This window comes from Peromyscus californicus, unplaced genomic scaffold (assembly GCF_007827085.1).
Source record: "Peromyscus californicus insignis strain IS unplaced genomic scaffold, ASM782708v3 Scaffold_9__1_contigs__length_137607984, whole genome shotgun sequence".
NCBI lineage: Eukaryota > Metazoa > Chordata > Mammalia > Rodentia > Cricetidae > Peromyscus > Peromyscus californicus.
Window position 1 is genome coordinate 103,261,167 of NW_026294617.1, and position 144,179 is coordinate 103,405,345.

Sequence of the window (144,179 nt, forward strand, 5' to 3'; positions counted from 1 at the left end):
TCATATCATTGCATGCCAGTGCTTTTAATCTTCTGGCTCAGTTAAGCACTGGTTTATCAAAGGATTGATAACTTATTTGAAAGGCCTTTTGATATGAGTCTGGGCTGGAGAGGAATATTTCACTAAATCTTCTCGTTCTATTAAGTGGTTGAAGGGCACTAACAGCATATTCCTGCCAATGAAGGTTCCAGATTGAGAAAAGTAAGGCTTTGGGTGAGTGTTAAGCAAGTCAGGACCTTACCTTATGGTCAGTCTCATTACTTTCCTATTCTATAGTACAGAATGACCAGTTTCTCATAACAAATATTGAACTGAGACCCAGTTAGAATTTAGAAGTAAATAAGTGTGCATGTGGGTAGTTTCCAATACAGACTCAGTTGTGGGAAACACCTAGGTAAGTTAATGTAGCAAGGAATTTATAGTTTACTGAGGAGAATCAAATGAGTGTGCAAATAATAAGTGAATTTAGATAGACGCAGTGACTGGACTAACTATGATGTGTTGAGTGGTTCCATGATGTTCAACTTCTTTGCTGAAAGTCTATTTGAGTCTGTCCAATATTAAAAACTTGCCACTTGCACAACTATTCGTAACTCTTCAAATAGTTAATACAATCATCAATGCTTTCCTTCCTGCCATACTTCTGTAGCTCAGTCTCTGCTGGCTTGGAGGTTTGCAAATGGGAACATGATGCCAGTAATGTAGGAGAGAATGTATATGGATGTTCTGGCTTTCACACTAAAGGAACTGAGAAGCCCCATTTTCCAGACCCAGCTCTCAAAAGCTTCTCCTCATGCCTGCTTTATTTCTTAGCTCACAGAAGTTTATCTTTCATAGATTGAATACAACCCAAACTTATGAATGCACAAACTCAGTCTTCCCAACACTCCTTAATCCCATGTTAAGGGAGATGCTCACATCTGCAAAAGCACCTGCCAGAAATGCTAACCAAAACGAAAAAACAGACACAGAGCACTGTGTCATTGAAACTGATCATGTGTGTGGTTTTCTTTTAGATCTACTGTACTACAAGTCTCGTGGACCTAGTGAATAAGACATCTACAGCCTTCAGTCCAGAAAAGGATGCTCTGTGAAACCCTGGGCAAATGACGTAACCTCCTGTCTGGACTCTAAGCACTCTCCCTTGAAAAAGCCTGCAATAAATTCTGGCAACAGGGTAAGGCAGTCACCGGCAAGAGTAGATACCCTTTCATTTAACGCTGCCATCTTCTGGCATGCAGATTTCTCAACTATTTTTCCTCTTGATTAATTGACTCCACCATGACAAAAATCTCCCCCTTAGGCTTTGTTTCATATGTGTCTTTCTAGAAAACAAATGAGAAGGAGGGTGGGAGAATTTCAACTACTTGGATAGCTTCTCATGCAACATGAGATTTCTCTTTAGTGAAAACCCTGTAAGTTGTTCATTATCTGTGGGTTTAACATTGCCATACAGCCTGTAAGTTCTTCTCCATGCAGCTAATCTCAGGGTTGAAAGTCTTTGCAAATGGAAGAACACACTTTAGCTGCTCCCCAGTCTTACACTGTACATCAGTGACCCACATTCTTGTGGTACCCTTGAAGACCTTAGCCATGTGTGTCACCTAGCCTTGTGCCCTCTCAGGTGAGACACTCAAGGGATGCAACACAGAAAGAACACTTTGTTTTTTTCTGTCAGAAAGGAGTCCCCAGAGCGGTGGGCTTCCCTTGTTCTCTTCCAGTGCTTTGATGGTATGTGGGGTTCAGAGACTAATGGGCAAAACACAATAAAGACCACTCATTTTCCAGCCACCCAGCCACATGGGGAATTCTCTTCAGGCCCTTGCATTTGTGGACAGAAAGGACATCATGTTACTTATACAAATCACAGAAAAATGTTATTTTCATAACGGGTTATTCTCATAAAAATTTCCGCAATGTTATTATGCTCCTAACATGGTTGGTACTGGATGGACTAATGAGAAAGGGGTAGCCTCAAGTGGGAGAAATTCCTGAACACCGGACACAATTTTCTTAGCTATGAGTCTTACTGATTAATTTTGATTAACTTGTTAATTTATGTTTAATAATGTGTATTCTATTATTTAAGATGTATTTGCATAAGTTTAGTATTCACAAGTCTGTAATTTTTTTTTGTATTTATTTTTTTATTATTATTATTATTTTGCAATACAATTCAGTTCTACATATCAGCCACGGATTCCCTTGTTCTCTCCCGTCCTTCTCCCCTCCCCTTTCCCCCAACCCACCCCCCATTCCCATCTCCTCCAGGGCAAAGCCTTCCCCACAGACTGAGATCAACCTGGTAGACTCAGTCCAGGTAGGTCCAGTCCCCTCCTCCCAGGCCGAGCCAAGCGATCCTGCATAGGCCCCAGGTTTCAAACAGCAGACTCATGCAATGAGCACAGGACCCGGTCCCACTGCCTGGATGCCTCCCAAACAGATCAGGCCAATCAACTGTCTCACCCACTCAGAGGGCCTGATCCAGTTGGTGACCCCTCAGCCATTTCATAGTTCATGTGTTTCCATTCGTTTGGCTATTTGTCCCTGTGCTTTATCCAACCTTGGTCTCAACAATTCTCACTCATATAAACCCTCCTCATTCTCGCTAATTGGACTCCCAGAGATCCACCCAGGGCATAGTCATGGATCTCTGCATCCAGATCCCTCAGTAGTTGGATGAGCTTTCTAGCACGACCGTTAGGGTGTTTGGCCATCCCATCACCAGACTAGGTCAGTTCGGGCTGTCTCTCGACCATTGCCAGCAGTCTGTTGTGGGGGTATCTTTGTGGCTTTCTGTGGGCCTCTCTAGTACTTTGCTTCTTCCTATTCTCATGTGGTCTTCATTTACCATGGTCTCCTATTCCTTGTTCTCCCTCTCTGTTGTTGATCCAGCTGGGATCTCCTGCTCCCCCAAGCTCTCTTTCCCTTGACCCTCGCCCTTCACTACCCCCACTCATGTCCAGGCTGTTCATGTAGATCTCATTCCATTTCTCTGTCATTGGGCGATCCTCGTGTCTTTCTTGGGGTCCTGTTTTCCAGGTAGCCTCCCTGGTGATGTGAGTAGCAGACAAGTCATCCTTGTTCCACATCTAGTATCCTGCTATGAGTGAGTACATACCATGTTTGTCTTTCTGAGTCTGGGTTACCTCACTCAGGATGATTTTTTCTAGATCCATCCATTTGCCTGAAAACCTCATGATGTCATTGTTTTTCTCTGCTGAGTAGTATTCCATTGTGTATATGTACCACATTTTGTTTATCCATTCTTCAGTTGAAGGGCATCTAGGTTGTTTCCACATTCTGGCTATTACAAACAATGCTGATATGAACATAGCTGAACAAGTACTCTTATGGTGTGGTTGAGCATTCCTTGGGTATACGCCCAAGAGTGGTATAGCTGGATCTTGGGGGAGATGGATTCCCAATTTTCTAAGAAAGCGCCATATTGATTTCCAAAGTGGTTGTACAAGCTTGCATTCCCACCAGCAGTGGAGGAGAGTTCCCCTAGCTCCACATCCTCTCCAACATAAGGTGTCTTCAGTGTTTTTGATCTTAGTCATTCTCACAGGCATAAGGTGGTATCTCAGAGTTGTTTTGATTTGCATTTCCCTGATGATTAGGGATGTTGAGCAATTCCTTAAATGTCTTTCGGCCATTTGAGTTTCCTCTGTTGAGAATTCTCTGTTTAGTTCTATAGCCCATTTCTTAATTGGACTGTTGGGCATTTTGATGTCTAATTTCTTATAAATCCTTATAAATTCTGGATATCAGTCCTCTGTCAGATATGGGGTTGGTGAAGATCTTTTCCCATTCTGTAGGCTGTCGCTTTGCCTTGTTGACCGTATATCCTTTGCTCTACAAAAGCTTCTCAGTTTCAAGAGGTCCCATTGATTGATTGTTTCTCTCAGTGTCTGTGCTACTGGTGTTCTATTTAGCAAGTGGTCTCCTATGCCAATGCGTTCAAGCAAGTCTGTAATTTTTAAAGAAAAATGGAAAATACTTTTCTTGTTGAATTGAGCATAGATTTTAACCTATAACATTTTTATCTGTATTACACTTTGGCAAATTCATTAGTAATTCAGGACATCAAGTTCCACAACTATAATATCATATAATAAACTTCTTAAAGATTGTCAAAAGAATTGGAAAATGTGTATCTTTATAAAAATAATAAGATGATGCAGAGTAAGAGACATTCAGTGAAGTTGCTTTCTCCACTTCAAGATGGAGAAATGGAAACTCTGAGAGATTACCAAATTTTCTAAAGATTATTGAAAATAGTGAGGATTGTGTTTGAACTCAGGTGTATCTGTGTCATATTATCACTGTTCTGATGCTTAGTAAGAAAAATTAAATCAACTGACTTATTTTATTTAAGAGTAAAAATATCACCCAATTATAAATGAAAAATTATAAGATAATTTCTAAAAGGGACCTAGGGTATTGTTCCCATTTGTAGTGCTGTACCCAAATTAGAAGCAGTGGAGGAAATATGGAATATTAAATGCAAAGGCCAGTGTAAGGTGAAACCATCAAGGAGGCAAAATCGTAGTCCTAGGTGAAAGACTATCTGTTCAACAGAAATCAGTCTTTGGGAATTCTAAATCTAAATCATAACCAAATGCCAAAGAGGAACAGGTGTATTTTTAGTGCTGTTTATATTATATTGCTCCTGAAATTAGAAATTCCTTCTTTTAGGATATTTAGAAAGAGAGAGAGTGAATAAACTACTGATAATATGGCCAACTGCATTCCTGCTTTTATAAACATACTATGTCAGAAACATAGACAAACATGATTGTCTCTACACTCTGTCAAATTTATCAAAGAACAATATATCCACAATGTAGTGCATCTTTATTGGCAGCTGTTTGAAAGGTCATCATCCCACTTTCCTTCATTGTCCTGGCTGAAGCAAATGCAAGTCCTTTTTCCCAGTCTTAATTGATAATCAACTCTTATATCACACACTACACATCATACAGTACATACATCAGCATCAAAACATCTGTGCAGATGTGTAGGTTATAGAATGCTTACAAAGAAGTGAGAGTAGAGGTCAAGGAATATCAAAGAGTTCTGAGAAGCAGAAATTGATAGGTAGAGTATAATGGTTTGAATGAGAAAAGTCCCCCAAGTGGGTATTTGAATATTTAATCCCCAATTGGTGGGACTGTTTGGGGAGGTTTAGGATATGGAGTCTCGCTGGAGGATTAAGTCAGTTGAGTGCATGTTGGCTGTTTATAGTCTTGCCCCAGTACCTGTTTACTCTCTACTTCTTTCTTGTCTTTGAAGATGTGAGCACTCAGCTTTCTGCTCCTACTACCATGCCTGCTACTTGATGGCGTGACTCCACTCTCCCATGTGCATTCATCATTCTGGAACCATAAGCCAAATACAACTCTTTCTTCTTCGTATCGCCTTTGATCACGGTGTTTTATCCAGGTGGCAACAGAGAAGTAACTAATAAGGGAGAGAGAATCCCTGCAGAAATACAATAATGAACCTGCTGCTGCTGTTGTTGTCAGAGAGCGAGACTGCAGGGCCAAAACGAAGCTGCAGAAGTGAGGTGTGATGGAAGATGGAGACACAAAGGGCGGGACTGACTCTAGGCAAACTAACAGGCAGATAAATGGTGGGTCCAGACAGACAAACAGGCATGCAGTTGGATGGCAATTTGACTAGACCAGGTCAAAAGCATTGGCGAAGCTGAGAGGAAGTCCTTTGATTATTAGAAGTTTCATGACTGTTTCTTTAGCACATGTGCCAGCCAGGCAGATGACAGGTAAAGTCACTATTGCAGTGTTAAGTATCCTCTAGTTCCTGGGACTCAGGTGTGAGTTTTGTTGATGTGTCTGATAAGTTCTCAGGCCTCGTTTTCTGATATGATTTTAATATACCCATGGGCTCCACTAGTCTCAATTCATTTTGATAAATTTGTAGAGCGATATACTTTCTACTTTAAAGCATAAAATTATTTATCATCCTGTGCCATATGGGTGATGTCAGACAGATGTTGATGTTTACATGTCCACCAAGGTGTAGTTGGAAGTTTTTCTATGTCCTGTCTGGTCCCACAGCCTCTTGGACACAATTAAACACACAGAGGCTTATATTACTTACAAACTATATGGTCTATGGCAGACCTTTTGCTAGCTAGCTCTTATATCTTAAATTAACCCATTTCTGTTAATCTATATTTTGACAAGTGTTCCATGGTGTTACCGGTCTGTTGGCATGTTGCTTCTCCTTCAGTGGCAGATGGCATCTCTCCCTGCCCTCTTCTTGTCTCTCTGTTTGGATTTCCTGCCTGCCTCTAAGCTGCCTTGCCATAGGCCAAATGGCTTTATTTATCAACCAATTAGAGCAACACATATTCACAGCATACAGGAAGATATCACCTGTACCCTGTATTCTCAAAGTGGAGTTAGATGCTGGTTGTAAAATGGAGACTCTTAGGGAAAGGCACAGTCTAAAAAAATTTACTCTTTTCATAACTTAGGACGGGCATGCCCTGATACAACATCTACAAGAATAAACACCAGCTGTCAACTAATCTAATAATATGAGCTGTCAACATAATCTAATAATGAGAGAGAGAGAGAGAGAGAGAGAGAGAGAGAGAGAGAGAGAGAGAGAGAGAGAGAGAGATTTAGTTTAAAAAGCCAAACATGCTTGGGAATATAGGTCTGCTAGGTTATCAGTATACTTTAAAGTGCCATTGGTAAATAGTGTCTTTACCTGGAATCATGGACCAAATTTAAGCTTCAAGAGAGGTCCGTGAATCCTTCAAATAGTGTGTACTGTTTTATGTGAGTTTGTATATGTAACAGTCTTGAAAACTCAAGCCATTTCCATTAGTAAATTGTTAAACAAAAACAAAGCAGAGCAAATTCTGCACAAATCATTTGTCTCACTGTGTTAGATGTATGTCCTATGAAAATTCCCCTATTAAGTTGTTACTTTCTTATGCTGATATAGGTGTTGTGTAAAAGTAACCGACAGTAGGGACTCTGGAAGATACTTAGCAAATAATTCTATTTATGTTACAAATTCAAAACAAACCTACGCAGTAAACAGATTGAGGTTTATTGAGAGAACTGTGCCTCCCAGAAGGTCATATCAACCTCATCTGAAGCAAATGCAATCAGCAAAGCCAGTCTGTAGGAAAATTTTAATGACAGGAATTGACATCATGTCTAAAAACAACATACCCACTAATTTGGTCATTATCTGCTATTACAAAATTGAAGGTAGAGATCCCAAGTTCAGGACTAAAAACTTTCCCTAAAATAGCTTGTAAAATGAACCCAATTGCACAGAAAATGATAATAAAAATGCTCTAATAATTATTCGCCATTACTTCAAGGTCACATATAATAATATATGTAAAAACTTGATATCTTTATTTTATTAAAGTCACTCTTTCATGTACCTTAAAATCCAACAGCATTAAGAATAACAAAAGCTTTATATATGCATTATTTCATAAAATATCTAATTATTAGAGATTATCATTGTGCTTGTCTTTCATCATTTACATTTAAATTTCTTTTCAGACACTGTTTACTGTAGGTGTCAAAGTTTAGTTTTCATTTATTATTCAGATCTTAAAACACAGCCTTTATAAAGTACTACCAAAACACCCACAAACCAGAAATGTTGGCAAGGCATTTTCAGCCTAACTCTTAACCTCATAATGACATTCATTTCTCAAGAAAGATAATCAAAGGTCTTCAACTTAAAAAATTTCAGAAATACCAGCTGCATGAAAGCTTCTTTTAAATCAGGTGCCTCTTTCGAGTGTTCTTTTTTCTTTGTGCTTTCATCAACTATAAACTATACTGTGCTCACCATAGTTTTTAAGAGCAATCAGCTTTGCTAACCATCTCTAGAGAAAAATACACTGAAAACTGGATTCTGCTGACATTTTAAATCTTGGAAAATAGAAATAGAATTGTGATCTATCTGTAGTGGACAAATAACTCAAAATTAATACTGGTAAGTTGTGAAATAAGTTACATTTTTTGAGGTCAATATGTTCACAAAATCATAGCTTAGATATATGGGTTAATATAATATTTCTGATATGTTATAGCAAGATATGAAACAATTTTTAAAAGTTTAAGTAGATTGTAATGCTTTTTTTTTTTTTTACTAAAATTGAGGGGTATCCCAAGAACCAAATGAGAAGTTATATATGAAAATGTTTTAAAAGTATACAGATTATTCCTTTTTTGAATTATGGAAATTGTGGAACATCATGTGTTTTACACAACATGCAATTTGTAAATGCAGACCAGTTAGAGAACTCAACTAAGGAATATACTCTGACATGTGCTGGGGCACACTGGGAGAAAATACCACTGTTTGTATTATTATGGGTCTGAGGTCATTTAGAGATTCAACATGACTATAAATACATTTTAAAAAGAAGGGGCTTTCTATTTAGGTACTGGCATCCAACGTGGGCCAGGACTGTACCTGAGAACACTCCCAAGATGCAGCACCTAGCCATATTAGCCCAAGGCTTATAAGGGCAAAAACCACAAGATGACATGTATTCTGCCTACATGTGGGCAGGGTCTTAATATAACGTATATGTTTTGCAGTTGTCCCGGTCTTCTTTTGAACAGAGTAAGCAAGTGTGATTACAAAAGCAGAAATAACAGTCAGTTTTATGATCTCTCATCTTGAACAAATGGAAAAATTTATAAGACCAGTCAATTTAAGAGTGGTCTTCAACATCTAGGAAAAAGTGAAGGGGAATGTACCGCACAAGGTAGGGACTTACAAGTTAGAGGCATTTTTCTGCTGTTTGGTCTCTCAATTACAGTAAGTTTTAAATGTCATGTTAACAATTACAGTACCTAGTCCATTGTGGTGATTTGAGTAAAAATGTCCCCCAAAGGCTCATATATTTGAATGCTTAGTTATCAGGGAGTGGCAATACTTGGAAGGGAATAAGAGGTGTGGTCTTGCTGAAGTAAGGGTGGTCTTGTTGGAGGAATTGTGTCCCTGGAGTGGGCTTTGAGGGTCAAGAGCCCAAGCCAGGCTTAGTGATTCTCTTTCCCTTCCTGCTGTCTGTGGCTCCAGACACAGACTCTCACCTTCTCTAGCACAATGTCTGCCTGTGTGCTAAAATGCTCTCAACCATGATGATGATGGACTAAACCTCTTAAACTGTGAGCAAGCCCTAATTAAATGTTTCTTTTTAAGAGTTCCTGTGGTCATGGAGTTTCTTCACAGCGATGGAACACTGACTAAGACATCCAACATGCTGGTATATCTGGTTTTTCTCTGCATGGCCACTGTATTAGGAAGGCTCAGGAAGATAGCCTCTGGGAAGACAAGAAAAAAATGATGAATCATTAACCTACTTTAGGATATTTAGTAGATGAGAGATTTAAAATGATCTTATCTCTTTGTCTCTCTAAAATCCTTGAGACCTATAAGCTATTTTCCTAGATTTTTTTTTTATCATCTTGCTATTTGGGTTTATAATTGAGAATTCTTACACAATATTGGGCTGTAGCCAGGCAATGTGCACACAAGACAGAAAAGAGGATTCCACAGTGGTTTCAAGTTATCTGTGAGTCACCTGCTTAGATGTGGCAGGATACTGACATATTTTCAGTGTTTTCTTAGAGTTCAAGGAATTTTCTCTGCTATTGTGTTCACCTTCCATATTATTTGAAAATTAACAATGTATACATGCATGCAATTTATATGTTAGTCTCCTATTTTCTTATAAAACTAAGATTGACAAAGTATCTATAACATTTTCATAGAATGTATAGATTTTTTATTACCTAATTGCTATATAACGTAACAAAATCATAACAATGAAATAAAATTGAATTAGAAATAAATTTGAGGACATTAAGCAAGCTCTTAACATCTGAAAACTAAGTAACATGGTTCTAAACAATCCAAGGTCAAAACAAAACTTGCAGTAGAAATTAGGAAGCATGTGTATTTAAGAGAAAATAAAAACACAATGTGTGTGGGTTGTAGATAACACATAATTTCTTGCAAAGAAGTCAACAGAAATAAAGGTCTGTATTAGGAAAGAGAGAATTTTAATGGGTGACTTCAGCTAAAAGTATAAAAGAAGAAGGAAATTAAATGCAAATTAAGCTGGAGAGTAAATAATAACAAAGGATGGAGGGAAAATCAATAAAATAGAACACAGAAAAACAATAGAGAAAAATCAATGGGATAGAATGCTGTGAGATCAATAACTGTGACAAGTGTAGAAAGGTTGGTCAGAAAAAAAATCAAAGGCACAAATGACCAACATCAGGAAGGTCAGAGTGAGATCTTACAGATGCTGAAATAACAGCAAAATATTAGAAACAACTAATGAAAATGAACTTATATAAAAATTCACTGACAGATAAGCTGGCAAAGCTCATCAAGAAGAGCTAATCCACCTAAATGATCTCATATTAATTTAAGTATCTGAGTTAGTAACATAAAAATTCTTTTCATAAAGGACACTCAAGTTGATTGGCTTTACTGATGAACTCTTTATGGGAAAAATGAAATGAGCCCCACATAGTTTTTGAAAAATTTAAGAGACAATACCTCATTGCCCATGGAATGAACTCAGCATGATAATGTCAGGAAAGAAGAACATGGACCCTTGTACCTTACAAATAAGATGCTAACATTCTTAACATTTTAACAAATGCATTACCATGGTTTATGAAATGGATAAAACATGATTCAGTGGGACATATAATTTTACTATTTCAAAATCAGTCCCTGAAATCTACTGTGTCAGGAGACCTAAAATTTGTCCCACCTACATTGTCTGGAGGTCCCACTGCCTCTACCCACTGCCTCTACCCAAACAAACCAGAAGATAGTAAGTGGTAGAAGATATAGTTTTATTCAATTCTGAACTTGGGAAATGGTTTGGGGACTATATTCCTCATGGAAAAGCAGTCCCCATCCCCATCCTAGAAGTCTGAGGAAGTCTTTTTTTTTCTAGGAAAGTGGATGGAAAGTTTCCAGGCTTGGGGAAATATTTTGCTCACCTGTGGAAGTCCCTTGGAGGGTGGGGGCATTTTCTGGTCAGACCCTGAGTCATCATCTGTAAGACAAATCTTAAAAGGTCTTATTAATAAAAAACAAACCCAGAGCCAGATATTGAGGTGAATACTGAAAGACCAAAGAAGCAGAACAAGCCACAGCCAATCTCACTTCGACAACTCCTCAGTCAATCCTGTTTCCACGAATCCTCAGACTGAAAGCCTCTGAGTCCTCACCCCTGAGGGTCTCAGTTGAACTGCTGCTAAGAGCCTCTAGTTCCTGGTCCTCACTCCTCAGATACCTTTCTGCTTCTTGCCATCACTTCCTGGTATTAAAGGTGTGCTCCCAGTGTGGCCTTGAATTCATAGAGATCCAGATGAATCTCTACCTCCTGAATGCTAGGATTAAAGGCGTGTGCTACTACTGCTTAACCTTTATGTTTAATATAGTATCTGTTCTGTTCCCTGGTCTGACCCCCAAATATGTTTATTGGTGTGCACAATATATCAACCACAATCATCCTACATCTCTATTTGACATGGTAACAGGAGAAGAAAAGATGTCCCTGGGAGGTGAAGCACCAAGTTAGCAAGACTGGTTTACAGGTGAATAACGGTGGTAGGTGAGTCATTGGCTGAATCTGGTGGGGCTTTGTTTTCTCTACACAGCTAAGGAAAGCTCTGCTCCCCTCTTTTTTTTTTATAAATTTACTTATATTTTCTCTATAATTTTAGTCTTCTCTGTTACAATATGAACATCTCACTAACTACTGAAAAACATTAGACAAATCTTTCAACAAATGAGGAACAGAATGAAGGGTCTAAATCCCAGTGAGGAACAACTGAGTTTGTCAAGAAACCAAAAACATCCAGCCCTTTCAATCCCAATTTGTACTAGAGATTCTATCCTTTGCAAAGACGTGGTACACAGTGCAAAAGCATTCAGACCAGGAGATTGGAAAGAAACAAACTCTTTCTATAAACAACCTGTTTATATAGAAAATGCTAATGAACCTATAAAACATTAATGAGGTTAGCTAGGTAGTATAAAATGGTCTATATATACAAATCTACTGTCTTTCTAAACATTAATAATAAGCAATCTGAAATTGAAATTGGAAATATTATTTAAAAGAGCATACAATTATGACAATTCCCACCCATGATAAACCCCAATAAAAAGTTTACATACATACAACACAAAGAACTTTTCACAATAAATCTGCCAAAACATGGAAGATCACAAATCATTACTGGTAGAGACAGCTTAGCCATCTAGAAGTGCTGAAACACACTACCAAAGACAAGTAGACTAGAGAAGTTCATTTCTAAAAGTTTTGGCAAGTGAGAATCCAGAGGCTGATCTGCTTGCTGATTTTGTTCCCTAACTTCTTAGTTTACTTTATGGTTTGTTTGCGTGCTTTTTTCTTACATAATGATGAGAAAGAGGGCTTCAGTCTCTCTCTCTGTTTATGAGGGCATTGAACTCATCCAAAGTCTCACTTTCAAACATCAACTATTGCATGATTTTCCCTTCCCTCCAATCCCCCCAGGAAAATGGGAGATGAAAGAAAGTATTTCACCCAAGTTTAGTTTGGTGAATCAATGTGATTAAATAGAAATAGTTACAGCAGTGTGGATAAGGGGTCCCTTATAGGAGTGAGGGCAATTTGTAGACAGCCACACTGCGAAAAGAGAGCCCTCAGCTGCTAGCTGTCAACAGTTTCTATGTCCTCAGGGACAGGCTGGCCTTGTGCTTCTTATGTATTTGATATGCTGCTTCCTGAGAGACCTCCTACAGCTTCAATCTCAGCCATAAGGGAGTGTCTGTGAGCCAAACGTGTAGACAACCACAGCTCTTCTGATTTTGAGACAGCAAGTGTCATATCATACCTAGAGGACAGTTCTGATACATCAGCATGCTGAGGGGTAGGATTTCAACCTGAGAATGGAAGATACATAAATATTCAGTCCACTGCAAGAGTGAAAGCAAGCTTGCAGCTCTGGGTGGGTGCAGTTGATTTACTCTCTTTGACAAGTTGTCTTTTGGAGCACGTGCATCGTGTTTGTCATTTGGTTCTTATCAGTGGTATCTGAAGTCTCCTGCCTTCCTCAGTAATAAAAGTAGATCAGATCCCGGGAGCAGAGCCCCCCCATCTCTACATTTTCCTCCCCATTTCTTTGTAACTCATTGTCTTGGGTTTCTGTCTCAAGTTCATTAATGAGTACACACAGAACCAATCTGTGGTATATCAATGTGACAGAATGATACTAAGTAATTACAATGGAATTATTAATATAACATGGACAAAATTGAAAATAACCCAGCTACATAAAGAAGTCAACCTCTCACCCTGATGTAGATATGATTTTACTCATAGAATTGCAGAAAAATGTTTACTAAACTATAATACCAGAAAACAGATCAGTTATGTGCTCTGGATGGTAGTTTCATGGGGAAGGTCAAGGAAGTGAGATTACCAAAGGACAGGAATAAACTTTGGGAGATGGTGGATAGGCTTTTGGTTGTGCTGAGATATCATATTAACACTCACAGATTAGACCCTCTCTGGAAGTGAATATTACCATGTGTTCATTATACCTCCTTATTCTTCAGTCTTGATCACTTCAAGGCTCAGATGGCTGTTTGTGTCTGCCCCCTTCACTGTTGGCGGGTCTCACTCTGGCACTGGCAGTCAGCTAGTGTCTTCACTAGGCTAGAGGTTCTAGGATAGCTTCCCTACAAGTCCAGTGCCTCATCTGTCATGGTTAAGGTCTTCTTTCATATTCTAGATTCTCTCCCTTTCTCAAAACACTTCCCCAAATTTACTTTAGTGAAGTTGCAAACAGTAAAAGCAGAAGGTAACATTTCTTCAGAAGTTAAGCCTTCAATTTACAGACTACTATGTCTATTTTCCCAAGCAAGCCACGTGATTAGCCAACCCAGATTGAATCAGAAAGATGAAGGAAAGGTATTACTAATTTGAAATTATTTTCTAATAGTCTCTTGAAATGTCAATAAATTTGAAACTGGTGATTTTTGCTTCTATACATACCTCAGTAGTACCAGTATCACAGAAGTGAATTAATGTACATAAAAAGTTCAATATTAAAAGTGTGTTTTCTATTAAAGGTTGACATTCATTATCCATATTCTACTGAGTTCTTGGTATATGCACATTTCCCCTTTACAATGTCAGAAAACAAGAAATTTGTTTAGTTTTATTTCTGTATTTGGGATCACACAACATTTACTGGCTAATTTTTTTTTCAGTCTTCGAAAGCCCACCAATCATGTTCTCTTTTCAAGTTTCCACAGGTTTTATTATTTTTCCCCTTGCCTTGTTTCTCATCCTGGTCTGCTTTCTTTTGCTGTGATAAACACAATGACCAAAAGCAATTTGAAAAGGAAAGGGCTTCTTTCATTGTGTAGCTTATAGACCATCATAAAAGGAAGTCAAGGCAGAAACTCAAAGGGCTGGACCCAATAGACAGGAAATGAATCAGAGACCATGGAAGAATGCTGCTTACTGGCTTGAATTTGCCCAGTCTGCTTTCTTCTTCTCTGTCATAGTCATGCAGTCTAGGTGTATCTCATTGTCTATCACTCAGGGTATAACTATGTTGAGAAAACATATTTAGTGCCCTTGAACTTCTATTTTCTCAGCTATTAAATATCAAATGCACATTGAATTACATAACAGGATATATATATATATATATATATATATATATATATATATGTCCATCATATATATAAGAGCCCCAAAGTGACTATAGGCACTGTTATTGCACAGAAAGCCCATTGTTCCTCTTTGCATTTCTTTGTCTTTGTTTATGTAGCTCCTATTAAATTTGGATACAGTGACTTAATGCTGAATATAAGGCGCAAATCATTTGGTCTCTCATTTGAAGTATGAGTACCAGGTTGAAAGGATTGTCTCGCAGGCCATGCTGATGGGGGGAAAGGTAGCTATGAACACATCCAGAGTTAGAAGAGTGAGAATTTGGCTTGAAGACACTATCAGAATACAAGTAGACACTTCCCCAAGTAATATAAAATAATACCTAAAGAATCTAACATAAAAGTCACAATGCTATTTGGACACAATTGGCACATAAACAGGAACTTTGGTGATTGTCTGAAAATCCCATGAAGACTGAAGGTGCATGGGATAATAACTTGTGGGTGTTGGAGAACATAGCCTTTAAAAGATGGAAATGTATGCATTGTCAAGGCACAGTAGATTTCCTACCCAGTATGTTCTCCTGTTGGTTGATAAACATGGAATTCTATATGCTTTCCATGCACTTTAGGGGAAAGTTACCTACCCCTAGATTCAAGAAAAGGGCTGACTGAGGTGGCCTCACTCCCTTTTATACTAATTAGTGCCAAAGAGGTGACAGAGTATTTCTCTGACAACAGTGTCTGACTCAGGAATTGACTTAAGGTTATTTGTGCTGGTAAGAGACAAATAAGGGCATGTCAGAACTTTTGGGAAAGATGTTTCCTCATTCTTACTCAGATCATTGCCAGAAACTATTCCACATTCAGTTTGTGATGATGTCTGTGATGCTTAAACTCTGAATGTGCTACAGCCATCCTTACTTTCCACAGAGAAGTCTCAAAAGTGAGAATGTGGAAAAACCACTTTCTGGTTCCTCTTGGGGCTGTAGGGTGTCTTCTATAGACCACTGTACTGTTGAATTTTCAGACGTATGAAATAATTTATAAATATTATGAAAATATTTGGCTCACCGTTGGAGACTGGGAAGTCCAAGGTTAATGGGCTGTCTCTGGCGAGGGCTTTCTAACGACATCGTGATAAGACAGAGCCCTCTAGTGAGACAGTAAAAAAAGAAAGATCAAGAGCCTAGAGGAGAGGTCATGAAGGGATGAAGTGAGGAAAAGGAAACAGGAGAGCAACGTAAAGGCACGTTTCCCCTTTAGTCATCAATGCACTCCTGCCACAATGGCCCAAATCTGCTCCTAAGAGATTCTTTGAGAGATTCGCTCCTTATCTCAACTCTTGCAGTGAAGAGAGAAATTAAATCCCAACATGAGTTTTGGAAAAGGACATTTAACCCATAGGACTTGTATACTCAATGATAATGCACTCCCGTATGAACTCAGCCATTTGTAGGGTACTCTAACATGTGGTGTTGTATCCAAGAAAGGTGGTAAGTAGCCACCTCACTGCACTGCAATGCAGCTGTATGGAGCTTACTCTGAGGACTTAGAAGTGGGAGGAACAGTGTCCATAAAGGATAATCTGAAGATCTTTCTTGAATAGGTGATGGTGCAAGTAGGAAGTTAATTTTCATTGTGCAAAGGCTCTAAGAAATTCAGGATTTATGGGTGGTGCTGGCTCACTAGATGGCTTGCCTTATAATGAGGCTGACACACTGAAGACAGGGTGGGGATGAGGATGTAACTATAGTTCCAGTAATAGCATTGTGTAGCAACATTAAACTATCCCTGAAATACAAATCGTCCTAAGTCATCCAGCAATGGGGGAAAAATCATCATTACTATTTAGTGGGTTAGTTTTGTTGCTCTTGGACAAAGTAGTTTCATGACTCAAAACAAAAAACAAACAAAAAGCCCCAATCTTGACACAAGTTATAAGGTCAACCTGTGCCACAAAGAAAACAAAGTGATGTATTGAACAGGAGTAGGGCACAACTTGATAAAGACTCTAGTAACAAAACAATAAAGCCACTTTACTGCTAAACCATCCAGTTGTGAATCCAGGGATTGTTGTGATTTTAATCATTCTGTATGAGGGGGTGTATGGATCCCCTAAGTGGAGTGGAAATTAGATGATTAATCCATATAGGCTAAGAAATATTTTAAAATGTTATTCACCCTTAGAATTAGGAAAATGAAAATAAAAAAAACACCTTAAATTTCATCTTCCCCAGCCAGAATGGCAAAGATGAACAAGACACCTGACTAAAGTGCTAGAGGGGAGATGGGGGAAAGGGAAAAGGCATTCGCTTTTGGTGAGATTGCAAACCGGTGTAGCCACTAAGGCAGTCATTGTAGACAGCACTCAATAAACTAAACAATAAATCTACCATACAACCCAAGCTATACCATTCCTTGGCATATGCCAAAAGGACTCAATATCCTACTCCACAGATACTTGCTCAGCTATTTTTATTGCTGCTGCATTTACAGTAGCTAAGAAATGGCAACAGCCTAAATACCCTCAAACCAATGAATAAATAGATCATGAAAATGTGGTAAACATGCGTTTCCACTAATTTGTGTCTCAGGGCACATGAACTGTGAACCAATGGCAGAGGAACCCCCATGGAACTGGACCAGGCCCTCTGGATAAGTGAGACAGTTGATTAGCTTGAACTGTTTGGGAGGCCCCCCAGGCAGTGGAGCCGGGACCTGTCCTTGGTGCATGGGCTGGCTTTTTGGAGGCTGGGGCCTATGCTGGGATACTTTGCTCAGCCTTGGTGTAGGGAGGAGGGGACTGGACCTGCCTTGGCTGAGTCTATCAGGCCGGGCTGACTCCCCAGGGGAGACCTTGCCTTGGAGGAGGTGGGAATGGGGGGTGGTTTGAGGGGGGAGGGCTGGGGGGTGGGAGGAGGGAGGACGGGGGAATCCATGGCTGATATGCGAAATTAAGTTAATTATAAAATAAAAATACTATAACAAAGAAAGAAAATGTGGTAAATATACACTACGGAACACTATTCAGCTGTAATAAAAATAAATCATGAACTTTACATGTAAATGAATAGAACTATAAAGGATCATATTGAATGAGGTAACCCAGACCCAGGAAGACAAATATAGCATGTTCTCTGTCATTCAAAATTCTTAGTTTCAAATCTTCAGATGTGAATATAGACATCTTGAAGTAATTACAGAAACCAGGAAAGTAAAACAGGACCATTAATGGAATAGGGGCCCCGGGAGCAATAGAGAGGAGAATGATATGGTATAAGTGATCTGATCAGGGCGATGGGAAGAGGAGCTCTTTAGAAAGTAGGAATGAGGTAAATACAGAAGGGGGAGTAGGACAAAATAACAATAAGGATGTCTGGAAAGGTCATATGGAATCATACTACTGTTTATCTTTAACAACACTAGACCACACACACACAGGAGAGAGAGAGACAGAGAGAAAGACAGAGAGAGACAGAGAGAGAGAGAGACAGAGAGAGAGAGAGACAGAAAGACACACAGAGAGAGACAGAACTTTTTTTTTGTATAGGCTAACAATGCTTCCCCCAAGAGCCAAAACTACCGAACAAAAAACCCAAAACCAGGCATGAGAAGCCCACTTTTGATTTGTTGGTCAGGGGTTCTCCATGACAATCCCAACATATAAAGCCTATTGCTGTTTCCCTTTGTTACTCCCACAGAGGTGGAAGTTACGTTAAGTCCTGGTTGCTGAAGATATGCACTTCAGAAACAGGGTTCAGAGGACTCTGAGCTTGAACTGACTTGAACTCCTCTCTGAGTACTAGCTTTCATGGTACCAGAATGTTCCGTGCAAGCTTCCAAAAGAGGGAGACATCCAACAGCTTTCTCACTGGACTTAAGGCCTACTCAACAAGAGGGAAACTATGCCTGGTACTGGAAACCTAGTCAACTATTCCGTGTTATTGAAATAATGGATCTTGGAGGAGAACCTATAATCTCTATTTTACTAAACAAACATAATTCCTAACAACTGCCTAAATATTTTCTTTATTTCCACAGATAAGTGTATGTTTCATACTTTTCAAGGAAACTTCTTTTTGCAGTAGAGACCACTACAGAAACCACAGCCAATCAAACTGCTGATCTGTGAAGCCCAGTCCCAATGGTTATATCTTCCAAAACACTCTCACATCCAGTGCTCAGGGAACATTGCAGAATAAGTGGTGGAAAAATCACAAGAGTCAGAGGAAGTGGGAGTTTGTTGTGAGATTGTGTTCCCTACAAATGTCAGAAGCTACACCCATGAAGTCTCACCAACATTATTGCCTAAACATGAACTGAACAAGGAAGACACCAATAGACACCTCAAACTGGATGAGGAAATGCCCCAGAGTCTCAACCCTACACAAAGAATTATAGGCAACCAATGAATGCTGAGAAGAGAAGGAAACAGTCTTCCCCAGGGAAGAGCAAACCAACTGGTTATCTAATACCAAATAGTCAAGCCTGAAAATATACATACATGTAACATTATACAGACTGAGGAGGCTATATTTAGAAATATATAAATATATGTGTATATACATATCTATAAATATATGTAGTAACAATTAGTGAATAAAGAGGCCATGAATTTGAAAGAGAGCAAGGAAGGGTATAGGGAAGGGTTTAGAGGAAGGAAAGAGAAGGCAATGTTGTAATTATATCATAATCTCATATAGAAACCTATTACTAGAGAAGCTCCAAAATACACACACACACACACACACACACACACACACACACACACACACACACATTTAAAAAGAGGATTAATGGAGTTGTCCTAAAACAGGAAGGCAATAGTCAACTATACTCCTTATACTAACAAATAAAAATCTAAGTATCAAGAATATGTTGCCACATTTTGAATTGTTGTCAAGTAGACCCTCCAAGTATTATAAGCTATTGTCAATATTCCTGGGTATCCTCCAGAACTTGGTGGTAAGGCCCTCTTGCTGATCACACCACATTCTTGAGTCACAGAACATGGAGAAATCAAGCTGGAATATACGTGGAAGCTTCGTGTCTTCTGGTTAGTGCCCATAGTGCTGAAAGGTGCTATGCTCGCTACCAGAGGAAAAATATAAGCCTCAGGCTCATCCAAGAGTGAACTTTGAAGCTACAAAAAAGACCAGCCGACAAGGTATACCCTCTGATAAAATAATTTCATGAATGTTATGCCACTAACCAAACACTTTCTTATTGTACCTAAGGCCTGCTCCATGAGATGAAACCCATGACTGGCACTCTTAAAGGAATCAAGAACCAGTGGCTAGGCAGGTTATAGGCCTTAGAGAAGAACTCAATATTATTATTCCACTCAATGTACACAGTATTAAAGTAATTCCTAATGACTTAGTGTTATACCTCTAGATCAGTTCATTGTTCAGTCCTCATAAGAGAAGATTCTCATTGTAGTACATGGCAATTAACACAGATATTTCCTGACTAGTCAGTGTGCAGAGAATGTGAGACTACTTCTTCCCAGGACTCAGGGATCTTCACAGGAGAGGCAGGAGAATGATTGTTAGAGCCAGAGGTGATCAATGTCATGAAAGAAACAGGTGTTTACTGAGACAACAGGGAAGATGCACAGCAGTTAGGACAGAATGAACAAACCTGAGCAAGCTACGGCAGACAAAATCCTGCCAGGAAGAGGGAAGGTAGACATGAAATCCAACCACTAGCTCAGAAGTAATGGACATTTCATAGTTGCTGGGATTTGCAGTCAGTTTTCTTAGTGATAGGGTCTCTGGCAGGCTGAGCACACACCAAGACAGGCCTCACTCCCAAGACTATCTCATCAGCACAAGTTGGACTGGATGTGGGAAAAAGAAGAAAGAAGAAGAAAGGAAGAAAAAGTCATCACACGGTTGTGTACAAAGGGATGGAAGGATGGAAACAGGAGAAGATGGGGGATAGTGGGTAGATCCAAACACATTGTATAAAATGACCAAAAAACTAATGAAAATAGTGCCAAAAAGTAATAATACTAAGGAGAAGCCACCTACCATTGTACCAGGAGTGTAAGTTAGGGACCAGTAAGGATATACTGGCTTTTTAAATGCTTCTTGGGCAAAAACTTCACTGGTAGAACACTGAGCCTGTGAACGCCATCTGTCCTCTTACTCCATAACTTTATGTCCTTTTCTACATCAATGATTATTAATATGTTGCTCACCCTATCTTTGCGTTCTGTCATGGTCTGAAAGAAAATGGCCCCCTAAAAGAGTGACATAACAAGGTGTGGCCTTGTTGGAGTCGATGTGGCCTTGTTGGAAGAAGTGTGTCAATGTGGGGATGGGGTCTGAGGTATCCTATGCTCACGATACACCCAGTGTCATAGTTCACTTCCTGTAGCCTAAGGATCAAGATGGAGAACTCTCAACTCTTTTTCCTGTACCATGTGGGCCTGCATGCTACCTGCCATGAAGATAATGGACTAAACTTCTGAACTGTAAGCTAGCCCAATTAAATGTTTGCCTTTACAAGAGTTGCTGTGGTCATAGTGCCTCTTCACAGTAATAAAAACCCTAACTATGACAGGTTCATATCTATATTTACTAGTACAATTTATTTTCTCATTGATACAGTATTTAATTTGATTATTTATTATTATCATTATTATTTGTGTGAATGGAGACATCTGTGTGTCACAGCATGTGTATGGGGCTCTGAAGTCAGCTTTTTTTTAACTTTTTGAGAGTCCGTCCCAAAGACTGAACTCAGGTCATGGAGCTTGTTAAGCAAGTACTTTAATCTTCTGTTCTATCTTGTCAGCCCTAATAGATTATTTCAATATTTAATCTTTCCTCCTCTGTCCTGTAGCTTGCACCTCTTCTTCCTCTATCATTTTGACATCTAATAATGTTATGAGGAAGTTTTATCTTATGACAATCCCTGTTCATTGTTGATAACATAATAATAATGCTTTAATACTACCTGTCATTAACAACAGGAATACCTCGTCTCCATTAAGTAGTCCCTAAAGACAATAGTTTATATATTTGAGGGCCCTGGCTTAGGGGCAGTGGATACTAAATTGATAAAAACAATAACCTTCTTGACACAATTAGGTCATACTCTAAGCCCCATCCTAAAACCTAACAGAAATGTCTGAACTTCTCCTGGATCATCTGTTTCACTTGCAAATTATGATGAATTTTAGGATTCTTAAAAATGATATTCTCAGGGCCTGGATGATAACCAGTTAAGATACCAGCTGTTCTTCTACAGGACCATAGTTCAAGCCCCAGTACCCACAAGATGCCTCACAATCATCTGTAACTCTAGTTCCTTGGCATGCAAAGCCTTCATGTAGACTCCAAGGGCAGAAGGCATCTACATGGTGCATTAGACAAACATACAAACAAAACACTCTTACAGATAAAGTAAGCACATTTAAATGTTTTTAAATATATGTGGTTATCCAAGTATATTTTTATATTTGCAAGCAGGCATGTCTAACTTTTTGACATTCCAATAGATATTACCTACAAAGTTCACATTCAAGAGACATACAATAGAGTTTTTAAAATGCAACACACACACACACACACACACACACACACACACACACTTACATACACATACACACACATATATACCACATCTCCCTATATTTTAACTATGTTTATGATATTGTGTTGGGTCACATTCATAATCAGCAGGTTATGGGTTAAACAAAAATTACTAAGAAGGTAACATTTATGTGTGGAGTGAATAAGTATTCTAATTTAAATATTTTATTATGAATTATGAATCATAGTGACTTATAATAAAGAGATAACAAAATTAGTCTCAGATCAGTAAAACATCGAACCTACAACAAGGCAGAATTTGGTAATCATCTGAATTTAATGAATGCAAGTGTGAAGGTAGAGTTTGAGAAATAGCTCCGACCGACCGACCGACTCTGGTTAAATCAAATAACATTTTGAGGATTTGACAGTGAATAATTCTGTTCTTGGTCTTCTAGTAAGCTAGCAGACATCATATGTAATCTCTTTCTTGGAGTGAGTTAAAACTGATACTTTAATTAAGGGTTCAGCGCTCTTGGTGAAAAAAAATCAACATTTTTATCTTCCAGTAAAAACCTGTACTAAATATTAAAATCATAAATTGTTTTTGATAAAATTAGGATTGTTTGATAACCCAGGGAGATCATTTTTCTTGTAAGAATTATGTTTTTCTGGACTTTGTAGGTGCCAGGAACAGAGTCTGGTAGATCACCATGAATTGGGCTGTCATCCCATCTGCTCCCCATGCAAAGAGGTGGAATGTAATACAAAAACAAACAAACAAACAAAAACTTTGACACCTCAAAATAATTTTGATAGTGATTATGATTTCTGAAACCTATCTCGTAATAAGTAATTTAGATGAGAAGAAGGTCAAATTCACCTACAGGATGTTTATGTAAATTTCCTGAGAAGAAACATGTTCTGGTTAACCATAATGGATTTGAGTCAGCTTGAATGTGACTCTAGTTAAAAGTCTTAAAAAAATAAGAAGCTAAAATGATGGTGTTATTATTGATTTATTATTAAAGTTGTAAAAGCAGAAGACAAATGTACTTAAAAATAAATTTAAATGTCAGCTCGATAAATGGGATTGTGACTGGAAGAAACTAGTTCTTAAGCTAAATAAAAATGTAATCTACGTTGAATCAACAACTATTTCTGGACTAACACCAGTATAGAGACCTTCTAATTCACATTGTCCTGTGAGGAAATTGACTGCATTATTGGCAGCCTCTCAATAATCTTGTATGTAGTAGACAGAGATTTTTGAAATAAACATGGAAAAGTTCTGGAGCATTTTCATATCCCTGAATGCATAGTTACTCAGTAAGGTGTTGTGTTTTATGTTTTGCCCAAAGCTCCTCTTACATCCCTTTTTTCTCTAAGTGGTGGTTTCTCTACTTTCCCTCAGTTCCGATAAGTGAAAAAGTGATCAATGCAATAGTTGTTTGGGGCTGCAGGACTAGAAGCATCTGCTTCTCAGAAGGATATATCCTTTGAATGTTTGGTTGAATTAAATGATGATATAGTTTTACAAGTCTCAAGCAAACATTTTTGTTCTTATTTCTTAAGATGAAAACCAGCTAGGAGTCTTAGCTGGGGTCATCCTTGTAGATTTCTGGGAGACTGCCTTGCATCAGGTTTTTGTATGACCCCAAAATGCTACCCCTTTCCAGTAGTCTCTTTCAATACTCTCCCTCTCTGTCCCCCACCCCCAACCTGATGGCTCATGTTCTCAACTCCACCCATCCACAATCCACTCATGAAATCTATTTGTGTGTCCTCTCATGAACCCTCCTTGTTACCTAGTCTCTCTAGGTCTTTGAATTGTAGCATAGTTATTCTTTATTTTACAGCTAATATCCACTTTTCAGTGAGTACATACTGTGTTTGTTTTTTCTTTGTCTGGGTTACTTCACTTAGGATGTTTTTTATAGTTCCATCCATTTGCTTGCAATTTTGGGGGGTCCTTGTTTTTAACAGCTGAGTAATAACTCCATTGTGTAAATGTACCACATTTTATTTATCCATTCCTCAGTTGAGAGACATATAGGTTGTTTCCAGGTTCTGGCTATTACAAATAATGCTGCTATGAACAGAGTTGAACAAGTGTCCTTATGATATGATTGAGTATCCTCTGGCTATATGCCCAAGAGTGGTATAGCTGGATCCTGTAGATTAATTCCCAGTTTTCTGAGAAACTGCCACAGTGACTTCCAAAGTTGCTATACAAGTTTGCACTCCTACTAGCAATGGAGGCATGTTCCCCTTGCTCCACATCCTCTCCAGGATGAGCTCTCATTTGTTTTTATGATCTTAGTCACTCTAACAGGTGTAAGATGGAATCTCAGAGTCGTTTTTGGTTTGCATTTCCCAGATGGTGAAAGATGATCAACATTTCTTTAAGCATTTCTCTGCCATTTGAGATTCTTTGGCTGAGAATTCTCTGTTTAGATCTGTACTCCAATTTTAATTGGATTATTTGATATTTTGATGTTTGGTTTCTTGAGTTATTAATATATTTTTGGAAATCAGCCCTCTGTCAGATGTGGGGTGGGTGAAAATCTTCTCCCATTCTGTAGGCTGCTGTTTTGTCCTATTGACAGTGTCCTTTACCTTGCAGAAACTTAAATTTAATGAGGTCCCATTTATTAATTGTTGATCTTAGTGTCTGTGCTATTGTTGTTCTGTTCAGGTAGTTGTCTCCTGTTCTGTTCAGGAAGTTGTCTCCTGTGTCAATGCTTTTGAGATTATTTCCCACTTTCTCTTTTATAATCAGTGTATCTGGATTTTCTGGATTTATGTTTAGGTCTTTGCTACACTTGGACTTGAGTTTTGTGCAGGGTGATATATATCACAAATAATGCTGCTATGAACAGAGTATATATATATATATATATATATATATATATATATATATATATATATACAGAGTAAATATATATATATATATATTTGCATTCTTCAACGTCCAGTTAGACCAGCACGATTTGTTGAAGATGCTTTCTTTTTTTCATTGTATAATTTTGGCTTCTTTGTCAAAAATCAGGTATGCATAGGCATTTGGATTTACATCTGGGTCTTTAATTTGATTCCTCTGAACTACCTGTCTGTTCTTATGCCAATACCATGCAGTTTTTATTACTATAGCTCTGCAGTAGAGCTTGAGATCAGGGATGTTGATACCTCCAGAAGTCCTTTTATTGTATAGGATTGTTTTATCTATCCTGGGTATTTTGTTTTTCCATATGAAGTTGAGTATTGTTCTTTCAAGGTCTGTATAGAATTGTGTTGGGATTTTAATGGGGATTTCAGCAATATCGGATATGGAGCCTGAACTGGTCATCTCCTGTGACCAGATTGGTGCCTAGCCAAAATGTCATCAAAGAGGCTTTATCCAGCAAATGATGGAAATAGATGCAGACCCACAGCAAAATACTAGGCTGAGTTTGGGAAATTCTGCAGAAGATGGGGAGAAAAGATTTTAGGAGTCAGAAGGGTTGAGGACATTACAAGAAAACTCACAGAATCAACTAACCTGGGCTCATAGAGTCTCACAGAGACGGAATCGAAAACCAGGGAGCCTGCATGGGACTGACCTAGGCATTCTATATATATGTTACAGTTGTGTACCTTAGTCTTCTTGTGGAACTCCTAACAGTGGGAGCAAGGGCTGTCTCTGACTCTTTTACTGGCCTACTCCTCATACTGTGTTGCCTTGCCCAGACTTAATACATGGTGATGTCTTACTGCAACTTGATATGCCATGTTTTGTTGATATTCATGGAAGACCTGCCCTTTCTTAAACAGAAATATAGGAGGAGTGGACTGGGGGTGGGAGCAGAGAAGAAAGTGGTGGGGGAAGGGACTTGGAGGAGAGGAAGGAGGGGAAACTGCAGCTGGGATATAAAATAAGTAAATTTATTTTAAAAACAAAGATGCAAACCAGATAGTTTCAATATTTAAAAAATAATAATCATCCATATTTTCACTCTTATTGCTACCCTTTGAAGGAAGAGTACTCAGAGCCAGCTTGCACCCACACAGATGTCAGAGTGTTCTGTTGAACATGCACAAACTCACAGGCCAATGATGTCAGGCAAAACCATTTTGTGAGAATGACAAAATGAAATTAAGATAAAATGTTTGCTCTATCTACAAATCAGTACATCCTAAAATGCAAAAATTGTCAAATGAATCCAAAACTTCTGCTGAATTCTGTTATTATATGATTTACTTTTTCATCTATCCTAGTGTATTTCTGACCTGTTAAATAAACAACATCTCTTTGATCCACTAACCATACTCTCTTTGAGCATTAGGCAATGAAATAAAGTCGCTTTGAATTTTTTTCTGATTTATATTATGTGTATATGTGTTTTGTCTGTGTGTGTGTGTGTGTGTGTGTGTGTGTGTGTGTGTGTGTGTGTGTGTGCGTGTGTACCATGTGAGTGCCTGGTGTCTGTTGAGGTCATAAGAAGGTTTTATATCCTCTGGAACTGGAGCATAACACAGGAGATCCTGTACCTGTGTCCATCTTTTTCCTAATAGCTGCAAGGAGTATGAAATAACTGAGGAGTTGTGGAAATTCAATTTCTGTTGAAATAATGTATGTATAACTGAATACAGTCATCATGTTCATATTGTTGCTTCCTTCTCTTTAGAGGGTCAAGGGCTTGCAAACAAAATCATCCATGTTCAAATCCCAGTTCTATCTCTTAGAATGGTGTGTCTTTGGATAGGCTACTTAGTATTTCTTTTTTTTTTTTTTTTTGGTTTTTCGAGACAGGGTTTCTCTGTGTAGCTTTGCACCTTTCCTGGAACTCACTTGGTAGCCCAGGCTGGCCTCGAACTCACAGAGATCCGCCTGGCTCTGCCTCCCGAGTGCTGGGATTAAAGGCGTGCGCCACCACCGCCCGGCCAACTTAGTATTTCTATGTACTGTCCTCATGCATAAATTTAGGATAATATAAGTACTCAATCTCAGTGGGCTTTTTGAGGAGTCTTTTATTTCTTTATTCTTATGTGTATATATACACATATACACATAAGTATGTATGTATACATGCACACATAGATAATCCCTAATAAATAATTACCATTATGCATTATCTTGACAGAAAGTAGGGAATGGGAAGTTGTTCACATGAAAAGAAGGCTGACAGCTGTCATCTCCCCTATACCCACTTTATTTTAACACTCTTATTATAATTATATGAGATCCTGATCCATACCAAGGCAAGTCGGTTCTCATCCTCTTTTATCCACTCCTCTAATTTTCACAGATGCTGCTTTTGTACCTCCCTAGGAGAAGAGAGGAAACTTGTTTGGGAAGTGCATCTAAACTGATATCAATCAGGTTTGTCCAAAGCTGCAACATTTGGTAGGTGGAAAACTCATTCCTAATCTGTCGGGATCTATGAAGTTTGCCTTGCCACATTAGTGCACATCTACAGAGGATGTTTCTCAATACCACATGATGACTTTGCTCACCTATGATGACAATAAAAGAGAAGGCATCTGAGTAGAAGTTCTTGTCTTTTTGTCAAATTTTGGTAAAATTTAAAATTATTTTCCCTTTCAGATTATAATAAAAGAAGTTAAAATCTAGAGCTACCCTCTCTTTAGTCTTCTTATTCTCAGTGAATAGTCTCTAACTCAAGGGACTGAGTAACTATTTAGTCTGTTTCATTCCACTTATCTCTACCGTCATCAGCCAACATCTGTCATATTTTCAAACCTGGATTAATCCACTTCCAAATTTCATATTGTCCTATTTTCAACATGTGAACTAGATAAAAGCAACAAGAAAACTTTGCAGAACTGTTCCTCCACAGGGAAAAACAAACTTCTTACAAGAAAGCATGTGAAACAAGATGGTATCAACCAGGTCTTCACCTGTGGCTTAAGTAAAACAGAAAAATGGACTATCCATATGACAGAGCACTTTATGACTAACCTGAATCTAGGGGCTTAAACTGTATCATCAGACATCTCTGTGTTCCTCTGTTCATGTCCACCACTTCCTGGATTTAGCCTTCTTCTCTGCAGATTTTGTTCAATGCTATCCCTTCAGTACCTCACAAGGATTCTTGGAAAGAACTACCAACGTTTCTCCAACTCTTTTGGCTACTTTTACAATTGCTTACTTCCAAATGCTGCCCACTTGGCCACTCCATACTTGAGGTTGAGAAGTGTTGAGGTTGAGAGGTGTGATTTCAGTGGTATTGGGAAGGTTAGATCCCAAAACACAGGCAAATGGCCAGTGATGGTATGTTTAGTGAGTATGCATGCAGTCTAGGGAGTGTAAGAATGTTGCACCTTAAAGAAGCATGCTAAGATGCTTTGTTTCCAGAGCATGCCAAAACTCTACTTTCTTAGCTATAGCATTTATACTCCCTGTGCCTGCACATAGCTTTTCCCATCACTTTGACTCTGTGGGCAAGAAGGATCTTCACATAGCAAATATGACATGCTTATACTAACTCAGTATTAAAGAGAAATACCTCCAGTTATGTTTCCGGTTAGACACTGCATTTGGTTTAAAGGAAAATACCAGTAATGAAATGCACAAGTTCAGAGTTTGCGTTAGGTAAGCTAATCAGAACTGAGAAGCTGTTCTCATTTGTATCACCTTGTCTTTTTATGAAATTATATCAACACCTTATTAGATAAGCCCTGAAAATGTGACTCAGCTTGTAGTTAATCCCTAGGAAAGTATCAAACTTTTGCCAATTTTCAAGAAAAAATAAGCCCTGCCAACTGAAGCCAATAAAAACACGTTTGGACTGGTGTTTCTACAGCACATATGTGCCGGGTCTTTTTGAAATGACACTTCATTTCTTGTTCTACAAGGTCATCTTGCAGAATGTACCAGCACAACGATAGTATTGCCTTCCTGTTAGCAAAAGAAATCCCTTCAGATGGAGACAGACATTGTAGATGGAAGTGGGAGAAGGGAAAACCAACCCTCTGTGAAGTAAGCCACAGATTGTGAAGGAACAACCTGAAGTAGTCACTGCTTTCCATCTCGCCATCATCACATTCTTTCCCTCTTCCTCCTTTCTTGGCAGATGATCAGTGAGTGCCACAAGGTAGGCTGGTATTGCTGAAGTTTGCATGGCTTCTAATGCCTGTGTTGCTACCAATCCACATTTCTTGAAGGCCTCGTTTCAAATTCTCGTGGAAGAAGTTCAGACTGGCCATTCACTGCATTGTTACACTTGGCATGTCCTCCTTCCTGGTCTTATACCAGTGCTAAAGCTACCTGGGACTCAGACACTAAACTGGGTTTCAACACTAGTGGTACAAGTTACAAGGGAACGGGAGGAAAACCAGAGATAATTCAGCAAAGTGCCTGTGGATTTGTTTCTTAATAAATGACAGCCAGAGCAAGAAACTATCCTGGCACTTAACTTTGCTCTCACCTATACTGCAAGCCTGATGCTGAGCTCATAAATGCAATTTCAGCTTTTGGTCACATGAGTTTTCCTCTTCAGTTTCAAATTCAAATGCGTTGAATAAAGTGAGAAGATGAGATTAATTTTAAAAACTATCATCAATTTTAAAAGTTCTAATCAGGTTTAGCCTGAGGATATATATCATTTCTCTAGGCAACTAGAATTTGAAATTTAAAAAAATAAATGGAATAGGATCAATTTATAAAGAGGTGACACCTAACAGAAAAAAATAATAGTCATCTCTACGGTAACCAGATTTTTCTACATGCATTAATAGTACTTCTAGAAGAAAAAACAGAATTTAGTGAAAAATATTTACATTTGAAATGAGATACATTGTGAGGACACTGTAAAATAATATTGAGAAAAACATTTTCTCTCCTGTCCTTCTGTTCATATGTGATGAAATAACCAGATAACTGAAGATAGAAACACAGCAGTCATAACAAGGTCTAGGGTGAGATTCTGTTTACTCGATTGCCTGCTGCTTTTTATTCCACTCAGACCTGAGAAGGAAAACTGTAAACTGAACTTCCAACAAGTGCCATATACTAGTGTGAAGACTCTGCAACTCTGATTGGTTAGAACTTTAGTGAGAGTTGGAATGTTACAGGTACAGAAAGATAAATCACTTTGGGCTATCTTTAGTACCCTTAGTCATCCATTGCCTTCTTAACATCCTTTTTACTGTCAGGTAAAACCATTAAAATGTTTTCTTAGCAGACCGTTAATTTTCACCAAGCTAAAAGCTAAGTATTATCCAGATACCATTGAAAGCCTATAGCTGGGCTTAGTAAATTAATGCTTGTAGATTCTCCTTCAATAACCAATGGATATGCCAAATGGATGGGATAAAGACCCACAAGGACTCAACCCTACACAAAGAAGTACAGGCAACTGAGTAAAGGTGGGAACAGAGAGGTTGTCTTCCCCAAGGAAAAGCACACCAATGGGTTGTCTGCTGCCAAACATTCAGCCCTGAAAACATAAATACAGGTAATATCATATGAACTCAACAGGTTATATTAAGAATATATATTGTATGTACATAGATTTTTATGCATGCAGTAACAATGAAAAAAGAGGCCATGGATTTTAAGGAAAGTGGGGAGGGCATATGGGAGGGTTTGGAGGAAGGAAAGGGAAGGGAAAATCCATGCAATAATCTCAAAAATAAACAAAAAATTTACAAAATATTGTGGGAGAATTCTTGCTGCTTTGCTATAATTTATCCACCTTTGATCCTCATCCATAGGCCATCTCCAAGGCCCAAGGTCTTGATCTATGACTTTCTTTTTTTCCAAATTATAAGAAACTCATGAAACATTTTTTCACTTTGGAACATATCATTTGTGACAACCTGAATCCTTGTTCCTGGACTATAGTTATTCATACTTGGTTCAGAATAAACTAACTCTTATTCTTTTCCATGTAAACACTTTTGTTGCATTCACAAAATAAGATATAAAAATTTGATTTTAAAAGTACTGACTTGTTTTTTAAACAAAATCACTGTTAGGAATAAAATCAAACATTTTGAGAATTTATTGTACTCTAGGCCATGGGTGTCCAGCCAATGGCCCAGACAGTGCATGTAGCCCAAGAATGTTTACAAATATCATTCAAAAGAAAATCACAAATTTATTTAAAGCCATATGAGATTTCTGTGACTTACTTTTTCTTTCTTTCTTTCTTTCTTTCTTTCTTTCTTTCTTTCTTTCTTTCTTTCTTTCTTCTTTCTTCCTTCCTTCCTTCCTTCCTTCCTTCCTTCCTCCCTTTCTTTCTTTCTTTTCTTTCCTTTTCTTTTATTTTCTTTCCTTTTTCTCTTAACTTGGTTGTACAGGTTCTGAAAATTCAGTTGATGGGAAGTGAGGCAAACACAAAAGAGACTCTGGAAATTCTCAGGCTCAGCCCAGCCTGGCATACTCAAGGGCAATTGATGAGAGGCCCTTTTTCAAATACAATTGAAGGCAAGGACCAATACCTGAGGTTATCCTATGACCTCCACATATACACTGAGATGTTTGCACACCTACAGTTACACTCATGTCCTTGTATACACTCACAAGAATATTTTTTAAAAGGGGTTGTCACTGAGTATGGCAACTTCATTTACTTTCTAGAATAAAGAAAACTCTACCAAGGCCAAATGTTGAAAAGACTGCTTAATGTGTTAAATGCTATCAAGCTGTTTATGTTATCAAACCCAAAATCTGTGTCAGAACTTGAGCATGAGTACTGGTTTACAAATCTAGTATTTTCCATGGGTTCAACAGCTCATTTAAAGGAGTTAAATAGGTATGTTCAAGTGAAACCCAACTTAGCAACATAATGTTTTAAATCACAGCAGCAGGCCAATGGAGCAGAAACTACAGCAAACTCAATTTAAGGCAAATAATTGCATGTATTTCAACCCAGCTAAACATAGACCTTTGAACAGTGAAAATATGTAGCTTTGCTCTTTGGTTGGGTATAAGAATTATAGATTGTAAGATTTCTCTGAAAATAATGTTTTGGTAGATCTGTGACATCATTTTCAGTTCAATCAAGTATGTTCCAATTTTCAAATGGAATGCATGGAGCTGTGCTCTAACACACAACATAAAGAAACACTACATCATACAGATTTACTAGCTCTTGTCTTTCCAGAGGCAAAGGCCTCCACCTCCCATTCACTCATACCATTGCTTCTTGGCAGTGCTTATCCTTGTGAGCAGTTATTTTTCCATAACAAAGCATACTCAGAGGAAAATTAGAACCAAATGAGAACTCTCTGCGCATCTCAACTTCTCCCAAGGAAGCAGATACTGATACCAAATATCCCTCTAGTTTTATCTGACCTTTTCCCTTTCTCAAAGATTTACTTATTTTAACTTGTGTCTCGGAGTGTTCTCTGTCCTCATGTTAGTGTGAGGATGTGTGTCTGGTGCCAGCAGAGGTCAGAAGGTGTCAGATCTCCTGGCGCTGGTGTTACATATAGTTGTGAGTCACCATGTCGGTGCTAGGAATCAAGCCAAAATCCTCCAAAAGAATACACGCTATTAAGTGCCGAGTCATCTCTCCAGACCCTGCTTTTGTTTTTAAAATAAGGTATGTGAGGACTTTTCCGTTCTTTGTGGTGATATGTATCACTAAAATTATATACAGACTTTTTTTTTATCCCTTCAGCTTTTACTTGTATATTTAATGTGTGGCATAAGACAATTCATCCAACATGACACAGAGAAGCCAGCGGATTGCACACTCCTGCTCTAGGACAACAAGGTAAATACTTTATTCACAAAACTATAATTCATTTTAGTAGCAATGAAAGTTATATTATTAGATTTCCAAGAGATATCAACGCTCATGGCAATTTATTTAGTAACTGAAAGAACAGCAAGAAAACTCTGAGGGTACCAGATAGAGACAGTTCCAAAAGCAGCTGTGTCATGGAGAGAGAAATCTGTAGCTAGACGGGCCATTTATAAAGAAAGAATAGGTTACACTGCAAGTTAGTTGTTTTGTTGTGTTCTAGCATATCTACCCTGGTTGGCTTCATTGTGTTTCTTGAGTCTGTGGACAGCCACCACTTTTCAGTATTGGATACTGTAGCAGGAATCTTAGAGAGTCTTATTAATAAAATCAAACCTGAGCCAGGTATTGGGGTGAATGCTGGAAGGTCAGAGATACAAAACAAGCCACAGCTACCTCACCTCGCTGGATCCTCAGCTGGTCTTGTTTCCTCAGACTGGAGGCCTCTGAGTCCTCATCCAGAATGGGTCTCAGCTGAACTGCTGCTCGAAAGCCTGAATGCTTAACCAGCCAAATGCTGCTAGTTTCTGGTCCTCACGCCTTATATACCTTTCTGCTTTCTACCACCACTCCCTGGGATTAAAGGCTGCTTTCTGGGATTAAAGGCGTGATGAGTCACTATGCCTGTGTGTATCCTTGAACACATGGATTTCTGCCTCTGGAATGCTAGGATTAAAGGCGTGTGCTACCACTGCCTATCCTTTATGTTTAATATTATGGCTGCTCTGTCTCTGACCCCAGATAAATTTATTAGCATGCACAATATTTGGGGGAATACAATACCACAGGATACATTCTGGAAAATAAGTAGGAATAGGTATGGAGAAGGATATGAAAGTGTGGCTTGCTGTGCTGTGTTGGGCACTTCTGCACCTTCGGACTTCTGCATAACTCACTGGGCTCACACAGAGATGATCCTGCGGCAAGCTGAGAGATGGTTCTCTGAGAAGAGTAGCTGTCTTCAGAGCACACATAGGAGGAAGCAAACAGTCTAGCCTAAAGTAGCACTGCCATTGAGGCTAGTGCAGGCAGCATTTAGTTCTCTGGTTGTTTGCCTCCATTTCTCTGCAGGCAGTGGAGAGGATAGGATACCTACAGGGGCATGTGTGACCAACATAGATTCAACCAATATAGATTTAGTGAAGGTGTTGCTGGAGATTATTCTCTTGCTGCTCAGATAAAAAGAGAGCAGCAGATGAGCTACCCAAGCTACACTGTACCCTTTCCACATCTTTTAGCCTCAGTGTTAGATGCTGTTCCAGTGTTCTATCAAGCACTTGAAATGGGAATCTTTGAGGTGGGTAGAGGCAGGAACAGGGTGAAAAGAAGACAACACCAATGGGTAGATACTGGAACTGATAGACTACAAGCTTCCATGTACTGTTCATTCTGTTAAAAAATTAAACAGATATGGAGAATGAATAAGGAGCTCAATGTCAAAGTTAAAGATATTAAGTGCTGATAGCATTTCCAAGAAACAAACCACTGAAGGGCACATGAAGTATCTCAAGGTAAGGCACTGGCCTGGCATATCCAAGATGTTAGGCTCAAATTTCAGTACTGAAAAATATAAAAAGTAAACATTAGTAAAATGTGCACACCTTCATATTATCCCTGACACCATCTTACTTATCTCAGAGACAGGAGAACCTATCATACAAACTTTCTTTGAATCAACCCATGTTTAATTCTCAAGATAATGATGTTTAAGCAAACATGCATTTGTTGTGAGGAACATAGAATCCTTTGAGAATGAGTAAGAGCCATGAGTTTTGGAAGCACTAGTTTCCATGATGTTGGGTCAGGAAATCTCTGGAAAACTGTGCAGTTTGGATTTGGATCCCATGTTTACTTGTGTAGCTGAAATCAGATGTTTCCTAGCTATACTGTGTTTACTTTGCTCAGCTTGGTTTCATGCTTGTTACATAAACATAGTTTAGAATCAATACTTTTATAAAACCGCAAAGAGCAATTCTAATCACCACTTTGGCTCCGTGCAGTTTTGTGTAAATTCCAGTCTCTTTTCTGCCCAAATCTTACTAGTAAACATGGACTTGAGAATGAAAGCATACTCTCACACCTCATGCTACAGAGCACAGTTTTCTCTCCAGGAAGAATTTTATCTCAGTGATGTGAGTGATCTACCCCAGAAACAGCAATGACCATTCTTGTCCCAGGACATGTCTTCCACAAAGGAGATGTATGTCCACCTCAATGTGAGGAGCTCCAGGTCCCCATCTTGCCTCCATTTCCCACTTTCACTTGCATTTCCAGACAGCATTTATACAGACATCCATTCCCTAACTACAAACTAACTTTGACTTTGGAATTCTATAATTCCATTTCACCTATGCTTTGAAACTCAGTAGGCATAAGTAGTTACAGGGAAGCAAAATTTACACACATTCTTCTTGTATTGCCTTGGGGACAATAAAGAAATCCCTGGGAATTCAGACAATGCCCTCATTTTTATGCAAGTGTAAAGCTGTTTCTCACAGAAACATGGCCAAGATGGTATTTTGATTAAACCAGTTGACAAATAAGTTATACACCATAGAAGCCTTTTGTCCCAAGTTTGCAACTCAACTATTTTTCTTTAACTTTATAAAGTTGGGCAGCTGTTTTTCCCTCTCCTAGCACATTTCTTCTCCCTCTCTTTGTTCTATAATTGACACAGTTTTTAGAATATGAAGCAGACAGTGAAGTTTGGCTATTGTTACTATCTGAACTTATCTTTGAAATTAAGAGGAGGAAATATGTGTATATAAGTATGTATGTGCATGCATACATATATTCACATACATGTGTGAAATACATATTTTTGTTTGTTTTCATGTTTAATTGTCTGTCTTCAATAGGGCCTCAGAATGTAAGCCAGATTGGCTGTGAACCTATGATACTCAAGTTTCAGCCTCAAGTGCCAAGACATGCCAGGGGTATGCCTAGCTAGCCTGTCCTCTGTTTTTATTTAACCTTTATCAAGAACACTGTTTCTTTTTTTTTTTTTTTGTATTTTTTTTTTTATTTTGCAATACAATTCAGTTCTACATATCAGCCACGGATTCCCTTGTTCTCCCCCCTCCCGTTCCCCTCACCTTCCCCCCAGCCCCCCTCCCCATTCCCATCTCCTCCAGGGCAAAGCCTTCCCCACAGACTGAGATCAACCTGGTAGACTCAGTCCAGGTAGGTCCAGTACCCTCCTCCCAGGCCAAGCCAAGCAATCCTGCATAGGCCCCAGGTTTCAAACAGCCAACTCATGCAATGAGCACAGGACCTGGTCCCACTGCCTGGATGCCTCCCAAACAGATCAAGCCAATCAGCTTTCTCACCCATTCAGAGGGCCTGATCCAGTGGGGACCCCTCAGCCATTGGTTCATAGTTCATGTGTTTCCATTCATTTGGCTATTTGTCCCTGTGCTTTATCCAACCTTGGTCTCAACAATTCTCGCTCATATAAGCCCTCCTCATTCTCGCTAATTGGACTCCCAGAGATCCACCCGGGGCCTAGTCATGGATCTCTGCATCCAGATCCTTCAGTAGTTGGATGAGCTTTCTAGCATGACAATTAGGGTGTTTGGCCATCCCATCACCAGAGTAGGTCAGTTCAGGCTGTCTCTCGACCATTGCCAGCAGTCTGCTGTGTGGGTATCTATATGGATTTCTGTGGGCCTCTCTAGCACTTTGCTTCTTCCTATTCTCATGTGGTCTTCATTTACCATGGTCTCCTATTCCTTGTTCTCCCTCTCTGTTGTTGATCCAGCTGGGATCTCCTGCTCCCCCAAGCTCTCTTTCCCTCGACCCTCGCCTTTCACTACCCCCACTCATGTCCAGGCTGTTCATGTAGATCTCATTCCATTTCTCTGTCATTGGGCAATCCCCGTGTCTTTCTTGGGGTCCTGTTTTCCAGGTAGCCTCCCTGGTGATGTGAGTAGCAGACAAGTCATCCTTGTTCCACATCTAGTATCCTGCTATGAGTGAGTACATACCATGTTTGTCTTTCTGAGTCTGGGTTACCTCACTCAGGATGATTTTTTCTAGATCCATCCTTTTGTCTGCAAACCTCATGATGTCATTGTTCTTTTCTGCTAAGTAGTATTCCATTGTGTATATGTACCACATTTTGTTTATCCATTCTTCAGTTGAAGGGCATCTAGGTTGTTTCCACATTCTGGCTATTACAAACAATGCTGATATGAACATAGCTGAACAAGTGCTCTTGTGGTGTGGTTGAGCATTCCTTGGGTATATGCCCAAGAGTGGTATATCTGGATCTTGGGGGAGATGGATTCCCAATTTTCTAAGAAAGTGCCATATTGATTTCCAAAGTGGTTGTACAAGCTTGCATTCCCACCAGCAGTGGAGGAGAGTTCCCCTAGCTCCACATCCTCTCCAGCAGAAGGTGTCTTCAGTGTTTTTGATCTTAGCCACTCTGACAGGCGTAAGGTGGTATCTCAGAGTTGTTTTGATTTGCATTTCCCTGATGATTAGGGATGTTGAGCAATTCCTTAAATGTCTTTCAGCCATTTGAGTTTCCTCTGTTGAGAATTCTCTGTTTAGTTCTATAGCTCATTTCTTAATTGGACTGTTGGGCATTTTGTTGTCTAATTTCTTGAGTTCCTTATATATTCTGGATATCAGTCCTCTGTCAGATGTGGGGTTGGTGAAGATCTTTTCCCATTCTGTAGGCTGTCACTTTGCCTTGTTGACTGTATCCTTTGCTCTACAAAAGCTTCTCAGTTTCAAGAGGTCCCATTGATTGATTGTTTCTCTCAGAGTCTGTGCTACTGGTGTTCTATTTAGGAAGTGGTCTCCTATGCCAATGCGTTCAAGACTACTTCCTACTTTCTCTTCTAGCAGGTTCAAAGTAGCTGGATTTATGTTGAGGTCCTTGATCCACTTGGACTTAAGTTTTGTGCACGATGATAGATATGGATCTATTTGTAACCTTCTACATGTTGATATCCAGTTTTGCCAGCACCATTTGTTGAAGATGCTTTCTTTTTTCCATTGTGCACTTTTGACTTCTTTGTCAAAAATTATATGTTCATAGGTGTGCGGATTAATGTCAGGGTCTTTAATTCAATTCCATTGTTCCACATGTCGGTTTTTATGCCAGTACCAAGCTGTTTTTATTACTGTAGCTCTATAGTAGAGCTTGAAGTCAGGGATCGTGATGCCTCCAGAGGTTGTGTTATTGTACAGGATTCCTTTGGCTATCCTGGGTTTTTTGTTTTTCCATATGAAGTTGAGTATTATTCTTTCCAGGTCTGTGAAGAATTGTGTTGGTATTTTGATGAGGATTGCATTGAATCTGTAGATTGCTTTTGGTAAGATTGCCATTTTTACTATGTTAGTCCTGCCTATCCATGAGCATGGGAGATCTTTCCATTTTCTGATATCTTCTTCAATTTCTTTTTTCAGGGACTTAAAGTTTTTGTCATATAGGTCCTTCACTTGCTTGGTTAGTGTTACCCCAAGGTATTTTATGTCATTTGTGGCTATAGTAAAGGGTGATGTATCTCTGATTTCCTTCTCCGCTTCTTTGTCCATTGTATATAGGAGGGCTACTGATTTTTTTGAGTTGATCTTGTATCCTGCTATGTTGCTGAAGGTGTTTATAAGCTGTATCAGTTCCTTGGTGGAATCTTTGGGGTCGCTCAAGTATACTATCATGTCATTTGCAAATAGGGAAAGCTTGACTTCTTCCTTTCCAATTTGTATTCCCTTAATCTCCTTATGTTGTCTTATTGCTCTGGCTAGAACTTCACATACTATATTGAATAAGTATGGGGAGAGCGGACAGCCTTGCCTCGTTCCTGATTTTAGTGGAATTGCTTTGAGTTTCTCTCCATTTAATTTGATGTTGGCTGATGGCTTGCTGTAAATTGCCTTTATTATGTTTAGGTATGTTCCCTGTATTCCTGATCGCTCCAAGACCTTTATCATGAAGGGGTGTTGGATTTTGTCAAATGCCTTTTCTGCATCCAGTGAGATGATCATGTGGTTTTTTTCTTTGAGTTTGTTTATATGGTGTATTACATTGACGGACTTTCGTATGTTGAACCACCCTTGCATCCCTGGAATGAATCCTACTTGATCATGGTGGATAATTGTTTTGATGAAGAACACTGTTTCTTTAGTGGTATTTGGGTGGCTGTTTGGTATTATATTCCTGAGAAGTGAGGGACTTCCATTTCTACTTGTTATAAGGTAGGTTTGCTAGTTATAACGTCTCTGCATTTGTCTGAGAATGTCTTCATTTATGAAGGATTGTTTTGCTGCATATACAGTTGGTGTTTAAAATATTTTCAATAAAAATTGAGTATGTTAGCCTTACTAACACTTGACCTTCTTGTTTCTGTAGCATTCTTAGCTTCATTGTTATTATCATACACATACACGTGTCTTATTTTTAATGCTTTACTCTCATTGCTTTCAATACTTTCTGTTTTATTTTGGCCTTCAGCAGGTTGGCATGTTCCTAGACTTGTAAGTCTTTGACTGTATCCTATAGAGGGTTTTTGAGCTTCCTAGATAAGTATGTTAATGTTTTCAATAAAATTTGAGACATTTTGACATGATTTTCTTGAATGTCTTTTATCCTGTTTGTGCTTCTCCTTGGATGTCTGTCAGAACATATATATTGAGCTGTTCAGTGTTGGTCCACTGGTTCACTTTCTTCACACTGGAAATGGCTTCATTTAAAGTACTATGCTTTAAAGACATAATTTGTATACCTTTGGTTTCATTCTTTACTTATTTGATAAGTATTTGTTATGCTTACCTTTAAGTACTGAAATGTAATGCCATTTAGTTTTTAAACGCACATATGGTCACTCTTTGGACATCTTTGTTTGCTCAATACAGTATCTGGTCTCCCTTAGTCACAATTTTTACTGATTCCCCCTTTTTTATACATGGATCACAGTTCTATTTCTTTGAAATTATTATAATTTTTGTTGAACCTACATGTTTTCAGCACCGAGACTCAAACTCAGACTCTGAGGCCCTAAAATTCCATATTATAGGTAATATAGTAAGTCTTCATTGCTATACATTTTTGAATTGACTCCTAGAAGTTCCCTCTCTGGTATATGTATCCTTAATCATGTCCTGATGGGTGATAGTGTTCTGTATGTGTGAATATATGGTGATCTGATTATTTGATAAATAAAGCTCTTTGGCCAATGGTGAGGCAGAATAAGGTTAGGCAGGACATTCTAAAACTGGAGAGGGAGGAAGGATAAAGACAGAACAGAGAGACATTGCTAGATGCTGCCAGGAGAAGCAAGATGTAAAGTACCAGTAAGCCACAAGCCACATGGCAAAGTATAGATTTATAGAAATGGGTTAATTTAAGATGTAAGAGCTAGCTAGCAAGAAGCCTGAGCCATTATGCCATACAGTTTGCAATTAATATAAGCCTCTGTGTGTTTATTTGGGTCTGAGTGGGTGCGGACTGGGTGGGACATAGGAAAACCTTCAGCCACAATGTCCTTTAGCTTAGATCAAACCTGTGGACACATTGAATGTCACTACCATGACCAGATGACATTTTATGTAAATAATAAAAGTGAACAGGGTTTATACAAGCTAAATAAAGGCTTAACCAACTGATCTTGAGTTAAAACTGGATATCATGGATTCTGTGAACTACTAGAAAGCCATTTAAAAGACATCAGAGGATGAAGTAGGAAAATTCACTCTCTCTCTTGAGGCAACAAGCTACCATGAATCTTATATCTTCTATGGCTACAAGGAAATTAATTTGCTATACAGTCATGTGATCACGGAAGAGAGTATCTGTTGTAGTTTGAATATGGAATATCCCCTATTCTCATGTGCTTGCACACTTGATCCCTAACTGATGGCACTGTTTGGGGAAATTATGGGACCTTGGGGTGGGAAACATGACTGGTAGAATTGGTCATTGGGGGGTTTCAGCTTTGAGAGGTACAACCTGGCCAGCTTCCAGCTTAAGTCTCCTGTGTCCTGTCTGTCACCACTATGTCTTCAGCTGCTGCATTCTCCTACCAGTGTGCATTGAGTTGCACTAGTCTCCATGATCTTCCCATAAGGGTGAGGTGAACTATAATCTCTAAGCTGTGAGGCAAAGGAAACCTCCTTTCCCTTAAGGTGCTTCTCTCAGGTACTCCAACACAGTGATGAGAACAATATTCCCTACGGCATCAGATGTTACTGAAGCCCAGGTGACTGATTTACTCTGAGCAGAGTACTCATTTGAGTCATGGGAACTGTGATAATAATTATCTGGGATTTTTTTTTTTATTATAACGTGTGTGTGTGTGTGTGTGTGTGTGTGTGTGTGTGTGTGTGTGTGTGTGTGTGTGTGTGTGTAGGTGTCAGATCACCTGTATCTGGAGTTAAAGGCAGTTATGATCCTCCTAATGTGGGTGCTGGGAATCAAACACCTGTCCTCTGCTGCAGCAGCACTGAACCATCTCTCTAGACTCTGGTTCTTTTGTCCACATCACTAAGCCATAGAAATTTCTGAGATAGAATAGTAAACTATGACTCCCTTCTCCCAAAACTGTTAACCTATTTGTTAAGAATTTACTCAGTGTGTTACCAGATTAATGCTACAGAGTCTCTTTTGCATGCCAGGTCTACTTCCTTTTCTGATTGAATTAAAATACATGATTTTAGGTCTGAGGAAGCCATCAGGGTTATGTGGTAAAAGCTCTCATTTGGGGGATGAGGTAGCTCCTAACTCCCTAATATATACTTGTCCATGCTGGCCACCCAGGATAAAGAATGCTTCCCAGTCTCTTTGCAGCTGCGTATATCATGAGACTAAACTCTCTGGAAGGAAGGAAGGAAGCCAAGATACATTGTGGCAATTCCCAGAAATCTGGTATTGCTTATTCTTAGTATTGTTTTTGAATTGCTTTATCTATACAAAGTCTTCTTTCAGAAATCCCCAAGTAAACATATTTGAAATACTGCAAAAACTGGAAATGACCTGAGTGCCTCCCAGTGAATAAAAGGATAGTTTATCATTTAGTATTGAAAGGCAGTGAACATGTTATAAAACATGGTAACTATTGCACTGCATGATAGAAATCAATAAAATAGAAAGCACACTGTATTACCATTTATACAAAACTCTAGGAAATGCAATTGGTGATAGAATTAGTTGTTGTCTGGTGACTTAGAGGAGGCCAGACCATGAGTAGCATAAAGGAGAGATTCTAAAGGGGCAAGAGTGTATTTTGAGAGTGGTGGATATGTTTATTATTTTAATTATGTCTCTGTTTCACAGATATATAGTAGATCTACATTTTGTGATGAGTTCAGTGGAGCACTAAATTGGGACACAAAAGTTTGTGGATACAGATGGAGGAGGCCCATTTTCATTGATCAAGAGAAATGGCATTTTGATACAATAATCTATAAATGCAATTTATTTGAAAACACGAACAAAATATCACAATTTAAAAAACAAAATCCAACTCTTTCAAGACCCCATTTACTCAATTTGCTTTAGTCTAGTATCTGGTTCTAATAACCATGTACTTATTTATATATGTGGATGAACCTATAGGGTGGAGAATGTTAATTAAAATATATACAGCCTATAAAAATCTTCATAGCTATTTTGGGGGGTCCTCTTGAGTACACCCAAAATAAATTGTTCCCTCTTTGTTCTCAGTGCAGTGTGTACAGGATGGGATTAGAGTCACTTATGAGTGAGAGAAGACAACCATCTTCAGAAATGTGTTCATGTTTCATATCAACCCAGGTGGAGCCCAGCTCTTCTGGACAGGTCTGATGGTTCTGTCCTCAAATTTAGCTTGGAGCCATGTGGTTCCTGTAATCTTGAGCTGTTGACTTTTTCCCTTTCGTCTGACTGGATGGTTTGTGAACTCCAGGAAGGAAGGGAGGGAAAAAATAGAGAGTAAAGGGAACATTCCAGCTATGTTGTTGGGAAAACCTCTGGAATCCATCACAACAGATACGTGCTTTCATTCTTTCTGTGATTTTAGTCATGTCGACTCAGGGGCTGCAAAGATACTGATCACAGAGCCTTCATTCCAGGTGGCCATAGGTACACAGAAATGTTTTCTCATTATGGGATTGGTACCTCATCCCCAAAATAATGTCACCTCATACTTCGAGGTTGTTGTCTCTGATAAGTATTGTGCATTTCAGCTCAATTAGAAACAAAAATGTCTTAATTTGGGGGCCAGAGAGAAGGGAATGAGCATAGTGATAAGGTAATATACGTGATAAGAAATGAGGTCTGTGTCTCTAGCACAATAATACATCAAGTCTGTTTTTCAGGAAGTAGATGTACTGAATGACTCCAGTGTCTCACTAAAGGTCTGTATCCAGAGACTGTAGGCTGGGTGTAAATTCCGAAGCAGTTATTTTTCTAACCTTTCTCACTCACATTTGAAAGCACGCTTGCATTTACCTTGCATTTAGGCTCATATTTCTTTTTGTCTTTATTAAAAACCGTTTTAAACCGACTAAAATATAAAAAGTTTAATTTGAACCTTTTTATTTTTATTTTTGGGAGATTTAATGTAAATATTTAACTTATTTCAGTGTCAGACAACAACTGGTAGCCAAGGTATGGCTGCAGTGGTCTAGACTCTCATGTCATCAGAAATCTAAAGTATCCCCAACTGTGCATGCAATGCTAACTTACAATGCTCTGTAATCAACTGAACTATTAAAAAAATGTTTTCTGTTTTAACTTAAAAAATAATCAATGAAGTGCAAGAAAGGAGGGAGAAGAAGCAGCACAATAATTAACTGTATCTCAGCAAGCATTTCAGAAGCACAGTGTCATGCTGGTGTTCCTAATTATGAGGTAGGAACCCAGCCAGTCACATCCGCACTGCTTTTCCTTGGGTGCAAGGACTAGTATCTCCTTGAGCACAAACTCAGCCCAGACAGTGTTGGCAGTCTGCAACAATTCCTGATTTTGATATGTGAATAGTTAGAACATTATGAAATTCCTTGTGAAATCCTTTTGTGGACTTAGGTTGCCTAGAGATTTCTATCTGTGATAACAAATGATAAAGTGAATGCCAATTACACTGTTAATGTCCCCCTAAGACTCTGCAGTAGCTAACTAAGGATGTTTTAATTTGATGGATCAATTCAGGGAGAAAAAACACTGGGAAATATACTATTCAGATACTTATTGCGTAAGATATTAAATAAAGATAAGAAGGTTGCAGTTATAGTAAATACTGTAAAATATATGATAAAGAAAGACAGGCATAAATATACCAATTTGTTCTTCTGATTAAATGTTACTTTTTCATATACATAATTGTGTAGTGTTTTTGTAAATGGCTTGCATGTTTAGGAATATGCTTAAATAATTTTAAAAAATTAAATTAACTCTATTATAAAAACTTGGAAATAAGATCATTACACACTGAAATTAACCAGATCCAAAGTCTACACATCTCAATGAACTCCTGTTCAGTGAGAATTGCCATTCTGAAGGAATTAGTTTAAACATGGAATCTGAAGGTTAAACATAGACTTGAAGGAGATGAAGGAGCTTCACACTGGATTTTACACTTTCACTATCAAATGTATTTTTATGCATTTATCTACCACTAAATCCAAAAAAAAATGACAGAATTAGAAAAACAATTAGTTTCATGTCCTCTTTCATATTAATTACCTTGATAATATTAGAATTCACCAAACCTAGCCTTCCCAGGATCAATATTTGCAGCTGTACCCTGACAGCTGTTCATCTTATGCCTGGCTTGGACAATATCTTCACTACACTCCTTATTGCATATTCTCAGAACAGTCCTGTCATCTCATAAAATCACACATGAACATAGTGCTATGAGATAAAAATAAAAACATGTTTTTCTTAACGGCAAAGGTTTGTTGTTTAAAATTTTCTTAGAGTAAGTAGATATTTTGCTGTGGATAAAGTGTAACATCTTAAAGCAAGAAATCAAGTAAGTTTGAAATTGAAGTATTTCAACAAAGCATGGACACTAGTTTGGCCTAGAATAGGAAGTTCACATGGCAGCTTGGTTCAACCTTAAAACTCATCCCAAGGATCAAGATTGCAGAGCAGAGTGTTGACTTCCAGATACTGGGCCTCTGGCGATGGGAGGATATTTGTTAGAGGACACAAAGTTTCAACTGGAAGAAACTTATGATAAGCATGCAATGTAGATAAATGTGTGATTACTTCTTGTGTGTCAAACAATATCCCATTTACAGTACTTGGTTTAATAAGTCTGTGATATCTTAGTTTTCTCCATTGGTACAATAAAGTCCACCCAGCCACTCTGTAAGGTGCGGAGTTCTTAGTGACTTTTCTAATTGCAAACCCAGATTAAAAGGCCCCAAAATTTCATGTTTTCTGCATTCAGATTGAATTCTACATGTTCAGCCTTTGTATAATTCCCACCCTTTCTTCATCCTTCTCAAGTCAGTCATTCAGAAAAGCATAATGGCTGTCTTTGCTCTATTCAGATGGAAAAGTAGAACAGACAGGAAGGGCTGTCTTAGCATTTGCCTCCCTGAGTTCTTGAGCATCTGGAGACTAAAGATTTACGAGTCTCAGAGGACTGTAGCTATAGACTGAGAAGCAGACTCAGGGCTCAAAAGTTTTAAGTGCCAGAGACTTAAGCTAGGTCTCAGGCAGAGCAGGCCCTGAACCTTCAGTGCTGGAGGCCCTGAACCTAACTGCTACTGTTGCAGAACCCAAGTTTTGAGGGTCAGAACTCTCAAGTCCTAACAGTAGTTATACAAAGACAAAAACAGAATTATACAAAGGCTGAACATGTAGAATTCAATCTGAATGCAGAAAACATGAAATTTTGGGGCCTTTTAATCTGGGTTTGCAATTAGAAAAGTCACTGTTACGGCTTCTTCTGGTATAAACGCTCCCAGTTCTTGTTTTGTTTTTGTTTTTTCCTCTTTTTGTGTATGTATGGGTAACAGAAATACACACAACACAAAATTTATTATTTTAACTATTTTAAATATACAATTGAGTGGCATTGGATACATTGAAAATATTGCAGAACCATCACCATCATTAATTTATTCGCATTGTTTTCATATAGTAAAAGTCTATAAGATTATAAAATTCTCTCCCTTTTTCCCCTGTGTCTCTGAATTCAAATGAGCTGCCATTATACTTTGTCTCTCTGATTGCGATCTTATTGTTTTGTTTTAATGATGCAGATTGGCCCAAAACTACTCTCTGCCTCCAGTGCTGGGCTCACAGGTGTGTTGCATCATACCCATCTGTCTGTACAATATTTATTAGTACAAATGTTTCATATAGGTTGAAACAAATACTGCTTGTATTGTTAGTGGTTTATTTCATTAGCATAATGTCTTATCCATACAATGGCATGTCAGACTTTCCTTGGTTCTAGAAGGTTTGCAAATCTCTGGACCCCTTCTAACCACTGAGACTTGATGTCTTGGTTCTTCATGGATTCTTGCATTTAATAGTCTTAGTTCTTCATTCCCTCCCATTTTTTAGCATTTCCCCTGTCTCTGTTCCTAGCTCTACCATGGAACTTCTCATCCAACTACAAACTGTTGTGTGAGCTGAGGATTCACAGCCTTGGGATCGCTGGAGACGTCAAACTTGGGAGTCCCTCTGCAGCCTGCCACCTTCCGGTTCCTGTTGTTTGTTGACCTTAGATTGAAAGTTCCGGATTTCATCATATCTTAGTGTTACCTATTCAGCTGGATTTACACATGATAAAGACCTCCAGTAAGCAAAGAAAAGCTTTTAAGAAAAGCCTTTAACAGACTCATTGTTGCTACATCAAAGAGAAAGTACACAGGGGAAGCTTCCTGGACTAGTGCAGCATGCCTGAGAAATAGTCTGCTTTACAGCCAGAAAAGGGGCCTAGCACACAGTGCTCAGATGAGAACGTCACTATTCACAGCCTCACATAGGCATAGCTTGCAGCATCACCAGACACTGAGCTTATACAACATCAGTCCCAAGCCTCTCTCATGAGCAGCCTTGCTTGGCAACAATTTCAGGCTTTCTGCTAAGTCACTAGGAAGTGGCCCCTTTCTATCCCGAGTGAGGGCAGCTGCCTACTGAGCAAAATTATCTACAGTTCACTGAGGCATGGCATCTTTCAAAAGTGTTGCTTGATAGCAGGAGCTCTATGACTGTGACAAGGCCTCTGAAGCAGATGTCTTTGCTTCAGCAGCAGCCAATATTACAGTGGTCTTCGCAACTAGAGGGGAGTTTCTTCAAAGACAGTGGGGTGTTCAAAAGAGCCTGACTCTAGTCACTTGCTGGTGGTTCCAGACTCAATATAATCAGCAGAGAGAGAAGAGTCTGTTCATTTTGCTGCCAGTTAAATCACAGAACTGGTTATGAGAAGTCAGGAAGGAATGCTGGGGTTCATAAACCTAAAGGATATTTATGTGTAATGCAGTAAATTAAAGGTAAAATATGGTCATTAATAATATAGTATGCTAATGGCCATTTCTAGTAAAATACATTCAACATGAAAGAGGAAAAGAGTAAACATATTTTGAATGTTGATCACTAGAAATATTTTATATATGATAACTATAAATAAAAACAGCCAAGTGTTTACAGTAATGACAATCACTGAAGTGAGGGTTAAATTAATATGCTTGAATGGTAAAACTGAATCAGTGTAATCTCAAAAACTCAGACTTGTCAAATTCTTCTAGGTTCTTCACTATTGTGTCTTTAATAAAATGTTTGAACATAGTGACATAGAGATGTCTCTTGGGTAAACTTGAGTGTTCTAAATGACATTTTCTCTAGAAAGTGGCCAGGTGGCCAGAAATCTGTTAGTATGACATCCAAGCCTATGCTCATTCTATATGCAAACTGAGGCTCCACCTAAATTTCCTATGTCATGTGACTCCTTTGAGAAGTCTGGGCTACAAGCTTCAGAATAAGGCTACCTGCATGTGGGTCTTTCTCAATTTTGTGGAAATACTCGTCAAAACATGGAAAGTGAGAATGTTACAGTATTTTATGATTTAACCACGCCCCCATTGATCATATATCAACTGCTCTGTCACTTACTCTAGATCTGGAGTCCTTACCGGTTTGTAAAGTACTTTGGGGCTAGGACAGATGTTAAAACTTAAACTGTATATGTATAAATACACAAAACACATAGAATTTAAACTATGGACATGCATATATATATATATATATATATATATATATATATATATATAACACTTATTTGTATAATTGAAAATTGTTGTGCTACTACTCACTATTCAGAGTTTAATTTGTATCCAATTAGTTATATATGTGTAGGTTTTTTCCTTATGAGATTGTGCTTCACATGTACAAAGGCATCATTAATTCAATGTTTTGTTTTGTTTTGTTTTTTGAGACAGGGCTTGTTATACAGCTCAGGCTGGGCTTGAACTTGTGGAGATTTTGTTTCTACCTTCTGAGTCCTTGTATTACAGGCATGCACCACAATGCCTGGCTGCTAACTCACTTTTTATTTATAAAAATAGAATTCTTTCTGAAAGAATTTAGTAAATACTCAGCTTTTATTTTATCTTTTGCAGTTGGGCTGAGTCAAATGTCATTTTAAAAGCTTTTTGATGCCGATTCTTTGGAGCAAATGTGCTGCGTAGATGCTGCCTTGGCATGGCTCATGTGAAGAAGTACCATTGGGTGTACCGGTTTTGAGTCGATGTTTTTCTTGTAGTGAATTCTAGTAAACTGAAGCATGTCTTCAGAGATATTGTTACTTTTTCATCCTTTCTTATGACATTGTTATTCATAATTTTATGATTGATAGATAACAAATAAAATACCTGACAATTTTCCTTCTAGCCCTCAAAATAATTTCTGCCAAATTTTGCCTAGCTTTAAAGGAACTGGATATGCTCCATTGCGTGTTGCTAATTAGTGTTAGATTTTAAACTGACTTCTGGCTTAAACAGGCAACTAAGGAATGCTGAGAGTTGGGGAAATAATCTTCCTCAGAGAAAAGCACATCCATTGGTTGTCCAATTCCATATGCTCAGCCCTGAAAACATACATGCCAGAGTCATACAGAGGGAGCAGGTTGTATTTATGAATATGTATGCATACACATATATGGATGTAACAACAATTAATGAAAAAGGAAGCCATGAATTTGATAAATAACAAGGGAGGGGTATGTGGGAGAGTTTGAAGGGAGCAAAGGAAAGGGACAAATGGTGCAATTTTATTATGACCTTAAAATAAATAACTGAAAAAAGGCACTAAACTCGAAAATGGGAAAGATGGATTAGGTGTTGTCAAGCATCTCTTGTCATCTAAAGATCTGTGTTTCACATGCCAACTGTATATATGAAGTGTGGGTCTCTGTGGAACAGAAGACATCGGGCCCCAGCTTATGAAAAGGAAAGGTGTAGCTGGTCATCTTTGCTCTTGTGTTTTCTCATCATTGGATTTTGGTAGCGTGGGGACCCTCACCCTCAGCGAGACAAATAAAAATGCAAAGATAGCAACAGCCATGAATAGCTCTCTTAAACAGTAGTAGAGATAGGATTAGATTATGTCTCCAGAGTCTTCACCCTGCTTCACAAAGTTTGCTCTTTTAAACATCTTAGCTTAGCCTTCCTTTTGCACTTCTTGTGACCTTCCACTTCTTTCTTCCTCTGCCACTTTTGAGCAACCATGTCAAGTTATTTTCTTCATCCAATAGTAATGATAACAGTAAATGATAAAGTAATACATTTGATTCCACATTTAACAGCACACAACAAATTCTGTATTGTATTGCTTTTGAAGAATGTAGAATAAATATGTATTATTTCTCCTTAATTTCCTCTATCAGTTGTTAAATGCTACCTGGATTGATTTAATCAGGGCTGACATGCAACCCTTTATGAAGTGATTGAGTGTTGATTATTCATCTGCTTTCCAATTAAACATAGTCATTTGAGATAAGAATTCATGCTGAGTGCTTCAACTAGTTGTGCTGAAGTTTTGGTAGTGACACATTTAGAGAAAATGGGAGTAAGCTTATTGAAATAGAATCGTAAAGACATGGAAAGAAAAGAAAGGAGTCAGATTCAGCGTGTAAAGATGCTGGCATATCACTAATTCAGCCTTGCTCCTTTGAATCCTTGGGGATGGTTTTCTTCTATATACACCTATAATTTAAGGAATTTATCAAATTCAGGGAAATTCAGAATCACATGGAAGAGTTATTAAGGTTTATACTTATGAGTCATAGTCTCAATATTTCCGATGCAATAAGTCAGAACAGTGGTGAGGATTTGACTTTCTAGCTGGTACCCAGATAAGGCTGATGCTGCCGGCAGGAAAGCATACCATGGACGGAGGTTGTTTAACTGTCTCTCTTATAAAGGACAGAATTTCTGAAACCAGCTCTTGTTCTGTATAAGATACGTACTTATCACTAACAGCATATAACTAATTTTTAGTGTAATCCTAATTCAAGATTTAAAGTTTTCTTTAAATTGTTTTGATTTTTTTAAAAAAGAGATTTTGCCTTAAAATGTTTATAAAGACAAAGAATTCACAATTTTCTCCAATGTTAGTATCTTAAATCCATTAATTCAGTACTTAGAAACTAATCCTAATGGTACTTTTAGGCATATAAAATCACCCTGGATTCCTGACAAGTATATATTGTGTGACAGGACTTTTCCTGTGGAGAGACAACACACAGATAGGGATCCCGTGAAAGATTAAAGTATGGATACCACCAAACTCCAACACGGTGAATTGATGACTTGTATTAGGGTTACTTACAGCAATATGAGTGAGGGGTTACTTAGAGGAAGAGAAATTGTTCAGAGAGAGGTGCATCACCAAAGCCCACCCCAGCATGGGTGACAGCTCACCAAAGCCGGGAACCTGGAGCACAGGGCACAGTGGCAGCCAGCTCAACCCGTTAGAGAGTGCCCTTTCCAGATGACTCAGTTGGTCTAAACCTCTTCCAGGCAACATGCTGGTTTCTGCTTCTTCTAGACTTCTGGTCTAGTTTCAGAGTCTTCTTTGTAGCTTGGCTCTACTGAAAAAGACTTCCAGCAGCTTTTATTGCTTACTCTGAGACAGAGGGGCTTAGTGTATCTGGTCAGTTTCAGGGACTTCATGAAGTCATTTTGAGTTGTTTACCTTCCTGCTTAAGTAAGTTCCCTGCAGGATGGAATCTTCCAACATTGGAGAGAACTGCTACACAACAGTAGAGCATCATAGAATCACATCACAAGCATACACCTATACACCTGTTGTGCAATATTTGTAGACTGTATGAAAATATATTGCTCTGGTTGGTGTAATAAAAAGCTGAATGGCCAATAGCTATGCAGGAGGTATAGGCAGGACTTCCAGGCAGAGAGAGAACTCTGGGAAAAAAAGCAGAGTTACCAGCCAGACACAGAAGAAGCAGAACATGCAGAAGTAGAGGTAACAGCCACAAGCCATGTGGCAGGATGTAGATTAATAGAAATGGGTTAATTTAAATTATAAGAACTAGTCAGGAACAAGCCTAAGCTATAGTCCAAGCTTTCATAATTAGTAAGAAGTCTTCATGTCATTATATGGGAGCTGGCTGATGGGACAGAGAAAGACTCGTTACATATACCTATCATAACACTTGCTATGTTACAACACTACTGTATATACTCCAAAATTTTCTCAAAAGTAAATTAAAAATTGAAATGGTATAGCAGTAGAATCTTGCAAATGACTAAACTATTGAAGCATTCCTCAATATAGTCAAATGCGTTATCGTGGCTTCAAGCTTATCATTGCTTTAGTTTGTAGGCATTTTAGAAGTAGTGAAATCCCAGAGTCATTTCATAGGTAGCACGACAGGGGGGTTACAAGGAAATTTAATCAAAATAAAGAAGTAACTTTGTAAAATAATTTTATCTCAGTGATTCAGGGAGGGACGGGGGAGAATCATCCTTTACTGGAGATGAACTTCCTAAGTTTTATCTAATTCCAAGTGGTCAGTCCTATAAACATGTACATATGACAACAATAAACGGACTCACCAGATTAAATGCTTCATTTGTTCATTTTTTGTGTCAGCAGTAATAACTGAAGAAGAGGCCATGAATTTGAGAGGGAGCTTGGAACACAGAAGGAGCTGGATGAAGAGGAGAAATTATGTAAATATAGTTCATATAAATGAAATTTTAAAAATATAGCACACACAATATTTAGCCTTTTACTTACATAAGGTAAAATTTTATTTTAATATTCGAAAACTTTAAATAGAAGTAATTATCTACCAACTGGTTTTAGTTTTGATTTTATTTATAGTGATTATCAAAATCATTTTCGCAGAAACAAAGTTGGTTTGTTGCTATTTGCTTATGGTTTTGGTTTGCTGTGATGCATTAGGTGTTGCTGAATGGTTGAGAAATCCAACAAAACAGTGTCATACACAGGCATGACCGTAGGATTGAAAAACTACATGTTACCTCACAGTGTAGTGTGAGTTCACATGCTGAATAGTTTATGGGACCGTTGGGATTAATCATTAAATATACAGAGACACCAATGGTAACTGTATAGTCACAGAGCATTGCAATTACATGACACATTTTCACTAGAAAACGGAGATGAATAGAAATGCAAAACTAACTGACATTTTTCTTTCAGGAGATGGCATCTTAGATCAAGAATATCTAGGTTTGTCCTTTACTCCAGTGAATAAAGGCATAGCATGAAATCAGCCAGAGGAGACATTTATTTCGCCTCTCCATCTGTGCACATAATTTGTGTGGTTTCATTTCTAATATTCTTTGTAGACTCAGCTTGAATCAAGTCAAAATTTGTCAAAGCAGCCCTCCTAAGTGTTCAGCAGTGGAACAATGTTGCTCAGCCCTTGGAAAGTGACAGTTTAGTAGATGTAGGAAGGATGCCATCTCCCGGATACACTAGAGTTAATACACGGTTTCAAGTGTTCGTCTGCAAATGTTTTATTAATGTTAGATAGTTACACTCCTATTTTTTGTGGATTTCAATGATACATTTCAAAAATGTTAAGAATTTAAAGAGAAGAAATTGTTTAAATTAATAGTCTTTACCTCATCACATTCCTTAATAAATCTGCAAACTTAAAATTACATCAGAAAGCAATGGCTCTTGTTCATCAGCATACATTCTGAGAGGTTCATGTTAGACTACAGCTACTCTGTAGCAACATTTTCCAAAACCAATTAAGGGTCTACACTCAATTTATTCCTACTGCCGCATCCAGGGAAACATTTAGGAGACAGAATAACATCCCACAATAAATGGCCTCTAAGAGAAAAAGAAGAGTTTCCCAGGAAACGCAATGTGCCAGACAAGTTCCTTTTGTCTGTGTCTAAGGAAACTGTAAATACTTCCCACTTAAGAACCCTGTGAGGCATTTGTTAATAATTCATAGTAAGGAATACACGTGCACACTTTAATTTTTACTTATGTTAGAGGAACATGTTTTCAAGAGGTGAATTACAAAATTTTCAGCATTTGTAGAAGGCGATGCAAGTGAACAAAGGGGGAGATAGTGTAATGGGGGAAAAAGTAGAAGTGGAGGTTCAGTTTTCTTTGAACTGAAAACACCATTGTTCTTACTAAGTTAAATCTTGGATGCAAAAGTCAAGAGTGCAGGTTTAGATAAGCTTTGCTCAAGAGAACACTATGAGCTATGAATTGCCTTGGATCAAGGTTTCTGGAACAAGAAGAGAGTCCAGAAAAGGACCCATTTATGTTATGGACACTGCACAAACTGCAACCTCCAGATCAGTACTCCCTTGTTTTCTCCATGGTCTATTACTCTAAAGTATGTAGAGCAGCAGTTCTCAACCTATGAGTTTCAACCCCTTTGGGGCAGCATATCCTGCATATCAGGTATTTACATTATTATTCATAACAGTACCAAAATTACACTTATAAAGTAGCAATGGAATAATTTTATGGTTGGGGGTAACCATAACATGAGGACCTGTATTAAAAGGTCTCAGCATTGGGGAGGTTGAGAACCACTGCTGTACACTCTTCAGTAATAGAATCTTCATCACTGTAAAGTGCTAGAGTGTAATTCAAAACAATGGCAAACACCTGTGGTGTCCAGCAGCTCAGAGAGAAATAACCCATTGGGCATTTTATTTGTGGTGTCTAGCGGCAGGATTTTTGCCCCATTATAGAACTCTTTATGTGTATATGCTTTTATTTTAGGAGATTTCTGCACAGAAGTTTTTCATGACTTTTCCAGAAATTCTATGACGTTAGTTGTTCCTCCCCATACCCACTTCCTTGCTCTGTCCTCTCATCCTCCATCACACTTAACTATTTCTGTCCTGTTTTTCTTCTTTCTCTTTATATCCCTTGGTTATTTCTCCCCCTGTCTTGAAAGCCACCCGCCATGGCATCTGAGTAATTTCTTGAACTTTGTGGATATTCCAAACCAAGCATACATATCTAAAGATTTAAAGCTAACATCCACAAATAAGGAATAGATGGAATCTGAAGTATGAATCCGACTGAGCCCACAGCTGTTGGCTGTGATAAAGGAGAAAGGGGCTAGGGACCAAGGTATTCTAAGCAGCCATCCAAGAACTGTGATGTCATTCTGTGATCACAAGCAATTGATTCCCACAAATCAATATCAATAAGCAAAGAAGCAGGTTATTCCCAAAGCCTCCAAGTAGAAGTACCCCTGATGACATCTCAGTGAGATGGCATCAGACTTCTGACCTATAGAACAGGAAGATAATGTGAGCTGTATTAAGTTGCTGATTTGTTTAACCTGTCTTAAATATCTTTTTTTATTAAGGAATTTCTTATTAATTTTACATACCAGCTACAGATTCCCCTCTCTTTCCTCCTCCTACCCTTCCAGACTCCCCACCCAATCCACTCCCCATTCCCTCCTCCAAAAAGGTAAGGCCTGCCATGCAAATTCAGCAGAGCCTGGTACATTCAGTAGAACCTCCATGATCTGGACTAGGCCCTCTGCATAAATGAGACAGTTGTGTAGCTTGACCTGCTTAAGCAGTCCCCTGGCAGTAGGATCAGGAACCATCCCTGGTGCATGAGCTGGCTTTGTGAAGCCCACTACCTGTGGTGGGACACGTTGCACAGTCTTGATGCAGGGGGAGGGGCTTAGATCTGCCTCTACTGTGCATCTATTCCTTTTCTGATTGCATATATGCACTAGGTCTTCTACCTTCATCTGCTTTAAGTAGCTTTGTGAGCATACTGTTCCAATCCATGTAATTAAAGATAATCTAAAGCCAGCCAATGTACAACCTGACTTCCAGCTGCAACAGGTCCATGTTCATGGTCATGCCGATAAAAGTACACCCCTTATGTGGTTCACCAAAAACTGTTACAGTGATCATGACGTAAAACAGTTTATACTGGATGTTGTCACACACACTTGTCATCCCAGGACTCCCTCAGGAAGCAGAAGTGGGAGGATTCTGATTCTATGGCTAGCACCCTGTGCCAGCGAGCATGAATGTGTGTATTGTTATAATTTCTTTACAAAGATTCTAGACATACAATATCCTTAATCAGTGCTGGGTATAATATATTAATTAAACTTTTTATTTTTACCTCCTTCCCTACAAACTAAAGGTTATTATTTTTGTCCATTTGCAGTATTTACATTTGCCTATATATAGTAAGAGAGGAAGGGAACATCCACCTAGCCAGCTTTATCAATCCAGTCAATCCTATGGCTTTGGTGCTGGCAACTCACATGGTCTCTCTCTTGTATTGACTTTGGTCTCTCCCTGAATCAGACATTCTGTGTTATTGGCATCTCTAAATTTCTGTGTTTCCATCACAGCTCATGTGTCACTCACTGCTTCAAACATTGCTCTCTCAGAAGCTGACTGTAAAGGTTTCAGAATCCCCATGTATTGGTGAAATTATTAAGGCCACTCCACGTAGTTAAAAGGAGATTTATTTAATGGCGTAACTTACAAATTAAGGAATAGGTAGGTCGTGGAGTCTGGGGAAGGTGTATCACAGTCCAGCGGTGTTCTCTGGAACTCTGCTTGGTCCACCTCTCTAGTCCAGGGTCCCGCAACAGAGAGAGCGCCCGCCAATCCAGCTCTCGGGTCCCCCGGCGCCTCCCTTGGCCCCGCCTTGTAGGCGTGACAGTTGCCGAAGTCTCAATGGGAGTTGGAACTTCCAAATCAAAGCTGGAATGGCTACCCACTACATCTCCCCCTTTTTGTCTAAATAAGAAAGTTCTAACCTAATGCAAGACTATATACAAAGGAATGGTTATCAAATATTGTCCAGGAATAATGAGGGATAATGACCTAGATAAGATGGAACTACAACCAATGCAAACAATATCAAGCAAGAAACACATACTATAATCCAGAGAAGTATAGAGCATAGGTAAATGGCATGTTACAAAGAGGGCGCCCTCCGATCCAGCTCTCGGGTCCCCCGGCGCCTCCCTTGGCCCCGCCTTGTAGGCGTGACAGTTGCGGAAGTCTCAATGGGGGTTGGAACTTCCAGATCAAAGCTGGAATGGCTACCCACTACACCCATGTTTTCTAGCCTTCTGGGCTTTCATTTGAGAGCTCTTTTGGAGATTATAGCAGTGGAGAGAAGCTACTTGTACACTCTTAACTGAAGACCAGTCCTCCTCTATTCAGGGAAGCTCTTCCTTTCTGATAGGGGCATAGATTCAGGAGGGATGCATATGGAATAGTAAGAAAGGAAGGGAACATTCACCCAGCCAGCTTTTTCAATCAAGTCCATCTTGGTGATCAATTGTGTGACAAATGTCACATATCATCCTCACATCTACCTGATTTTATTATAAATTTTGTGACAGCTTTTAACTTACTTAGATATATGATAGAGATAGAGAGACAGAGAGAGAGACAGAAAGAGAGACATAGATATATACACACATACATATAACACTTGTATGCTTGTAAAACCAGCATCATGTAGACAATACAGTCTGCTCAAGCACAAAGAGTATCCAAGTCTTTTTGGACAAGAACTTCTGTAACCTTAGAGTGCCTAGGCAGATGAACCATGGAAAGACTCCTCTAAGAGACCTATTCATGCTAAGGATTCCAGCAGTGTTTTTTCCCCCCTCAGGGCAAAGTTTTTCTGAGTTTACATTTTCCCATCCTTGATACCGTGAAAGCTTGGTTCTTGTTGGTTGCTAACATGTCCTCCAGGTCTCTTTCTCACTGTGTGAGAGTACTTGGCTTCTTCTTTAATTTCTCCAGCAATTACCTTGCTTTGATAAAAACTTTTTTTCCATTTTCCCTTTTATTGAAAACGGATTCTTTTCTTTTTTTTTTTTTTTTTTTTTTTTTTTTTGGTTTTTCGAGACAGGGTTTCTCTGTGTAGCTTTGTGCCTTTCCTGGAACTCACTTGGTAGCCCAGGCTGGCCTCGAACTCACAGAGATCCACCTGGCTCTGCCTCCCGAGTGCTGGGATTAAAGGCGTGCGCCACCACCGCCCGGCGGATTCTTTTCTTATACTATATATTCTGATTATAGTTTCCCTTCCCTCTGCTCTTTCCTGTTCCTCTCCTCTTCCTCTCCCTTCCGATCTGGATACACTCCCTTTCTGTCTTTCACTAGAATGAACAGGCTTCTAAGAGATAACAACCAAACATGACAAAATAAAATATAACAAGATGAAGCAAAAACTGTCTTACTGAAGTTGGACACAGCAACTCAACAGGAGGAAGAAAGTCCCAAGAGCAAGCACAAGAACCAGAGACACATTTGTTCTCACAGTCAGGAGTCCCACAAAAATACTAAGCTAATAGCTGTAATATGTACACAGAGGACCTGGTACAGACTTATTTAGACCCTGTGCTTGCTGCTTCAGTCTCTGCTCACATGAGCCTTGCTTAGTTAATTCAGAGGGCCTTGCTCTCCTGGTGTCTTCCATCCCCTCTTGCTCTTAGAATCTTGCCACCTCGTCTTCTGTGGGGTTCCCTGAGTTCTGAGGGGAGGGTATTGATGGACACCTCCCATTTAGACTCTCTCAACATAATGTCTGTTTCCATCTGCTGCCAGAGGAAGACTCTGATGATAACTGGATAAAGCACTGGTTTATGGGTATAGCAGAATATCATTAGGAGTCATTTCACTGATACTTATATCAGTAGTGTTTGGTTTTACCCTAGGGCTCTACCTAATGAGGACTCTTAGTAATGGGGGTAGATACAGAATCTCAACTGGCCATCTCTTGTAGTCAGGTGAGACTTTCAGTGGTGGGACTGGGTTGCATTCAACTGAGTTGTTGGCCAAGGGAGTGCCATGGAAATTGCCAAACAACCCAAGCTGTTGCTAAGACATTAGGTTGCTCTCCAAAAACTGACACGGGACCCCATTGCAGAGGACAGCACCCATACAACTCATTGAACATGGAGAAATCAAGCGTGTGCCTATGTGGAGCCTTCATCCTTACTTTCTAGTCTCTTTGGTATGGGATGGTACTTTGCAGGCTAACGATAGGACACCAACCCAGCCACAAAACCTTTGACCTACAATCTGTCTGTCTGTAAAGTATATTAGGGTAATGGTGGCACAGAACTGTGGGAGTAGCCAGCCAATGTCTGATTTGACTTAAGGCCCACTCCACAAGAAGGACTCCATACCCAGACACTGTTTGTGTGACCAAGAACCAGAGACTTGATAACAACTTTAAACATACTCATTTTGTAACAAAATTGCAAGTTTTGAAAATCTTGGTGCTCTCCATCTTTGCTCATGATTCTCATTGTAATTCTGTCTAAAAGCTGCTAGCAATATCCATTCTACATCTTGAATATTACGATACTCCAGAATCTCCTTTTCCACATTAGTCCTTAACCTTTAAGTCCAGCCTCCTACCATGTCTCAAGATATGAGCAAAATGTGTACACTTTCTTTGTCATGCAGCATACATGGTTTCTTATCTGTCAGTTCAGTCCTCATTACCACGTGAAACCACTTCAGCACAATCTACATTGTCTACATTCCTAGAGGCATTCAGGTCTCACGGAAGAATCATCTGTGGCCCTGCTCACTGCATGCTAAAGTTTCTGAAGCCAATATCTCTAAACTTATTGAAGTTCCAAAGCGTTTCGAACTGTTTCATGCAGTTTTGTTGCGTCAAGAATCCTGTTCTCTCTACCAATCGTCTATGGTGGACTTTTCATTGCTGAGAGAAAACATCTGACATAAGCAACATTAAAGAAAGAACAATGTATTTTGGCTCATAGTTTTTAGTACATAATCAACTGATGCTTTTCCTCTGAGCTTGGTATGAGGCAAGGGTGCATGGCACAGAAAGGCCATTCATTCAATGGCAACTAGGAGGCAAGGAGGACTATGCCTGTACTACTGGATGGACATCCTTCCTTTTTATTCCATATGGGCATTTAACCTACCCTGCCTAATCACATCCAGTGTGCACCTCTCTCATCAGTTAATTACTTCTGGAAATGTTCTCATACTCATATGAGGTATGCAGCTAATCCACTCGGTATTTGTCAATCCGATTAAGTAAGACTAAGGTACCTTTGCTATATACTACTGGAGAAGATTCTCACTGATGCAGAACCAAGGTAATACATGCTATTGGATACTGCCTGCTAGACAGTGAAATACGGGTATCAATGCTGGTCAGAAATCATGGACGGTGCATTCTCCCTGGCATAGTAAGATAATTTGTTAAAACAGGATTTATAAAGAAGTATGCACATGGCATGAATTCTAGACTAACCGATGATCTTTGTCAAGATTTTAAGTAAAAATTCCTGTTATACAATGATATTAAATTCTATACTTAGAAATTGATGACTTCCTCTCTTTAAAATACAAATGACAGCCATGTGTGGTGGTGCACATCTTTAATCCTAACAACATTCATGAGACAGAAGCAGGCAGATCTATGCCAATCCAAGGCCAATCTCATCTGCATAGAGAGTTCCAGGACAGCCAGGACTATGTAGAGAAAACTTATTTCAAAAAAATCAAAATAAACTAATAAATACAAATGGAATTTTATAATTTCTGATCTCTCCTTCCAAGAAGTCTCCTCAAAACAGTAACATCAAAATAATATCATCAAGAAACATTGGTGCTGAGATCATCATAAATTATTTATAAAAAAGAAAATTTAAGCTTCAATAAGTAAAATTATTAAGCAGAATCTTGGCAAGGAAATAAAATATGAATTATTCAAAAATGTCAATCTAAATATACAATTGGGAAGCATAAAACTATTTTTATGCTTTTGGTAACAACAAATACAATTTATGTATGAAAATATCCATTTTTGGTAATATGAATTAAATTAATTACACCACTGACTTAAAATGTTTCTATTCAAAAATAGACATTGGCCAAGTATTGTAGGTCTAGCTTCTAAGCCTTTTATCTCTATCTATGAGCAGTTAATGAAAAAATTTCCATTAAGATCAGAGTCACTTACCCATAATAGAATGAGGGAAGGTACTTGTAAAAGACCACAGAAGAAGAACTATTAGAACTAATAAATAAATTCAGTAAAGCTGAAAGATTCAAACTCAGTTTTCAAATCAGTGGCATTTCTTAACACCAGTGGCAAACTGTTTGAAAAGGAAACTGAAAAAAAATCCCATTTGCAATATATCAGAAAAGGATAAAATACTTCAGAACAACCATAACATACACAGTGAAAGGTCAGTACACTGGAAGACATGACACACCTGTGAAGAAAAATTGCTGATGCAAATAAAGACATCTCATGTTCATGGATTAAAATAATTAATATCTTTTAGAAATTCCATAATGTTCAAAGTAAACTACACATTTTATAACCTTGTAGCATCTCAATGACATTTTCATGTAAATATAAATCAATAGCCACAGGGTTTTACCTGAAATTTTGATGGAGCTACTCATTAAGTCATTGTGTAATAATTGTTGTGAACATGGTTTAGCTCTTCAGCCTTGCAGTAGCAAAAGCATGATCAGATTAAGCTTTTCACTCTCCAGTCCTTGTCATGCAGTTCATATAAAGAAGGTTAAGAGTCCTCATGCTCAATTAAGCACAATATGCCAATTCAATTGTGAGAAAGCCTTCTCAAATGAGGAAGCTAATCTAGTCTGAGGAGGATATTGCTATGGAAACAGTAACTCTTGCAGACTTTGACAAAGTGAAGAAGACACACATGTTAATAGGATCACTCTGTGATGATAAGCAATAATACAGACAAAAATGTCCTTTTTTCAGTGGTATTGAGAAAACATGCAACAGTGTGGTGACAAAGTAAGAGAAGACCAAAACGGAGAAAAAGGCACACTAGGCCAGGAATTGTAAATTTTACATCTTGAAGACTGAGACTATAGACAATGCCACATCATCCGTTTCTGGACCTGTAAAATGGGAATGGTGCCCACTAGAGATGCTATTTAAATAAAAAGAAACCCAATGCACACCAGGATCTTAGCCCATACTAGGAATTAATAAATACTAATGACTGTCACTGGTTACTTCAAGGGCTATGGCCTTTCTTGGAGATCATGCCTTCTGCACTGAAGTGCCCACTGGCTCTCTGCTCTTTTCATTACTCCATGTGCTCAGTTCTGCTCTGGCTTCCAAAAAGCATTGCACTTCCACGAATTTGGACAAGATCTACATGCTAAGCTACAGTGCTCTTTAATAGAGAACACGAATACTTTACTGTTTTGTGGTTCTCAGTTTTAGTCTTTTCATTTTAAGCACTATTGAGAAATTTGGAGATTTTTTTGGAAAAAAAAATTATTCCTGCTGTGTCATATTATTCATGTGGTATCATGGTCACACTGTATCATAGTATTCATATGTTAGCATGTTGCTGTATCTATTACATGATTATCCATATATACTTGAGCTTCATGTAATTTTATAGTCTTCTAAATTTCTAGGGCTTCCTGTCTAGTTCAGGGAAAACACAGAGCAAGGCATCCTACGATTTCTCTATGCATCAAAGGACAGTTAGGGCTGGGAATGGAGCTCAGCAGAGAATCACTTTCCTACCATGTGAAATGCTCTGGGTTCAAACCCCAGGACTGTGAAGCTATCTATTGTCTGCCTTTTTTCCTATCACATGTCTGTCTATCTATTTATCCATCCTTCAATCATCTATCTATCTATCTATCTATCTATCTATCTATCTATCTATTTATCTATCACCTATGACACTCAATAGAGTTGAACATCTATTTTCAGTCTATTGTCTCCCTTCCTATTTCTGCCAGGGAGCCTAGTAATGCGTATGAAAAGGAAAGTTGTTATGATATTCTTCCTTGTATTAGAATCCATTTTACAGTTGTGCCAAATGCACCTACTGTCCTATATTTACTATACATTGCACTTCACACTCATGCTACATGTCTCATTAATACTAGTGGAAAAGAAAAGGAAATGAATAAAACACTAAAAGAATAGTTAGAAAGAAGTACTGACCAATATCATACTTTGTTCAATACTTTGGCATTCAATAACTATTGAATACAAAAGAATGAGTATGTTTTAAATGGATATGAATGATAGCATAGATACAAAGGTCACCTTATAAAATGTAATATTTTTTAAAATATAAATTATTTTCAGATGAAGTGGCTTGGGAAAGTGAGGTCAACTTATGAGCAGATGTAATGCAATTCCAATTCAGTTGAGTCATTTCTGTCAAAGTAAGAGAGTGATATGCAAGAGTGAGCATGAAGAATTTGAAATGTAAACTGTTTTTTTGTGAACATTATATATATATATATATATATATATATATATATATATACACATATATTATAATGATACACATTATGGATGGAGGAAGGAAAATTAGAAGATTTTCATAAGCAAAACACACAGAACATATTTCAGGACCAAAAATTTCTGTCTCAACTTCTTTATTTTTAGTAGAAAATTCACTAATCTTGGCAGAAATGTTCCTGTCCTCTGCTCCCCACAGACATGAATTCAAAGTCTGAAAACTAAATACCTTCTTCCCTACCACAGACTTGCTGGAAGAGTTATCAATTATTTTTACCCAGAGAAATGACATAATAGCTGCTCTATGGTTCAGCTGAGATTGATAACACAGCAGAGAGAGAGAGAGAGAGAGAGAGAGAGAGAGAGAGAGAGAGAGAGAGAGAGAGAGAGATAAAGACTTTAGATGCATGATTTATGGAAGCACATCCATGTGCATTTCCCGAGTATCCCACAATAATACATTATGCAGTTGGTCTTTTGCTGTAGACAGTAGAAAGATATATTGGGCCATACATCAGGCTGAGCACAGCAATGGGCCTTATACTAAATATGGAATCATGATTCAATGTTGGTAATAAAAACCAATTCAGTGATTCTATTCCCTAACAACATTTTATTTGAAATGAAATATTCTGAAAGGTAGGTGAGTCAAAAGATTGGGTATAATAGAAATAACCAAGGCTAGACTGCTTATGACGTATATGTTTATGAAGAAAATTTCTTAAACAGTTTAGCTAAATATATATAAGAAATCAAGAGAATTGACTGGAAAATAAGTGTACTTGAAGATAAAATGCAGCCTAGAAGGCTTATAAAATAAAATGTCTTTAAATAGAGAATTTTTAAGGTAAAGAAGGAAAAGATGGAACTATTTTTGTAAGGCTGGCGTGCTGTCTGCTGCACAGAGTGTGACATTGTATGCTGTTTTTTATATCTCTGCTACATCTTGTTTTAACAAATATCTTCCTAATGTTGAATTATTTCTCAAAAACATGGCAGAATATTTGAATACTAACTGTACTATCAACGATTGCCTTGTTGGTTCTATTTCACTCTATGCCTTAATAAAAGCAAAGCAAAACAAAAGTGCAGATATGACTATATTTCAGACTAATATGTAGCCACTGTTTTCTATATGTATCTCATTTTATATTTGTTTATTTTTATTTTATGTGTATGGATGTTTTGTCTTTAAGTATATGTGCACCATATGCATGTATTTCCGGTGGAGGTCCAAAGAGGGAATTGGATACCCTAGAATTAGGATTAGATTCAGACTACTGAAGCTTCATTAAGTACTCAAAATGCTTTGTTCCATAATTCATCCCATTAAGTTTATTAGTCATTAAAAATTATTGCAACAAAATCCGTGCATTCCCTGCTTATTGAATTAGAAAAAATACCAAAGAAGTAGGTCCCCAATTGTATTTTAATTGCTTACAGGCTGCCAGATCGAGGATCCTCATTTCTGGCTAGCTGTTTGCTAAATAATACCCTTAGCTCTTTGCCATGGGTCAGCACAAAGCCTTCAGAGCCAGCAATGAGTGTGTTTTCTCAAGATGAGCATTGCAGTCTTGTATAAAATCTACCACCTTCACCACATTCTCTTCACTAGAAACAATCCACAGTGCTTATAGTTTTAAGAAATTAGAAACTTCAAGTCTTCATAATCAAGTCTTCCTAAGATGGTTATTAACACACTTGGGAGAAACTTAGTCACAGTATGGTGATGACCTGCTCTTAAAATAACAGTGTCTTAGAGCTAAAATGTTTATTTTTTTAATTATACCAAAGTTCTGTAGCAGATGAATACAAGGTTTTAATCAGAAATTTTAAATCTCTTTGATGGTCACAAGATATGGAGTACATCTTTCAATTTTAGGAAATAAAGCTGTAAAAACTAAACTTCAGGTAATACTTATAATTCTTGAATAATAGTATTAAAAATAAACCTAATGAATATTAAACTTTATGTTTTCTTTAATGAATTAATTGACAAATAACTTTGAGGAACTTGTCTTCTATGTAAAATTAGTCAAGTACATCACAAATATTAGCATTTAGATAACCAATATTAAGACATTCATTAATATTTCCTGAAAGTTTTACTTATGTATTTTGATTTTCTGAGTGTTTTCCTGCATATCTGTAAGTGCCATGGGTTTCCCTAGCACCCGGGGAGGGCAGAAGAGGATACAGATTCTCCAGAATGAGAGTTATAGATGGCTATGGGCTGTCATGTGCTAGGAACCCAGGTATTCTGCCAGAGAATCAAGTGGTTGTAATTGTACCTTATCTCCAGAACTTCTCCTTCAGATTTTATGAAGGATGAAAATGGTATAGAAAAGAGGAAAGCAGTGTAAGGGATATTTGTGATTTTATTCCTTGCCCCATCCATGAAGTAGGGTATGTAAGTTATCCATGCCAGAGTCCTTGGTAGTATTTACTGTAGCAATACTACTTTAAACATAACATAATGAGATTAGGCTTCCAGAAATAAAAGATAGCTTTTTAAAAAAATATGTTAGTATTTATCTTCAATGTGATAGAATTTCACTGTCAAGTAGCTAATAGTTTGAATTAGTACATCTTCATTTTTGTAAGTAATTGCTTCTCTTTGGGCACCTTACCAACAAAATTTCCAATCAGTGGATATAATTACATAATAAACAGTTATAAAACTTGAAAGAATGTGGCTTATATAAATCTCTACAGGAAATCACTTAAAATAGAACCTAATGCAGTTTATTTGCTTGTATTAATTATACAGTCTAGGCTTGATTACCTATTGATAATGTTCTTGCTTTGTGAATTATCGCAGTACTATTTTTGTCTTGACTAAGGTAATTGAGGTTCACAACCTACCCCTCATGACAATACCATGAGATGATTAAAGCTTAAAGTCCAGTCAGAAATAAGACATTTTTTTTGTCTCAGCGACAAATGGGTAAGTTCATATGCTTATATGACTGAAAAGAGACATAGGTCCTTGAGAAGAAGTTAGAGGTTACACACAAGAGGCGAAGGCAGCGAAGAGCATAGTAAGAAGCGTCCACAAAGGTAGCTTATGTAACAGGGGCTTGAAAAAGATAGAAATTTTCAGTGATAGTGATGAATGATGGTTCTAAGAGCATGGTCTGTAAATGCAAGCATTCTGTGACACATTGATTCAAGGCTTCCTCTGATCCCCACCTCAATATTCTTGGATCTTCCCTCCAACTTAACCTTCACCTTCCAAGTTCCACACAACAGCCTCTTGGAGCTTCTTTCTGGGGACTCTCATCCTGCCACACATCACCTGGCTTCAGCTGTTCTCTGAAATTGCAGTAAGATTCCACGACTTCCTCAATGTTATATCTCTCATGCCTCCATAAACCACATCACATAGGTGACACTGCAGAATTCTGCTTCTAGCTCTGATATGAAGTTTTTGTTTTGTTTTGTTTTTCCTACAGGGCAGGAAAGGGCAGCTTTCCTGTCATCCATCCTAATGCATTGCTGAGGTTTCTCTTCAGTTGTGCTGATTTCTTTAAAAATTACAGATGCCTTCTCAACACCAACCTCAGTGACCTCCTGTCTTGAAATTTCCCCTGCCAAATAAACTAATCTGTTGTTGTTAGATGTTAGAAACGAGAAAGGAGTAGAACAGGTGTTGGGTCATGAAAGGAGTTGACACATAATTGTCCTTCAGAAATGTTGTTTATTAGGAGTAAAGGGCCTTAACCATGATTGGACCATGAGGTGGGAAAGTATTAAAACTAGAACAACACAATGTTTTAGAAAGAGAATGACAGGGCCTTACAGTAGAAGACTGTCTCCTTTACAGTCTGGAGAGAAACTTCACTAAAAGGGCCACCTTAAAATATGAGCGTTAGGGTTGTTGTGGACAGGATGATGTAGGGAGGGCCATAAAAGAGATTTCTCAGAGAAATGCCAGAAAAAAAATGAGAAATATCCGAGTTTGGGGGGGGGGGCACTTATGGGAAGTTTTGTACCACATTATTTACTTTAAGATAGCCTATATGAAAAGAAGAATGGAGAGGGTAGGACCACAAGTTATAGGCTGTAAAACCTAAGCACAGTAGAGATTCTAAACTCTCTGTCTAAGGCAGAAACTTGCAGGGTTTGACTTCATCAAGTTGTAGGGTCCAGTCATTTAGAGGTACAAACCCAAGATGTAACCTTTATGTTTAAATTCATCTTCACTCAGGCTTCAGGACATGGGCTGAAAGAAGCAAGCGTCAAATGGATGGCCCCAAGCCCAAACCCTGATCAAATCCTTCTTCTCTAGAACCTCAGGTATTGGGGCCATGTTTTCCACATTTCTCTCAGCATTCTTGATTTCCAAGCTTCCGCCATCATAGTTCATGAAACTCAGCTGACAGTAACACGGGCCCAAAGTTCAGAATTCTTCCACTTTTCTACCACACACTAGTTGCAAAGATCTAAGAATCCTCTGGTTAGTATTGTCAAATTAACAGCCCCACTTTTCATTACCAGTTCCTGTCTTGGCTTCTTCTCCTGTTGCTGTGACAAAATCTTCTGACCAAAAAGGCAACTTAAGGATGAAAGGCTTTATTTTAGGTCACAGTTAAAGGTATATTTCATCATGGCAGGAAAATGAGGGCAGTGGGAGCTTGACTCAGCTGGCCGTATTGCATCTACAGTAAGAGAACTGGATGCATGCTTTGTTTTTAGTGCTAACCAACTAATACCTCCTGTCCTGGAAATGATCCTACCCACAATTGAGATAGGCCTTTTACACATTAAATAACATAGTCAAGATAATCCTCCACAGGCATTCCAAAGACCTGTCTCTTATACATAGTTTTAGATTAATTCAATTTGATAATTAACACTAACCATCACACCTTTTGTTTAATTATATTTCTCTAGTTTAACCAATGTTTAGACAGCATTTACTCTAACATTTCCAAGCTTCTTTTTTTTTTTTTTTTTTTTTTTTTTTTTGGTTTTTCGAGACAGGGTTTCTCTGTGTAGCTTTGCTCCTTTCCTGGAACTCGCTTTGGAGACCATGCTGGCCTCGAACTCATAGAGATCCGCCTGGCTCTGCCTCCCGAGTGCTGGGATTAAAGGCGTGCGCCACCACCGCCCGGCCCAAGCTTCTTTTTCTATTCACTTTCCAGTTTTCATTTTTTTTCTTTTTGGGTCTAGTATAAATCTCTAGTCTTGTTCTGCTTATTTTCTTTCTATTAGCACCATTAGATGCAATTTAGGAGGATGCACCATACTGTCTTGGTTCCATTATGCTCCCAAAGTTACAACTAGAGTTGAAGGAACAATTGATTTTAATTGGCTATCATTGTATTTGATAGAAGACCTATCTATATATTTTGGTGCTTCTACAGTATTTTACTATCAGAGTGGTGATGAAGATCATATCCAGTACCCTGAGCTTGAGGATTATATTTGTAGACAATGAGCTACCTTCAGACCAAGAGGAGATAGTAAGTTTACTACAAAAGAATGAATTGACTATAAATGTCAAGTCTCAATGTAGAACTATAAAAAGTATGAAAATTCTAGATAATAGTACTATTCCCAAAAAATAGCAATTTCGCAATAATGGATCCCAGAGGAAGCTGATTAGATGAATTAATGTTGTGAAAATGTACAAAACTAATATAAAGATTCAATTTGATATCCCTGAAAATTCTAATGTCCTTGATCACAAAATTAGAAAAAGCTATCATAAAGTTCATATAAACAAAAGACTCCTGATAACCAAAGCAATATGAAACAAAAAGAATACTGCTGGGGATGTCATGATATTTATCTCAAACTATATTATAGAGTCATTGTAATACAAAAATGATATTGTCAAAAAAGATATGCAGACTTATGGAATAGAATAGTGATATAGGCCCATACAACTATAACCTCCTGTGTTTTTGAAAAGGAGGCAATGCCAAAAAAATTATAACACAAAATGTCCAAGAAATCTGGGATACCATGAAAAGACCAAACCTACAAATAATAGGGATAGAGGAAGGAGAAGGATACCAACTCAAAGGCACAGAAAATATATTCAACAAGATCATAGAAGAAAACTTTCCTAACTTAAAGAAGGAAATGCCTATGAAGATACAAGAAGCCTATAGAACAACAAACAGACTAGACCCCCAAAAACAGTCCCCTCACCACTTAATAATTAAACAACTAAACATACAGAATAAAGAAAGAATATTAAGAGCAGCAAAGGAAAAAGGCCAAGTGACTTATAAAGGCAAACCCATCAGAATAACACCCGATTTCTCAATGGAGACTTTGAAAGCCAGAAGGACCTGGACAGATGTAATGTAGACACTAAGAGACCATGGATGCCAGCCTATACTAATATACCCAGCAAAACTTTCAATCATCATAAATGGAGTGAACAAGACATTCCAAGACAAAGCCAGATTTAAACAATACTTATCCACAAACCCAGCTCTATAGAAAGTACTAGAAGAAAAATTCCAACCTAAGGAAGTCAGATATATCCTTGAAAACACAGGCAATAGATAACACCACAACAGTAAACCCCAAAAGAAGATAAGTACACACACACTACCACCAAAAAATAACAGAAATGAACAGTCAATGGTCATTAATATCCCTTAATATCAATGGACTTAATTCACCTATAAAAAGACACAGGCTAACAGAATGGATACAAAAGCAGGACCCATCTTTCTGCTGCATATAAGAAACACACCTCAAATTCAAAGATGGACCCTACCTAAGAATAAAAGGCTGGGAAAAGTCTTTCAAATCAAATGGTCTTAAGAAGCAAGTGGATGTAGCCATCCTAATATCCAGCAAAATAGACTTCAAACTAAAATCAACCAAAAGAAATCAAGAAGGGTATTGCATAATCATCACAGGAATGATCCACCAAGATGAAGTTTCAATTCTGAACATTTATGCCCCAAACACAAGGGCACCCACATATGTAAAAGAAACATTACTAAAGAATAAATCACATATAAAACTCCACTCATTAATAGTGGGAGACTTTAACGCCCCACTTTCACCACTGAACAGATCTGCCAAATCGAAACTTAACAGAGAAATAAAGGACTTAACTGATGTTATGACTCAAATGGACTTAATCGATAGCTACAGAACATTCCATCCTAACAAAAAAGAACATACCTTCTTCTTAGCATCCCATGGAACCTTCTCTAATATTGACCACATACTTGGCCACAAAGCAAATCTCAACAGATACAGCCATCTCTCCAGCTCGGCACAAAACAATTGGAATAACCTCCTGCATTCTATCAGACCACCATGTTTTAAAGTTAGATTTCAACAACAACAAAAACTACAGAAAGCCTACAATCTCATGGAAACTGAATAATGCTCAACTGAATCACCATTGGGTTAAGGAAGAAATAAAGAAAGAAATCCTAGAGATCAATGAAAATTAATATACCACATACCCAAACTTATAGGACACTATGAAAGCAGTGCTAAAAGGGAAATTCATAGCACTAAATGCCCACATAAAGAAGTTGGAGAAATCTCACACTAGTGACTTAACTGCACACCTGAAAGCTCTAGAACAAGAAGAAGCAAAGTCATCCAGGAAGAATAGACACCAGGAAATAATCAAATTGAGAGCTGAAATCAATAAAATAGAAACAAAGAGAACGATACAAAAAATTAATGAAAAAAAGAGTTGGTTCTTTGAGAAAATCAACAAGATAAACAAGCCCTTATCCAAAATAACCAAAAGGCAGAGAGAGAGCATCCAAATTAACAAAATCAGAAATGAAAAGGGAGACATAACAACAAACACTGAGGAAATTCAGAAAATCAACAGGTCATATACTTCAAAAACCTCTACTCCACAAAACTGGAAAATCTAAAAGAAATGGATAATTTTCTGGATAGGTACCACATATCTAAATTAAGTTAAATCAAGACCAGATAAACTATTTAAATAGTCCAATAACCCCTAAGGAAATAGAAACAGTCATTAAAAGTCTCCCAACCAAAAAAAGTCCAGGACCAGAAGGTTTCAGCACAGAATTCTACCAGATCTTCAAAGAAGAGTTAATACCAATATTCTTTAAACTGTTCCACACAATAGAAACAGAAGGAACATTACCAAACTCCTTCTATGAGGCTACAATTACTCTGATTCCTAAGCCAAACAAAGATACAACAAAGAAAGAGAACTACAGATCAATCTCCCTCAGGAACATTGATGCAAAAATACTCAACAAAATACTGGCAAACAGACTCCAAGAACACATCAAAACAATTATCCATCATGATCAAGTAGGCTTCATTCCAGGGATGAAAGGGTGGTTCAACATACGAAAGTCTGTCAATGTAATACACCATATAAACAAACTGAAAGAAAAAAAATCACATGATCATCTCACTAGATGTTGAAAAGGCATGTGACAAAATCCAACACCCCTTCATGATAAAGGTCTTGGAGAGAGAAGGAATACAGGGAACATACCTAAACATAATAAAGGCAATTTACAGCAAGCCAACAGCCAACATCAAATTAAATGGAGAGAAACTCAAAGCGATTTCACTAAAATCAGGAACAAGACAAGGCTGTCCACTCTCCCCATACTTATTCAATATAGTACTTGAAGTTCTAGCCAGAGCAATAAGACAACATAAGGAGATTAAGGGTATACAAATTGGAAGGGAAGAATTCAAGCTCTCACTGTTTGTAGATGACATGATAGTATATATGAGTGACCCCAAAAATTCGACCAAGGAACTGATACAGCTTATAAACACCTTCAGCAATGTAGCAGAATACAAGATTAACTCAAAAAAATCAGTAGCCCTACTATATATATTGACAAACAGGCTGAGAAGGAAATCAGAGACACGTCACCCTTTACAATAGCCACAAATGATATAAAATACCTTGGGGTAACTCTAACTAAGCAAGTGAAGGACCTATATGACAAGAACTTTAAGTCCCTGAAAAAAGAAATTGAAGATGTCAGAAAATGGAAAGATCTCCCATGCTCATGGATAGGCAGGATTAACATAGTAAAAATGGCAATCTTACCAAAAGCAATCTACAGATTCAATGCAATCCCCATCAAAATACCAACACAATTCTTCATAGACCTGGAAAGAACAATACTCAACTTTACATGGAAAAACAAAAAAAAAACAGGATAGCTAAAAGAATCCTGTACAATAACACAACCTCTGGAGGCATCACGATCCCTGACCTCAAGCTCTACTATAGAGCTACAGTAATAAAAACAGCTTTGTACTGGCATAAAAACTGACATGTGGACCTAGAGAATCGAATTGAAGACCCTGACATTAATCCGCACACCTATGAACATATAATTTTTGAGAAAGAAGCCAAAACTGTACAATGGAAAAAAGAAAGCATCTTCAACAAATGGTCCTGGCATAACTGGATGTCAACATGTAGAAGATTGCGAATAGATCCCTATCTGTCACCATGCACAAAATTCAAGTCTAAGTGGATCAAAGTCCTCAACATAAATCCACTTACTCTGAACCTGACAGAAGAGAAAGTAGGAATTAGTCTTGAATGCATTGGTTTGAATGGAGATAACCCCATAGGTGAACAATGTAGTTCCTAGAACTCATAGGTTTCTAATTGAGAATCCTAGGGCTAGATGCAACCTCTCTGAGTTGTTGGCCAGAGGGGCCTCAAAAGCTGCCAAAATAATATAAGTTATTGTCATTACTTTTGGTTACCCACCAGAACTAGATTGTAAGACCCTGTTACTGAAGATAACATATGACATAGGAAAATCAACCTGGATCTAAGCTCTAAATCTCTCCCTGCAGGCCAGTGCTTACAATCTCAGAATGCACAATGAAGGCTCCAGGGGAAGGAAGATCACCAACATTCTTATCCAGCTTTAGATCCTGAATGCTACAATAATGACTTGCCAGACAAGATATGTCCACTAGTGCAATTGTGGCATGACTGTTATAGGGGCTACTAACCACTTTCTGGTTTGATCTTATGCCCTGTCTATAGGAGGAAACACATGCCTCATGCTGTAAATCTTGTCAAAAGCCTATAGCTGAGAAATTTATAAACCCTAGGGGTAAATCTATTGTTTTGATTACTGAACATAAAGCTAAACTGTCTTCTAAGCTTTCTTATTTGTGCCCACAGACTAGTGCTGTTTTCAGCTTTGATCAGAGAAGCTTCTTTGTTCAGTGGGCGTTAGCTAATACAGAGACTTCTAAGTGGTTATAGTCCTGAGATAAGTGACTGTAGAATACTCAACCCTGTATAGAATATATACTCAACCCTGTATAGAATAAAACCAGAGAACAGTGGACAAAAAAGATGGACAGAAAGAATGCAAAATTCAAGGGACAGATAGGAGTGCTATAAACTGTCTTCTGGCTATGACATAGATGATGCAGCGATGAATACTCAACAGCTGTAGCTACCTGCAACATTCATAATGGGTCTGAGAGGGGATCATGAGGCTCCATCCCTCCCTGAGGAGTTATTGGCAGTTAATAGCTGCTTTGGGGCTCGGGTTTCATTTTCTTTAGCATTGTAGCCACTGGTAAGGTGCCCATACTCTAAATAAGTAACTCCTATCGATGCTTATATAAGCAACCCTAATTAAACTGAGTCAAAAAAGACATGAAAATGCAAGGGGCACTAATTGGAAAGCAGAAGGGAATCAGCAGGAGCTGGAGTGAGTAAGAGAGCACAATGAGGGTGATTATGATGGCCTTATATATGCATGAAATTGTTAATTAAATGATGTTAAGTTCAACAAAATATCTTTCAGTAACAGCATTACTGAATTGCTCTGAATTGAGATTGAAATCAGAGTCTGCTTTTAAGGTTGGAATCCTTCTCACTATATCATGCAAGGGAAAGAAGCTGCAGGGATAAAAATGGATCAAAAATATAGGAATACATTACATGGAATCTTTTCTGCCTTTTCAGAAGTCAAACTCTGCATAATTGTGATTTAGCTGATGAATAAGTCAGTTTTGAAAGTCTCTTGACTTTGAAAGTTTTATTTTTGCAGTGCCATGGGGAGAATAAGTTTTGAGATTTTTCTGAAGATCAATATGAAAATGTAAAAAAAAAATCAAGAAATGCATTAAAAAGTTGTCAGTTGCCCTGGTTCTTGAGCTCTGTGCCGAGCAAGAATGGAGAGGATTGGTGAAAACTTTCTGACGTTTGAATATCTATATATCTGGAGAATGAATCCCAAAATCAACCCACATTTTCTTTACTAATTCTATTTTGTTTCAAAAAGAAATATAAAAACACATAGAAAAGTATTATTTACTTTATATTTTCTGGAATTTGGCAACAATTACAGAAACAATTGTTTCCTAACAATAAATAGATATTTAAAAGCCTCAGTTATTGAATATTTTTGAAATGATGCAATGATTAATCTGGCCTCAGAGAGCACAGACTCTCAGTAAAGGGAATGGTTTTGATGTGGAAGACAGGGTTTTATTTAAATATATGTAGAGGTTCTTTCTTCCAAATTCTATATCATATTTATTCTTTCTTATATAAGTAATTTAATTTCTTTCATCCCATTCCAGAAGGATATTTATGTTTTTTTCTATGCTATTCCAGTGCACATGTGGAACACAATGATATAGAACACGAAGATCCATCAAGATCTGAGATTTCTTATGATACAGATAGAAGAGAGACCAAGAAAAGCAAAAAATCTGCCCTCAAAGGATGTTCAACACACAGGAGGAACCTGTACTAAGAAAGAAATATGCGAAAAATGCAATGTGTGGGGTAATTACAAATTTTAAAACCTGGAAAGAGGAAAATTTGGGAAAGGTAGATAGGATGATTAAGAAAGTAACCCTTTAAAAGACAAAGGGAGATAATGAATGGAATTCTCAAAGAATGAATAAAAATATCATATTTTAAATGTATTGATTATTTTTCTGTTACTATGTTAAAAGACTATGACTAAAGGAAACACAAGAAATAGAGTGTATCTGGCTTCTGGTTTCAGAAGGATAGGAGTCCATCCTAGTGTGAAAGCATGGGCAGCTAGAGCAGAGAGGTTTGAACCTAAAACATGAAGCAGACCGAGTGAACTGGAAATTGTTCAAGGGTTTTAGCCTCAAAGCCAGTCCCCTATGACATGCCTTCTGTAATAAAGCTGAGGCATCTAAACACCCCCTACACTCCCACACTCCTGTATGCTTGACTGGCTTGGCCCTGTTCATTTAATAACTAGCACATTCCTTGTCAGTAATATTCTATTCAGTGATGTTTAGCAAACCTAGAGAAATGATTGTGTTTCACTTGGGGATTACTCTTTCACTGAAAAAGTGAAGACATTTAGAGATAATTAAAGAAGGATGGGAAAAATATTCTTTTAATGTAAAGGAGGGTGGTATAAAGGGTGCAGAGTGGAAGAGGAGAACCCCAGAGAGCAAAATATAGGAATCAATGGAAGAAGCAGATGGATACAACAGAGGGATAAAGCAGTGTCCTCTTGTGAATATGTGTCAAGGACAGTCACTGAGAAGTCACAGTTAAAATCTGCAGCACAGTTGTGTAATAACCACTGAGGAACCCAGATGTGAGAGGCTTGAGGGGAGAAGGTGGGATACTGGAGTGGAGAACCAAACTACAAGCTGTCAAGTGACAAAATGCAGAGCAGAAATAGCATCCATTGTTTCTGTGAAATTTTGGATTAATTTAACTTAATTGCAATACTGGTACAAACTCTTTTTCTTACAAGCACAACACAGCATAATATTAAACAATACACTTTATGGACATGTGCCATGCAGCTAAGGCAATGCCACACTGACAAAGGCAAAGTCAGTGTGGGTGACATGTGAGCCCTAAGATTACTTTGCTTAAAATTATGACTTATGTAGAGAAATTCCTGACAAGAACCAGATTTCTCGCTTTACGAAGTAGTCAAGAAGATTCATTTAAACAGCTTCCTTTCTGCTATACCCACAGTGGTAGTCACCTTCTGGGATCAGAATCCACATACCATGTTATTGTCCCCAGGATATTATTTTTTTTTAAAGGGAGAAATCAAACCACAGTAAGTTCATTATTTCCTCTGAAATTCCACAGCTGTGGATCATCAGAAGGTCTGGCATTTTCAGTTATTTGTTTAATATACTACAGAAAACAACATACATGGCAACTGGATATCTGAGCTTTGAAAGTCGTGTACACAAGTTTCAATGCCATCTACTAATGGAACAGGGGTATTCTTTTCCTTTTACAAACTAAATACATGTGCAGATTCACACGAGCAAATAGCAAAGAGGATTTGTCTTTTATGCTCTAGAATAGAACAGAACAGAGCAGAGCGGATCTCCCAAGTACACCTGAAATTATTCAAGGGAACTTGAACAAGGAATGGACTAGTTTTCCATTGCTGACAGGTGAAGGGTCATATGCCGTGCAGCTAAGGCAGAAAGAACAGCTAACACAATGCACACACCAATGCCAAATCTTTGTTTTGATACTGAACAGACTGGGTTAATTATATCATTCCATTTCTATTTTGATATAAAAGTGTGGATTCAGACCTTGTTACATATTCTTGATTAATTGTCATATTCGGAAATGCAATTTTCATCGTAGGCTAGTTTTTTCTTTGTAGTTTCATGATCCTTTCAGCTCTCTTTCTCCTTATAATTCTTCAAATTGGATGGAGTTGTAATGAATTTAGAGCTATAAGATAATCTAGCAATTAGCCACTTGAGATTCATATCAGTTTTTATAAGATATTTGAATAGATACATTGTGGGAATGAGTTTTGTAAAATGTATATACACATAAAAATATTTACATGAATTTTCAGCAGTTGCTGAAACCCAGAATAGGAACTGTTGGCTTAATACAAATCTGTAATTTTGTACATTAAAATAAAATTTAAGAGAAGGAACATTTTTACTTAGACCAGTTAGTATACAGCATACGGAAACCAAAATTTATGAACACAAATGAAATATCCACTATCTTTTCTAAAGTGCTGCTTTGGTTCTTTGTGAATGTATTTCATGCACCATTAACTTTAGGAGGGATCAGTATATAGATTCAGGCAAGTCTGGATGACCTGCTTCCTCATGACAACTTGAGATGGATCAGTATATGGATTCAGGCAAGCCTGGATGACCTGCTTCCTCATGACAACTTGTGTGACCCTAGGCTGAGATTAGAGAAAACAGGAGCCCTTTTATTTGTTGAGAGTAAGACCTCAAAAATGATTATGCGTGTCATGTGCTTATTGCTTAGCAAATGTGTAGCTATAATAGCTCTATCACCCAGGCGTACAGAATTTCACTGACAAGATATCTTGAGGAAACACTGGGCCCCTTAGGTTACCTGTGGACTTCTTAAAAACTTCTATTTGTTCTTTGAGAGTTTTATACATGTTTTGATTATATTCAACCTCACCTCTGTCTCTTTCCAGACCACCTTTTTACTAACCAACCAATTTTGTGTCCAATTTTAAATAAAAGACCAGCTTTTGCTACCTTAATATTCTTAAATGTGTGGTCTTCAACTGGAGAGTGGGTGATTTACTCTTAGAGAAAACTGCTTCTCCCTTTCTCAGTAGCTAATAGTTGCTAATAGTTCCACTGCGAAGGTTGGCATTGTGCCCAGCTCCCCTCCCTATGCTGAGATTTGGTAGGGCTTGCATTTGCGTAGGTCTTCTTCATGCTCTTAGAAATCCCTGCGAGTTAACTCATGCAGCTGCCCTACTAAGCCCAGATGATGATATTTCCTTGTGGCCTCCTACAACTCTAGGTTTTATACATTGTTGTGCTCCCTCTTTCGCTTGTTCCCTGAGCCTTAGAGGAAAGCTGTAGTGTGTATGTTCCCTTTTGCATTGAAAATTATGAAATCTCACTCTCTGCACCTTGGTCAGTGGTAAGTCTCTGGGTCAGTTGCCATCTACTACAAATAGAAGTTTCTAAGATGAAGGCTGAAAGATGCGTTGACCCATGTGCTGTGGGATGTTCTGTATGTCAAATGTGTTGCTGATTAGTCAATAATTAAAACACTGATTGGCCATTGGCTAGGCAGGAAGTGTAGGCGGGACAAGGAGGAGAATAAAGCTGGGAAGTGGAAGGCTGAGTGAGAGAGACACTGCCAGCTGCCACGATGAGAAACAGCATGTGAAGATGCCAGTAAGCCACGAGCCACGTGGCAAGGTATAGATTAATGGAAATGGATTAATTTAAGTTGTAAGAACAGTTAGCAAGAAGCCTGCCACGGCCATATAGTTTGTAACCAATATAAGTCTCTGTGTTTACTTGGTTGGGTTTGAGCGGCTGTGGGACTGGCAGGTGAGAGAGATTTGTCCTGACTGTGGGCCAGGCAGGAAAACTCCATCTACAAATGGCGTCCAACATGGTGGCAAGAGTTTCCACCTAAAAACTGAGAAAAAAAGATTCTAAAATGGAGCTAAAAACAGTTCCTAATTGTCTCTCTCAAATGAGCAACAGCTGCTGGTTTGAGCTACTGGTGGGTTCCTGGTGTGTGTGTGCTCGACCTGCAGTATGGCAGGAATGAGGCCTCTGCAAGTGGCACATTAAGCTGCATGGTGGATTTAGCCTTTACTAGTACAAAACAAAAAAAGAGGTTTCTGGGCTACACGTTGCTTGGCTAAAAGCTTAGACCCACGATAGCTCCCAGAGCCGGCGGTAAACCACCACCATGTTGGGAAGCTGAGGTGGGCGGAGCCAGCAGCCACAGCTGCTGCAGTTTAAGGCAATAGATTCACAATAAGACAGATTCAGATGTAATAGTTTACAATGTGTGTAAAAGATACGTAGGCTTGAAAGAGACAAAAAAAGGTGATATATAGAGTTATAAAAACAAATACATAGTTTTAAAAAATAAAGTCTTTAAAGAGACAGTAAAGGTAGTATAAAAAATAAGCCACGTAAAAATGGATATTACACAGAGAATCTGGACTGTGTTGTCTTTGGGATTTTTAACTGCAGAAAAACATTTGATTGTAAAAGCTGTTGAGTTAAACCAATATATATATTTTAAAGATACCTTGACTTCAAAATTTGGATATAAGGATATGTTGCTTTGGAAAAGAGTCTCTTTTGTTTCCACAGAAAGCCAGAGGCTATGGATTTGTTCAAGATTAAGATACATCAGGTTTGACCAGCCAAGACCCCCTGAAAGGTTTCCGATGACACCATGGCCCAGATGATCCAACATCCAGAACGATTTGAAGGCAACTGGCTCAGACAAAACAGCCTCATGGACTATTCCATAATTCTAAAATTTTCTTTGTATCCCCATAAGCTGCAGTGCCCCCCTCCAGCAGGAAGTAGTAAGAGAAGCTACGCCCAAATTCCCAAATTATATGTAATTTTAATTTGTTAAGGTTAAAACCTTCCTTTTTGAAAAAAAAAAGGGGGAAGTGCTGTGGGATGTTCTGTATGTCAAATGTGTTGCTGATTAGTCAATAATTAAAACACTGATTGGCCATTGGCTAGGCAGGAAGTGTAGGCGGGACAAGGAGGAGAATAAAGCTGGGAAGTGGAAGGCTGAGTGAGAGAGACACTGCCAGCTGCCACGATGAGAAACAGCATGTGAAGATGCCAGTAAGCCACGAGCCACGTGGCAAGGTATAGATTAATGGAAATGGATTAATTTAAGTTGTAAGAACAGTTAGCAAGAAGCCTGCCACGGACATACAGTTTGTAACCAATATAAGTCTCTGTGTTTACTTGGTTGGGTTTGAGCGGCTGTGGGACTGGCAGGTGAGAGAGATTTGTCCTGACTGTGGGCCAGGCAGAAAAACTCCATCTACACCCATGGGTATAATGATACATCATGGAGATGATCTGTGAACTTCTAATAATATAAGCTAGCATTCCCAATCTGTCACTAACAATCAGTTTGCTAATGTGCTGTCTTCCCATCAATATTTCCTGGGTCCTACATATGACACTAGAAACTTCTGTTTTAACTTAAGTGCCTTAGATAAGAATATAAAAATAAGCCTGTTTTGGAACTCAGTGTTCAGTCACCAGGTGGGCATTGCCATTGCTCAAGCCATGGCAGAATAAATAAGTCATTACAAGGTTAAAATCTTATGATCTTCCTATTAAAAATAGTAAGGTCAATTGTTTAAAACTGTATATGGAAAAATGTATAAGTTAAACAGTAGTAATTAATGCTCTCTTTCAAAAAATTCTGATATGCACCAACCCTATATTCAGATCATGTGAAGACAAAGGACATCACACACCAAGAGGGTATTTCAAGGTTCATTACTCCTATCATTTAGTATTCTCTAGGAAGAACAGGCAACCTTACAAACAAATCTGAAATAACTTGAGATCATGCCTGGGGTTTTCCTTGCTAAAGAATTGAAAGGTCCCATGCACAGACAGGAGCTGGCTTGATGGAACCAGGAGATCCAGAGGAGGCAGCACCCAGCTGCTGAGTTTCCTGCCCAGAACTGAAGCCCAAAAGGGAGGAAGAGGGTGGGCTTGGGAGCTGTCAGCAAACGGACGCCACAAAGATGGGATTCGAGTCTCAGTGACGCTGTGGGTGGTAAAGCATTACTGAAAATGCAACGAAAGGCTCAGCTAGTCTCTGTAGGCAGCTGAAATGTACATAAAGCATGAAATACATAGTCTGGGTACCTGCTGCCCAGCTTCAGCCAGCCCCCACTGTCTAGACCTACATTAGTTGCCCACGGATAATAGGTCTCTGCAGTGCTGCTTTGCTTTTTCTCCCACGCTTTGCTCTTACACATGCTTTAGCTGTGTTTCTCCAGAAACTAGCCATTTCCAGAATTTCTCTCTTATACTCAAGGACAGCAGAAATTGCTTTTTCCCACCACAATCACGAGGCACACAGCACAGGGCTTCTGTAGCTCACGGGAGACTAATGTGCTTGCCATAGAGTGAGTAGGAAGACAATTTGTCTATACTCTAAGCACTTAGAATGAAATCCATTTAATGTATGAACTAACAAAGGCCCTTCCATGTCTATATATACATTTTAAAGTGCTAAGAACATTTTCCTCTTGAAAACATTGAACTAGAATGCATGGTTGCAGCCAGGCAGTGGTGGGGCATGCCTTTAACTGCAGCACTTGCGAGGCTGAGGCAGGTGGATCTCTGTGAGTTCGAGGCCAGCCTGGTCTGCAGAGGGACTTCCAGGACAGCCAGGACTGTTAAATAGAGAAATCTTGTCTCAGAAAAACAAAACAAACAAACAAAAGAATGCATGGTTTCACACTAAAAAGGCATCGACTGTGGGTAAGTGTGAAGGGCCAGAGTATCTTTCCACTCCTGAGGTGTATATACAAGTTACTTCATAGGTCCACAGAAAAGAATGTGCTTAAGACAGAATGAGAAGGGCAGATTTTCTGTAAGAAAAAAAAAAGTAAGGTTTATGGAAATAGGGAAGGAGAAGGAAAAAATTTCAAGTTGGGGGTAAGTAAAGCAACACCCATGCATAGATATTAATTCAAACCTTGACTGGCAATTTCTACGTGTATGTGTGCATAGACCTCAATGCACAGGGAAATGGATCCAATAGAAAAAAATGACAGAAAGTGAAGTGAATATTGCTTACATGTTCAGGGAACAAATACATTCTTTATGCTGGGGAAAAAAAGCTCCCTGTTTGGTAAAGTCATTAAAAGCTAGCTGAAATGTCCATTCTGTTCTCTAACAGCATTTCTAGAAGATGAATGGTAGGAGAAATATGAAAAGTTACAGAGATTTAAGAAGGGCCTTTGAGACTAAGACTATGCAAAATACTACTGGAGTGAATGAGTAGGGCCTTCTGAGAATGAAGCAGGCTCTCTTCTGAGAACACCACAGCCTTCTAGGAACCAAGCCTGTGTGTACTCAACACCATGTTAGTGCTGGAACCAGAAGTGGAATCAAAATACATTGTTTAAATTAATTTACAATTAATAAAATTATTACCCTAAGAATTGGGGCAAAAATCATGGTCATTTTATCATGTTGAACTAATAAATCCTTGCAGAGTAGTGTTAGAGTCTAATTCAACTCAAATACTTTTTGAAATGCTGAAGTGTGCAGCCTGCCAATCACCCTAATTAAAGTCAACAGTTGCCTGCAGAAAATAGCCCAATGCTTGAAAGAGCAAATTAATGCTATGCAAAACATTTGACTATGAGAAGAGATGCTGGGTGAGCACTGGAACTTGAGCAGTTGGTTTCTGATCTAACAAGATTTACATTCTGTTTTTTATTGAATGTGTGAATCAGAATTCAGACAGAGTTGCAATCCAGCAAAGGACAGAAAGGTCTTCTTGGTATTCTAAGTAAGAAAGCTATTACCAAGAAACTGGCTCTCCTTGCTTTAGAATTACTTTTCAATAGGGTGCACCATTCCCTGTGTACCTGATGAATAACATACCCTCATTTTTGTTAATTTGAAAAGAAAAACTAAAAAACATATATGGAGGAAAATTCATAAACCTCTAACTCTGAGATAAATATTATCTATAGAATGCATAGGTTTATAACTGTCCACATGCAGTTACGTAAATACATTTACACATACATAATGGTTATTTTAGAATTAAGTGATTATATATTAGTAAAAATCTGTTTTCATATAATGATCCAACGTCAGTGTCAAAACTGTGTGCGATGATCAAAAGTATGTCAAAACTCTTTGCATCTACCTGTGCAGCCACAAAACTTACCAATTTGGGGTAATACAGTACGTGAGTTTTGCATATTGTGGATCTTTAGAGACTTGCTTACCATAATCCTGTTTATTCATGGAACTAAAAGCTTGAAAATAAGAACTGAAACATAACACTGTCTTTGTCTAGGTACAGGATTCTTGCTACTCTTAAAGATATCAATGATCCAGATAACCAAATGGAACTTCAATTCATTTATTTATAAACAATATTTATAGGATTATGTCAAAAACAATTCTAAGCAGTTAATTCACTCTTTAAGGAGCTTACATCCTAGTTTGTAGAAAATAAATAGGACACAATAATTTATACATCATATCAAGTAATGTCAGGAGTCCCAACATGGTGACTGCCACATTGTCACATCTGGGAACATTTGACCACAGACATATGAAGTGCCTGCCTTCTTGAGTAAATATCACTCTAAGCAGATGCAACCATGAATGCAAAGGCCTCAAGATGACAGCCTGTCTACTTTCTAATCCAAGGAAACTTGCAAGTTCACATTTCTGAATGTTCAAACCATTGCAGGATGCATTTTTGCAGTACTTATCACTTTTCAAATTTAAAACCTCATTTTAATTCTGTGCGTCAAAAAGGCACGTAAGAACCTGGACTTGTAAAAGTAGAGTGTGTGTTGAGTCTAGCCTTGGAAGAACAATTAAGCTCACAGTGCTATTCCAGGAGTGTCACTTTCACACACTGAGATACTCACCCTTGAGTAAGAGGATGAATTCTTTCAAGAAATAAAATAAGTCAATGCAAAATAATCCTTGGACTGAAAAATGTCAAATAATATGAGGTGTATTAATCTTCTTTGATTGAAGTAGAATGGCATGGTCTTCAGAGTCTTCAAGAAATGGCTGTCTAAGTGTATTTCTATAATTACTTTTCTCTCACGAATCTGCTTAAGTAGAGCTTGGCTCTCACTTTGAGTGACACCTCTGTGGAAAGCTGTACACTCCAAGCACTTTTGAAGGTTCCATTTCAGGGTGAAAAAAATGGACAGTCTATGCCAGTAGACTAGCATGCCCCTACCTACTGCCTCACAGGACACCTGAGGTACACAGACCTATGAGAAGGTTTACCTGCCAGGAGACATCTAAGACATCTAAGCAAAGACTTGCAACATCATAAGTACTAGAGCACCCCAATTTAGAATACCAGCAGGTTGACTTAGTACACAAAGACAAATGACCTCAGTCAGCCCACAGTACACTTCTTAATCAGACAAAGTAAATGCTTATGGCAATGGCAAAGTGGGAGACTGAGGAAAATATGGGATAATTAATATATTGAGAGTATTTTAGTGGTATATTCAAAAGTATCATGTCCATAGCTTTCCAAGACTTTAATGTAAAATTTTATTTTTAGTTGTGTATATGTATGTAGAGTGTGTGTGTGTGTGTGTGTGTGTGTGTGTGTGTGTGTGTGTGTGTATGTGTGTGTGTGTGTGTATTACTGCATGTGGCTATGGTGGCCAGAAGCATCTAATCACCTGAAATTGGAGTTATAGAAAATGTAGAGCCGCCTGCTTTGTTTTCTGGAACAAAGATAACTCCTCTGCAAGAGCAGTACACTTAACCACTAACCCATCCCCCCAGGCCCTAGACTTACTTTTAAATGATAGGCTACTTTAAGTCAGTTTTAGGCTCATAGCAAAACGATGCTGATAGTGCCCTTCTGAATACTTCCTAACTTCCTGTAAATAGCTCCAAATGGAGCAACTAAAGAGCCTCCAAGCAGAGAAAAATGCCCAGCCTGCACTTAGGAAGCTATGCCCAAAGACACTTAGGTAGATGATAAATATGAACCTGGCCAGTATGATGAAAAGGGGTTAAAACTTGGAGTCTCTGACAGACATGCCTCCACAAGCAACAATCAAAAGCCTTACATGTGACTTGAGTGGAGAAATACTGTGGGATGTCCTGTATGCTGTGAATATATGTTACTATGATTGATTGATAATTAAAACTCTGATTGGCCAGTAGCCAGGCAGGAAGGATAGTGTAGGTGGGACAAGGAGATAGGAGAATATTGGGTGGAAGAAGGCTGAGGCAGGGAGACACTGCCAACCACCTCGATGAGAAGCAACATATTAAGATACCGCTAAGCCATGAGCCACGTGGCAACTTATAGATTAATAGAAATGGTTTAATTTAAGATATAAAAACAGCTAGCAAGAAGCCTGAGCCATTAGGCCATACAGTTTGTAAATAATATAAGTCTCTGTGTGTTTGCTTGGGTCTGAGGTCTGCGGGAGCCGGGCAGGAACAGGAAACTCCAGCTACAGAGAAAGTTGTCTTCTACCCATGAGAGATGATCAGCATGGAAAGATGGGGCAAGGGATTTTTGCCTGGATTCAGACTCCTCAATGATACAGAAGATACTTGTATTTTCATCTTTGGCTTCATCTGCAAAACGTATGCCTCTGTATATGTATGTATGCATAAACAAGTAGTCCCTCACTTTTCTGAAATTTATTCCACAGTGTGATAAGTAGTGATCAACAACAAATTCTTAAATCTAAGACTATTTTAACAAAATTATTTTATTTCACATATATCAAAGAAATAACAAAAATGGTTCTCTTCATTAACTAAATGATACAGACTGAATTTAGAAATGTGAAAATTAGCCAAGTAGGTCCTAGACTCAGTGGAATACAGTAACTTTTTATTTTGCCACAGACTGATAATGTGTGGTCTCTTTACATGTAACTGAGTAATGCTTTTCTCACTGATACGAAACAAGTTTGTACAAATTGCATTTATAAACACAGGCTGCTCTGAAATCTCTTGCATTTGTCTTCCAACCCATTACCGTACTAATCACATTCAGTCTCAACTCCCATCTTTATTCCATTAGTCCTTCTTATTGTTCTTCCTTTTGCCTCAAATTTCTACTGACTTTTAAAGATATTTACGCTTACAAATAAAGTTGAAAGGTCTTTATGCAAAGGCAGAGTAGTGGTGCACACCTATACCTAGTACTTGGGAGGCTGAAGCAAGAGAGTTCCTGTGAACTCGAGCCTGGGCTCCTCTGCCATAAACAAGCACAGAATTAGCCAGGGTTATACACAAGATCCTGTCTCAAACTCTCCTCCAAAATATTTTTCAAACTAAATTGCAAGAATTGTTAATTATTGATAACTATTTCACTGAATTCATAAAATTTTTGGTAGAATTGACAGTGTTACAATTTCAAGTTCACCATAAGTATTTAAATTGTGGCGATTTCACTTATAAACAATGAAAATTTAAATTAGCATCAATTAAAATTTATTTCAAATTTCTGATATATTAAATCAAAATACATGCAATGCTTATAAAGATTTATTTATTTTATTTTATGTGGATGAGTGTTTGCCCACACGATACATAAGTGCACACTGCTTGTGTGTCTAGGGCCTATGGAGGCCAAAAGCAAAAGATGGGGTAAGATCCCCTGGAACTGGAGTTTCAGATTGTTGTGAGCTGCCATGTGGTTGGTGGGAACTGAACCTAGGTCCTCTGAAAAAAAGAGTCAATGTTCTTAACTGCTGATCTATCTCTTCAGTCTATAAATATTACTAAATGTTATATCAAAAAATTGGATCAACCTAATGTCCCATCAATGGTGTATGTGCTTCCCAATGTCTTCCTTAATATTACATATAAAATGTTGAGCTATTTTGTTCTTCTCTGGTAGTTAAAATAGCATTTTATGATAGCTTTATCTGCAGGTCCCTACAATGTGTGTGTGTGTGTATGCTTGTATGTATATATACATATACATAATTCATTATTATAATGTCTGTCTGATGTGTCTGTGTGTGAGTGTGCACATGTGTATGCCATGATGCACATAAGGAGGTCAGAGGATAATTCTTGGGAGTTTGTTTCTTTCTTCTATCTTGGGATGTGGGAATGACACTAGACCATCAGGCTTGCATAGCATGAGATTTTCCCTGCAGAACCGTCTCTATAGCTGTAATGTTATTGTAGTAGTTATTTTATGAGATGTGTTAGTCACCACTAATTTTTATTCCTCCAGTTAATCAATACTTTATTAACATGTAGCTTTATTTTTATCTAGAGAAACATTTTACAGATTCTCTTATACCATCCTCACATGAAATTGGTTATGTGAACCTTAGTTTCATGCTCTGGTAGCTGATATCCTTATAACTTTGAATATGGTCATCTCTTTCCCAGATGGGAAAATAAAACATTTTTAGATAAATGATTAATCCCTTTCCTGTAGGCCAAGTTTTTCTAGACACTGCTCCACATTCCCAAGTTAAATGCTGAACTCCCTAATTAGGAATAAGCACAGCTTTAGGCTTGGCTGTCCACTTATCAAAACAGTGTGTCAACAGGGAAATAATTTGCTCCTGTGTTTTACAAAATATTTCTGAATTATAGGGTGTTAATATGAGTGCCAGTCCACTGTTCACCTACTATGGCCTTTGATCTTGAATTCATGTGTATTGATTCATGTTGGAATCCAGTTTAATAGTGACATTTTGATCTATCTGTATTTCCCCTACTGTTTAGCAAGGTTCAATCATAGTCACTCAAGCTAATATAACCCTGGCACTATGTTGACCTCAGGTGTTGACTGTGTAAGCAACCAGATGGAGAGCAGGAGCTGGTCTGACTCCCAGTCATAGCTGACTGCACCAAGCCCAAAGTGACATTAAACCAGGACTCATAGGCAACTGGAGGTTTATACTAATAAAGTGAAAAAGGAAAAGGGAATGCTGGGGAACATGCTGCAGAGGGAACAGTGTCTTAAATATGGGCCTCGGGACATGAGGCATCTGGGAGTTGAACTTGTCTAGCTTTCTGAGTTTGAGTGGCCCCCAATCTTGCAACTTTAAGGTTGCAACCATGTGCCTCAGTTCAAAGTAGTCATTGATGGCCAAGATAGAGTTACTGTGATGTAACAAGTGCAACAAAGTGGAGCTCCATATACAAGAACAGGAGGGTTCTTAATAACATTTGAATACAAAGGACTTCAACCCAGAGGAGGTGAGCAGTCATCTAATATTTAATGTCGTCAAGATATGACCACACCCTGCATTTTATATTTCTTTTTACCCAGGGTGCATGATCTTGCCCAATATCAGACCACTGATGAGTTTTATTCATTGTGTTGTAATAGTCAAACTGATGAAGACCCATTGTAAAAGGTTTTTCTTTTAATTCAATGAGTTATTGCCCAACATAAATAAGATCTGAAGAAAGTTACACTCAATGCTGCTTTAAAGTGTTTAATTTCTAGTGAGCATTGCTTTTCTGCAACTCAAATAGTGCAAAGCCCTGAAGATTAAACTTCATGCTTCAAATTATACAGTAGAAATACAAGTAGGTGCGTTTTGTAAATATAAGATGCCTTAGGGCAGTGAGCAGAATGACATTGGAGGATACATTTTCCTCATCACCAATCCAGTGGACTGTCTTCCACCAAGGTGCTACATGGGTTTGTGAACACTGTGGAAGAAGCCTGCTGCTATTCAAGCAGCTCTGTTTGAGATATTCCAAGGGAACAAGTGCAAAGGCCTCAATAAAGCAAAACACATTCTGACAGCGGTGGCACACGCCTTTACTCCTTGCACTTAGGAGGCAGAGGCAGGCAAAACACAATTACCAGGTTCACAATAAATACAAATTCCTACTTAAGGAAGCCACTGGAGGCAAGACAGAGCAGAAAAGGGGCACCTCAGACACAATGGGAACAGAGTCAGGGTATCTGCCACTGCTTATTCCTGTAGAATCTTAGTTAAAATATAATTTTCACTTCTCCAGACTTTCTCAGTTACTTGGGTGCATTAATATTTTGGCTTCCTTGCATGTCCCCAAATCTTGTGGGTTTTTTGTTTTGTTTTTGTTTGTTGTTGTTTTGTCCCAGGTAAGAAAATGGCTAGGGATTCCATTCTTAGATTTAAATTTCTCTTCTCTAAAAATCTGTTTTTTAGCTTTCAAGGAAAGATTAGTGATGTTTTGATTCTCTTTCTGCTGCAAATCATTTATCCTAACTGTAGGGCCATGCAATTTCCCCATCATCTGCCATCATGGAAAGTCTCTGCTTATATCATTGTTCTAATCCTGTTTTGACCCCAGCAAATCTCTCTACTTCCAACATCTGTTATTCACAGACACTTCCTCCACTGTATTTGGTGTTTTTGCCCAGCCATCCTTCTGTTGCTCTAAGAAGGCATGACCAATTGCTGGTATCCTCTCACCTGTCTTCTAGTACACTTTGGTTTCTGTCTTTCATTTGATCTTCAAAAAAAAAATTAATGCAACTTGAATTTTCTTATTGAAATTTTGAACTAGGCATCCGTATTTTCAATCTTCTAAAGCTGTTTATTTTGCAGTTCTCTGACTGAACCATTGGGGTACACCATGAAATCTTACAAATTCAAGACTGTGTTCTCAGCTTCCAACTAAATCTTTTCTTGATAGACACTATTGATTGATATACTTTCTTAAATTGAGAGTGTTCTCCATCCACCTTGACTTACCCAACACGCCAACCTCATTTCAAGTTCTCCAGGGAACCCATTTAAAAAAATAATTGGCGGGGTTGGGGATTTGGCTCAGTGGTACAGTGCTTGCCTAGCAAGCACAAGGCCCTGGGTTCGGTCCTCAGCTCAAAAAAAAAAATAAAATAAAATTGGCTGTCTCTCCCCATTTGAAGGTACATGAAACAAATGCCTGAACTCTCCTCAGCTGAGTCAGCAGAATCACCCTTTTTCTATTACCCAACACACATTGAGCCTCTGTTCCTTCTACCATGACTCAGTACCTTTTTACTCCTAGCCATTCTCCTTCCCTGCCTCCAGGAGTGTGGATTGGTAAAATACCAAGAACCATTTGTCCAGGGTTTTAATAATGAGACAATTTCTCCATTGTCCATGGCAGATTATCTGATTGTCCTCATCCAGTGCCATTTCAGAGTGAAAAATCCAACACTGAAGTAGCCAGGACATGTTTACTTTGCTTCCTACTCTACCCCAGTGATTCTCAACCTCCCTATTGCTGCGACCCTTTAGTACAGTTCCTCATGTTGTGGTGACGCTCAACCATAAAGTTATTTTGTTGCTACTTCATATATAATTTTGCTACTGTTGTGAATCATAATGTAAATATCTGTGTTTTCCAATCGTCTTAGATGACCCCTGTGGAAGGGGCATTCAACCCCCAAAAGGGGGTACGACACATAGATTGAGAACCACTGCTTTACACCATCAAAAATTTGTATGTAGTCATTTCCTCAGGCATTGAAACAGCTCATTCTGCAGGCAAGTTCCTTAAGCTGGAAAGTAACTCACAATAGATTGAGAAAGTCCTCAAAACTGACCAGATTCACTAGGTCCCTCCGACCCAGAGTAAACAATAAAGACTGCTGCGAGTCACTTTCAGTCAAACCACCATGCAAAGATGGTGTCTCTTAGAAGAGCCAAGCTACAAAGAAGACTCTCAGATATGACAAGCTGCAGGGAAGACTCTGACAGCAGACTAGCTGACCTGAGTGCCAAGCAGAAACCTGCCATGCTGCCTGGAAGAGATTTAGACCAACTGAGGCACCTGGAAAGGACACTCTCCAACTTGTGAGCTGTCTGCGGGATATTCAGTGTGCTCCATGTTCCCAGCTTTTGTGAGCTGTCACCATGCTGGGGTGGGCTTTGGTAATGCAGCTGTCTGTGAGTCATTTCTAATCCTGCACGTAACCTCTCACCCACATTTCCATAAATAACCCCAGTAAAACTCATTGGTTCTTCAGGTTGAATTGTGATGGCACCTGTGTTTGGTCTACTGTGGACTTTCTGTCTGGAGTGAGTAGATGTGTGTGTTATGTCTCCCAAGGAAAAGTCTTGTCATGCAACATAATATTTGCCCAAAAAGGAACATGAAAGAACCAAAGGTGAGTTGAGGAGAACTGAGTTCATAGTCCTTGCTGTAGGTAACAGAGGCCCGCAAATGAGGTGAGCAGCCTGAGGCACAGCATCCACAGAGGAAATTCCAATACAGTTGTATTTTCCTGAATGGTTTGTATTAATGTGCCTTGTGCTATGACAGTGGTTCTTGCTATGGGTAGTGAGCTGTATAAGTAAAGCTGACCCATCAGGATTAGGAGTATCTGTAGGAGGAATCCCAGGATGAGAGCGCTAGTCTGTGTGGTATGGGGTGGCATGCTTGCTTGATGAGTGGGGTCAACCATGTAAATAAAGAAATGTCATGGAAACAGTTAAATGTGTAGAGGAAAGGTTGCAGTCTTTGGGCTTAGTGTATAAGGACTGAGATTGTTGGCAAGCAGAGGCAGGGGTTGCCCAGCCTCTCTTGTGTGTAGTAGGAAATGTATTTGAGCTAAGATGGTGGCCAAGCAGGACTTGTTTGTATAAAAGAGGAATTTCAAGCATCCTCCATAATAACCCCTGATTTGGCAAGTAAATTAGATAAACTGGATGATGAGAAAAAGGTGGTAAAAGCAATAGAAGATACCCCTCGGGTCCAAACTGTGATAGAAAAAAGAGAAAATCCATAATCCAGCATGCGGATGGACAATTAACAATGGTCCAACAAAGGGAGCTAGAGTAATCAGGGTGATATTCAGCTCCTGAGCTGCTGGAGTTGGGGAAGACTTTTAAAGAGCAATGAAAGAGCCTGTCACAGCCTGGCTTGTAAGAATATGGGACATGAGAGATGGGATCAGTCTGACTGCTGAGGAGGCAGAAAACCTTTGTAAGGCATTCCTCCTTAAAACAAAAGCTACATAACTTGAGACAGTGTGAGAGAAACCAGTCCCTGATGGTCTGGCTTATCAGAGCCATTAGGGACACTTGGTTATCTCCATCTGAAGTATTCATAAAATGTCTGTGACTGGAAAACAATAGAAGAGGGACAGATGCTGTGGAGGTAACTAGAAATAAGAGAAGCTGTGTTTGAACCCCAGTACACTGAGCTATATAGAACTATGTTCACAGAGGAACTTTAAAAATGATTGATCCATCATAGACCTCAAGACTCTTATGGAACTTTAGTGACTTTGCTGATTCCATTGGTGGGGAAAGATCTTCATAAAGTAGGAAAGGCTTTGGCAGACCTCAGTGACTTGACTTAGACCAGCATGTAAAGAGTAGCTATAAAGTGAGAAAGCAGCCGGGAGGAGATAAGAAAATGGTAAAGGAGAAGAGGTCTGCCTAGGTTACCCATAGACAGTGTTCCTAAGGAAGAAAAAAAAAAACTTGACAGAAAGACAAACCATGTGCTATGGGTCTTCTGGAAGACTTTAAAGCCTGAGAAGCAGTTCACAGAAGACACCCATGATAGAACAACATAGTTGAAGATGATCAAGCCTGTCCCAGGGGTAATTATCCCCACAGATAGGCTTTCTTATAACCCATGACACTGCCTGCCAAGAAAAGAGCCAGGATGAGATCATATGGTACTTGTCTTATGTTGGAATATCAGCTGGGAAAGAAAGTTCGACATAACTAGAGCCTAACTCCAGACAAAAGTCAAGCACTCTTCTTTCTTCTTCACCACTGTCCCTCATGGCTTCATGCTGCCATCATGGGCATCACCGTTTCATTTTCTTGGCATGCAGTGTCATGTGTTATAAGAAAGCAGCCTAGAGTCCAAGATAAGGATGAGAATGACCAGAGGGCTGGAGAAATGGTTCAGCCAGCAAAGCACTTACCATGTAAACCTAAAGACCTGAGTTTAAATCCTCATCACACACATAAAAAGCCAGTGTGGTAATGTGTGCCTGTAATCTCAAATCTGGGAGATGGAGACAAGAAAATCCTTGGGGCTTATGACCATCTATACTTACTTAATTGGTGAGCTCCAAGAAATAGGATGGACATATAGAGGAGGACATTCAGTGTTGACTCCTAGCCTTCAGAGGTGCATGCAGTCACGTGCACACACACAAACACCAACACCACACACACACACACACACACACACACACACACACACACACACACACACACATACACACACACAAGAGAGAGAGAGAGAGAGAGACAGAGACAGAGACAGAGACAGAGACAGAGACAGAAAGACAGTCAGAGGTGGGGAAGGTTAAAGTCATGGTTAGGAAAAAGGAAAAGGGCTAGAAATAAACATTGATCACAGGTTTCACCTGATGGGTCCATGCTATTAAGAACACAAGGAAAATTATCTTAAAATTAATTTTAGTCATTAGAAACACTCATCATCTCGCTTCCTTTTCTCTAATAGACATTAGTTTTCACAATGTATTTTCTTTTTTTTTTTTTTTTTACTGAAAATGTTACCTGGTTCACGAGATTGATAGTGTAAGAGTAGGTACAGAAGTATAAGCAAAGCTGACACTCTGAGGGTTTATAGACTAACTGTTCATGACCAGAAGTAGCTGCAGTGCCACCCACAGAAGTTAAATTGTTGGCCTGTAGATAAACACAGAACAAAATCTCATCAAGTTTCTTCTGATTTCACCAGTCACACTTACGGATCTCACTCACACCCCATCTTTTGGATGGAACCCTGTGGCTGTTTCTACAGATGAAAAAACAACATCCCTGCTCTTTTTCCAAATCTCTGGCTCCCTGAGTCAGGCAAATTGCCTAGCTGGCTGACCTTGAAATCAGGTTGCAAACCAACTGATGTGAAATATCGCTTTGAGGCTAGCAGTTTAAATACATTAACGTTGGTTTCACATTTCTGCTGAGTTTTGTTTTATTTGATCCTTGATGCATCTGGGAAAAAGATATCATCAAAAAAAGCCACTAAGGTGTTAAATAAGTGAGAGAGAATAGGATGAAATGAAAGAATGATGAAGTATATATAAAGGAAATGCATTGTCTTAAAGAAAAAAACAGAGAAAATTTTAAACAAACAAACAAACAAACAAAAAGAATGTAATTGTAAAGAGAGATAAATCCTGTAAGAGAAAAGACTAAGACAGGAATCAGAAAAAAAACTGAGAAAAATGAGAAAGCAAGTAAAATGATGAGTAAGAATTAAACTTGCTAATTATACAGTTTAACTGATTCATTTCAAACGTCCTTAAGCTAATGTTTCTAGCTTCATTAATCATCAGCATTGATGTTATTTTTGTCAGTTTCTTCTTGGCTAGGATATACAGGCTTGCAGGGTGCAAGCAACAGACCCTGCCTTTTGGACAACTCTATGCTATCATTTCAAACTTTAAAATAACATCCATTACAGATGCACTGCTAATCAAGCAAAACTTTAGGCAAATGATATAATTAATTTTGTATTAGCTTAGCTGTGAAATAAACCAGAAGTAATTCTTTGGAAAAAAATAACTCTGGCTAGATTAACTGTCTTTCCTGTGACCAATTTTGGCCAAGTGATGGATTTAAAAAAAAAAAAACAAGTTCAGAATGAAAAGTATAAAAATATTAATGAAATCTGGATAGAGTGTGCTTAAGAGCACTGGTTCTCAACCTGTGGGTATTGACCCATATGGATGGAGGGGGGTCAAATGACCCTTTTACAGGGGTCATGTATCAGATATCCTGCATATCAGATATTTATATTATGATTTATAACAGTAGCAAAATTACTGTTATGAAGTGGCAACAAAAATGATTTTTATGGTTGGGAGTCACCATGGCAAAAGGAGCTGTATTAAAGGACAGCAGCATTAGGAAGGTTGAGAACCACTACTTAAGGCTCATCTTTAAGTAAATATATAAAATTTGGCCATGAACTCTGCAAGATTTCTGTTGATATTTGATAGACTTTTTTTTTTTGCAGAATTTTGAGAACAACCCAGTTTATACATTTTCTAAATTCAGAACTCTTCGATGTATGAGGTAACAATATTTTACCTCACTTTAAAAATTCTTCTGTTAACAGGTGGATAAATCTTGGTAGGATGTCTGGTCTTCCTACCAATGACAAAGCGAGACACAAATGTGAACAAATGGCATGTGAAAGCAGAGACGCATGCTCAGGGATAGAGCAGTGCTGACAGGGAACAATGAGGGCAAACCCCCAGGACCTAAACACAGGCTCAGATTTGTCTTAAAGTACTGAGCCAGGTGTAAGAGCGTGCAAACCTGTAACTCCAGAATTTAGGAGGCTGAGGATCTGAACTCAAGGTCAGTCTAGATGACACAGTAAGACCTTACCTCAAAAATTAATATATGCAATTAAAAAACATGGAACCCTTGGATCAGTGAGACATAGTCAATGGAAACAAATAATTCATAGACGACAGATAAGGCAGACTGATAGAGTGTAAATAAGTCAGGCAGATGGTGGTAGCAAAGTTGATGGGAGAGAGAGGGGGAGAGAGAGAGAGAGAAAGAGAGAGAGAGAGATTTAGATGATAGAGAGATAGATAGATGATGGATGGATGGATAGATAAGTAGATGATAAAGATAGATCAGATCAAGAGATGATAGATAAAGACATAAATACATTCAAGAAAGAAGATGAATAAGACAAACAATAGAAAGATTAAGCAAACTAGAGACATAAATAATGGAAAAAAGATAGATAGATGATAGATTCAGTAGACAGTTGCCAGGGGCCTATGGAAGTATCATTGCATCACAATAGTGTTTAAGTTGGTTCTTACAGTTCATGCATTGAAAAGTAAGCATATCAACTCTAACTCTCTGCTGCTACATCTGTTATCCACAGTTTTAACACATCCAAATTCTAAGCCACATGGTTTAATGTTCCTGAAACTTGCATAATGAGAGGAGCCAGGCTTTCTTATTCCTTATTCCATGCCTACCTTTTGTTGGGAATTAAGGCTGACCCTATACTTGGTGACTCCTATGGCCCAGTGATTAGTGATCTCGGCCCTCAGAGTTGCTGCTCACCTTTTTCCCCTGGTGCTTCTCTGACTCTCTCTATGGTTAAACTCTCCCCCTTTTGGCTAAGATTCTCTGTGTCACAGTATGATGTAGCTGGGTTAGAACTTCCTACAAGGTCACTTGGAGTGACTTCTCTATCATCCCTAAGCTGCTAATGTGGCTCATTTTCCTCTCTTTTCTTATCCAGCCTCTACCATGGCTTGCTCATAGGAGCTCTCGCTCTACTACAGACCGTGGACTACTCCAGGCTTCAAATTACCCCCCTCTTGCCACTACCCACATCTGGGTCCTCACACGCTGAGATTTAAGCAACTTCCTACAATCTGCTTATTTGTTAGATTTTAGAAGACAGAAGTGGTAGAAAACACTCACACATGCACACACAAATGCATGCCTGTGTACACATATATGTTGTCCTTAATAAATTTAAAAACATGAATATCTTCATTCTATATTTCCAGATATTAAAAATCAAGTCAAGTGGGAGAACCTGATGACTCTATCAATAGCAAATAATTCAGGATGAGTAATGACTCCTGAGCCCTTCCTCCATCAATGCTTGACTGTTGATGAGCCCATTCTTGCACAGAGCCAGTACAGTTATTTGAAACTACTGTGCATTTGTGATTATAGTGACTGTTTTGCCCAGAGGATGGCATTCCCTAGTCTTTCTTCTTCTTTTCCAGATCTTATTCTTTGTATTCTTTGTATGCCTCTTTTGCAATGCTCTCTGAGTTTTCAAGACGATGGTTTTATTTGGGGCTGAGCTATCATCTGTCACTTATTTTCAGTACTTTGTACAACCACAGATCTCTGCATTCATCACCATTCACTGGGAAGAGGGCCTTCCCGAAAGTACCATCTGTCTGTGGGTACAAACAAATATCTGGATAGAAGTTTGATGCTACATCAATTAAGATATACACTAATATTTAGATTTTCCCCTAGGACATATGATCTTCCCAGGTGTAGGTTTCTAACAAGATTTACAGTCACAGTACCAAGCATAGACTTCTTCCTGTGAGGTGGGCCTTAAGTCCAAACAGAAGGCAGTTGATTACCTTATAGGAGTAGCGTCACTATTGTATAAGTGAGCAGTCTCACTTGGTGTGGTTGGTCTTGTTTATAGAATGCACAGATGGTAAAACCACTGATGTCTTTCATCCTCCAACAGGCTGCATGACAACTTCCTGGTCTATAAAAGCTGTCCAGCTGAGAACAAGCATCCAACTCTGTACCAATTTGATTTCTCTTTCCCATGCAACTAAGGTATGTGGTGACTTCAGCAACAGTATGTTATCAGCTAGTTTTGGTGTACAACCAAGAGAAATGAAAAAATCACATATTGTTTTGGGGGTTCTGGAGACTCCCTGACAAACAACTCCTTAGAAGGTGCCCCATTCCCTGGTACTGGTGATTTTGTTCAATAGCCCAGAGATTTGGGGATCAGCTAATCTTGATTTATTTTTTTAATAGCAGTAACAGCAAGTACATGCACATATGTCATCATTTCAGTTGGCACAAATAAACAAGTTGAACACTAGAATGCCACTTAAAGACAAGCTTAGTGCTAACTGAGGGCACAATAGTGACAATGTAGCTCCCTATCTCCTAGATTGTGGATAGGAGAGTTATTTCTACTATGGAAAATTCAGCAAATCTTATTAGAAACCAGAAGGCTTAGTATCCACATTAGGATGGTGGTTTCTGCTGCTTCCGATCCAACTGAAGTCTTGATATGAAAAGCAGGGTAAGCAAACCTCTCCATTACACAGACTTGCTCCTTTCCCACAGGAAGTATTTCCGTTTTCCAGTGAGGAATGAAGGACACAATTATTCCAGCAAACTCTCAGGTCATTCTGGTACTTGTGACTAAGAATTCAGGCTGGTTCAAGCTTAAAATATTTGCTAGGGTCTCATAGATGCTGGCCCCTACCCCTATGACTGTGTACACAGACTTGTTCCCTGTACAGCTTCCTTGCCCCCTTCTGGCTCCTTCACAGAATGAAAGCAGTTTGAAATCTTGATAAAGAAGCAGCAGTAGGAATAACCATAATCAGAGAATCCTAGAATCTTTATTTTAGCATCTCTCCCAATCTCCATGTAAAAAAGGGGGGAGCCCTTCAGTACCCATTGCTCATGCTTTGTGGTGGCTTTTACTCAAAACTTCTTACAAAGTTACTAACAGCTTGAATACAGGAAAAAAATCCCCTATATGTGGGAGGAAATATATTAAATTAAACATTTTTTTCTTTAGGTATCTACCAGTATTTTGTACTTTCTTAACTATAGTTACATGATTGACGGCTCACTTATGAATCTCTATTTTGTTTAGAGATAGCATTCTGACTCAGAAAATTGAGTAGCAAGATTCATATAACATGGCCAAGGCAACCCATTCATCAAAAAATTGTTATGCTAGAGAAAATAAAATGAACTATGGTGTGCTATTAATCATGGCACAAGTATAAATAAAATCAGGGGTCATAGTGATCATTCTTACATCGTCCTCAAAGGGAAAAGGTCATTGGAACAAATAACTAAACTGATTACATTAAATGCAGAAATGTGGGTGAATATTATATTGCCTTATAAAAAAGTTTCAGTAATTGTGATCCTTAGCTATATTCATTTCCTTATCTGCTTTCCTTACCTCCCTTCTGATAGAACAGTAAGATGCGTTAACACTAGATCAGCCAGAGAATGAAGCAAACTCCAACAACTGTGTCTGCTAGTGGTGGGACACAATCATCAGCCAGCTGAATAGCTGGATGGTCAGTTGACAGAGGCACTATGGACTGATACCACATACTGTGCAACCAATGCATGACACAGTAGGATTATGCTACCTGACAGGTAGAATTTTTCCTCTATGAAGAACAGAATTTCAGTGGCCATGTCTACTTCACATGTCTATGACAACCAGGAAGGTTTTCAGTTCTGTTCAATATATGTCTATCTTATGAAGACAATCAGTATTAACAGCATAATGACACATATTAACCATGGGAATTAAGGGAGCTATGTTATGTGGATAAGCCTGAGTAGCAGATATAGCATTTTCTAGCATTTGTGTTATGACATGTTTATTGAAAATGACTCAGAGTTACATCCCCAAATTAAATTAATGTGCATGGTATTACCACATAAATTATGGAGCTTGCAATTAAAACTACTTGTATCCTTTTTCTGTTGATATTCATACTAAAGAAGATATAGAAGTTAATTATACTTGATTTTTGTTGATAGTTGTTATATCATTACACACATCATACACATTCAGATTTGTTGCATCTCATTAAAAATTAGCAATCTACAGAGTTCTCATGAGGAGAGAGAACATATTCTAGTGATCACAGGTCTGTGGGAGTGCATGTTCTTACCTCTAGAAGACATGGAAAGCATGGATGACAGATACTTTCAGACAGCTTATGACAACCCACCTCTAGATTTTCACTTAAGGCATAAACTTCTATTCTATTTGAGTCATTTTATATTTGAATTCTTTGGGAATACATCTTCCTCTACTTTAGTTTACTAATATAAATATTCTGATATCTGTATCATCAAAAATATTTAACATTGCTTTGATGTGTTTTTAAAATGTATATTGCATCACAGGCTTCATTCTGTTTACCCTAGGCAATACTACAATGAACATTCTTGCACATTTCTCAGGATGTTTCACTGGAAGGCTTTGGGATGCTTTACTCTACAGCTACAATTGCACTGCATATACATATATAGCTTCACGAAGTAACTGCCAAGTAGCAGTTCAGACTAGCTTGTCAGGCACCATCTCAGCAGTCATGAAGAGAATACCTCTTGCCAAAATGCTAGCTGACATTCAATATTATCCAACTTTTACCATCAAGCTGGTTAATGGAACTGATATTCATTGCTGTTATATTCCTTGTTTCTAGGAAACAGCTTACTGTTCTTTTTGTGTTTTTTTAAAATGAACATTTAGATGATTTTAACAATCTTTGCTATCTGAAAAATATCAAATCTATTCATCTTTTTTCAGAACTGCTGTTAAATCCGTTTCATACACTTTGGTATATCTTTCTTTCCTCTCTGTCCTCCTGAGTTCTGATTTGTTGGCATAGTTATTTAGTGTATTTAAATATCTATTGCTATACCTATGGGATATTAATAGATATTAAATCATGTCATAACAGAGTTGAAACTATGTAGTGTCCATGTTTGGGAAGCTATAGTTTTTCAAGTGGAGAAACCAATATATGTTTAGTTTTAAGAATATCCTGTGTATATCACAAACAAGTATGAACTTCTTACATGTATTATGAATATACATGTTTGAATTTATGCATATATTATGATTTCTCTCTTCAATTTTTTTATACTTTTAACTAAGTGAGTTATCTAAAAATCCACATCTTTCATTCACAATGTATGTCCTGAAATGGGAACATAATCTGTGAGTTACACCATTACTTAAATGTGCTCATTGAGCACATTTCAGAGTTTAGAAGTTAAAATCATGCTCAAAGCTGTGTTGTTCTTGCTTATGAATTCTTTTCTCCTAAGGAATGTGAAATTCTCATAGAATACACCAAAGTATCTCTTTAACAGTACTTTGGGGAGAAGAGACTGTGACTAGTGTTCTGTTTTTAATCCTCTTAATGGAATAAATGCATTATATAATTAAGATGTACTTTATCAATTATTAAGAAATATAAAATACTTTTATGTTGAAAAAGACAATGTGTTTTAGTGAGAGAGGTGAAGACATATAAATAGATTATATAACAAAATATATTTTGCCATTAATTTCTCATTTACATTTTCTGACCAATTCCCTTTGAATTATAGGCACTTCGTGGAAAAGAACCATTAATTAAAATACCAAGTGCAAAGGAAGGGCATGATTTGGCTGACATATGTAAATGCAAATGCAGAGTATCCCATGGGGAAAGAGAGACTTCACTGAAGGTGAAATGTGGAAAGATGTGCTGAGCAAGCATCTTGGCTGAGCAAGCAATTTGGGGCAGTGCCATAACTGCAGGCATTTTAGAAGAAATACATTGGAGAGGTAATTGGGAAAGGCATGGGTAATTAGACCCCTGAACAGTATCAATTTTTAGGACTGCAAAGCCAGAGAGAAAGTAAATTGGCAGTTACTAAGAAGTGGTGATGATGCAAAAACAAAACTAAAACAACACGAAATCTGCACCAATAAGACATGCCTTGCTTTAACTTTTGCATAAACAGAACTATCAGCCCATTTTGAAGTTGAAGGTATATAGACATGAAGATCTATACACATCCATGCTTTCCTTTTTGTGTGTATATACAAAAGAAGTAAACTGGGATGTGGTGATGTGGTGGAAACTGTCTGGGCCTGAGTCTAATCAGTGGTCTACAGTGCTGAGATTTGAAACATCTAAAAGAATCTCATTCATTTCCATCATAAAAATGGATTGAGGTGGGAACAAAAGAGGACAGTATAGAGAGTCTCCAGGCAGTCTTTGCTAGCAGTTTTTTTTTTAAGCTAACAAAATCTTGCTACAGTCAATGTAGAGACAAACAAAAAGGCATTGATATTGTTGTTTTCAAAACTCAAACAGGAGATACCTAAAATAAATAAATAAATGCCACCAACACAAAGGCCAATTGAACAAAGAAGAGACTCAACAGAAGAGGAATGTTCCATCTCCCTTCCATGTGCACCTAGCTTGAATACTAAACGCCTCCAGTTCCACTGGAGTTTGAGAAATGAGCAACCTATAAATATAATACGAATTATCTTATGTCTTATCAAACACAGACCACTTGAGAAAATTCAAGGCTAGGAATCACTTGTCCAATAGTTGAACCTTTTAAAGTATCTTCTTCCTTAAAATCAACTAAGTAGGGCTCTCAGGGGCTCACAGAGACTGAACTGGCAAGCCCAAGGCCTGCATGGGTTAGCACCTGCACATATCCTCTGCATATATGATATGACTTGGTGTTTTTGTGGTGCTACTAACAGTGGAAATGGGTGTGTCTCTGACTCTTTTGCCTGCTCTTGGGACTCTTTTTCTCCTGTTTGGCTACATTGTCCAGCCTTGATATGAGGGCTTTTGCCTTGTCTTATTGTATCTTGTTTTGTCCTATATGGCTGTCATCTTTTGGAGGTCTGCTCTTTTCTGAAGAGGAAGTGGAGGGTGAATGGATCTGGGGGAGAGGGGAGGATCTAGGAGGAGTGAAAGGAGGAGAAACTGGGTTTGCAGTGTATTATATGAGAGAAGAATCTATTTTCAACAACAACAATTGGTGGCTTTAAACAGCACTTATGTGATAAGAAATTTCCAAAGTTAACCCTGCTTAAGACCTAGCACATATGACCATCAGCCACTGAAGAAACTTAAGAATTTGGGTCTCAAAAAATTAAGACAGCGTTAATCTCACTAAGTAATTGACATATATCATGCTCAATGCAAAGGTATAGAAGTCTAGAAGCCATCTACCAGTTCACGTATTCAATAGTTACTGATCTTCAATTGTATTCATGAACTATCAAAAAATTACAGGGATAGAGCAGTAAAAATAAAACAAGAAGTAAAAACAAATAAAACAAAATAAAAACATTATCACTCATAGAAAATAATCAAAAGATAGATGAAGAGAAGAATAAGAAAGACTATAAGATACCTTAAATGATAGCTATTGCTGAAGAAAAACACAGAGCATGGAACAATAATAGAGAATAAAGTGGTGATAAATATTGTGGTGATCTGAATGAGAATAGCTCATGTTTGAATGCTTGGTCACCAGTTAGTAGAACTGTTTGGGAAGGATAAGGGGATGTGGTCTTATCGGAGGAGGTATATCACTTGGAGTGGGCTTTGAGGTTTCAAAAGTCTGCCGTGGACTGAATCTCATTCTCTCTCTGCCTGCTGCCTTCAGATCAGGATGTAAAGCCCTCAGCTACTATACCAGCACCATCTATGTCTACTTCCTGCCATCATGATCATGAACTGCCCCTCTGAAACTATAATTAAGCACCCAAATGAAAAGCTTCTTTTTATATGTTGCCTCAATCATGGCTTTTCATCACAGCAATAGAAAAGTAAATAAAACATATATTTTATGTAATGTAAGGAAGTGTTTAAAACCGTATTAGAAGATATAACTAGTGAAACAAAACACAAAGAATAAAATAGGACACATGAAATTAGATTAAGACCAAACAATTATATTTGCAACTCTGACTCTTAATGAAAGTCAAAATTCATAAGACCCTTTGAGGCAAGATCTCATATTCTCATGCCATTATTGATTCTGAATGATAAGAATTGTGAAATTCCTTATTGAATGACTAGGGGGGAAAGTATACAAGATAAGCTTGGAGCATATTATAAAGACAGAAGTGAAGTTCTTAAGTAAATACAACAGGACATGTCCAAACAACATGTCACTCAACTTAATGAAATTTTAAAGACTCTCATAGGATTACAGGCCAAAGATCAAAGAAAATCTACAGGTTCATACCTATATAAACACATGTCTAGATAAAAAAAAAAAACAAATTAAGTTATGAGTTCAAGGCCAGCCTGATCTATAGAGCAAGTTCCAGGACAGGCTCCAAAGCTACACAGAGAAACCCTGGCTCAAAAACAATTCAGAGCCGGGCGGTGGTGGCGCACACCTTTAATCCCAGCACTTGGGAGGCAGAGCCAGGCGGATCTCTGTGAGTTCGAGGCCAACCTGGGCTACCAAGTGAGTTCCAGGAAAGGCGCAAAGCTACACAGAGAAACTCTGTCTCAAAACCCCCCAAAAAAAAATTTCAGGGGAAGAAATAAATTTTGCCTGTAGGAGAATTTCAAATAATTTATGTTGATACCCACCACATTGTATATGGACTTATTAGCAGAGAACACAGTCTAGAAAGTGGTGAAAAGAGTGACCTAGAAGCAGAGTAGCCTGAGGAACAGGACTTTATCAGGTGAGCACTATTAACATTACATGGAGAGTTTCCTTTTCCAATCTCTTCAATCTGCTGTACTTAGTCCTTCATCTAGGAAACACTTTCTCACACATGCCCAGAATTACATTGGTCCAAATATCTGCATACCAAGTGGCCAAATTGACATTTAAAATCCATCATTGTAATTCCACCAACTTGGTAGCCTTGTTCTGTATGGTCTTAAACCATATTTAATTTCCAAAGAATAAACATTTAAAAGTCATAGTTCTGGTAAATATGATACACCTATGCTGTATAGAACCAAATGTGTGTTAACTACTGTCTTAGGGTTTCTATTGCTTCAACAAAACATCATGACCAAAAAGCAAGTTATGGAGGAAAAGGTTTATTTGGCTTATACTTCAACATTGCTGCTTATCACTGAAGGAAGTCATGACAGGAACTCAAATAGATCAGGATCCTGGAGGCAGGAGCTAATGCAGAGGAGGGGAGCTGTTTACTAATTTGCTCCCCATGGATTGCTCATCCTGTTATCTTATATAACCTGGGATCACCTGCCTGGGATGACACTACCCACCATGGGCACCACACTCTCCCATTGATCACTAATTGATAACATGCCTTACAACTGGATCTCATGGAGGCATTTCCTCAACTGAGACTTCTTCCTTTCTGATGACTCTAGTTTGTATCAAGTTGGCACACAAAACTAGCCAATACAACCACTTAAGTGGAAGAGGAGGATGAAGCTCCTCCTTGATATCCCGTAAGTACAATAATAGATATGATGATGTGAATACATATAACAAACACATGATAAGGAAATGAACTTGGAAGGAAAATAAATATATTTAATACACATATAAATTTTTAAAATTACAAATGAGGGGGAGGGCAGAAAAGAATGGAGATTATGATAGGAAACTCCCCCAGCAGGCCATAAAAATTGGCTATGAGAAAGTAGTATATCAGGAGCGTGGATTAAAAGCATTGGACTACTTCTTCCTGTAACTTAATCTGTGCCTCTATGGTCTCGAATGTGTCTGTTCTCCTGCACATTGCTTCCATTTGATGATGAGTGCTGCTGTGTGGGCATCACCTCAATTGTTTGGAGATAAGACTCAGCACATGATGTGCAGCTTTTATATCACGTTATAGACTCTGATTAAGAGATCAGTTCCTGCTAGGGTCCACCATCTAGTCAAAAGCTTTTTCTCAGAAGAATAACAACTACTACAGAAGATTATTGGTTGTAAGTTCAGAAATACTAAAGGTCTCTGCTGTAGTTCCCTTCTAGGGGCGTGTCAAAAGCTCCGGGTACTGATTCTGTCTGCCACCAACCCACAAGAACCACTGGATCTGCTAGATCATATCATCCAACTAGTAGAGTCGTCAGCACAGCGGCCTCTACCTTTTGCCGAACCTACTCTTGTTCTAAGCTTCACTCAAAACTAGCAGAGTTTTTCTGGGGGCCCACAAGTGCCTCAGTTTCCATCTGGAGTCTATTCTGACTTGTAAGTCATTAGAGTTCAAGCTTACTTGCTCCAGTCTCCTTGAGAAGCTGTGAGAATGCTCTGATTCGAGCCCATGGGAAAGAATGGGAGTTGATGAATGCCCTGAGTAAGCCCATGGAAAAGAACATAGTATCTAGCTATATCACAACTCTAGTCAGGTAGCTGCTGCTAGCAGGAAGCACATGATGAGATAACAGGACTGCCTGTTATGTGACTCCAGGACAGGCCAAACATGTGGTTAAGATTATAACTGTCCAGCCGGGCGGTGGTGGCGCACGCCTTTAATCCCAGCACTCGGGAGGCAGAGCCAGGCGGATCTCTGTGAGTTCGAGGCCAGCCTGGGCTACCAAGTGAGCTCCAGGAAAGGCGCAAAGCTACACAGAGAAACCCTGTCTCGAAAAACCAAAAAAAAAAAAAAAAAAAAAAAAAATTATAACTGTCTGTACTGTGCTTTGTTCTGGTTTTGTCTTTCTGTTTGTACATAAGATGGCTGTGAAATAAACTCGAGTGCTGCTTGGTATTGACCAGGAGTCCATTCCCCTCTGATTTTTTGTCTCTGTTTATTCTTCCATCCTTGTAACTTTCTCAGCCTCACACCCTTTCTCAACAACCCTAGCTGACTAGTTGGCTGGTTCCAGCAAGTTTTTATTTAGTTACTTAGTAAATGTACTGAAGTAAAACATCCAAGTGAGAAATATGCTGCTTTTAGAGTGTAGAGGCCACCTAAGCACTTGATTTTTTTTTTTTGTTCTCAAAGCTCAAGTGCAATGACTTACTCCTCACCTTAGAAAGGGTCATGCCACATGTTACACAGCACTGGAACTCCAGAAAATTCACTGTTGTCAAGTCCCCTGAACTTTGTGAATGTATTTCCCACTCTTTGACACACAAATGCTTCCCTGATAATTTTAGAGAAGGCACTACTTATGACAAAGTCCAATTAGCATAATGTTACCATTGTAATTGCAATATAAAAAGAAATATTTATAAGAAAAGTTTTAGAGATCCAAATACAACAGAATACAAATCTGTGATTTAAAAAAATGTAGCTTTTTTATTTTTATAAAAGAAAAATGGAAGGCCATGAGATGGAAGCCATGTTTACACAACTTAAGTGGCCAAGAACCTGAGAGTGGATAGGTCATGGGCCCTAGGAGAAAACCTACCACAGTCATTCTGTTCAATGAAAGTAGCAATACAACCAGTCTCAATGACTTGTTCTTATACTTGTTGATCAGTACTTCATTCATCCCTCCTCAGAGAAGCTTCTTTTTGCAATAGATGGCAACTGACACAAAGATCATGAGCTGGACAGCATGTATGGAAAGAATGAGAGACTTTGGGGCATTTGGCTCTAAACGAGATGTCTGTACCATGTTTCCTTCCCTCCAGGCATAAATATCTATGCTGAAGAGAAGGGAGGAAGATTGTAAGAGCCAGAGGTAGGTGAATCTAAGGAAACAAGTGTTTCAGACACAACCAGGCTGATTCACACCTGAACTCCCAAGATACTATGACAGCAAGCACTAGCTCTGCACAGGTTTAAACCAAACCAAAAAACCAGCACTGAGAAGGAGAAATGCACATAAAGTACCACCCCACCAAAAAGTTATTTATAATTTATATCTTCTGGGAGAGGGGAAATTAGCTATCTTCCATGGAGTGTCACTGTGTATATCAACCATGTTCCAGGGCAGGCCTCATGCTTAGGAATAGTTGACCAACACAAAATAGATTCTATGTTTTGTTTTAACTTTTTGGTTTGTGTGTGTATGTGTGTGTGCACGAGATTTTTTGTTTATTTTTTTTTATTTGATTTTGGTTTCAGTTTTCTAAAAGAAAGAATATGAAGTAGTGTGGATAGGGAAGGGTTGATCTGGAAGGAGTTGGGGGAACAGAAAGAATATAATTAAAATACATTGTTAAAAAATCTTTTTAACATTTTAATAATTAAAACAAAAGAGAAATTTCTTCATTTAATCTAATAACATGCCATCCACATAGATATTTCAATTACTTTTTTTATTAAGCTTAAAACAATAAGCAAAATAAAGATGTACATAACAAAATCATTTGTCAAGCTATGCTCTATAGATACTCAGTTTGGCATCTGTCCTTCAGTAAGAATGAGAGAAGACAAGAGTCATAAAATGAAGAGTTGGCCTAGGTGACTATTTATTATTATAAAGAATATCATGGTCAAAAGCAACTTGGAGAGGAACAAGTGTTTCACTTGCACATCCTGATCACAGTAGATAACTGTGAATGGGGTTCCCTCTTCCAAGATGACTGTGGCTTATTTTAAGTTGGCAATTAAAAATAATCACAGAAGGGGAAATCTACATTATTATCAGATGTACAGGCCACAGGTTTTGTAGTAGGTTTATGAATGTGTGGCCAAAATGGCTCCATAGTGATAGTTTTTAGGGAGTCAATATTTGCTAAAAAAAAAGCTGATTTTGAAGACCTGATACATATCTTTATTTAAAAAGGGAAGAATGGATTCAAAATATTTTCCACTAACTCCTCTTATGAGAGAGGTGGAGAGAAAGGGATAAAAGAGAGAAAGAGAGAGAGAGAGAGAGAGAGAGAGAGAGAGAGAGATCTTATACAAAACATTATAAATAGTGAAATAAATATAAGGATTTTCTTAATAGTAAGACTGAATTTCAGAAGCAAAGTCTTCTGGCATTGGGGTTTTAACACAGTAAGATGTGTTCTGTAGATATGATATAATTGGAGGCACGGCTGTATTTTCTAATATGTCATGTCTTATAACCACAAAGGAAAAAGATATGTAGATTCAGAGTAGTTAATGGAATGAGATGTTATAAACAGCAAGTCTAGTGAGGCTTAAAAAATTTGTAAGGCCGGGCGGTGGTGGCGCACGCCTTTAATCCCAGCACTTGGGAGGCAGAGCCAGGCGGATCTCTGTGAGTTCGAGGCCAGCCTGGGCTACCAAGTGAGTTCCAGGAGAGGCGCAAAGCTACACAGAGAAACCCTGTCTCGAAAAACCAAAAAAAAAAAAAAAAAAAAAAAAAAAAAAAAAAAAAAAAAAAATTTGTAAGGAATGCAGGACTAGGGGAGACTTCATAGTGTTGTGTGAAAAGATGTTCATCTGCTTATACCTTCAGTTAATGCAATTCCAAGCACATTTGCAAGCTGTAGCAAAATAATATTTTGGTAGAGAAAAGTGCATTATGGATCCTCTTAGCTTTCTATTTCTTTTTCCACAAGCAGAACATATTACAAACGTCCTACCAGAAATGCAGATCCTTCTCTCACTGACTTATTCTATGCATAAAAGCCCATCTTTGTTTTAAGTTGAAATAAGCCTTTCTGTGTCCTGAAGCTAAATTATAACCACAAGCTCTACCATAATTGGCTTCCTGTAAAGACCACCTATGGTCTCTCTGGGATCTTGCCTTGCGTCTGCACTGTACACTCACCAGAAATAACTACATCAGTATGCTAATTGCCTGACATGGTCAGAGGAATGAATTAATTCAGAAGCAGTCAAAAAATCTAAAATATCTGAAATTAGCATTTGTTCTGACTATTTTCCATAATAAAATATAAGGTATGCATTGAGCTTTCTTCATTAAAATTCTGAGGGCAATCACACCTCGCTCTTTCTTGTTCTTTTTCTGATTCTAAAGCTCTGAAATTTGACTTATTCACTATACAACTCTCTCATCAAGACTTCTGAGCAACCATAACCCAAATCTGTAGTTCACATCTGAAAGGGAAACACATATAATATCACAGTAGAGAAGGCACTAGAGATTTCTCTAAAGATTGTAGTTTTTCATTGATCAGATACTATCAAACATAACCCATTTCATTATACATCCAATCTGATATTTATTCATATTCCAAATGCTTTGGTTATATTACTTATTTATAAGAGAAAGTCAGCTGGACAGAAATATAATGCTAGCGCTTAGAAGGCTGAGGCAGTAAGGTTCCAGGGAAGTCTGGAGTACAGGACAAGTTGTTATTGAGAGAGAGAGAGAGAGAGAGAGAGAGAGAGAGAGAGAGAGAGAGAGAGAGAGAGAGAGAGAGAGAGAGAAATAAGAACAGCCCACGGCATTCTTTTGGGTGGACCATGTAGATCAGCTGAAAAAAAAGTCTCCAAATCTTAGTGGGCAACAATAAAAATGTTACCTTATTGTCACAGACAATATTTGAATTTCAGTATCTTGCATACAGATTACTGATTTGCATGTCTCCTCTACTTTTATATTGTGCATGTTTTATTATACCTTCCTACATGAATGCTGCACACACACACACACACACACACACACACACACACACACACACACACACCCCATTTGGTACACACAAGCATATATACACAAACATATGTACACAAAAACTCACAAACTTTAGACAAGATAGTTCAAAGCAAGTATTGTCTTTGACAATAGGATAACAGTACTGCAATTTTTCTTGACTTGACTTGCTCTAAATAGGTAAGACCCAATCAACTAGGTAAAGTCACTGTCATCTAATATGATTCAATAATATTATTCAGTTGAGTGAGATGCACCAGAACATTGCAAAGCTTGATATTTGCCCTGAGACAAAGACAGACAGAAACTGTTGGGAATGAAAGGAAATATATGGATACCATGAGCTTGTGAAAAGATTAATAAAAGAGAGATATTTAAGGTTACTAGTGGTAGAGGCTTGAAATTTATGTAATTAACAAATTAGACAGTATCACTGAGCTATAACACTAGTTCGCAAAGCCCTTTGTTTTATGTATACATTGTATGATTATTTCTATAGCTTTTGTGAGATGGCCTCAAGTAGCTCAGGCTAGCTTTCTACTTGTTATATATCCAAGGATGACTTTGAATTCCTGATCCTTCTGGTTCCATATTCCTAGTGTGACAATTACTGAATGGACCACTGCTCATGGGATTTGACTATTTTCTACTACAACTGTAAGCTTATGTTAGGTATTTTTAAAATTATCTCTCCTTTTAAAAATATGGCAATTTTTTAAAAATATGTAACTTAATGTTATAAATTAAATCCTTTTTTTTCCACTAAAGAATCTTAATATAAGGAGGCAGATGTGGTAGGGCACATTATTATTATCTCAGCATTCAGAAGACTAAGGTGGGGAGGGGGTGGGTTCTAGGTAAGACTAAGCTACATATCAAGACCCCATACTGAAAAAGAACTTAACGACATAAGCTCCATTGCCAGCTGGATGCCACACTACAATTCTAGAATCGATTTAGGAATGTGTAACAGGAGGTTGACACCAGGCTGACAGAGACCCATGCAGTTTTGAGAAATGGGAGAAAACTGAAAATGCAATTACTGCTGTAGCCTTCGTTAATGATTGTTAGGGACTCAGAACTGTTGACTTAACAGCAATATTTTGCTAGATACTTGTAAGATTAAGAGCTATATTAAAATTATTTTAGAATAAGTAAAAAAAAATCACATATACTTATAAAAGAATTTGGATGGCAGTCTCATGAACTCTTTACTCAGCCTCTAGTGTCTTGTGTAACTGTAGGGCAATACCAAAGCCAGAGAACTAACAATGATACACACTACAAAGGTTATTCATATTTACCCACTAGAAAATACATGCATATGGATGCCTGTCAGTGTGTCTGGAATTTTCATCCATGTGTGGTTTATAATTTTCAGCACTTGGAATGTGTCATTCCAAACACCTCTGGAGTCTGTGGTTTCTGATCACATAAGAGCTGTTGATAATGCTGGGCCAATTTGTAAATGGTGAGTTGTTTCTTCCTTTGCTTCCAGACTCTGTTCTTAGTGTGTAAAGGTTATTAATGTGACTGGGTGTGGATCATTTGGAGTTTAATTTACTTCAAGTTGTACGTAAGTTTAATGTCCTTCAGATTTACAAAATTCCCCACTATAGTATCCAAATACTCCTTCTGGCCCATAGTGTTTATCAGTTTTAACTCTTTGTGTTAATTTTGATAAAGTTGATGGTATTCCATGTGCCTCTGTGTCTCTTCATTCTTTTATCCTTCTGTTCTTTAAATAGGATAATCTCAACTGCTTCTCTTCCAGTTTGCTAATTTTCATTTGTTATATTTTTTTCAGATTTTCAGTTAAGCTGTTGTAGTGAATTGAATACATTTCAATCTCATAATTGCTATGTGTTTTTAATCAACTCTTCATTGATATTCGCTATTGAGGATGACATTGCTTTCTTGTTTAAAGTCTTTGGGTAGTAAATTGAACATTAAGATTTCTGCAGGCATTAGTTTCTATTGACTATTTTGTTTACTGTGTTTAGACCATACTTTCTCATTTCTTTGCATATTATTATTCTTTGTTAAAAGCTGGACATTTCAAATAATGAAATTGGACAAATGTAAAACTCTCTCCTCCAATTCAAGTTGTTTTTTGTTGTTGTTTATTTATTGAATGATGTCTGCCAGGTAATTTTGTCAAGTACTTACTCTTATTGTGTGACCTCTGAAGTCTCTGCTTGAGTAGTTTAGTTTTAAGTTACTTATTGGTTAGAGATCGCCTTCAATTTATGGTGCTAAGAAGCCTCCAAATCTTTGTGAAAAGGCTGTTTGGAGTGGAAAGTGGAGAAAGTGCTTGACTTCAACACTTCAGGTAGTAGTTTACTCCCTCAGTTTACTCCTTCACTATCTACAGAGCCCCAGGACCACCCAAAGAGACTGTGAGGCTGCTGCATCCTTCCAGAGTCACACACCTATGTGTGGCCTCTTGTGTTCCCAGGGTAGCTCAGATATCCTCAAAGCTCCCTATGGCAAGCTCTTCCCACAGCTTCCCCCTTTAAGTTTCTAGTTAGCTGTTGAAAGTTTGGATTTCCAGGGAACTCCCAGAGGGGTCAGGTAATGACTGCTGTTAGAAAGAAGCTCCCAGGCAGTTCCAGCTGCTCCTCTGGTTCCTGTGCTGGTTGCCAGATAGATGTGTTCACTGTGAGTGTGGACTATTGGGTTTCAAAGATATTGTAGGAATAGGAATGGAAGAATGGGATAAAATAAAACAAATGAAACATTGCAAACCCATCTCAAGATTCAGTCATTATCTGTGAACAAATTCTGCTGTGGACGTCTTTCTGTGCACTAAGAATATGTGTTGCTCTGATTGGTTGATAAATAAAATGCTGATTGGCCAGTATCCAGGCAGGAAGTATAGGCAGTCAAGGAGAATTCTGGGAAGAGGAAGGCTTAGTCAGTAGTCTCCAGTCAGACACAGAGGAAGTAAGATGTGAAGGCAGAACTGAGAAAAGGTACCAAGCCACATGGCTAAACATAAATAAGAATTATGGGTTAATTTAAGTGTAAAAACTAGTCAGTAATAAGCTTGAGCTAATGGCCATGCAGCTTGTAAATAATATAAGCTTCTATGTGTTTACTTGGGTCCAAGTGGCTGCAGGACTGGTGTGTAAGAGAGATTTTTCCTGACCACTGGCAGGCTGGAACACAGGAAATCTTCCAGCAACAAAATGCTGTGTGAATAAATGGTTGTAAACTTTGTTAGTTTCCAGAATTCTGAAAAGTATATTTTTAAGCATATTTTCCCTGTTTCCTTATTGCTTTTATGGACTAGAGGGTATTTTTATTTATTGTGCTGTTCAAAATAATGTCATTTCTGCATTACTTTTATTGAATATTTTTAATCTATGCCCAAAAAAGAGTTCCTCTGAACCCCCCTCTATTGTTTGCTATCATTTTTCGGCCAGAGAAATGGTATGCTTATTAAATTTATTATCAGAAAGTGTTCCCTTAATTTATATTCCTGGGACATATTGTATAGTACTCTTGGTAAATTCTTTGTGTGATTGGTAAAACCCACTGCTGAAATTAATTGGGCATGAAGCCACATGGATATTGTCTTTGATAGCTTTAATTTAGTTTGTGATTTTGTAGAATTGGCTTCTTTTGCGTGGAGTGAACACTTTAAATCCCATCACTTGGGTGGCAGAAGCAGACAGATCTCTGAGTTCAAGGCCAGCCTTGTCTATAGTGTGAGTTCTAGGGCACAGAGAAACCCTGTCTCGAACTCCCACCTACCAAAAAGAATTAGTTCTTGCTTCTAACCTGCTCAAATACTTGAGCATGAAGTTAATTTTCACAGCTCTCTATGATCCTTTTGGTGATTGCAGAGTTTGTGCTGACTCTTCTGTCGAAACCTTTACCGCATCTACTTGTATCCCTTCCCATTTGTAAGAAGAAATGAGACTTCTCTAGACTTTCAATGTTCCTGAAAAATAAAGGCTTTCGTCTCTTGGTAATTTATGTTTAAAATGATGTCCAAGTCTATGTGCCTTATTAATTATAGTGTTCATAAAAGATAGAGTCAGTTACTATTGTTTTGTACTAGATTCTGTGATTAAACTTCAAAGTGTCAGGAATTCTATAATACCATTTTATCAGACAAATCTCTTTTGAAGGAGAAAGGAGACCATATATGGAGATATCTATGAGTCAGACAAAAGTGGATCTATATGGTTTCCACAGGAATTTAATTTACAATCCAAAGAGCTCTATTAAGAAAAACTTTCAAATAAAAGGGAAATTTGACTTCTTTATTGAGTCATGAAACAAATTTTTCTTTGTCTCTAATCTATGGACCATACAATTGGTAAAAAGGAAATCTGACCACTACAATAGGGACTAGGACAATGGAGTGGGACCAAAGAGCAGGACATCATGCCTATGCTGCTTGCTGTAAGATACTTAATATAAAATTTATCTCTGATAGAGAACTCATGTGAACACTAGGGTGAAAATAAATGAACATAAATATTTGAGACCTGCCATTTTGTTTGTCAGTCTTGGTAGAGATTTATCAATTGTATTAATTTTTCTAATGTCCAGCTTTTAATTTCATTTTGATTCTCTGCTTTCCTATTTTAAGTATTATTTCTATCATGATCTCTTAATATAGTTCCTGTTTCATATTTTGAGTTAATAGTCCACCATTTTTCTGGTTTTGTTAAGAACTTACTAATTTGACATCTTTCCCATTTTTAAAATAGAAGTAACAATCATTCTAAGTGAAATAATTGAGACCCAGAATGATGAACATCGAATGTTTTCTTTCATTTGTGTATGTTAGGTTTTAATCTTCAGATATGAATATTTCATTTGGAATACCAAAAGAGGTCTGGAGATTACTAAAAGGCTATGTGGGAGGGGCTACTTTCAAAGGAGTGGAGAGAGAAGGCAGTGGTATTAAGTATTAAAAAGAAATAATGTAACAGAGAGGGTTAAAGTAGGGGAGGAGAGGTAGAAGAGGAAATACTGTCAAGGATAAATAGAAACAGTCATATAGAAACTTACTACTGTAGAAAATCCCTAGAATGTCTATATACATGCATAAGAAGAGTTAAAGTTGAGTTATGCTATTCTAGGACCACAATGCCCCTTCCATACACTATAGGCTAACAAATACAAAGTCTGATGCCAGAAGTAGGTTAAGTATTTTGGATTTGTTGGTCAATGATCCCCAAGCATTAACAGTTTATTATCAATGCTCTTGGTCACCTTCCTGAACTGAAACATAAAATTCCTATTGCTGAAGACATCACATTCTTGTCACAGAACATGGAGAAATCAAGCTGGTTCTCACTTAGAAGTTTCCTCTCTACTGGCAAGCTTTCATAGAGCTAGGAGGTGCTGTACATGTTAAGGGAGGGGAAAAGTAATAATTAATCTTACCCTGTCATGAACCTTGTGAGCTACATAATGACTAATCTGGCAAGACATGGCTACTAGTACAAAAATGGCATGAATATCATGGTTGTGACCAATCACATTTTGATTTGGTTTATGTACTGCAACACAAGATGAAACCCACACCAGGCACCATTAGGTACCATGGGTCCAGGAATATGGCTATACACATCACTGACATTTGTGGAGAACCTACTATTGTTATTATACAAAATAGACATAATATTAATAATACTTATTATTATATTCATAGATGAATACATCTCTCAGTCCTCATCAGAGAAGCTTCTATTTGCAGTAGATGATGATTTACACTGTGATCTACAGCTGGCCAAGGTGCAGAGAGTTATAACTTCATTCCATTCTATCAGAGCTAATATTCTACATTGTTTCTATTCTTTTTGATCTATTGGGTCTGTTACTCTATAAAATGTGATCTGTCACAGTAAATACTGCATGAGCCCTTCAAAAGGATATATAGTCTACTTATGTTAAACAGTGTTCTAAAAATGTTAATGGTTTCTAGTAACTACTACTATTTTCAGTTTTTTTCTATTCCTGTCAATTTGTTATCTAGTAATTTTATAGTTTTCACCCATGACTGCCAGTTTCTGTTTTCAGGGTTTATGACCTTTTCTTTATATATTTTCAGACTGGAACATTTTTTGGGTCAATACACTATTTACCTATTTTACAATGTCTCTTTTTGTCCAAAGAGAGTTTTTTGACTTTGGAAGTCCACATTATCTGATAAACTGCTTTATCATTTGCATTTTAAGAAATGATATTTGCACAATCATTGTTTTGTGACTTTGTTTTCACCTTAACAATATTGGTAAGTTTAAAATAAATTTCATGAAGGTAGCATAGCATATAATCATATTATTTATCTCATATCTTAGACTTTATTTTGATTTATTGATTTCCTTTTTATTCGTTCTTATGGTGTACTTGAGTTGATTTTTAATGTTCTGACATTATTTATTTAACTCATATAGTTTTGTTTTCCTCTTTTAAAATAAGTATTTAAGTAGCAAGTGCCTAATTATTTTGTGAATGGTATAATTTGTGTGTGTGAATCTGTGTGTGTGTGAATCTGTGTGTCTGTGTGTGAGAGAGAGACTGAACATGTGTGTGCCATTAACATAGAGGTCAGAGGACCACTTTCAGGAGTTGATATGATCTTTCAAGCTTGGATTCCAGGGTCCAAACTTTTGTGTGTAAAGTGCTTTTATGTGCTGAGCCATCTGCCTGGCCCCTTATAAAGTTTTCTTAATCATTGCTTTAAATATCAGCACACACACACACACACACACACACACACACACACACACACACACACACACACACACATATACACACACACAGTACCACCACCACCACCACCACCACCACAACATCACTCACTGCCTACTGGTATTGCTATTTTACCACTTTGAATTAAATAGGAAAATTTTACTTCTATTTGGATCTTTTACTTTTCAGATTAATGAGTATACTCACTTTAAGCATTTTTTTTTCCACACAGAGTGAGCATCACTTCAGCTGGTATCAATTTTGCTTCAACTCTCTAGTGTTATTAAAGAGCTTCCTAAGTCAAAGTGTAGTTTGCATTACAAGCATCTGATCATTTCTTTCAAGGACTGTGACCTTCTGCTGCCACTGTCTCCATGTTTGGAGAGCCTTTGGCCTTTTTTAAAAGGTAAATGTGCTAACAATAAATTCTTCTATCTTTTTTAATTAGAGATTGCATTTTCTCTTTTTCTTAAAAGACTATTGTGCCAGACATGAGAATAAAGGTTAACAACTGTCTTCTTCCAGCACTTGAAAAATATTCCCCATTTTCGGACCTCCATGATTTCTGACATAAATGCTACTGTCTTAACATTTCATTTCCCTCTGGCTATGTTCAGGATGTTTTCTCCATCATTAACTTTTAGAAGTTTAATTGTGCTATATCTTGGTGATAGTTTCATAAGGCTATACTTATTAAAGATTTTAGAAATGATGTTGAAGTAAGGTTTATGCTTGACTTATACCTTTCACCAAGTTTGGAAGTTTCAATTCTTTCTTTGACTGCTTTTCTAGCCACACACACTTCCTTTTCTCTTGCTGGTATTCTAGGAATATAAACATAGCTTGTATCATTATTGCGTAGCTTCGCAAGGTTACTGTCATTGATTTTCAGTCTTTTATCTTTATTGCTCATGCTGAGTTCAAGTTTAGTAGTCTCACTCTTGGACATTTTCCCTTGGACATTCTCCTTCCACAATTGAACCAACCTGCTAACGTCTTTGTTTTCATCATTTTGCTTTTGACTTGACAATCCTCATTTGATTCATTTGGTTATATTTTCTGTAGTTTTTGGCCATGCTGTTTATAATTAATCACTGAAACATTTTTATGGCGGCAGTTATTCATACTCATCACTAGCTAATCATGTGCCTGGTTCAGTTTATTATGGGCGTCTGCTGATTGCTTTGTCTCTTCTAAATTACATCCTGCTTGCTTTTTCTACAATAAGTCATCTTTAAAGTTGTGTTCTACACGTCCTTTCTATGTTAGGAAATGACCGAAACTGTTCACATCTTCCGTCACTTAGGCTAGTGTAGGGGTTATCGTCTGCCTGGTGTCTTTTCAGAATTTGGCTCAATGACAGTTTAGTTTTCACCTTTATAATAGAATTTTAGTCTGCTTTTTCCTTCTAGATGTCCTTGAGTTCCAACTCAGTCCCCAATGGTACTCTTTGTAGAAGGTAATGGGACAGTCCTGAACTATTTTGGTTCTGGGAAGAAGACATATTTGGGCCTGAAATGTCTGTCTGGAAGTAGGAAGAAGGTGGGGAGACATCCAGCTTGCTGATGTCACTACCTCCCGTGGATGGCCAGCAGATTAACAACCTCCACTGGTGTTTATTTGGAAAATGGTATGTACAGCCCATGCCTTCATTGCTCTGCTATGTCCCAGTGGGCTAGCCTCTGGGACTGTGGTTGGCTATTTCCCACTGGCTCTTTGATGAATTTCCCCTGCTCAGTCCTTTGACCAGAAATCAGATTTTCTTTCTTTACTATATATTCTTTGGCTTGCATTTTTGCCTATTTGTTTTGTTTCATCTATACTTACTTGATACAGAAGTCAACTTTCTCCAGTAGTATTTGGAGATATAAGGAAAATCATGGATCAACACATTGTTTCTCAATTCATATGAGGCCAACGATGAAGTACAGGCTTCACTGGTCTTTTATCCTTCTTGAATGATCTCCAGAGTGTTTAGTATTATTTAGAGAAAAGACTCATGGAAATGATAGTAGCAACTTGTCTCAGAACTAGCAGCCAATATTTTAATTATTTAAAATCCTTTTTTGAACATTTCAGAATTCCAGTCAAAAGGGTAATCTTTTCAGAAGTTTGTCAACTGACGAGTTTAAGATTACAGACCAAAACAATCACATCCTGAGTTGAGAATATTCACTAGATTTCTTTGATGTCGATATAGATATAGATATAGATATAGATATAGATATAGATATAGATATAGATATAGATATAGATATAGATATAGATATAGATATATAGATATATAGATATATTTCAGTAGACTGGATTTTGTTATTTAAACAAAAAAAACATTGATTAAATTTGGCATATAGTTAGATCGCTCTACTAAAAAAAAAGTGTATCTCTTTAGTGGCATCCTTTATACTCTGTTGTAGTTATAGAGTGTTGTCGGGTCCTAATGGCTCCCTTAGGGAAGGGAGTGAGAAGGCACAGCATCAGCGGCACAAACACTAGGAGTCAGTTGAAGGCAAACAACAAACTTATTTATTTAATAATGAGGAAGACCTTATATGCCCTCCTCCCAGCACCCAGTCTGTGTTGCAATCTGGTGGCATTGCACGGTCATCCCTCATTGGCTGGGCATGATCAGGAACTCTGACATCAATCAGGAACTCTTATGGAAACCAGGAACTCTGACAGCTCCTGTTGCTGGACCCTCAGGCAGACTCCAGGCTGGCTCATAAGGAGCATGTTATGTACATGCCTTGGTAACTGGTCTGAGCCAATTACCTTGACCCTATGGCCCTGTCCTACTGCAATAGAGGGTGTCAAAGAGGTGAACAGAAATATTAACACCTTGTATATTTGCTAATATCTGATGTTTTAATCAGAAATAAATGCAGCAAAACAAAACAAAGTAAAGAGGTACTACTGTAGATGGAGCTGCCTCCAGATTTCAGAACCTAACTAGAACATAGGAATCTATATTTTAATGTGACTTCAAAGGGTGTTTGTGTTTCACAACTAACAAAGCGCTGGGGTCTTACTAAAATTTTCCTTAGAAAAATAGAATTTGAAGTTACTGATGCCAGGAAAAGATGTGTAATTACTTAACTGTTCAGCTAGGCAGCATGATCCACTTTAGAAAGCTTTAATCTCAAATAGGCATCATTAGACACTGATGCCATCACAGAACTAAGGGTGTTATTTTCCTGACATCCATGCAAATTTTTCGTGGATGCTTGTTGCTAATATTTACAGCTAACATGAAAAAAATCATCCTCAGTTTTACCTCTGTCATCACTTTCCATGTATTTTGAATGCCCATTTTGAAAGCATTTGCTGGACAGTAATGTTATCAAAAACTTTTAGTGTGCTTTTTTACTTATAAAGCAAATGGGCAAATAATTGGTTTGAATAAAACACAAATTTAAAATTTAAAAATGGCTTCTCCAAGTCCATTGGGATTTTTAGTGAACATTTAGCTATTTTTCCAAGACGCAAGCCAAGACTTATGGTAAAGGGCTCAGATGAGTTATTCCATTGGTGTTTGAAATCCACCCTGAAATAATATTTAGAAGCTTTACAGGTTCAGGTAATGAGGCATTAAATGACTTGATTTTGTGTGAAATGAAGCACAAGGTTGAAATGGAGGTAGATCAAGCCAAAGCTTTATAGAGGAAAAACGATGTTTGAGGTTTCTTTATTTCTCCCTTTATAAAATTTGGCAGTTCTGTTGATCCATAATTAACAGAGAGTAACCTGAACATGTTCCATGTGTACAGCTTGATAAATTTGCAGCACACTCACATATATTCATGAAACTACCACAGTCATATGCACATGTGTCTGTACCTACATATGCACACATAATTCATCCCACAATCAAGAAAATGAATAGATCCATTAACCTCCAAAATGTTCTCGTGCACTTTTATTCTTTCATAATGCAACAGACCTGTCTTTCTCTGGCATCCATCCAAAAATAACTAGAGGTCTTTATGTCACTACAAATTAGATGACATAAAATTTCTAGGACTTTTGCAAAACTATATTCTTTTCTGTCTAACTTTATCATTCAGCATAATTATATTTTTAACTTAGAAATGTTTAATTTTTGATTATTGTTTTTATTAAATGGGTTTTTGACAACATACATATATAAAATGCAACCTGGCTACTATCATCCCCTACTCATTTATCTCCCTGCCACCCCTGTCAGCTTGACAGGTCTCATTCAGCATGATTATTTTGATTCTATCCATGTTGTATTGTTTCAATAATTATTTGTTATTGCTGTGTAGAACACAGCAGCTATAACACAGTTACATATATGTTCATCCATTCACAGTTATATGAGTTGTTTGCAGCTTGTGTTTTTCTTTAACTGGACTACTATAAACACACTGTTTCAAGTCTTTGCAGGTCCACAGGCTTTCACTACATTGAGGTAAGTATATACAAGTGTATTTAGGTCATATGGTAGAGTTTTAACATACGAAGAAATTGCCAATTTGGTTTTCTGAAGAAGTAGGGAAAAGAAGTCCTAGTTTCTCCACATCCTCACCAACACTCAGAATAGTCAAGCTTTTTAGCTTTAGAAATTGTAAGAAATGTAGCAACATCTAACATGATTTTCTTTTACTTTTCCTCAAGAACTAGTGATATCTTTGGGGTGGTGGTAGTAGTACTCACCTTTAATCCCAGGACTTGGGAGGCAGAGGCATGCAGATCTCTGAGGTTGAGGCCAGCCTAGTCTATAGAGCAAGTTCCAGGACAGCCAAGGCTCACAGAGAAACCCTGTCCTCAACCCTACTCTGCAAGAAAGAACTCGTAACATTAGTATCTTCATGTCCTAATTCACATCCACAAATCTTCTTTGATAAAGTTTCTGCTTAAGTTTTTGTTACTTTTGGAAAATTGTTCCCATTTTGGTATTCTCCTTTGAGAGTTCTTTACAGATTCTGGATGCAAACTTCATATCAGATACAGGATTTACAAATATTCTCAGTCTTTTTGCTTTCTGATAGCTTCTTCAGAAAGCTGAATTAGCATAATGAAAGCTGTAACTGAACAATAATTATTAGCTAATTTGTTTATTTCAAATTATTTATCTTTTCAATAACTCCCAGTAATTTGGAGTTTTACCAAGTTTTATCACTTTTGTCCAGCATTGTACTGTAAGTTTTAGATAAATCAACTTAGAGAAAGCAAGAAAGGGCATTCAAACTTAAAAAAAATGGAAGGAGGAAATGGAGAGATGGTGGAAACAAAGAAGGAAGGAAAGAAAGGTAATCCAATGATTGTTTGTAAACAGCATAGTTTTTATTAGGTCTCACACTCCAAAATGCACTGCATATGATGAAGGGTTGCAGGTGAATAAATCAAAGCTAACTCTCATCATCCCACAGGAATCTGTAAAATGCTTTTCTGTCGATCAGAAAGAGCCATTTCTCTATAGATATGTACCCATGCTAACCTACAGGATCCTCTGCTCCCTAACAGCATGTGCCTATGATGCATATCAAAGCCACTGGGCTCTTTTAGCTCACAGGCCCCTACCCTGATATTCTAAACTTCCAGGCTTTTTCAGTTCACAGGAGTCTCCCCTCCCATCCTGCAGCTACATTCTTTTCTTTATAGTCCATGAGGTTTTTTTCTACTCTTCTTTCTGCTCACAAGAGAGTCCTGGCCCTTGCCAGTGTGCACCTCTCCTCTGGTTCCAGAAAAGAAGGTAGTAGCAGTGGCTGATTTGGACTTCCTCAAATGCCACTGATGCCTCTGGATTATCTTCCTCTCTCTCTCTCTCTCTCTCTCTCTCTCTCTCTCTCTCTCTCTCTCTCTCTCTCTCTCTCTCTCTCTCTCTCTCTTTGTGGTGGTTTGAAAGAAAATGGCCCCCAAGGGAGTGGTACTATTAGGAGGTGTGGCCGTGTTGAAGGAAGCATGTCACTGTGGGGATGGGCTTTAATGTCCCTTTTCTCAAGCTTCATTCAGTGTGACAGTTGATTCCCATTGCCTGCTAGATGTAGCCCTCCCAGTTCCAGCACCACTTCTGCCTGTATGCCACCATGCTCCCCTTCATGATCATCATGAACTGAACCTCTGAAACTATAATGGAGCCACCCCAACTAAATGTATTTTTTATAAGAGTTGCCGTCATCATGGGCTCTTTTTGCAGCAATAATAAACCCTAACTAAGACAGTGTTTCTGATTATCAGTAACAAACTGACTGAAATAGAAGTCAAGAAGAAATCATATTTTTGCAATGAAGGAAAAATTTAGGAACAAACTAAACCAAAGACATGAGAAAATATACATTAGAAACTACACAACATTGATGAAAGAAATTGAAGAAAATATACACTAAAAAAAATTTGATTGGAAGAATCAGTATTGTTAAAATGTCTGTGCTTCCCAAACAAATCTGTGTAGTTGATATAATCTTTATCAGAATATAAATTAAGTTGTTCATGAAGCTGAAACAGATAATCCCTAAATGCTTAAGGGCTTAAGGGAGAACAAAAGTACCAATAAAAAGGAATCTGCATAGAAAACAAAATGCCTTATATTATTGTACTATCTGGCTTCAAAATATACTACAAAGTTGTAGTAATCAAAATAATGTAGTATTGTCATGAAAACAGAAACATAGACCAATAGAACAGAGCATGGCAATTAGAATTAAGTCAACAATAACTACCATCAACTTGTTTTTCATAAGGGTATTAGGAACATACATTAAAAAGACAATCTTTTAAATAAATGATGCTAGGAAAATGGAATATACACATGCAGAATAAAATTGGACTGCTATCTCATAGTAATTATAAATATCAATTCAACCTCTATTAAAGGTTAAGAAGTAAGATGTCAAATTGTGAAAACATTAGAATAAAATATAAAGAAAATATATCAGGACATTCACCTATGTAAAAATGCTTTGGATATGACCATAAAAAGAAAAAGGGAAAGAAATATCTAACAAGCAAACAAAAAACAGCAAACAAACAAATAACAACAATAGACAAAAGAATAAAGGGACAACAATGGTCACATAAAATTACACATCTGACGAGCAATTAATTTCTAGAATGTGTAAGGAACACAAACAACCAACAGGAAATTAAAACAAACAAACAAAAACCTCCATTTAAAAAAATGAACAGGGGCCTGAATAAACACTGCAAAAAGGAGGTATACAAAAGACAACAGTATTATGAAAACTATTTAAAATTATCAACCACCAGAGAAATGCAAATAAAAACCAATTATAATGACTATTCAAAATAGAAAAAATGTGATAAAAACATAGGATAGGAAGCTTCTATAAACTGTTGGTGAGACATCCATGTCTTGTTTCTGATTTTAGTATAAATGCTTTGAGTTTTATTTCAAGATGTTCTCTGTGGGTTTGCTGCATATTGCATTTATTAAATTGAGATAGGTCTCCTATTTCCCTAAATTTTCTAGGACTTTCATCATGAATGGATGTTGAATTTTATCAATGCCTATTTTTGCATCTAATGAGATGATCCTGTGATTTTTGCTCTTGAGTCTATTCATATGATAGATTACATTTATTGATTTATGTTAGAGAGCTCTGCTATTAAGGTCACAGTCCACCAAGTCTGTATATCTCTCTTTGCTCAGCACAAAATGGAGCAAAATAGAGGACTCTCTTTCTCAGAGGTTCTTCCTTTTCTCTGTCTAACCTTAATTGGAGAGTGTCTAAGCTCAGATGCCTGACTTTATTTGGAGGATGACCCTGCACAGGGCTCCCTACAAATGTTGTATGACTCAATACATAAGTCTTGCTCTTTCTGCCCACCTATATGATAATTAGGTGCTGTGTTATGACCAATCAGCCCCTCCCACTGGTAACCCTAAAAACCCTTATATACTTTACCCCTGAAACAATAAAATGAGCTGTCTTTTTGAAGCTGACTCCCGGAAGTTCTTTCCATCATACTCATGGCCATCTGAACCCTGTTTTGTTCCCTTATCCCTTTTGGGCTAGTGGCCAATGACCTCTGAGGAAAAAGAGACCCACAGATTTACATATGTAGAGCCATCCCTGCATCTTTATCATATGAAGCATAGTTGATAATGGTGGGTAATTTTCTTAATGTGTTCTTGAATTTGGTTTGCAAGCATTGTATTCCTCAGGGACATTATCCTATCATTTTATTTTCATTGTTGGATCATTGTCTGGTTTGTTATCAGTGTAATACTGTTTTGGAAAATTTGGAAACTTTCCTTCATTGGTGGTGGCCATGTCGGAGAACCTGCAGTCAGCATTGGAGCTTATGGAGTACAGCTCACCAGATAGCAAAGTTAGGATTGGTACAGCCCTAAGAGTCAAGGCCCTTGGGGGATTGTCTCCAGAATGCCCCTCGCTTCTGTTCTGCTTTCTCCTGCTTGCTGCTGCTGCCTTGTTCTTACTGCATTTGGTATGGCGTGTTTACTATGTGAAAGAATCCTACTGTATCTATTATAGTGTGATTGTTTCATGGGAAAATCCCACTCCCCACTGGGCAATTTACTTGTAGATCATAATGAAGATGATTTATTTTTATAAGAGCGATGTTGCTTATTTGGATCAATGATTTAAGATACAAGTGGTTAATACAGTTAGTGAAAATGATTAGGGAAATGGTTTAGGCTGCTTTGCCAATTGCTCCAATGAGAGTTTAAAAAAAAAATGACAGAAATAAGATTAGAAATTACCCCCCTTTTCTGTTAGATGTAAGATTTCCCAAGGATGGAAAATGACAACAAGGGAATTTCATGCATTATAGACGCATGAATTCTGCCTGTGGAAAAACAGGCTGATGATTAAATGAAGAAATTATGACCCTACACCCAAGGTTAGCCCCGAGTTCCTCAGTCACGTAGCTTACAGAATTAATCACAAGTTTCAGTGTGCACCTTGAAAAAAATAAAGCTCTGAAAGGAAATTAAACAACACTATTGTATGTGAAGGGAAAAAAGAAAATAGACGGTTAGTAATCAATCCACTTGAGTAAAGTTTTGTAGAGTAGAACAGGATTGGAATCTGCTACACTGAAACAGCAAAGAGTCGCCTGCCAGTGCAGAGGAACTGGCTGAAATAGACTCGGCCAGCTTAAAACTTTGTTCATCAATATAAAAGAATCATTGCTTTGGGATGAAGATGGAATGGCGGGAGAAATAATATAAAAGAAAATGTTTAACTACCTGTGGGCTTCTGAGAAAAACAGGTAATTTGTGATCTTAATGGGATTTCTTCTTGTGTAAAGATTTTAATTTGTTTCTGGAAAATATTTAACTTGTGGTTGTGAGGTAATCTTTTCTTGTGTAGGAATTTTTGTCTCATGTGGTATAAAAAGGGGTAAGAGAAAAACCAAGACAGAAGAAGAATTAAGTTCTGTCTCCTCAGATAAGTCTCCTGTGTTTTTAGTAGATGCTGACCACATCTTCTCTCCAGTTTCTCTAAGCTGCTGAAGCTGGACTTTGACATTTCATTCTTTTATGTTATGGAGTTATTTGGAGAATACTAGTATTAGAACTTTTTGAAGGTCCAGTAGAATTCTGTTGACTAATATTTTGAAAATGGTCATACTATCAAAAGCAATTTACAGTTATAAATCAATTCTAGTCAAAATCCAAAATCTTCAGAGAAAATGAAAAAAATCTTAAATTTCATATAGAAAAACAAAAATCCCAAATAGCAAAAAAGAATCCTAAACAGAAAAATAAAACAAAATAATACAATAACTGTTGGCAGTATCACCATCCCAGATTTCAAAATATGGTACAGAGCTATAGTAATAAAACAGCACAGTAATTTGATAAAAAACAAACCCATTGATTGATGGCATAGACTGAGGACCCCCAAATAAACCCACACTCTTACAGGCATCTGAACTTTGACAAAGAATTTAGCAATCCAGCAATACAGACAGGAAATAAGGCAGTATCTTCAACAAGTGGTCCTGGCCAACATTAGCTTGTTACATTTAGAAGAAGAAAATTAGATCCTTATCTCTCCCTGCACAAGACTCATCTACATGTGGATCAAGAACCTCAGGATAAGACCCAGTACCCTGATAATAAAGGAGACAGTAGTGAATACACTTGCACTCATTGGCAGAGGACTTTCTGGCACAAGCATCAATACCCACAATAGATCACTGGGAGCACATGAGAACAAAAGGCTATTGTAAAGAGTACTGTCTTTCCAGTGAAGAAGCAGCCTACGTGATGGGAAAATGTCTTTAGAACTACAAAGCTGTGTAAAATTAGCAAAACTCTAATAGAAAAATGCAAAGTGAATTAGCCCAACTGCTGTGGAAAGTTTAATGGAGATTCCAGAAATGATTGGAAGAAGAAATACAAAAAAATAAAATATAAAAAATGAAGCCTAATTCTAGTCATGAATCTGAAGGAATTGAAATCATTTTGTTGAAGATGCACCTGTGCTCCTAAGTTTACAACTTTAGCACCATTCATTATAACCATAATATTGAACCAACATAAATGCCCATATACAGGTAGTACGAGTCCTGACATTGATAGCAATGTGGTGGGGCCTGGAGGACATTTCATTAAGGGAAATATGTCAGACACATAAATATAAGTTCTACAAAATATCACTCATATGATTACGGCTATTCATCAGCTTAGGTTGTAAAAGTTGATTATATGGCAAATCTAAGTCAAGTAAGGTCAGTTGTTACATTCAACTCTTAAAGACAGTTTAAACAGTCAGGCTGGGTACACAATAGGATAATAGTCTGAAGTCTTAAGTGACCTCAAGCCATATTATTAACTGTGACTGTGAGGTCCAAAGTTCCAGCCTCTTAGATTGTAAGAGATATTTTTATCATAATGCATTGCCACAGCATATCAATGAAAAATAAAAAAAAATATAGATAAAAATCAAAGAAGGAGATTTTGAGATCAAAATCATTTAAAAGAAATTGTGGCTTTTGGTATCACTAAAACAGTTAACAAAAATCTGTCAGTTGCCTTTGGATTTTACTGAGAAAAATAAATTAGTTGATTATACCACTGAATGTACTGACAGCTGCTCAAGCAGCTGCCTGAACAGCTGTGCGCTAAGCAACTTCATATGTGCATTAGAAGGAAGGGAATACATTTTGATTCAAGAGGCTTGGCACATAAGAAGACTAAAATCCAGCTTGCATTCCTGTTACCAACTTCTGTGTCTGGGGTATTACCTGCCAACTGCAAGAAGCATGTCCACAGAATGGCCTTTCAGCTCCAATGGCTGGTCTACCCTGAAAGGGCTGCTAGTTCCAATATACATAAAACTCCACAAGGCGACCTTACTTATTAAATTCAAGTTAGTTCCCAGAAGCAAAAATAGTAAGATTTCAGAAAGAGTTTCCCATAACCTGAAATCAGTATGGTTCTGTACATTCTGGTGAGAACAGATTAGCCAGATCTATGGTAAACAGGGAAGGGGGCAAAAAGTTGCCAAGATCCAGTACTTTAGACAAAGCATTAATCCATGGTTATCTTTGGCAAATAGCTAAACACAGGTGAGAACAAAGGTGTCACGGAAGAACATCTAATAGGAAATGCCACTGCATAGAAGATATCACATTCTCTGTAACGTCAAGATCTACAACCTCCTAGAAATTAAGAGTCCAGACATTCTAAAATGTGAAATTACTGATTATCCACCTAAAGGAGATAAGGTTAACATCGTGAATTATATTTCATTCCCTTTTCATTTAGGAGGAAGAGTATGCCAAAGTGCACATTAAAAACAGCTTATCTGGCATTGAAATATATTAGAGGCTCAATATACCCATTATTGTCATGAAAGTCATCCTGCCTAAAATTACTCTTATTTTGCTGTGACTGAATACCTGACAGAAACAATTTAAAGGAAGAGAGGTTTATTTTTCTACTAATGTTTTAAAGGATGCACTTGTGCTTTAGAGATGATGAAGTTTTGGCTGCAGGTACAGCTTTTGGCAACAGGCGTGGTAGATAACTGGTCATATCAGTGGTCAGGAAGCAGAAAGCCCTGGCTACAGTAATGACCAACATGGCAAGATATGCCCAAGGGTGTGATATTGGCACAAGTGTCATGAAAGTGACTAATCACTTTCTTATTGGATTTCAAGCCCACTCAACAGGAAGAAATGTATGCCTAATGCTATAAATATAGCCAGAAATACAGGGATGAGGATCTTACAGGTAAGTCCCAGGGGTGAACCTACAACTAATATTTCGCTAAGTGGACATAGTATTAAACTACACCCTACAATTATATCTTTATAACTGTGGGTAGACAAGTGCAGCTGTCCAACCTTGTTAGAGAAGTTTCTTTGTGTGGTGGATGGTGGTTAAGACCAAAACTCATAAGAGGTCTAAGTAAAGAGAGAAAGTATCTATGGAGTGTTCAGCCACAAATAGGACATCTATATCACACTCCTCCCTGAGACTCTGGGACTAGCATGGGAAAGGGAATGGAAAGATCGTAGGAGCTAGATATCAGAGAGGGCTGGAGTGAAACAGTGCCTTCTGAACATGACAAGGTGACTTCACTTCAGAAACTGTGGTTGCTTGTACAAGATCTACCCAACCAATACATGGAATGGGAAGGGGTTCAAGAGCTCTCACCCCTTGCTGAGGAGTTAGTGATAGTGATTGCCTCTAAATTTAGTTTTCTTAAAGGGTATGGCTCCTAGTAGGTCAACCACCCTCTAGTGGATGGCCACATACCTATGAGTACAAATGAACTTGGTGAGATAAAAAAAAAATAAAAGTACCCAAAATTGGGATGGGTAAGGGGAGTGAGTGGGAAATTGATCTGGGAGAAGTTAGAAGGAGGAGTGGGTGATGATTAAATTATATATTGTATACTTATATAAATTCTCAGAGTTAATAAAAATACTATATTATGTACTATACTACAATAAAAATACTTCTTAAATAAATCCTTCATTTACAATAAATAAATAAATGGTAATGCTTTCAATACAAAGTAGTTTAAAATTTAAAGAGCTATAGGAAACCAAATAAAATTTTAACCTTTGATTTATACAGTTTTCATAAAAGTATGCATCTTTCTTTCTCTCTTTCTTTCTTTCTTCCTTCCTTTCTTTCTTTCTTTTTGATTCAGTCTTATTTTATAAACCAGCTTGATTTGAACTCCTAACCTCTGCTTCCTTCTCCTTCTAAGTACTAAATCTTACACCACCACACCCAGCTATATAAGCACATGTCTCCTTCTGTTTCCTTATACAAACATAGAGTAAGTACCCAGACCTGATTGCTTCTGAATCACAAGGTACTGATTTTATGCCAGTTAACTAGCAGTTGAGAAATACTATCTTAAAAAAATTTTAAATATGAATCATAAGGTATTACTTTCTGAGTAATAAGTTTTTATAGGTTAAACTTTTGATTAAAAATTATTTTTTTCTTGATTAAGAAGACGTCACATTTTTTTCCTCCATGTTAGGTGAGCACATGTCCACAAAATTTTTTGCAGTTGAATTATGGCTAGCTATATACTCTTCAGAATTATATATTACAAAATCATGCGTTCTAGTTAAACAGAAATAGAAATTCAGTCAATAAAACCTGGTAAGAAATTTCCCTTAGAGTCACTTAAAAACTGAACTGAAGCCAGTAGATCTTACTTTGTAACTACAGAGTGGCCCTTTTACTCTGTTCTGTTCATGCAGTAAGGAGTTTTTGCCAAGAGCTGGGATATTTCCTGTAATTACTATATTTCGGGTATTTTTTAAAAAAATGACTAAAAGATTAGCAAAGTGTATGTATAAAATGATATGATAACTGGTATAGCTGTGCTACGTTTTACCATTTGATTACAGTTTGTGAGTTTGGGTGCTAATGGCTTTGGTTACTGACTTTGCAAACTTTGGGAATCTTTTCTGTGTATACATCTACTGTGTACACTGTGTTTTTATTTCTTCCTTGGGATAGAACTCCACAGGCAGAATTATTAACACGCTGACACAGTTAGGAAACTGTGTATAAATGCTGTATGATTCACATTTTTATACACGTGTAAGCACAGTCTTTTCCAGACAACTAACAAAGAGAATGGTGTTCGCAATTCTACTGACTCATTGCCATAATGCTCTGCTTGCTACTCAATGATATCATCAACTCCAGAAATCAGTCAGCCTTAAATTGGCCCATTTTACTACCATAATATCTACAAAATTGAATTTCATACATTGCCACACAGTTTATTACTAATGATTCTAACAAAGATATCATAAAGAAATAACTTCAAGTGGCTAGCAAATCGCTGTAATTGGTTTTCTGCAAAGAAAAGGGGGTGAGAATAATTATTTCTCATAGTTATGAATGTGAGAGGTCAATGTTAAGTACTCAGAATAAGAGTGGATGAAAGAGCAGTGAACGTTAGAAGGAAAATTCATCTGTGTCAGGCATGTACATGTCCTTGAAGAATCCATGGGCCAATACTTCATCTCCAAAGTGTTGATTTTACCTCCAACTTATCCTTGTTATGGTCTGGATGTGAAAGAGAGCAAAAAGGTGAAACAATATGAAAACTGCTCAGTTTGGCAAGGAAATCTGCATGCATGCAGTTAAATATGTAGACAGAAATGTGCAGTTTAGCAAGGAAAGACATTTGAGCCGGGTTAAAGCTGAAGGGGGGAAATGTCTAGAATTGAGGAAGAGATTAACACCATTAAGGAGAAATGATGGGCTCTGCACTGAGATGATAGGAGAGTGCCTTGATTGCAAAACACTATCCATTAGAGCTCCAAAGTGTAACAATGCAAACTCACTTGAAAACTTTCACTTGAAGGAGAGCCCCATGAAAAAGATAGGCTTTGTGTACCCTATTAGAAATAGCTCCTTAGAGAAGTGTTCTCCCAGGTTCAGCCAAGAAGGTACAGAGACCACTAAGGCTGTATGTAGTAGAAGGAGGCCAGTCTACACCTTGAGCTGCAGCAGAAATTGGCATGGTCCACCTGTTGCTGGTTTTGCAGCAAGAGTTGGTTTATCACAGAGGTTTGCTCTAAGGTTTCAGAGAGCCACAGAGGTCAGGCAATTCATAGCAAAGTCTGATTGTGTGCATTGCTTATGTGAGCTATATGGGAAGACTACACTTCCCAGCTTCCCTTGCAGACTATAAACTTCCTCAGCTGTGAAGGTGAAGCTTAAGTCATAGTAAAGACTCCTAGATATTGGAGATACTAAGATATTGGACTTCCTTCAAGGGAAGCTTCAAGCACCAAGTGGTTTTGGCCCAAGAGAAATGCCACATGTCATAGGTGTTAATCCCACAGATCAAGAATAAGATCATACTACAGTTTAAAGCCAATTTTGAAGTAAGCTTTAATTAAATTCTGGCCCATGGATGAGCTCTATATACTCAAGTTCCCAGAAAATGGTCCAAGTCATGGTTTGTAGTGGTTTAAGAAGGAAAACCCATAATTCATTGCATTTCCCTTAAGGTCCAATCAGGGGCAAATATACATCCTGACATACTTCCAGGCTACATCCAATCAAGGGCAAGTGTACCTCCTGATGTATTTCCTGCCTGTGAACCTCGTGCCCACATATGATAAAGCACATCCGGGTGTAGATGTCAAACAAAACTTGTTTAGGGGAGTGAAAAACATATGGCTTCTTATCTCCCATAAACAACAGTCTCCAGCATTTCAGAAACTGTCTGTCTTTGAACAAGAGGCTTGCGTATCACAGGCATTTTTTGTTTCATGGATCTCTTAAAACTTAAAATGTAAGTTTAGCTCTCACAATAGTTACTAGATCACTAAGTAAACTGAAGCACAAATGATACCATATAACCCCAAGGTGATGGATAAAGTGCTTCAGGATTTGCTGTTTTGCTGGTGGGTTTCAGTCCTGCCTTGGTCTTATCTTTCCTTATTATACTCCCATTTGGAATGAGAATTTTTACTTTGACCCACCCATTGTATATTGGAAGAATCTCACTTATATTTTTGTTTTACAGGAATTTACTGATAATTTCCTGCCGAAAGACCACATTTCCCAGCTTCCCTTGTGGACTACGGATGTCACTTCTGGCCCTTATAAGAAGCCACCTCCCATCTTCTTTCCATAGCATTTTGGCCACATTCACAAATGGATGACAAAAGAGTCCCCTCGTCATGAATAAGCATGGTACAAACTAAGGTCAGCCAAGCCTGTCTTTTTTCGTTTTGTTTTTCTACAAAAGTCCACAGTAATTAACATAATGGTACAGCTATCTCAGGATTGGAAAACTAGTGGCCCAAGCCCACCCACCAATAAACCTCCATGGTTCTCCTACACCCTAGCGCCAGACCAGGAGAGTGACCGGTTTCTCTCAGGCAGCCTCTTCCTCTCATTCTCTGTCTCTACTCTTTCTCACCTTACTGCCTGGCTTTGACGTAGTCTTTTCTTCTATGTGGGAGGCCAGGCATACAACATAGCAAAACACAGGGCAAGGTAATCTTGGAGGTTAGGTCTGGGAGTTCACCGGAGCTTTCTTCTGTCTCCTGACAGTAGGAGTGGGTGTACCTCTAACTCCTTTGCCTCCTCCCCAGACTCTTTTTCTCCTATTGGGTTGCCTTGTCCAGCCTCAATATGGGGACCTTTGCCTTGTCGTGTTGTTTCTTGTTTTGTTGTGTTTGGTTGTTGTCTCTTGGAGGTCTGGTCTTTTCTAGAAAGAAAACAGAGGGGGAGTGAATCTCAGAGAGATAAGAAGTATTGTAGGGGGAACTGGGAGGAGGGAGGGAGGAAAGAGAAACTGTGGTAGAGATGGATTATATGAGAGAAGAATCTATTTTCAATTAAAAAAAAAAGAAAGGTGAAGATTTGTTTGATTGAAGGCACTGGAGACCTCCCACTGGCTGCAAGAAAGGTTGGCTGAGAATTACAATTCCGAGAATTCTCTACAGAATTCTAATGCCCTGAGAACCTTCCACTGGCCCTGCATTTCTTAACCTGCAATTGTAGAAATTGGGGAAACCCCCTTACTTTCCAGGTGCATTTGTTCAATTCAAAGCCTAGAGAACACTCTTAAGTGGCTAGATATTGACCCCTGTTTTTACCTTGGTCCTAGGCCCTACCATGGGTTCCCAATTCTCCATTCCAAGGTACATACCATTAGCCTGGTTGCAGACTAATCTAAAAAGCTCCATTGGGAGACCTAATACTGAATTCAGCAGAAATTTCTGTCAAAATTTGCAATCAATATACATTGGACAAATGGCCACTGCTGGCCCAGATTCAGAACTTTTGAATTTTTAGTATCTAAACTGATTTAGGGAACTCTGCAAGATGGAAGGCCACATTGGAAATGGCCAGGCATGGTGACACATGCCTTTAATCAGGTATATAAGGCGTGAGGACCAGAAACTAGAAGCATTTGGCTGGTTAAGCATTTGACTGGTTAAGCGTTCAGGCTTTTGAGCAGCAGTTCAGCTGAGAGCCATTGGGATGAGGACACAGAAGCTTCCAGTCTGAGGAAACAAGACCAGCTGAGAAGTTGGCCAGGTGAGGTTAGCTGTGGCTTGTTCTGTCTCTCTGATCTTCCAGTGTTCAACCCAATACCTGGCTCAGGTTTGATTTTATTAATAAGACTTTTAAGATTTCTGCTACAGGCTGGTGTGGTCTGAGGTCTCTCCCCTGTATAACTCACAGTTTACTTTAGTCTTTCTCAAAACTGTAGTGGGTAGCCATTCCAGCTTTGATCTGGAAGTTCCAACCCCCATTGAGATGATCAAAGCTGGAATGGCTACCCACTACACAAAACCCTGGCTTACAACCATGCCCAGAGATGCAATGCCCACAATTTCCTCTGGATGTCCAAACTAACATCTTTACAATTATCCCTAACTGAGATGACGTGAAGAGAATACCTTATATCTCTTTTGTCCTGTTTTGGGCCTACTGTTCTACCTCTCCAGCACTGGAAAATCCTGCTTGTATTTTTAACAGCGGAGAGGTGAAAACATTTCAGGGTGTCTGTTCCCATCTGCAGACACACACAAACTGGTCATGGATATGCTCTCTCTGCTCCAGACCCAAGCCTGTTTGTTTAAAAGTTTCTTCCAAAATTTCTCTCCTGGGTCAGATGATCCACCTGATTCTGTGACAGAAAACAGGAAGGAAAAACAGAACTGCCCAGGAAAGGACACCATGTGCTTTAAAACAGCTAAAAAGTAAACTATTCCCAATAGGAATTACTACTTCTTATCACATACTCCTTTTCTTGGTTTTATTTAACTCCCCAAACACTCCCATCTCTTATATCTCTAAAACTTTTGCTAAAGTGTTGACTTTATCTAAAGACTTGTAAGACCATTTTGTGAAGTTTCTATATCTCAGAATTTGTAAGTTGATTGAGTGTGATTTTTAAAATAATCTCTAAAAATCTGTAACAAAAGTTAGCTTCAAACTTGTAACAGAAATGGTTGATAGTTTAAAAAATATATACATAGGTAATCATAATTGGTTGCAGCATGCTTATATGTAACTTGGATTCAACTCTTGTTCAGGAAAATAGATGTTTTTAAAAATTAAAATTAAAGGATCTGGTGTGCCTGATGGACTTGGCTTACCTTAGAGTAAATAGCAACCAGGTGGCTTGTTGCCATCTTGGCCAGTGACCTCATAAGGATGGAAGCAACGACATGTCTGGCAGCCATTTTTACTAAGGTTAAAGAAAGAGCATGCCTGCTGTGGAATAATTCTCTTGTATACTATAAAGATTTGTCACTCAAATTGGTTTAATAAAACACTGATTGGCCAGTAGCCAGGCAGGAAGTATAGGCGGGGCTACCAAACTAAGGAGAATTCTGGGAAGAGGAAGAGTGGAGACAGAGAGTCGCAGGCAAATGCAGAGGAAGTAAGATGAGAATGCTATACTGATAAAAAGGTACTAAGCCACATGGCTAAACATAGATAAAAATTATAGGTTAATTTAAGTGTAAGAGCTAGTTAGTAATAAGCCTAAGTTACAGGACAAGCATTTATAAATAATATAAGCTTCTGTGTGATAATTTAGGAAGCAACTACTGGGTATTGGGGAGTTGCCGGTGGGACAGAAATTTCCATTTATGTATGGCATTCCAACATGTGGCCAAAATTTCCACATAAAGCCTGAAAAAGCTTAAAAAAAGGATTCTAAACACACAAAAATGGAGTCAAACTTGGCTTCTTGGTAACTGCTTTTTCTCCAGTGGGCTCTGTTTCCTGGCAGTGAGGAGAAGCATAGCCCCTTTAAGAGAGGGCTTACTGACTCATGGTTAGTGGCTGAGGGATGAGGCAGGACAGAGAAAAGCCTCTGTTTACACATGCCATGTGCCTTCACCATCATCTTGATTAAAGGTACCACATGATATAAACAAACTAAGGCAGTATCCATAAAACTTCTTAGTTCAACTGAGACCTGTAGCTAGAGCTTTCCTGCCTGGCCCACAGTCAGGGCAAATCTCTCTCACCTGCCAGTCCCACAGCCACTCAGACCCAACCAAGCAAACACAGAGACTTATATTGCTTACAAACTGTATGGCCGTGGCAGACTTCTTGCTAACTGTTCTTACAGCTTAAATTAATCCATTTCCATTAATCTATAGCTTGCCACATGGCTCGTGACTTACCGGCATCTTCACATGCTGTTTGTCATCGTGGTGGCTGGCAGTGTCTCTCTAACTTAGCCTTCCACTTCCCAGCTTTTATTCTCCTCCTTGTCCCACCTATACTTCCTTACTGGCCACTGGCCAATCAGTGATTTATTTATTGACCAATCAGCAACAAACTTGACATACAGACCATCCCACAGCACTTCCCCTTTTCTTTCTTTTTTTTTCAAAAAGGAAGGTTTTAACCTTAACAAAGTAAAATTACAAATTATTTTCTCTGAATTTGTCAAATACAAATGGACTAGACATTGTTTAGGTATTTATTACTTGTATATATTGTATATAGTTATTGTACTTTTGTATATAGTTTTTCTTTTGTTAGTTATAACCTTTTTCTTTTTATTAAAATAGAAAAGGGGAAATGTGGTATTTTATTTGTACTGAAATGTGATTTTAATTGTATATTAATAAATAAAGTTGCCCGGGGGTCAGAGCTATTAGAGCCATAGCAAAAGCGTGGCGGTGGTGGCGCATGCCTTTAATCCCAGCACTTGGTAGACAGAGCTAGGTAGATCTCTGTGTGTTCAAAGATACAGCCAGCATTGAAGATACATGCCTTTAATCTCAATACCAACCATAGAAGACCTGGAAGTCTCTATAGAGGCAGTCATGTGTTTGGGTTTGCAACCAATGAGAAGGCAGAACAACTAGACTATATAAAGACATACACACAGGAAGTAGGCCCCTTTTGGAGAGCTCTCTTGGCTGAAGCAGGAAGGGTAAGGCTCTTAGTTCTGACCTCTTGGCTTTCTTCTCTGAATCGGCTCTGTGTTTCTTATTTAATAAGACGGTTGGTTGCATCTACAGAGACCTCTGTATCTCCTTTTTTTAGACTAAGGAGGCAACACCAGGTCTCCAAGATACTTTAGATTAGGATAGATATTTATATGACAATTTTGTCCAAAGAGTGAAAAATAACATATTTGATCACACTGTGAAACCCAAGTATGCATTTGTGTTAACTAAATAAAATCAGCCTTGGGTCAGGAGGTGGGGCCAGCAATTAGTTGACAGAAAGTAATCTTAAAGAGTCAGAGAGAATCTGGAAGATGGAGAGTGAGATGTATAGTAAATAAGAGGGAAGGACTTTGAGCATGGCAGTTTTGTTTGTTTTGGCAGAGCAGAAGGATGCCCTCTATCTGAGATGCTGGCAGAGACCGAAGGTCAGTTAGTTGCTCCTCAGCCTCTCTGAGCTAGCAAGTTTTCACCCCAACCTCTGACTCCAAGTCTCATTGATAAATAGAATGATAGAGATTTAGTTAAAAACTACTTTTTCCAGGCCACTGCCTGAGAAATGGACCAGTGACTGTGGAGCCACAATTAGCAGCTGAAACAGCAGCAGATTCAGGTATAATCACTGTGCCAGAGGAAAAAACAACAGAAAACAAAACCATAATGTTTATTGAAAATAGGCCTTAAAAACAACATACATTTCATGATTAAGGTTTATAAATTCTTAAAGTTAGAAAGGTCTACTCTACTCAGGTTAATAGAAACTGATTTAGAGATGTATGTCTAAGTCACATATGTCTTTGTTAACTATGTTCAACACAAAGCTTTTAACAAATTTTAGATAAGGAACAACACATATTTTATGAATAAGGCTTATGAATTCCTAAGGTCCTTTTAAGCTAGCAAAAACTGACTTGAAGATGAATGTCTATCCTCTTTATCTTTGCTCATTTTGTTAAGCTTTAGCTATTTGGATAAACTTAGTCATACAAAAAAATTATGATATTCTCCAAAGGTATACTATGAAAGGATCCAGGAAAATAAAGTTCCCAGTTTTTCTATGGATTATTAGTTATGCTTTAAAATTTCATTTTGATGATAAAGCTTCTTCAATTAAATCTCCAATTCCAGTTTTTAAGGCTCAAACTTAACAGGTGTAAAAGTATAAAATTCTAATCTTATAAAAGTACCAACTTGTTTTTATCTGTTAAAGATAACTAAGACATTCAAGTTAAGGATCACTTTATAAATGATCAAATTATTTACTGCAATCAGAACTTTGTTTGTAGTCATGCTAAATACAGATGTAATTTATGTTCAGACATGCTTAGAGGGAGAGACCAATTTATATTTCCAGTTATATAGTTTTTTGTATATGTTTTCAAAATTAAACCTGAAACAAGTAAATCAAAATAAATTTAAAGTAAACTTAAAGTTGGTTTAATGTAAAATAATATTCAAAATCAGGTATATTAAAAATGGCTATGAAAGATTGAATGCTTGAGTAAAATGAATTCACAATACACTTGCATGGTAGGAACCCTCAGGCTCAAGTACTTCCCTTGGATACAACACAAGCTTCCTTGGATGGAACACTATTCCACCAGCATAAGATGCATGCTGGCCTCATTACAGGACAAGGATGCATGGGAAATAAAACCTGCCAGAAACGTGATGCTTCCTGCCTCTGGCTGCATAGATCTGACCACCTCTGGCTGTGTAAGCTTGACTCGTTCCAGCTAAATAGACCAAATCAGAAAAACCTCCTTCTTATGTAATGATGTCTCACATGACAGGGGAATTGCCTCTGAGTGGAGGATCTCAGAGTGTATACCCACATCCAAAATATCTCAAACAACAGAGAGGCAAACAGCAATTACTCTGCCCCCAATGTCTCCCAAACTGACATAAAAAGACGCTGTGAACAGGGGAACCAGCTGACCAGTGTGGGACCTGAATGATAACCCTAATCTTTACCCTGGCTTTCAATTCCTCCTCTTGGTAAAAACTAATTCTGGTATCTACACTTCAGCTATCCATGTTCCCTCATTAAAGAAGGATGCCACATACTGCGTCATCAAACTCACAGCTTTGGAAAGTTATTCAGAATATCCAAAAAGTGTCTTTGACAGTTATCTATAGAGTCAACAAATGATTCTATTATGTGATATCCCAAGCCTTTAGATTCTTCATGAGGAGGTGACTTAGATTAAAGAGATTCTCTCCAACCTGGGCTCACCTGTGGTACTTTGAGACTATAATTCCATCTTTACCCAGTGGGAGAGCTCCAGGGCCATGTGTGTGCTCTCACCTTGAAGCCTACAAGGAGTACACAGGCTTTGGCATTGATGCTTGTGGATGTTTTCAAAGAGATTTCAAAAGCCAGCATTTGTTAAAGCTCATTTAATTTGGTTATATTGCTTATAAATTATTCCTCTAAAACCACCAATCTATTTTTAAATAGGACGATGGTAAGTAATACACTTCCTGCTGTCAGTATGTGCACGTCCTGACCTGGAGAGACTTGTCCATCGACAGCAGGAGTAAACAGTTGGCTTAAGCCCTCTGTGTCCATTCAGTCTACGTTACATGAAAATTATTTATTGCAAATTTGACATGAATGACTGGTTTCATCTTTCATCTATTGGTTGAGTAGAGGGAATGAATCTGTTTTGGAGACTTTTCAAAGTTTTTGTTAATACAGTTAATTTTAGAAAACTGTGAAATACGCCATTTACTCTTGAAATGGTAGTTACTGACTCAGGTAAGTAACTTATGATATTCTAGAGTATTCTAGAAAAGTGACTGTTGAAGAAAAGGCAAGGCAGTTACTATCTCTGTGAGTATTTTTGATTTGAAAATTAAAAATCATTTCTTTTGAGGGAATGCAACTTAGAATTAAATTGTCTCTTTATGTATCCTGACAACATAAAATATGTATATATGTATAACAATTTTGTGTTAACAAAACTATGTATTAAGTCATGTTTTCAAATACTAGATATGGTCATTTATAGTAATAGTCCCAATTTTTAAATTTTTCCCTTCCCTTATCAAATTGTTTCTAACCAAAAATGGCATTTTACTTGAGATACTCTGTTTCCATTCTTTAAATAATAATGGATAGTGTTAATATTTGAAACAAATATACAAAGATATACGAAGCTTATCATAAGTGAAAGCAAGGAATCCGATTTTGACACTTTCTGTTCAGATTCATTCCTCGGATGCTGACTTTAACTGACTTCTATTGCACAGTTTCCAAGTGTTTGTTCCTTATGAAGGAGTCTGATGTAAACAGTTTACCTTATTGTAAATTACAGTTACCATATCCTTCTACAGAACTCTGGCTCATGGTCCAGCCAGTTGTACAGTTGCATTTAACCATATACTAACTTTATATTTAAGTGTATGTTATATTGATTCCTGTTAATCTTAATGTAAAAGTTTTTCCTCCTATAACTTTGCCTCTTAATGTTCCCTACAAAATTGCACAATCGCCTCCTGACATGTTCTGGATCTTTGGCAACTGTTCATTTTTATCATGGTCCCTTGGCTGGACCCTCTTCTCAGGCACTCTAACTGCTCTCCTCATTACCCTTTTATTAGCCATGGAGCAGTTACAGAAATGATTGGTGCTAGAAACCCCTAAAAAGCAGTTTGGGTGACCTTTGAAAAGGGGACTAATGGGCCATGGGCCTTTCCACTCATCCCTCTTTTTGCCACTCCAGACATTGGTACTTATAACTAAAACAGCTGGGCTGAAGCCTCCTTGGCATCAATTAACCTTGCTGTCTCACCAGCTCAGATCAGCTTAACATCCTTCAGGACCAGCTCAACTCCTTGACTGCTGCAGTACTCCACAATTAAAAAGGACTAGATCTGACTGTTGGGTGGGATTTGTGCTATATCCTCCACAAACATGCTGCTTCCAGACCAACAAATCCTATCTGGTGTGAATGGGACAAAATAGAAAAAACTCAACCACAAGCCTCCTTCAATGTACGGGCTTCTGGTTCCCTCCCACTTTGGCTTCCCCCCTGGACCACTGCTTTCCTCTTATTATCCTCACACTTACGGTTTTGCCCTGTCTTTTTTTTTTTTTTTTTTTTAGCAATTTACTTACTGAAATTCACCCTGTACCCAAACAAAATGCTCCATGAAAGCTTTCCCAATAGCTCTCACCCTATAATAGCTCCATTTGTCCCTGATATGTCTGCAAAAAGATCTTTTAGATGCTGTAGAGAAACTGGCTAAAAGGGTTCATCCCCTTAACCCTGGGCTAGATCTGTTTCTTTACATTAGTCCTATATTTTCTTCTATTCACTTCCTTTGATGCTCTGTAGCTCCCGATTTCTGCTAGCTCATTTTGGTGCCACAGTCCTGATAATGGGACCAGTCACTGTCACCTTGAATCAACACTATGTCCATTTTCTCTCAGGGGCCCACTCTGCCTCTCATGCCTCTGATCCTCCTCATCCCCAACCTTCTCAGAGAATCTCTATGTTTTACTCTGTAACCAAATCATCTGCTTATAGCACTCTAGTGATTATTTTTCAAGTCTCCTCAAGAATGCAGGAAAACAACCACATGATCCATTGCAGTCAATCAATAGTAGACTCCAGCCGGGCGGTGGTGGCGCACGCCTTTAATCCCAGCACTCGGGAGGCAGAGCCAGGTGGATCTCTGTGAGTTCGAGGCCAGCCTGGACTACCAAGTGAGTTCCAGGAAAGGCGCAAAGCTACACAGAGAAACCCTGTCTCGAAAAACCAAAAAAAAAAAAAAAAATAGTAGACTCCCCACTACTATATGACCAGAGAACCCCCTCTTCAATGGACCGAAAACTATCCCCTCCAACAAAGACCATCCTCAGCAGAAAACAGCTAAAACACTCCTGCCCTGCATGTTTTATACCCTCTCAGAGTTAGGAATGATAGTTTCCTGCTGAAAGACTACACTTCCTAGCTTACCTTATGGACTATGAAAGTCATTTTTCCCCAATAAGGGCCTGCATCTCATCTTCTGTAGACATTTTGGCCATTTGCAATGTGGGTGACGAAAGTGCCTCCTTGTCATGAATAAACATGGTGCCACCTATGGTCAGACCAAACCTTTCTTTCTACCTTCCCTCTCTCTACAGCTTCCTTAAATAATCTAATACAGTTATGAGACTTTTTTGAGGGTTTAAGAAGACACCTTACTTTGGACTTTGAGAGCAGTGTTGGGCTATGGCAACATTTGAGGTTGCACAGAATACATTTTTACAGGATGTGATAGTCTGAGGAACTATCTATGGAGGCCAGGACAAGAAAACTATGACTTGCATATGAAGTGGATTTGAACCCTGTGAAATGGTTCCCATGAAATAAAATATGTGCTTGAATATTTTATTCCTGGCAGGTAGAGCTGTTTTAGGAATTTGTGTGGTCTTTTGGAAGAGTGCCCTAGCTGGATAATATATGTCCTGGGTTGGGTTTGAGGGTTAGCCTTGATGTTTATAGCCTGGTCCAGCATCCTAATCTCTCAGCTTTCTGATAGACTGAGATGTAAGCAAGCAACCTCATGCTCCTACTAGCACAGACAAGAGCTATTCTCCTTGCCATACCTTCCCCTGACATGGTGCACAGTACCCTTGAACTATGAACCAAAGAAATCATTCCTCTTTTAAGTAACTACTTTATACTAAAAAGTAAAATACTTTTTAGGTATTTTAGTTACCACAACGAAAAAAAAAAAAAAAAAACCAAATATACTCCTATACTGTCACATATAGGACATATGAGAGGTCACTAGGTCACGAGGGTAGAGTGTTCATGATTGAAATTGTGTTTTTACAGAGACCTGATATAGCTTTAACTCCTGCCATGTGAAGACAAAAAGGTGTGAAGAGGGGCTATCACCAGACATCAGACCAGCTGGCACCTTGGTCTTGAACTTCTCAGCTTTACAAATTGTGAGTAATGAGTTTCTGTTACTAAATTATCCAGTCCAAGGTATTTTGTCTCAGTAGCCCAAAATGATGAATACAAAGCTACAAACTCACCTTTGGTTTCTGTGTTCTGAAGCCCAGACTGTGACATGTTTATTCCTTTCCTAACTGGCTCCATGTTAGTTAGAGTCTATCAATAGAGGGCAGCAGAGGAAGCTGGCTGACTGAGGGAGGCCAGCCTTTGGCCTTTGCTTGGAGGAGCTTCCTGGTTCATCAGGAATGCCTTCTTCTTCTTGTTCTTGTTGTTCTTCTTGTTGTTCTTGTTGTTCTTCTTGTTGTTCTTGTTGTTCTTCTTGTTGTTCTTGTTGTTCTTCTTGTTCTTGTTCTTGTTCTTGTTCTTCTTGTTCTTGTTCTTGTTCTTGTTCTTGTTCTTGTTCTTCTTCTTGTTCTTGTTCTTGTTCTTCTTCTTCTTCTTTCTTCTTCTTCTTCTTCTTCTTCTTCTTCTTCTTCTTCTTCTTCTTCTTCTTCTTCTTCTTCTTCTTCTTCTTCTTCTTCTTCTTCTTCTTCTTCTTCTTCTCATACAGGGGAAGCTTCTCCTCACAGGAAACATGGAATCCAGATAGACAGTCTCTTGGTCCTTGGACACCTTAAAAATGGGACTGACCCAAGTTCACCACCTGGGATACCCAATACCCATCAGCCCCAAACCTGGACGTGAGAATTCAGATAAACCATGAGTGGAAAACTCTATCTTTCAGGTAGACCTCTGCTCTCTTATGTCCCTTCCAAACAATATAGGACAGTTAATTATAGGTCTAGGGGAGGAACAGATGGGACAATGTAGGTCTAGGGGAGGAACAGATAGGGGTCAGTGAATCAGGTCATAGAGAAGACTGGCTAGGAAAAAAGCATTCAGGGACAATTATGCCTGCCCTGCCCATGGCAAGTCATCCTTCCAAAGACAAGGTACCTGCATCATGTCTTCAAATCATTGGTTGCTCATACTAATGATTTGAATAAGTATACCTCCTCTGACTCATTGGAAAGTCTCACCCCCCAGCTCTATGTTCACTGGTCTACCCTCGGGTATATACTTATAAGGAAAAAGAGGAAAAAGCTCATTTTGGCCTTGACTTAATGTTAACAAATGTCAAATAGGCCCCAGTTCTGGTACTGATCTCAGCAACAGGCAGGGATAACCAGTGCAACTGCTCTAAGCACCTCAGCCTTGATTATTGGAAACCCCAAAATTAGGGAGCTCAGTTCCCAGCCAGACTTAGAACGAGGCCATTTGGAGAATTCTATTTCCAGGCTGGAGAACCAAGTTGACTGACTCGCAAAAGTAGTCCTACAGAACTGAAGGAGGGTAGACCTCCTTTGTATGAAACAGGGAAGACTTTGCATAGCTTTAGGAAAAACTTGCTATTTCTATACCATCCAATCAAACCTCAAAGAAAGGGAAGAAAGGAGACATAGATTATATAATTGCTATCAGTCTCTGTTTACTGGCCCCTGTGGCTGACAACCTTACTGTCAGCATTAGCCAGACCATTGATTCTTATCCTCATCAGCTAACACCGGGACTCTGCATCCTTGACTTCATGGCCAACTAAGATACTGATCCTTAGGACCAACTATGCTCCCCTAAAACAGGACAAATCAATGACTTGACTCCTGGCCATGGAACCATGGGAAATATGACAGCACAAGACAGTACAAAGGTTCCTCCATCTTGTATTCTTGCTGAGGCCATTTCAGGTTTGTAGCTCAAGTTTTCCTGCCTGGCCCACAGTCAGGACAAATCTCTGTCACCCGCCAGTCCCACAGCAGCTCAGACCCGACCAAGTAAACACAGAGACTTATATTGGTTACAAACTGTATGGCCGTGGCAGGCTTCTTGTTAACTGTTCTTATAGCTTAAATTAATCCATTTCTATTAATCTATACCTTGCCACATGGCTCGTGGCTTACCGGCATCTTCACATGCTGTTTTTCATCATGGTGGCTGACAGTGTCTCTCTGCCTCAGCCTTCCACTTCCCAGCTTTATTCTCCTCCTTGTCCCA